General features: G+C 42.2%; 3 protein-coding genes across 12 annotated transcripts; 2 read left to right on the top strand and 1 right to left on the bottom strand.

Annotated features, from left to right (window-relative positions):
• The first annotated feature begins 15,699 nt into the window (after positions 1–15,699).
• Positions 15,700–80,627, top strand: THRAP3 (thyroid hormone receptor associated protein 3). Of its 5 annotated transcripts, none has more exons than XM_010977534.3 (13): positions 15,700–15,795; positions 16,341–16,408; positions 39,691–39,797; positions 61,675–61,839; positions 65,695–66,600; positions 68,129–68,839; positions 69,744–69,916; positions 70,657–70,768; positions 71,745–71,829; positions 73,842–74,029; positions 76,423–76,618; positions 77,087–77,227; positions 79,066–80,627. In XM_010977534.3, the coding sequence occupies exons 4-13, from the start codon at positions 61,703–61,705 to the stop codon at positions 79,285–79,287; spliced, it is 2,871 nt and encodes a 956-aa protein (XP_010975836.1). In that variant the 5' UTR covers positions 15,700–15,795; positions 16,341–16,408; positions 39,691–39,797; positions 61,675–61,702; the 3' UTR covers positions 79,288–80,627. The 5 variants fall into 5 exon arrangements, with proteins under 5 accessions (XP_010975836.1, XP_010975835.1, XP_064349824.1 ...); XM_010977533.3 differs by having other exon boundaries at positions 77,084–77,227; XM_031464753.2 differs by lacking the exon at positions 15,700–15,795 and adding an exon at positions 16,008–16,243 and having other exon boundaries at positions 77,084–77,227.
• A 1,808-nt stretch (positions 80,628–82,435) lies between these two features.
• Positions 82,436–93,834, top strand: SH3D21 (SH3 domain containing 21). 5 transcript variants are annotated; one of them, XM_064493750.1, is made up of 13 exons: positions 82,436–82,617; positions 82,846–82,936; positions 83,111–83,166; positions 83,254–83,299; positions 83,449–83,549; positions 83,668–83,754; positions 83,917–83,959; positions 91,702–91,795; positions 91,890–91,942; positions 92,046–92,155; positions 92,312–93,393; positions 93,483–93,546; positions 93,620–93,834. In XM_064493750.1, exons 8-13 carry the CDS (start codon positions 91,725–91,727, stop codon positions 93,719–93,721), a joined length of 1,482 nt encoding a protein of 493 aa, XP_064349820.1. In that variant the 5' UTR covers positions 82,436–82,617; positions 82,846–82,936; positions 83,111–83,166; positions 83,254–83,299; positions 83,449–83,549; positions 83,668–83,754; positions 83,917–83,959; positions 91,702–91,724; the 3' UTR covers positions 93,722–93,834. The 5 variants fall into 5 exon arrangements, with proteins under 5 accessions (XP_064349820.1, XP_064349818.1, XP_064349817.1 ...); XM_064493748.1 differs by lacking the exon at positions 82,846–82,936 and having other exon boundaries at positions 82,446–82,617; positions 92,061–92,155; XM_064493747.1 differs by lacking the exon at positions 82,846–82,936 and having other exon boundaries at positions 82,446–82,617.
• An 807-nt stretch (positions 93,835–94,641) lies between these two features.
• EVA1B (eva-1 homolog B) lies at positions 94,642–96,339 on the bottom strand. 2 transcript variants are annotated; one of them, XM_031464776.2, is made up of 3 exons: positions 96,166–96,339; positions 95,664–95,873; positions 94,642–95,362 (listed from the first exon to the last, which is right to left on the bottom strand). In XM_031464776.2, exons 2-3 carry the CDS (start codon positions 95,728–95,730, stop codon positions 94,920–94,922), a joined length of 510 nt encoding a protein of 169 aa, XP_031320636.1. In that variant the 5' UTR covers positions 95,731–95,873; positions 96,166–96,339; the 3' UTR covers positions 94,642–94,919. The 2 variants fall into 2 exon arrangements, with proteins under 2 accessions (XP_031320636.1, XP_031320637.1); XM_031464777.2 differs by having other exon boundaries at positions 95,664–95,761.
• Between the last annotated feature and the right edge of the window lie 6,072 nt (positions 96,340–102,411).

Raw genomic sequence — 102,411 nt, 5'->3', positions numbered from 1 at the left:
CAGTTTTATTAGGTAGAATTCTGACATTTTATTGTCATAAAATATACATAACATAAAATTTACCATTTTAGCCATTTTTTACTTTCTTTTTTTAAAATTGAAGTATAATCAGTTATAATGTGTCAATCTCTGATGCACAACACAATGTCCCAGTCAGGCATATATATACATATTTTTGTTTTCATATTCCTTTTCATTGAAAGTTATTACAAGATATTAAATATAGTTCACTGTGCTATACGGAAGAAATTTTTTTTTCTATTTTTTATAAATAGTGGTTAACATTTGCAAATCTCAAACTCCCAAATTTATCACTTCCCACCCCCTTTCCCCCAGATTTTAGCCATTTTTAAGTGAATAGTTTTGTGGCATTAAGTACATTCAAATTGTTGTGCAACCATCACCACTACCCATTTCTGAAACTTCTCTGTCTTCCCAAACTGAAATTTTGTACTTATTAAACACAAATTCCTCATTCTCTCCTCTACCCAGACCCTGGCAACCACCATTCTACTTTCTGTCTCCATGAATTTGACTACTCTAGGTACCTCAAACAAGTGGAATCATGTATTTCTCCCTTTGTAACTGGCTTATTTCATTTAGCATAATGTCTCTAAGGTTCACCCATGTTATAACATGTGTCAGAATTCCATTCCTTCTTAAAGCTGAATAATAATCCATTGTATGTGTTTACCACATCTATTCATCTGTTGATGAACATTTGGATTATTGCCACCTTTGGCAACTGTGAATAATGGCTCTATGCACATGGGTATACAAATGTCTAAGTCCCTGCTTTCAATTCCAGAATCATGGAATTGCTGGGTCACATGGCAATTCTATGTTTAATTTTCCATAGTGGTTGTACCATTTTAAAGTCCTGCCAGCAATACACAAGGGTGCCAAATTCTCCACATCCTCCCCAACACTTGTTACTATTTTTTTAATGCTAGTCATCCTCATGGTATGTGCAGTGGTATTTCATTGTAGGTTTTTGTTTGTTTGTTTTGGGGCCGAGTAATTAGTTTTATTTCTTTTTCTTAGTGGAGGTACTGGGAATTAAAGGTATTTAATTGTAGCTTTGATTTGCATTCCCCTAATGATATTGAGCATCATTTTATGTGCTTATGGGCTATTTGTATCTTTTTTTTTTATGGAGGATGGTATTTTTTTTGTGTAGGGGGAGGTAATTAGGTCTATTTATTTATTTAGTTTTAGAGGAGGTATGGGGGATTGAACCGAGGACCTCATGCATGTTAAGCATGTGCTCTACCACTTGAGCTATACCCTCTGCCCAAAGATGATATTTTTAAAATTGAAGTACAGTCAGTTACAATGTACCAATTTCTGGTATACAGCATAATGTCCCAGTCATATATATATATGACTTAGAGATGGGTATGTAAATATATATATATACACACACATACATACACACACACGTACACACACACATATATTTGTTTCCATATTCTTTTTCATTAAAGGTTATTACAAGATATTGAATATAGTTCCTTGTGCTATACAGAAGAAACTTGGTTTTTTTAAATCTGCTTTTATATATAGTGGCTAACATTTGCAAATATTAAACTCCCACATTTATCCCTTCCCACCCCTTTTCCCCAGTAACCATAAGATTGTTTACTATGTCTGTGAATCTGTTTCTGTTTTGTGGATGAATTCTTGGTGTCCTTTTTTTTTTTCTTCTTTTTTTTAGATTCTACATATGAGTGATACTATGTGGTGTTTTTCTTTCTCTTTCTGGCTATTTGTATATCTTCAAGTCTTTTGTCCATTTATTAACTGAGTTGTTTGTTTTACTGTTGTTGAGTTTTAGGAATTCTTTACATAGTCTGGATATTAATTAGTTATAAGATATGTGATATACAACTATTCTCTCCCATCCTATGGGCTGCCTTTTCAGTCTACTGATAGTATCCGATGCACAAAAGGTTTTGATTTTGATGAAGCCCAGTTGATCTATTTTTTCTTTTATTGCCCAGGCTTTTAGTATCACATCCAACAAATCATTGCCAAATCCACTGTCGTAAAGATTTTCCTGTATGTTTTCTTCAAAGAGTTGATAGTTTTAGCCCTTATGTTTAGGTCTGTGATTCATTTCAAGTTAGTTTTTGTATGGAAATTAATTTGAAAACACTAATTAATTAAACACTAGCACTTTAGAGAAACTTATCTAACAGCAGGATTCTCACAGTTCTGAAGCTGATTTCATCTACTTCTGGGGCTTAAACTACTGTCTCGGTGAGAAACTATGGTGCAGTTAAGAGCATGGGTCCTGGGGATGGACATCTGGGGTTGGAACCTTGGCACCATCACTTAGTAGTTGTGTAACCTTGGTTACAGCACTTAACTTTTTTTCCCCCATGTGTAAAATGGCAAGAGCGAGGGCACATACCTCATAGGGTTGTTGTGAGGAATCAATAAGTTAAGGTATGTAAACAACTTAGAAAAGCATCTAACACCTGGTAAGTTCTCATCAAGGGCTAGATAACATTTTCATTGTTAAGGTTACACTGATGACTCCCAAACAAGACTCTCTGGTCCAGATCTCTTTCCTGAGGTTGACAACCTGTATATGTGTCTTCTGGACATCTCGGCTTGGACATCTTGCCTGCACCACCAATTCCAAAAGTCCAAAACTGGCCTCAGAGAACATCAGCAGGATCCACCAGTCTCTCAAGCCAGACCCCTGGAAAGTCACTCCTTCTGCAATATCTCTGACTCTGTCCCCATGCTGGCCCAGGCTGCTGTCATTTCTGTCATCCAAGAGAGAGCAGCAAGGTCATCTCCTTCAATCTAGTCTCTCCAGAATAGGCACAGATCTGCCCACATGCTCCCTGGCATAAATCTGTTCCAGGCCCTCTCACTGTCCTGGATTAAAGGCACGCCCTGTAGAGTGGCTTGCTGGGGGCTGCTCACCCGGTGGCTCTTATTCTCTTCCTCTCTTCTCTGTGTTCCCCCAGCCCTGGTTTGTGACTCTTCCCGATGTCTCAGGGCCTTTGCATAAACGGTTTCCTCAGCCTGGGACACTCTCCCCTGCCTGCCCCACTGCCCTCCTTGTTGGCTGATGACTGTCCAGATGTTAAATATCACTTCTTCCAGGAAGCCTTCTTTGACCCCAGGACTCTGGACATACCCTAGCATGGCAAGGGCTTTATCTATTAAATGCTCCTCTGCCAGAACCTGATTCACAAGAGCAGGGACATTTTAGTTTTGTTGTCTACCATGTCCTTTGTAGTCCCCCGTGCCTGGCACACTGTGGATGCTGTCTATGTGCAATAAAAGTCTGACAGAGATAAAGATGAGCAAGAATGTGGAAGCCAGAACTGTTGGGGGAGTGAAGGACACTAACTAATGAGCGGATGGTGTTTCTCTGGTGGTGTGTGAGACCAGCGGGGATGTGGCCAAGTGTCCCAGAAGCTGGACAGGACTCAGGTACCAAGCACCTTCTATTCCAATTAGCTGGGAAGTTTACTCTCTGTCCCACAGCATGGAAAACCACAGCACGGTTTTAAGTCGGCAGGTAACATGATTGGAGGTGAAACACCAGCTGGCCATAATATGGAGACAGGTGGGCCAGAATGGAGGCAGGAAGACAGTTACAAGGCTGTGGCAATAAGGTGTCTCTGGAAGGAAACAGGGAAGTGGGGGGAAGAACAGGGTGGCCGAGAGGCAGGGGTGGAAATGACATTGCATCGCCTATTCTGTTGTCCCTATGGAATTTTAAAGCATGTGACTGTATTACTTGGTCAAAAAACTCATTTTAGAGAGGGAGTGAAAGGGGAATATTGCAATAATCTAGACAAGACATAGTGTCCATAACATTTTATTTTTGAAGTATAGTTAATTCACAATGTGTTAGCAACACAGTGTACAGCAAAGTTATTCAGTTATACACTTATATATTCTTTTTCGTATTATTTTTCATTATAGTTTATTACACAATATTGAACACAGTTCCCTGTGCTATACAGTGAAGCCTTGTTGTTTATCTTTTTATACATAGTAGTTTGTATCTGCTAATCCCAAACTCCTAATTTATCTTTCATCCCCATTTCCCCTTAACATGGTTTTTAGCTGTAAATTCATGCTGACTTCTTAAAGAAAATTAGAAGATATATAAAAGTCAAAACAATAAAAAATAGAATCCCATGAAGTTCCCTCTACCGACAAGATAAGGAACACTTCCTGTTTCCCCACCTGAGACTGCTGGAATATAAGCCAGGTGAAGGGTGGGGGGAGAGTCTTATCCCCACAACCTCACCCCGTGGAGTTACTGGATTTAAGAAATCAAAATGTAAGACCCCTGTTTCAAATAAATAGGAATACTTTTTTACTAGAAGTATGTTCCAAATATGACATGAGACATCTTATATTGAAAAAGTCTTTGTTGTTACCTGAATTCAAATGTAACTGGGCATCCTCTATTTTATCTGGCAGCCCTATATACCCTGGCCTTTCCCCTCCCTCTGTCCATACTGCTGGTCCTTTCCCCAATTTTTATCTTAATTATTTTTATTCATTTATTTTTTGGGGGTGGTGGTAATTAGGTTTCTTTATTTATATTGACAGAGGTACGGGATTGAACTCAGGACCTTGTGCATGCTAAGCGTGCACTCTACCACTGAGCTATACCCTCCCCCCACAATTTTTATTTTAAATCTTCATTTGAATGATTTCCAGTTGGTTTTAAAACTTGCCACTAGACTCTTCTGCAGCATCTCTGGCTTTACACGGTGCCCATCCTGGACCCTGCTGGCCCAGTATACAGGCCCCCAGGGTCTGCCAGAGGAGGTGAGTGCAAGGTGCAGGGTAGGCAGCCCTGGCACCAGGCACTGAGGGCTGGGTCCTGGTGATGGGCACTGGTAATTGTGTCTGGATGCTGAGCGCTGGGTTCCAAGTACAGGGTACCACATCCTGGCTCTGATCTCTGGGCTCTGGGTCCTGGAAACCAGGACCAGGGCAGAGGCCAAAAGTGCCTGGTCACTTGGCAGAAGTTACTGGGCTTAGTGGCAGTCATGAGCCTGGTGTCACTTACTGCCCAGGGCAGGACTGGGAGGGAGGAACTGCCGAGCTCCCAGTTGTTTCGTAACAGCTGCTGGACTAGGCTAGAGGAGAAATTTAAGGAGCTGGGGGTGGGGTGGGGAGGAAGGGGTTAGTGGGCAGAGCAAGGCCACTTGGACAGGCTGACTTAGCTCCCAGGCCCTGGGGGTGACAGCAGGCTGGAGCTCCTGGCCTCATGGAGACAGGCAGCAGGGCCCTTGGGGCAAAGGCAGGATGGGTGGTGGGAAGAGTGGGGACCTTTAGGCCCCCTGTCTTTACATCCTCCCCCTTCATCAACCTCCTGGCCCAACTCCCAGGCTGAGGCAGCTGGAGTGATTAGCGTGGGCTGAGGGAGTACGAATGCCAGAGGCTTGTCTCAGGTCTCAGAACACAAGGATCCAGCCAGAGCAGATGGCACCACTGAGAGTGAGAATACGAGACCAAGAGATAAACAGAGATAAACAAGGACATTACCAGAGACAGACTAGAAAAACAGGACAAGGCGCAGAATAAGGGACTGACTGGCCACACAGAAACGTGTGTTGTGGGGGAGGGAGGGCTCAACAGCTCCTGGGCCAGTAGACCTTTTCCTTATCTCTTCCTAGACCCTCCCCTGTCTGAATTTCTCCCCACTGTGTCTCGTATCCCAGGGTTTCTCAATGTTTGGGGCAGGATAATTCTCTGAATATGAGATTAGGGGCGCCTGTCCTGCACATCATAGGATGTTTAGCAGCGTCCCTGGCCTCTGCCCACCAGCTGCCAGTAGCACTCTTCCCCAGGTATGACAACAAAAAATGTCTCTAGACATTGCCGAATGTTCCCTGGGGAGGAACTGCCCCTGACTGACAACCTTCCCTGCTCCCAAGTAGATCCATGTGCTTGAGAGGCAATTCCTGGTTTCTGGCTCGTTCTTGTTTTCCCATCTAGAACCAGCCCTTGTGCACCCCTTTGCCCCAGCGTGACTTCGACTGCCTAAACTCAGAAGCCAGGGAAACTGGGAGAGCTGCTAACACTGAGAAGGGGTCTGCAGGTCTGCTGCGGCAGTTGCGAACAAAGTCCCTGCCCTCATGGCATTTCTGGTCTTGTTCCACCCAGAAGGCACCAGAGAGTGTTTTGAGGTGCCCTAGAGGGTGTTTTGTAAGTGGGTGCACGCTCTTGTCTCTAAGGGAGGAGGCAGAGATGAGTCTCCAAGTAAGTCTGGACTTGATGTTCGTAGCAAGTGTGCATTTTACCCACAATACTCGGATGTAAGACAAGTTGTATTTGTTTACTTCTCTGAATCACATTATCTGTTCCAAACCCTCTGCCAGCCAAGCTGGTGGAAATTCAATCACAGTCATGTTTGAGGAATCCTCTACTCAGTGTTGTGCTGGTAAAATGTTTTCAAACGGCTTGTGGGGAGGGGGTGGTGTTAGGAAGAAACCTGATTTGTAGCATTTGCCAATTTCCATGGTGTAAATACTCCCACCATGGGCAGCTTCAAGCTGCCAACCTGATGTCACTGAAGGTGCTGCTGGAAAGAGGTCTGCCCTATTATGTAGTGCTTCTACCATGTCAATAGGAATAACCCCAAGAGCATATGTCATAGCAAAGTGTAGTAAAATAATAGGAAGTGACACACTTTCAATGTTATTACCTTTGAATACACTTCATTTAACTGTAAATTTACATAACTTAATTTTTTATAATGCTCCCACCCCTCTGAGGCACTATGTTTAATTCCTGTGTTTATCCAGTCTACAACATTCAGGGGAGGACTGTTTGATCTTCAGTCGACTTCGATTTATCCTCATGGACCTGCTTGGCTTAGCCACCGTGATCTTTTGCTGTGACTCCCAAGCCACTACTCTTACGACTCACACACCATCCCCTCCCCCACAGACGGCAGCTCTGCAGGCCGGACAGAGGTCTTGGGAGATCAGAGTGGGAGTGGTCAAAGTCACTTTTACTCAAGGAAAGACAACAGGCTCGGCAAAGCCACTCAGACCCCTGTTCACTTTCTCAGGCTTGGGAAAACCATCAAACCTTCTCTAATGGGCCCACTTCCTCCCCTCCCGCGCCTGGGAGCCCTGCACTCTGGAATAATTTAGCTTCCTGTCTCCTAGAGCTGGGCCTTGGTAAACAAAAGCCCTGGCTGGGGGATCTCTTTTGGTGCCTGGCAACCTCAAAGCCTTTAACAGCCTCAGTCCCCACCTCCAGGCAAAAAGGAGGGAAGTTACCCACAGCAAGAATGGAGCAAATTACAATCTCTATGTATTTCTCTGCCGCATAGTCATTCCACTTTGGTGGCAGCAACCTGCTGAGGCACAGAACTAAAGAAAAGGAAGAGTACAGGCCATGAAAGGAGAGATTCCAGCTAGACTGAGACTTCTGGACCTGCCTAGAGGGAACTAAACACACATACTGTGAGGGTAAGTAATCTCCCCTCCAGGCTGCCCCAGTGACCACTCAAAGCTGATTTGCCTCCCCCAAGCTCTGATGGCTCTCTACTGCCTCAGGATGAAGTCATAGTAATAGCTGAGTGCCTGGACCTTGTAATGTAGGAGTTGTCCTATTTTACAGAGGAGAAAACTGAGGCCCAGAGAGGGAAAGTCACTTGCCTGAAGTCACACAGCTAAAGAAGTAGTCAAGGCTGGAATATGAACTCAGATCTGATTCTAAAGCCCATGCTCTTTGCACTGTGTAACCCCCCTCTCTCACTCCCCACCTGACCCCAATCTACTTCTGCAGTATCCAGCCACTCCCCCACTCCTACAACCTCCACCCTTCCCCATACAGGAGCTGGGGGAAAGGAGAGCCAGCATGAATCTATTGATGAATTGCAAGACAACAGTCTTGTATCAGTTATTGCTGACCAGATCGTGAGAATATTTTAAAGCTAGTGTTAATGAAATTTTTTCTCCCTAAGCAAGATAGAGTTTCTCAACCTCAGCACTGTTGATATTTTGAGCAGGATAATTGTCGTCAGGGCCTGTCCTGTACATTACACCATATTAGCAGCATCCCTGGCCTCTACCATTGTAGATGTCAGTAGTACCATTCCACACTCACTCCCTGACCCCGCTGCCCAGGTGGTAACAACCAAAAATGCCTCCAGTCATTGCCAAATGTTCACTGGGAGCCATGATTCACCCCAGCTGAGAGTCACTGAGTTAGGCCAAAGATAAAACAGCAGCTTGGGAATAAACAAAATGTGCTGGGGAGGAGTAAATCCCCTCTTCCCAAGCAGCTTGGGGGAGATAGATCACTGCTTCTGATGCAAGAGGGGGCCAGGGAGGCAGCTTCCAAGGCTGCAGTCCCAGATGGGAGCTGGGCCTGCGATGATCCTGACTCCGACTTTCCTGGGAATAACTGGCTTTGCTGGCACCCAGCTCTGTCAAATCAGAGTCCAAGAGGGGTCAGTGATGTTATATTTACGGGTGACCCCCAAATGCAAGAGGAACTTGCTCAGAGCTAAGAGTGGGAAAAGAACAGCAGCTGCTGGTTGGTGCCACATCCTGCTTGTCCACAGGACCTATTCTAGGGGCCTCCTTTCCTTCCGTAAGTGTCTAGGACTGGGTGCTCAGTCTCTCTCCACCCCCCTCTTTTTTTTTTATTGTAATGACATTTAAAATTTTTTTTTAACTGAAGTATAGTCAGTTTACAGTGTTGTGTCAATTTCTGGTGTACGGTATAATGTTTCAGTCATACATATAAGCATATATTCCTTCTCATATTTTTTCATTATAGGTTACTACAAGATATTGAATATAGTTCCCTGTGCTATACAGTAGAAACTTGTTTATCTATTTATATATAGTAGCTAGTATCTGTAAATCTTGAACTTCCGATTTATCCCTTCCCAGCCCCTTTCTCCCCAGTAACCATAAGTTTGTTTTCTATGTCTGTGAGTTTGTTTCTGTTTTGCAAATAAGTTCATTTGTGTCTTATTTTTTAGATTCCACATATGAGTGATATCATATAGTATTTTTCTTTCTCTTTCTGACCTTTAATTAATAATGAAATACACCTTATTGAACCATATATTGTAAGAAAGGAGGCAAATATTGAGTCCATATCATATAAAAGTATTTTCTTTAATGTTTTCCAGCAAAGAGTGGATTTGATTTTTACTTTATTTCCCATTTACTTTCTCTTCCCTTCGTTGACTTGTTTTTAATGAAAAGCCCAAGACATAGTTTGGGTCAAATTCTAGTTGAATAATTTACTCAATATGAACAGGAATCAAATATATTGCAAGAATACATTCCAGGAACACACATACTGTTTTTCACTCTCTGCCATAAAGGTCTCTTCTGAAGTATAAGGAATTAAATATATTGAATAAAAATATTCCAGTTGAGTTTAGTGTGCTCAGTCTCTTGATCTGCCCACACAGGTGGGTTGAGGAGAACTGAAGTGAAGCCTGCCCTCTGGTTTACCCACAGGTGTGTGTGTGCTCTGCCATCCAGAACAGCCCTTCCAAGTGCCCTTGAGGGAGCACAATATTCCCTTAAGTGACTCTTTCAAATCTCTGCAGCTTCATACTTTTCCTGCGGCACCTCTCCATCCTTCAAGTACCAGCTGAAATGCCTCCCCTTTGGGAAGCCCTCCCTGCCCCTCCAAGGCTGTTGGTCACTGGAGACCCCTGAGAGCAGGGATCATACATCCCATTTTTATATTTTATATCCCTTCCTATCTCATAAATGGGGCAGGAATTAAGCCAAGACCTGAGTCAATTTATTTTATATATACTGAGAACTTCTGTGGCAGTCTCTGTGCTAGGAGAATAGAGGACTCGGGACACAGTGCAGTCCCATGCAGTGAGAGAACCAATGAACGGAAGCTGGTATAAATGCTAGTGCTGGGGTGTGAGAGTGATACTTTAACACACACACCCTGAGTTCAACCAGACCAGTCAAGACAGTAGGATGGAGAGCCAAATCAGCTTAATTGCTAGTTGCTTATATTTGGACCTAAGATCAAAACCTTTCCCCTCCCATGTCTAGACCTTGGGAAGACGGGAGAGACACACTTACCCAGTCCTTGGGCCAGCCCTGAGAGGGGGATCAGTGAGGTGGCGCTCCAGACTTGCCTCTAGAAATCTGATGGCACCCTGGTCATGTATTCACCATGTGAAGGGCAGGAGGATCTGAAAAGGGAGGGGGAGCCTGAGTCTTACTTGCCTGTTGTACCTTCTCTCAGCCTTGTCCATCCCACAAAACATTCCTTCTCCTCAGAGGATAAGCAAGTGGATGAGAAAGGGAATGGGTATGGGGGTGGGGGTAGGAACTCTCTGAAGTCCCTTTTATAAGGGCACTAATCTCATTCATGAAGGCTCCACCTTCATGACCTAATCACCTCCCAAAGACCCCAGCTCCAGATACCAGCACTCTTGGAGTTAGGTTTCAACAAATGCGTTTGGGGCAGGGGGATACAAAATTCAGTCTATAGCAGCCCGTATTGGGGCCCCACCCCAAACCAACTGCATCAGAATTTCTGGGAGATGGGACCCAGACATGAACATTAAAAAAAAAATCCTAGTTGATCTAATGTCAACTAGGTGAAGAAGCTCTGCTTTATAGGAGTATAAGCCTTGGAAACAGGAGAGTGGGAGCTTTGGGAAGTGGTTCTCAAACTTGTCTGCATGTTGGAACCATCTGTGGAAACTTTAATAAAAGTGGTGCCTGGGTCTCACCCCTAGAGATTGAGATTTACTTGGTCTCGGATGTAGTCTGGGTGCTGGAATTTTTTTTTCTTTTTTTAATTGAGTCATAGTCAGTTTACAAGGAACTTTTTAAATATCCCCAAATCATTCCAATTTGCAGACAAGCTTGGGAACCCCTGGACTAGCCTATTCCCCGATGGTAGATGCCAGCCAGCTGACTAAGGAGTAACCATCTCCTGCTTAAGCTCAGCCGTGAAGGGCCTCCTTTTGCCAATGATCAACAGTAAAACAAGCAACTGTTATCTTGACCAGAATGTTTGGTTTGATTCTCTTGCAAAGCAGAGATGGAGGTGAAGACACTTTGGTTGGTCTGAGCAACGTAAAGGTAACTCCTCCTCTTTTCCACGGGGGACACTGGTGCTAGTCCCAGTCTCTTCTGATTTTCCTTTTCACCTTCCTTCCTGCCCTCTTGTACTCAAAAGATAGCTTCAGTCTGCTAGTCATGACTCTAGCTTAGAGGTGACAAAAACCCATCTCAAACAAATTCATTTACTGGCTCATGCGTGGAAAAGTCAAGACGCTGCTACTTTCAGGCATCGCTGAATCCAAGGGTTCAACTGGTATAGCCAGGAATATGTTTTCCAACTGTGTTGGCTTCATTCTCAAGAAGGCTCTGTCCAAATCACAGCAAAGATGACCATTAATAAGTCCAGGCTGCTGCTTTTCTGGTTTAGTAATCCCAGAAGAAAGAGAGGGCCCTTTCCTCAGTGATCCAGCATAGATCTCCAGCTGACGTTCATTCCCCCTGCTAACCTGGTTTGAGCCACCTGCCAGTCACTGTGACCAAATGAATGAAATGTGCTGATTAGCCAGAGTCACCTGCTCACCCTGGAGCCAGAGAAGGGGAGTAAAGGCTCCTCATACGATTATCAGAGTACTGTTATCGGGGCAGGAAGAGTAGAAGGATGCTGAACAGGCACAACAACGGATGGCCATTCTTTCTGCTTCCAGGCAGTGGAAGTATGAAATGTGCAGAAACCACAACAATGTAGGGTAGGATCTAACAAATGCAGAGAGGATGTTGGGGTACTCCTGATGAAGGGGGACCCTGAACTGATGAAACAAGCCCTTGATAGATGGGGCCACAGGGGAGGAAGGACATGAGCTGGCATGAGAAGGCAGGAAGCCCAGAGTATGGTCAGGATGAGCACACATGACTGGAGCATTTTGTATGAAAGAGCTGAGGCTGGTGAGGACGTGAAGATCAGAAGGTGGAAGGCCTTGAACTTGCCCTTCATCCCAATGCAATGAAAAGCTTTTGCAGGTGAAGATGAGGCTGGAGAGATGGTCAGAGGTTAGACCAATGGGGCCTTATAGACCACATTAAGGATTTAGGATTTGATCTTTGGTCTTGAGGGCACTGTAGTAAGGGAATGACACGATCAGTGTTGTAATTGAGAGACAGCACTCTGACTACCTCCTGGAGGATGGCCAGGATGAAAGAGGCAGGAAGCAGGGAGGCTGGGAAAGAGGCCTTACTCCTTACTCTGGTCTAGGCACTGTTCTAATCACTTTCTGTGTGTTAAAACATGTGAGGGCCTGAAATAGGGTAATAGAAGATTCACCAGATGTTCTGGGGGCAGAATACATTGGACTTTGTGACTGATACCATATGGTGGATGAGGTAGAAAGAGGAAGCCAGGATTCCCCTGAGATTTTGAACCTGAGCAATCAGGATAGAGAGCACCTCTAAACAATAGAGAAAGAAGAACTAAGAAAAGTTCATACACATTTACTGCTGTCAATTCTATGCCTAGCTCACTGCCAGACCCTAGGAAGACAAAGAACAAGCTCATTGTTGCCTTCCAGGAGATGGCTCTCTGTGGGAGACACAGGTATGTAATGCATGATTTCAGTACACTGTGATGAGTGTGGGGAGACTTGTACAAGCAGAGCAGGGTAGGGAGGCAGTAATAGCATGTTCATCCACATAGCTGCTTAAGCCAGAAACCTAGGGATCAACATTGACTCCCTCTCTCCCTCTTTCATCCAATCACCAGGACGAGTAGATGTGATCTCCTAAGAATCTTTTTAACTTACTTCCCTTTTTTTCATGCCCATTGAAAACACACTAGATCAAGTCATGTGTCTTCTCATTTGTACTACTGTGATATAGCCTCCTAATTGGTCTTTCCATTTTCATTCTGGTTTGCCCTAACCCACTCTCACACTGAATAATCCTTTAAAATAGGAATTGTACTTAATCCTTCAGGAAATTGATTTAATCCTTTAAAAAAGGAATTCTGAATCCCTCCCCTGCTTATACACCTTTCAATGGCTTCCCATTTTTCTCAGAGTAAAATCCAATATCCTCAACCTGGACTATTAGACCCAGCAGGATCTGACTCCTCATGACCTCATTAGGCTCACTGTGCTTTATTTCCTGTTACACTCCAGAGTCAATGACAGACCTAATAATATTTAGGATGTGCCAAGCTCCTTCACGCCACAGGGCTTTCCCATGTGTTGTTCCTTCTACCCGGACGGCTGTTCCCCAATTCTCAACCTGGTTAACTGCAAGTTTATGGGTCAGTTCTTCAGGGAAGCCTCCTCTGACCTTCAAGCTTAGATCAGGACCTCCAGATTCTATGTTAAGAATCAGTAAACTTTCTCTGTAAGGGGCAGATAGTAAATATTTTAGGCTTTTCAGGTCTGTGTTACAACCACTCAACTCAGGGTCATAGAAGCCATCGAAAATACATAAATGAATTTATGGATGTTAAACTCTGAATTTCATATATACTTTTCACCATTTTGATGTTGATTTTTTTTTCAACTATTTAGAAAGGTAAAAAAAAATTCCTAGCTTCTGGCCATAAAAAAACAGGAGGTGGGCTAGAACTGGCCTGTGGGCCATAGTTTGCCAACCCCTATTCTGTGTTGTTTTATATATATATATATATATATAAAGGGGAGGCATAGTCCAAATATACATATATATATGTATATCATATACTTTCCCGTGTTGCCCTTGTCACAATTTGTAATTAATTATGCACGTGATAGACTCCTTAGAAATAAGCTTTGCGAAGGCAGGGACCACACTTCTTTTGTAAGCATTTTCCTCCTGAGCTTCTAGCATAGGGTCTGGCTCATAGTAGGAGCTCAGTAAATGAACAGAGTAATGAGGTGTTCTTTTCCTTAAGAAGAGCTCTAAGCTTATTGGAGAACACAGATGTGTAAACAATTCACTGCACAATTAACTAGATAATGCTTTATTGGAGAAAAGAGCTCAGTTTTTGGCAGGTTAAGTTTGAGATACCATCGGGCAATCAGGCGAGTCTCAAACATCTAGAGCTACCTGAGTTGATGCTGAGCTGTAGATACGGAAGTAAAATACATAGGAGAGATGTAAAAGCTACCTGAGCATGCCAGATCACTTAAGGAGAAAGGTCACTCAGGGAGAGAGGTTGAATGAGGAGAGGGAAGAGGCTGGAACCGTGTGGTAAGTTTCTGGGCCAGGGAAGGTACAAAGGTAGGAGGGAGGTTAAGAAGAGATCCAGCACAGTGTTTCACAGGCCAAGAGGAATGACTATGTATTTCTGTGTCTATCTGGTTTACCACTGTGTTCCTAGTATTTTGCACTGGGCATAGCCTATAGTAGACACTCAGAAAATCTGTGAATTGAAAATTAAATTGAATCAGAAACTTTCAAGGAGCACTACACATCATGCAGCCCACAGGAAGTACTCAAAGGAAAAAAGAGTAAGCAGTGTGGAAGGAATGCTGTTGAGGTCAGTAAGGGTGAGGGCTGATGTGGCACCGTTTGAGATTTAAGTTGAACCTGGTGAGCTTTTCTCCCAGGAAGAACAGATGCTTTCAAAATTTTTTCACGTTTACTTTCTTTGTTTACTTTGCCCTGCGGATGCAGAAATCCGTCAAAATTGATCTCTGTTCTCAGAGAGCTCACAGTCCGGTGAGGAAGACAAACACAATCCTTGATAATTGTAAAATAAGGTGCAAAAGTACTGTGGGAGTACAGAGATGAGGCGCTAGTAAACTTGGAAGTCTTCACAGAAGAGGTGACATTTGAGCTCAGTGAAAAATTCTAGTTCAGTAGGGCAGGAATTCCAGCAGAAACCAGCCTGTGTAAAACACCCTGGCCCTCAAACTTGCATGTGCATAAGAAACACTGGAGAGGTTTGTTTATAATGCAGATTCCAAGGCTATACTTCCCCCGGAAACTTCTGGTTCTACAGGAGAGGGCACCCACTCTAATAAGCTTCACATGACCACACTTTCTGAAAACCTCTTTATGTGCGCTCATTCTCACGAGAGTGGGGAACAGCGGTGGCCGGAGATGAGGCTACAGAGAGCTGTACCCACCTGGGCTTCTGGGTCGCCATAGGTCACACTAGCACAATATAAACCACCTCATTTTGGGTTGCTCTTTCAAGGTACTAGACGCTTTCTATGTGCCTTACTTTGTCAGAGCCTCGCAACAACTCTGTGGGGGTAGAAATGACGAGTCTCATTTCATAGCGGAGGAAGCTGAGGCTCAGAGAGGGAAGAAGATTGGCTCAAGGTCACAAAGCGAGAGGCAGCAGGGCAGAGACCCAAAGCCACGGAAGCGGATTCCCAACCTCGGAGACTTCTCAACAACGAAGGCAGGCCGCGAGTGGGTGGGGCTCATGCCCTCCCTCCAGGCTGGTTCCAAAATGGTGGGGGCGACGGCGTCAGCAGCGCCCCCGCCCCTTCCGTCCACCTCCCTCCTTCTTCCCCAGGCCACCCAGGCAGGGGGAGGGGATGGAACAGAGCAGCCCACGTGACTGCCGACAACCTGGCGCGTGACGCAAGGCGGCGGGCCTAACGCTCGCTATGCCTTGTGGGAAACGTAGTTTCTTAGACCGTCAAGTTGGCTAGGAGGTCCGGGCGTAGGACTACATTTCCCAGGAGGCCTCGGGCGACGCCGCCGCTACTGCCGTCGCAGAGCGGGGACGCGGGGCGCGCTGTCGGGCGGGGGCGAGGTTCGGGCCGGTTGTGCCGTTGCGAGGCTGCAGCTGCGATCGCTGTGGTAGGCCCAGGTGAGTGAGGGCCCCCTAATGGGAATTAGGGCAGCCCAACGGGCTCCAGTCGTTTAGCCTTTTCTCTTTCCTCTGCGGCCGCTGGCTCCTCGTCCCCGGCAGGCTCGGCGCGGAGCCGCTTCCCCGCGCCTACCCCCGGCCTCTTCTGAGCGGGCCCCGCTCTCTCCGGCTCCTCCCCTTCCCCGCCCTTCAGGGCTTCCCCTCGCTCTGGCCTAGCTCTCGACGCTGAGGGCTGCCTTTTCTCCGGAGCTGCTCCTACCCTTTTATCTTCTTTCAAGCTGCTGGGGAGAGGCCTCTACCTCCTTCATTTCTCCCCTTAAATCGTGTGAACCCCATTATCTTGTTTTCTCCTTTTCCCGGAACTCTTGAGTGCCCTTCCCTCCCCCAACCTAATCTTCATTGGCCTGGTTCTGTCTTCTAGGGCGCATGTGGCTGGCACTCAGTAAATGTTAGTAACTCTTATGTTCTTTTCTGCCTTGTGGTCGGGGAGGCATAGTCCAAATTTACCAGCCACGGGAACGTTTGTGTACCCACTTTCGTTTCAGTCTCTTGGGTTGGACGTGAGGCCGACTTGCGTTCCAGTGGTAATCGGCGTGTGTTCTGCTGGCATGAGGTAATTTCCTTCTCCTCCTTTAGCAACTTTCATCAGCTATACTCTTTGCCTTTCTAAATCTTAGGGGTGGAGCATGGCGGCGGAAGCTGGCGAGTAGCGCCAGAAGTTGGAAGCCATCAGTGATAGTTCAGTGTTTACGGGGAGGTTGTTAATTGGATTGAGGGAAAAGCCTCTTGAGAGTGTGGTAGAACCTGGCGGGGGAGAGCCGATGAAGCTTCTGGTGGCTGCATAACAGAAGGCTCCTGGAGCTGGCTGCTTGTTCAAGTTTTGGCTCTGCTTTTGGTTTCAGATCAAGGGGCATCCCTTCCAGGTGCCTTCGTTTCCTTATCTATAAAGTAGAGGCGAGTAACAGGGACGACTTGATAGGGTTACTGTGAAGATTAAGTGAGATAAATTGAAAACCACTTAACTCATTACCTGACGTGCGTTAAGCACTATTATCATCACTTTTAGAATTTATAGATTGTAGGCCAGAGTGAAAAGACATGTAACACGCCATCGTTTTTTCCCCTTTCAGATGGCCCTCCCTTTTCTTTTATGGAAATGCTGTCTGTTGTAGTCTGTCCTGTTATCTAGAGGGCCTGATGTGTGTATCATTATGCAGAAGCCTGTTAAAGAGCCAAAAACGTCTGCTGCTATGAACAACTTGTGGAACAAATTGGGCTTAGTTTGTGGAACAGTTGGGAAATTGGTTTTGTGAACTAGTGTACACACTTCAGCAATATGAAAACAAACCTTTTTCTGTACCCATGTAGGCTTGATTGTATTTTGTAAAAGAGGTGAGTTGAAGTTTTTGTAAAGAACTGTTTAACTAAAAGCTCTTATGTCCAGTACACTTCCATCTCTTTGCTTTGTTGTTGTTGTTGTTTTTGAATCTCAGCACCAGTGAAAGATCTCCGGTTTTGGAGACAATGTTTTTAGACTGCGGATTAGGTAGAGTCCAGCTTTAGCGGCAGTAGTGGTAATAGTAGCAGCAGCAGCAGTAGTCATAGCAGTTCTCTAGCATATTTCTTTTTTAGAGTAGCTAGTACAGGTACTTTCTGAATTTGGTTTAGCCAGTGAAATGATGAATTACAAAGAGTGTTCTGTTTTGTACTGGAAAACTGGAGGGAGGAAACTTGAAGTATTTCCGAAATTAGCACCGAGATGGTGAGGGATGAGGCTAAGGGAGAGCATAAGACATACGATTTATTAATTTTTTTAGAATGGATAGAATTAACCACTAACAGACTTTAAGGTGTTACTGTTTCTCTTGGGCATAGTGACATCCTGAGTTGAAGGAAGTGTGGTGGAATGCTGTGCTCTCAAATACTAGATTTTTTGGTAGATTGCTTCACACACTCATTCTGTAAACATCTAAAACTGACTCATTATTTGAATGATTTAGTTCTCAGTCCCTGATGAGACTTTTTGAGAGCCTACAGTATAGTGGGGGGGGTACACAACAGATAAGCAAATAAATTACCAATTGAGGAAAGTGACGTGGAGGTATCAAGCAGGGCACTTGATAGACCCTAAAAAGGGAGAGACCTAAGGGTAGTCAGAGAAGTTCTTTTTGGTGAGAGTGAGGAGACAATTTTGTAGGGCTTCAAGGCGGGCATTTCAGGTAGAGGGAACAGCAAGTGCCAAAACTAGAAGATGGGGAACTTAGTGTGCTTTCCGAACTGAAAAGAGGCCAAGTGTGGCTGACACGTAATGAGGAGAGTGCTTAAAGGTGAGATGGAGAGGTAAGGTTGTTTAGGGAATTGATTGAAGCCTTCTGATTTACATTTAAAAATCTGTTATGCAGGGGTGTGGAAATTGGATTGTGGGTGTTATCAGTTAAGAGACTTTGTGCAACTCCAGCCTGGAGATGGTAGTTGGCGAAGTAGAGAGGTGGAGTGGAGATGCATTAGTGGGAAGAAGCGGAGGGTTTGGAGATTACATAGTTTTAATATTCTCTAGAGCAAGACATCAGTCTATGGTCCATGGACTACAGGAGCTTAAGAACTCTAAAATTTTTGAGAGGGAGTACCTTTTCTCAAAGGGTTGTGTTACCTTCCATCATATTCATTAGAGTCTCAGTTTAAGAACCAGTACTCTAGAGTCTGTAATGCAGGTTTTATAACCCATAAAAGAGTAGTTGCCCATGGCTTACCAGGACAGTTGAGTCATGGGTACCCTTTCTGAAAGACTGACTTTCTTAGTGTTTCAAGGAAACTTTTTTTTTTTTCAAAGTTAAATGTGCGACAGAAAAATCAGCTTTTAGTGTCTTTTAGTCTAGGAGTTATGGGCTGATACACGCATTGAAGAGTCTGAACATTTGTGAGCTCTGTTTCACAAAAATCCATATCCATTTCCTAATGTTTTCTTCCATTGGGTTTTGTTTGCAGTTCCTATTTTAGTGGTAGAATTGTAGCACCTTAGTGTGTAAAGAGTGAGTTAATTTTCTTCTTGCTTTCCTTCCAACAGTTAGGGGTGTCAGATGTATATTCATATATTTTGTAGTGTATTTTTAGATGTTAGTGTGTTATTGGAAGCATAGAATGTGCTTTCTACCAGAAAGTTAGAGCTCTACCACTGAAAGAACCATGCATTTTTCTTTTTATGGTAGGGGTTGAAAACTGAAGACTCATGGACTAAATCCAGTTGACAGATGTGTTTTGTTTGGCTCACACAGTGTTGTAAATTTGAATGAGTTGTCAACATTAAAAAATGGAGATTTCATGTAAAAATGTAGATTCAGGCTGCTTTGAAAATTCAGATTGGCAGCCTTGGCCCTCTGTGTTTGCTTGCTGCAGCCATCTTTTGTGGTTGGGGCATGTCCTTATATCACCATTAAAATTTTTTTTTTCTGTCTTGGTGCTTTATTTCCTTTTGTTTCTTCTTTAAAAAAAAAAAAAAGGAAAGAAATTTTAGAAGAGGGAGGTGGAGCAGTGCCAGGGCAGGAATGCAAAACATTGAATTATTTTGTTTCCAAACTGAAGAAACTCAAGGGCTTTTAGAAAGTAAAAGGTTTGATCTGACCCTTGCCCATGCCTTTTAGTTGGCTCATGTGCAGTGTCCTCATTTTTGTTCTGCGTGATTTGCTTTTTAGCATCAGGAATGCAGTAACTGCACAACTTGGCTTGTTTCAGAAGATAGAAGGCCAAGCAAAGAGAAGTTGCTGAATATCTAATTAGAAGACTTTTGGCTGCTGTCCTGAGGCATAAGAACCAAAGTGTGTGGGGTTTTTTTTTCCCCCCAGTATATGGTCTGCTTCTGTGAAGTCCATTGCTTTGCTTTCAGTAATCTTGTGTGGTTCTTTGAGGGGTTAATAACTCAATTTAATTTTTCTCTTTCAATTAAGAGGGCAGGATACATAAAGGATTGATAGAGAAAGTCATTGAGGTGAGCCTACTTTGTAAAGTTAACTTAGAGATTTCTTCACTCCAGGACTCTCCATTACTCCATTACTCCATTATGGTCCCAATGTATCTGAAGGATGTGTCCAAGAGTCTTGACTAAAATCTTTGGCTACCAGACTATGGACTGTCAGGAAAAAACTTCAAAAATGAAGGAGCTTTGGTCAGGTGCCAGACTGGGGTTGCTCAGTAGAAAAAAATAATCGGGTAAATTTTTTAATATAAGAAATTCTTGTTTCAGCTGTAATAAATTAATTCTTTACAGAGCCTTACTTTGCATTCTCTGAAGGTCTTACTGCTTAGCTGTCAAGGAGTTGCTGTGTCACTTTGGCTTTGATGGTTTTGATGTCCCTTTTTAATGCATGTATCACATCTGTTTTGAGGCTTTCCTTGACTGCTGCATCTATAATAGTGCTCCACTCATCAACGAAATACCTCCCCCACCCGTGCATTATTACTATGGAACATTGTAATTTATTTTTCATCTGTTGTGTCTTCAACTCTTTAGGGAGTAAAGCAGGGATTGTTTGATTCACTGCTGAATCCCCACATCTAGGATGTTCTTTGTTACATAGAAGAGGCTTAGTAAATATTGAGAGAAAAGATGAGTTGATACAGGAATAAATCAATGACTGACTGGGTGGCAGTCTCTGGAAGTGCTCCCACTATCAAGTCCTAGTTTACTCAGATTCTGTTATGCTACCTGTTGAAAATAATTTGGTGGTGGGTGAGGAGATTGCAAAGGGGTGAGAGGGTACTTACTAGAGTGATGAAAGTAGTCTGTTGTTTGGGTGGGGTGGTGTTTACACAGTATATTTTGTCAAAACTCACTGAACTGTATCCTTAAAATGTGTACATCCATTTTATGTGAATTATAAAGTTGATTTATAAAATTTTCTATTCAAAACTCATTCTCTAAAGGCTATTCTGTAAAACTGAGGTGACTATCAGTAGGTTGTGGTAATGATTGTTGTCCTTGAATTTATAGTAGGTTTAGTCAAGTATAGGTTGGACAGGAGGTTTTAAAATACTCTGGGGTGAGGAAGTGCCTTAGGAGCTATGAGGGAAAGAGGCTGAGCTGCCAGGCTCTGAGCAGCCTGCTTCCATTTCAGTCAGAGCGGTGCTGCGTTGATATTTTATACTTTGGGGTTCTGCTTAACATTTCATTGTTAAAAAGATAAAACAGCTGAGTTCCCTAAGGTCCTCCCACCCCTACCCCAGGGTTTAGTTAAGCAAGACACAGCCTGCAAACCCTTGGTGGGGCAGGTAGTTGTCTTCAGTTTTGTTTTCCCTGCTCACCACAGATAGATGGCTTGTTGAAAAAATTGACATTGCAGAATATGTAATTAGAAAGTGAAAATTTACTATAACGCCATCTCTTTAGGTCAGTGGTAACAGTTTGAGTATATTTCTGAATAGTGAGGGTAGACAGTAAGGAATCATGGAGGAAGTAGAGATAAACCTCTTCGGTTTATTATGAAAGCTTAATACTTAAAACCTTTCTTCAAAAGAACTTAAATTGCAAAAGCGAATCATTTGTGTTATTCCTCATGTTCCTGAAAAATTGAGTAGATATGTTGATTCTTGGGTTGATGGTGAATGCTTTGTCTTTGTAGCATAGAACTTAGTTTGCCTGTTCTTTTCCTTTATTTCTGTTCCATGCTTGTTTGTCATGTTTTTGCTGGACATTTTACCTTTAGCAAGTGTGAATTGTTTCATCATTCACCAGCCAGGATGATTCAAATAGCCTTGAATGTAGTGCCATATTGAATGACAGTATAGAGTGAGGAAGTGAATGTATTTAATTGATTGCTGGTTTATTGTCTTCCTTTTTTGCTATGGAGGCTGTTTTGTGTTGTAGTATACATACATGCATGATGAAAGTAGTTGGTAGGGATATTTTCTATTCCACTTTTAGCAAAATGTTTGCAGCTGCAGTGTTCAGTTAATAGGACATGCTCATGGGGGTTTATGACACATTACCTAGAGACCTTTTTTTTTTAAGTCTTTTTGTTTAGGTGTTTTTTGGAGGGAAGGTAATTAGTTTTATTTAGTTAATTTTTAATGGAGGTACTGAGGATTGAACCTAGGACCTTGTATATGCTAAGCATGTGCTCTACCACTTGACCTATACCCCTCCCCACTAAAGACCTTGGCTTTATCAGATGAATGTGGTGAGAAATGGGACTCCTTCTTATCAGAAGCTTTTTTTTTTTTTCTCCCCAAACTGACTTTGGGGAAAGTTGCTTAACTCTGCGGTGTATCTGTTCAGTTTCAAATAGTGATGGAAATCTCTACCTCCAACAAGGGTTATTGTGACAGTTGATTAGCCCAGTGTCTGGGTACATAGAAGGAATTCAACAAATTAATTTTATTATTGAATATGGGAGATGGATTGCTTGTTAGCTATTTGGAAAAGGGAAGAAGTCATGTGGCACTAAATTTGAAAGGACAGTGGGAAACACTCAGAACCCTCAATAGCAGATGGAAAGTGCTGAGTATATGATAAAGGTGGTATTGTATTTCAAGATTGTGAGGGAAAGATGACTTAATTATTCAATAAACAGTTCAGAAACAAGTAGGCTAACCATTTTGAAAATTACATTATCATGACAAGTCACACATGAAAATTAGATACAGGTTAAATCAACGATGAAACAGCATTTTTTCCCCTCAGATCTCCATCATGGTAAAAATATGACAATTAGTGTTGGTGAGGATGTGGGGAAATGGACTTCTCAAATACTGCTGGTAGCAATATAAATTGCTGTAGCTTTTCTGGAGATGAACTGAAGGTAACCTGTGCTTTTAGGAACATACCTTAAGGGAGTAATTGGACAGGTCCTTAAAGATAAGATAATCATTGAAGTGTTATTTATAGTAAGTGAAAAATTGAAAGCAACCTAGACTTAGAATACTAGGGGACTGCTTATAGTAAGTATGTTTATACAGTGGAATGGGTAGAAGAGAGATGTTGTGGATTGGAAAACTGTATTTGTTGACATAATACAATGCGTAGAAAAATGCCCAGAACTGATGCTTTTGTTCTGTTCAAAAACCTTTGTGACTCTCCATTTCTTCCTTAGTATTTATTAAGTGTGTAGTGAGCTTTAGATTCTGTTGGAGAAAAGTTAACCTTGATAATGTGGTCTATGGTCTAGATCTGCACACTATTTCAGTACCCACTAACCATATTTGGCCTAGCTAACTTTGAGTTAATTAAAATTAAATATAATTTTAGTATAATTCTCATGCTAGCCATATTTCAGGTGGTCAGTAGCAGCAACTTGTGACTGGTGGCTGCCATTTTGAGTGATGTAGGTGTGGAACATTTTTCCTTATCTCAGGAAGTTGGACAGTGCTGGTCTAGATTGTCTTTTCATGTTTTTGTCAGCATTACTTCTGCCTGTGATAGGTGGGACCTACAAGTAGTTGCAGTTTTCTCCCCTTAGATTTCACAAAAGAATTTTGGACTTTTCTTTGTCTAACTTTTATGTATCACCATTTTCATAACATTTAAACTCTCTTTACCTCTTAGCCCACTGTGACTTTGTTCAGAATGCAGAGAGCTCAACAAATTTAAGAGGATAGAAATTATTTCAGGCATCTTCTCTGACCACAAAGGCATGAAACTAGAAATCAACCACAGAAAAACAAATAAGAATGCAGAGAGAATGCTGTCTTTGTAGGCATAGTGAAAAATAGGGACAATTTTGCTAAACCTCTTATTTTTGGATTAGAATTTTTTTTAACCTATTAGAGTTTCTTTTCTTCACTTTAAAAACAACTGAGCAGGAACTGAAATTGAGATTGATGCATGGACTGTTTTTGATGTTTGGCTTTTCTTTTGGGGGGAAATTAGGCATTGTATGCCTATTAAGTGCTGGTCACTTACTGGAATGAAAATAATGTGGTATACAGATTTTATGGATTGATACACTTTTAGGATTTAATTTCTATCCAAATTAGTTATTTTTTAGAAATCGATGATTTGTTGCTTAAATTAGGGCTTCAAATAATGTCTTAAGAATATTGGATATTTATGTTGGAGGGGCTAAAGCTTAATTTGTCATTTTGGGGCTAGGGTAGGCTTATCTGTCACCCACTGTGTTACAGTAGTCAGTTGTTATGATCTCATTGAATGTGGCTAAAATGAACTTTTAGAAGATTTAGTTTAAATTGGCTTTTATATTCTGTCATCCCCTAAGGCTCGTGGTTCTCTCATACCCTGTAGGTTAGTTACTCTGCATCAGGTGCGTGTTAGCAGGGATGACAATTTTTTTTTGATTTTTTTTTTTGCCCTCCACTGTTTTATTATGACAGATTTCCAGCATGCAGAAAAGTTGAAAGAATCATGCAGTAAGTACCCATGTGCCCACTACCTAGATTTGACATTTGTAAGCATTTTACTATATTTGCTTTATCACGTCTTTATACTCACTCTACCTTATTTTTTCCAGTTTTTTTATATTGTAGCAAAACACAGATAACATAAAATTTGCCATGTTAATTTTTAAGTGTACAGTTGAGTGGCATTAAGTACATTCACTGTTGTGCAGCCATTGTCACTGTCCATCTCCAGAGCACTTCATCTTCCAAAACTGATACTCTACAATAGTGAGTCCCTATTCTCCCCACTCCCCCAACCTCTGACACCCATCATTCTACTTTGTCTCCTGCTCTAAGTAAGTATAAGTGGGATCATAGTGTTTGTCTTTTCGTGGCAAGCTTATTTTGCCTAGCATAATGTCCTCAATGTCCATCCATTTTGTAGCATGTCAGAGTTTCTCTTCATAATATTCCATCATATACATGTATATACTACATTTTGCTTATCCATTTATCCATCAGTCAGACACTTGGGTTGCTTCCACATTTTAGCTATCATGAATAATGTTGCTGTGAACATAGGTGTACAAATACCTCTTCATGACCTTGCACTCACAGGGAGGGTGTACGTAGCTCAGTGGTAGAGTGCATGCCTAGCGTGTAAGAGGTCCTGGGTTCCATCCCCAGTACTGCCATTAATAAACAAACCAACCCGATTACCTCCCCCAATCAAAAAAAAAGAAAGACCTTGCTTTCAGTCCTTTTGGGTGTTATACTCAGAAGTAGAATTGCTGGATCATGTGGTAATTCTGTTTAATTTTTTGTGAAACTGCTATACTCTGCTGTTTTCCACAGTGGCTGCACCATTTATATTCCCAACTACAGTGCACAGAGGGTTCCAATTTTTCCATATCCTCACCAACATTTCTTCCTTCCTTCCTTCCTTCCTTCCTTTTAAGTACTAGCCATTCTAATGGGTGTGAGGTAGCTTTGGTTAGTATTTCCCTGTTGATTGGTGATGTTGAGCATCTTGAGCATCTTTTCATGTGCTTATGGACCATCTGTATATCTTCTTTGGGGAAATGTTTATTCAGGTCCTTTGCCCATTTTCTTATTTTTTTGAAGTATTTTAAAGTAAGTTGCAGATATCAGTACATTTCACATTTAAACACTTCAACATGCGTATCACTAGCTAGCGCTGGCTGTGATATAATAGTGATATGATGATCATTAGCTTATGATTTCCTTTTTGGGAGAGGAGAGGGAAGTAAATTTACACACTGAAATATGACCATCATTTCTTTAATTTATATTTGCTTGGATAGGAAGAGAGGTTTTGGGTGCCAGTTCTTAGCTGAAATAGTTCACTTTCCTTTGACTTAATGATGCTTGTCTTAAGTTAGATTTATTTTTGTCCAGTTAATATTGTGACCATGTAATTTATGTTTTTGAACCAGGACACTATTGAGAGAGGGGATGCTGTTAATACACTGGGGCAACAATTGTAAACTGACTATCTTGAGCAAACCTGGGTGGGAGGTCAACCTGAATATTAAAGATGCACTTTTATAGATGGAGTTTTTCCCCCCCAAATAAATGCTTATTTAAGCACCTTGCATGCATTATCTCACTTAATCATATACTTTACAAGGTAAGTGAAGAGTTTCTTGTTTTATAAATGATGAAGTTGAGGCACGAGAGGTTAATTTAGGATGAGATAGGATTTGAACCTAGGTCTGACTCTCTAAACCTCCACTCTTAGCCACATTGCTCAGAGTAAGGGTCTAGAGAATAGATTGACCAGTAAATTCGGAGAGTCCTCACTTATAAAACATCTTCATTTTGTCATTGTCATGTTTATTAGATCCAATGTTAAATTAACTTTTTTTTTTAATTGAAGTATAGTCAATTTACAATGTTTGCACTCTCTTCAGGAATAATGGACCTGAATCCACCAGCTGACACAAACACAGAGGCTTTTTGATTCATTTTGCTGGAAACAGAATGACAGAAGATACATTTCAAAATTGATAATGTTTTCCTAGCCTTTTATATCTTTCCATCTTTAAAATGAAAATACACCATTTTCCTACCTTCTTTCCAGAAAATTACAGTATACATATTTTGACACTAGTATAAAGAATACATAAACAAAAAACCCCCCAAAAGAATACATAAACAATATAGTTCAGTATCTTAGGCAATTTAACATAGTCACCTACTATAATTTCTTTTATGGCTAGATGGTTATTAAATGGTTTGAATAGGATACAGTGATGTCTCATGGGAGTTTAGGCACAGATGGAACTAAAGTTCTCTAATCTAGTGCTGTTTTGACATTTGAGTGAACAGTGTTAGTTGAGCACACTAGAAATTCTCAAAGGTAATTGTTTTGAACTCCATTTGAGTTTAGCTGTTGCAGTGAACAGTCTCCAACAAATTGTTGTTGAACTCTTGGTTCAGAAGCAATGGATCTGAAATTTATTGAAAGAATGATACTTAGAGTGTCATTTAACTACTTCAAATGCTTTGTCATTTTTGTGATCATTTCTTTTTATTTATGAAGCATCTTCTCTTTGAGAGAAGGAAGCTTAAAGAAAAAAATTTTAACATGGTTAGCCCAAAGTATAGTTTCCTAACAAAACGAGGTACCTGCTCTGACCATTAATGTATCGAGGTATTTTCATACATGAGCAATGAATGTAAGTGAAAGATAGACTATTGAAATTTTGAAATTGCCAACTGAATTGTTGCTGTGGTTGTTAGGAAACTAAGATCTTATGTGTTGATCAAAAGTGTACATAAGCTGTAACTTACATTACATGTATAATATAACAGTGTGCTATTCCATCTGGAATTTTGACCTGCCCTTCTCACCTGATCTTATTCTGGCAACTAATCTTGAGCTGCCAACAAGAAATAGGAGGTACTTTCTGAGGAGAGGATCTTTGGTTTCCTTTTTAGGTATTAAATATCACTGCAAAGCTTTAGGGATACAGGCTTTGCCTTCTGTATTATTCATCCTCCTGCCTTTACTCCTTCTGGTGTGTAGGAAACCATTGTTCATATCTAAATTGTAAGTCATGGATACACTTTTTTGATGCATTATGTGTACAAAACTCAGCTTTTCATATAGTAAGTCTTGACTATTCTAGTTTCCTGTAGAAAATATTCACAACTTACTTTTTCTTAACTGTGTTTCTTGATACAGGTTATATAGTATTTTTTTTTCTCCCTGAATAGTCAGCACCTGAATTGGACCTAATGTGCAGTTAAACAAAATCCTAGGGATTTAGCCTGATCTCTACTTTGCATTGTACAGATATTTGTGTGTCAGCTTAGTTTTTTTGAAGGTGATTCTGTAAACAGAAATATCTTTAAGGATTTAATTTGTTGTTTGGTGTTATGTAAGCATACTGGGGGAAAAAGCCTTAATGAAGTGTAAAATAAATAAATCTTGATTCGCTACCGAAACAATTTTGGAAAATAAAATGCTCATTGTTGAGTCTATCCCGTGTTATCCTCTCTCTTCCAACTTTCTTGTTTTTGTTTTTCAAACTGCCCTTTCAGAATATGTGCTGTCTGCTTTACATGTTAATTATTTAATCCTGTGATGATTTTATAAGATCAGTGCATCTATTTTCTTGAGATGAGAAACTTAGTAGGATTGTACACCTTGTTCAGACCTGTGCAGTAGTGGAGTCAGGTTTCTAATCCAGGTTGCTCATCTATTTGCAAGATTCTTACTCTTAACCACTCTGCATATATTCCATTTATACCTTTGTATGCTTATCCTTCAGTGTGGAGTTATTTTCTTTGATTTGACCTTAAGAGCATTGCTTGATGAGTCCTATTTCAATCTTTGGAAGTTGCTTGCAAAAATCTAAATGTGTGTGGCTAAGAAGCTTGTGAGGTAAGTGAGAATGCTTGTACTCTTCTGTCACTTATAGAGAATTATATTAATCTTTTTTTCCTCTGGAGGACTGGGAAAGGAAGTCTAAAGTTAGCACAACCACAGTGTTCAAACATTTTTTTCATGCTTTTAAAGTGTGTAATCTATAGACTTGCAAAAAGTACAGAGAATAATACCACTAGTACCCATGTATTTAAGAGATCAGTTTAATAAATTTAAGAAATAAAGCTCTACCACCATAGCTAAGCCTTGAAGGATTATTTTCCCCTTCTCCCCCAACCTCTCTTCTGACTTGGTGTTTATGATACCTATGCATTTTTCTAGACTTCTATTAAAAATGTGTGCTTTCCTAAACAACGTATAGTATGTTTTTATGTGTTTTTAAAGCTTCATGTAAATTGATACCGATTTATTTTGTAACTTCTTTATCTGCTCAGCCTTATGTTTCTGGGATTCATTCATGGCATGTGTTCTTCATTTTCACTGTTGTATAATATTCATTGTGTGGATGTACTTTTGTTTACCCATTTTCCTTTTTATACTCAGTGTGTTTCCAGGAATATTCTTGTATATATTTTCTACTGACCCGGTAGGATTTCTGTAGGGTTTATCAGTCTTTACCTTTATGGTTTATACTTAAAGTATCTTATTTCAAATCCTCTACCCTGAATTCCTAGATACTATCCTGTATTTTCTTCTAAAACTTTTCTTATAAGCATTTTAAAGTTTTTCACACTTAATGTTTATTTATATGCTTGTGTGTTTTTTAGTCCACTTGGAGTTAATTTTTGTGTGTTGTGAGGTAGGAGTCTGATTTTACTTTTTCCATGATTGGTTTTAATATTCATTAATATTCTGAGTCTCAAGTCCTGACTTGTTTTGGGGCTTTGTATAGTGACCTTTATACTTTGTGTAGTAGTCTTAATTCCTTTTTGCTAGGCTTAAAACTTTCTTAACTTTATGTATGAGAAATTGGAAAAATGTCAGTGTAATCTAAAACTAGATTTCCAGGAAATAGCAGGATTGTTAAATCAGGGATGGCATGAATTAAACAGCTGAATTAAATCTTTCGGAGGGAAAACTTGATTTACAAGAATCACTTAGAGGACATACAGTTCTCTTAGTAAGGTTCATAGTTATACTGGTGTGTATAGCAATCTGTTTTCTTGGTTAAACTTGTGAATATAGGGCTGATTCTGATGAGCTGTTACATTGCTTATAAATGCTTTGGAAATAAGATGCGTTTTGTGAGGAACCCTCTGCTTAGGTGTGTCTGGGTGGTCTTGGGGTTTGGTATTTTGTGGGAAGAGAAGGCTTGTCTTTCCCTAATGGTGTTTGTAAATTGATACTGGGTTAACATCAGTTGCAAAGCAGTTGCAAATTTATTTCTAGAATTAGCAGAACCAGAATATATATGGACATTTTGGCGAGATTTCCAAGATTGTTGATAAGATTATTTCTAATAGCAAGTTTGTTTGAAAATAAGTTTAATTTGGCAGTACTCAGGGAAGTAGTTTTGATCTTTGTGTCAGATCTATTTTTTTTTCCGATCTGTAATTTAAAAAGAAAAAAATCTCCAAAGATGAATGTGCTTTAGTAGATTCTCCAGCGTGACATAATCATATCTGAATTTGATGCCAGAATAACCTGTCACTAAGTATCTGTAACATTATTCTGGCATCAAATTCAGTCTCTTTCCTGTTGCTTATTTACAGATGAAAGCAAATGTGATTTATCTAGAAGTTGGTTAACCTGGTCTGATGCTCTTTGTTAAATGTGTTGTTAATCAAATTACTGTTTTGTATAAATTTTTTAGTAAAACTAAACAGTTGTGGAAGATATACTCTGCACCATTCACTTTTCAGCTCTAATTTTTTGTTGTTAACTGAAATTGCCTTTCCAATAGGCCTTTAATGAATTGGATTTATTCTTATTCAGCATCCCCTGTAGCTTCCAGTAGAGTACATTTTAGCCGAATAATATAGGATTATTTAGGAATGTTTTCTAAGACATTTCATAAGGCATATTAAAAATTTTTTCTATTAGATGGTAAGTAACTGGGAAGAAAATTGAGAAATCAGAGCAGACTGGATGAAGTTTGTGACTTAAGGTTCTTTAACAGGTAAAAGGTAGCATGATGATGTGGAAAGAACTGGGGCACACTGAGAGCCAAGGGCCTGTAGCTCTAGTTTACCTCACCTTGGGCAAATCCCTTCCTTTCTCTGGGCTATTTCCCTGTAACTAGGGTTGTTCTAGGTAATGATTTCTAGGAGTGCTTCCAGTCCTTAATGCGCTGTGACTAACTCTAGTGAGGTTTGTCCAGAATCCTGATATTCTCCTGGGTCAGTTTTTGCATCTAGATTGAAGTAGATCACTGTCTTTTAATCACAAGACTGCGCTCTTTGATTAAAGCCAGCTGTAGACTGTTTCAGGGCGGTATGCCCTGTATGAGGTCTAATAATGAACTTTGTCTTTATTCTCCTAGTCACAGCTTTTTTTTTTTTTTTTTTTTTTTTTTTTTTACAAATAACTATTTCAGTGAGATTTAGAAATAGTCATAAAAGTTGTTAAGTATAGGCTGGAAGTTACATTAATACCACGTTCTTGGCAGAATAATGATAACATTGAGCAGAGATAAACTGCCTTTTGTTTTATAACCACCTGGAAGGGCACAGATTTTCTGATTCATCTTTGTGCTTTTCACAGTGCCCAGTGAAGGAAATAAACAATTTTACTATTATTTGAGTGCTTGCTATATTACTGGGCACTGTATTATGATTTAGGTGTTTTTCTCATTTGATCATTACAGTAGCTAATAAGATAGTGTTGTCCCTATTTTATAGATCAGGAAACCGAGGCTTAAAAGAGTCAAAATGTTTAAATTAGTCTTTATGTGACGCCAGAGCCTGTACTCTCCTTGGTATGCTGCCTAGCAAAGCTATTATCCATTGGGTGCTGTAATGTTAACTCAGTGAAATACTTGTGAAACATTTTATGTTCATTGTTTTGGATCTTTATGTTAGTAGTATTTTTAGAACAGAGGACTTGCTGGTTCTAATAGGCCAACTGAGTATCTTACTAATTGGACTTACTTAAGGCAAGGTAACGTGTTTGGCAGTTGTGTTCCAAAGTGAAAAATTAAACCAGAGAGAGGAACTAGAAGTTGAGGATAGGGAGGGTAGACATCAGGGAGGAGACCTCTTTTCATTATATACTCTTATACAAAGTTTTACTGTGCGTATTATTACTAAACTGGAAAAACTAGGTAAAAAGAAGAATTAAATGTTTTAGTTTGCTCAGGCAGGTAAAAGTTTAAGTTAATATCTCAAGTTCTATGATTCTGTACATGCTTTATCCTTTTACAAAACTGTCTATGTGCTGTAATATGGATGAACCTTGAAGGCACTATGTTAGATGACATAAGTTAGATATAAAAGGACAAATACTGTATGAATCCTTCTGTATGAGGTTCTTAGAGTAGTGAAATTCAGAGATAAAGTAGAATGGTGGTTCTGGTGGTGGGGGTGTTACTGTTAATGGGTACACAGTTTGAGTTTTGGAAGATGGTAAAGTTCTGGAGATCGATGGTGGTGATAGTGATAGTTGTATAACAATGTGAATATGCTAAACACCACTGAATTGAACTGTATGCTTAAAAATGGTTAAAATGGTAAATTTTGTATTATGTATATTTTACCATAGTTTAAAAAACACACACTGTATAGCTAATATTTATTCATTTGTTTTCCATTCAATAAATATGTACCTAGACACTGGGGATACAAAAAGGAATTTGATCTGGTACTTGCCCTCAAGAAGCAAAATAATCTAGTAATACTGCTTGACTAGTAGTTTTCAAGGAAATAGAGGCTTAAGTTGTAAGGAAATGGTGATAGCTTATAAAAGTTGTAATGTGGTAAAAAGATAAATTCTAGAAAAGCAGCTTTTTTCTTTCTTTTTTTTTTCTTTTATTTTTGTTGAGTTGTAAAATTTGGAAAAGTAGCTTTTAATTTCCTGACAGTCTTATATGCTGGATGGGCCAGAGGATTCAGATGAAAACGTTACTGTTTTGTCCTGATGCACCTCTGCGTAGCCTGAGAGCAAGATTTTAAAAACCACCTGTCTGGGTAGACTGTCAAGTGCACAGATGGCCTGTTGATCCCCCCCCTCTCGTAAATTGAGAACCCGGGGCACAGAATAATGGTGTCATTTGGGGGCAGACTCATTCAGCCTGGAATCAAGTTTAAGTTTGGGTTTGTTGCCTAGAGTGTTCTGCTTTTTAAGAGATTTTGAAGACGTGGTGTCATATTCTGAGTCTGCCGTCAATCCAAATTCTGAATTATCAAGAGAGGGAAGGTAGTTGTTTAATGAGCACGTGGTTACCCATACCAGCTAGTTGAAGTCTTTTAGCTCTGTCATTTTGACATTGGCCTGATTAATAATACTTACTATGGAGTGCTTACAGTGTGCTAAGCACTGTTTCAGTAACTTTGTAAATTAATTTATTCAACTTTCATAAATCTTTGTAATAGGGACCAGTTTTACAGATAAGGAAGCAGAGATAGTGAGATTCAATTAAGTAATTTAGCTCAAGTCTCAAAATTAGTTGGTGGAGTGGGAATCAATCAAACTTAGGCAGTCTGGCTTTAGAGCACATGCTCTTTTACTGTTTGTTGGGTTAGTTCTTTGCTTATAGCTTTGGAATGATTGATTACTAATTTTATTTGCCTTACTTTAAGTGGCTGGGCATAAGTTTTAAAAAATGACATTTTCTACCATTTGAGACTACAGTTTTGAGAGTTACTGCTCCTTAAGGGTTTATTCTTGTTTGGCTGTTTGCACTAAATGCTTTTGTTAGGCAAATAATGTGGAATCCGAGTTAGCAAGCTTTTTCTGTAAAGGTCTGGATAATTCTTCAGAATTGTAGTACTTCAATAAGAGAGAAAAACATTTTTATTGGCAGAATTCAAATACATAATAATTGAATAAAATTATTATAACACAGGTCTGTTAGAAGAATGGAATTCTTTTGGGGAATAACACTTCACTTAATTGGGGTCCGGAGTTAACCTACAATTTATGGCAAATGTTCATCTGTTAATGATGAAATCTGTAGTGAGATTTTACATATGTCATCTTTGAAAGTGTCTTTTTGCACACATAGGTCCTGCCAAATGCTAATATTAACCCATGAGCATATGATCTATCTTGAGCATATTCATCACCTGGAAGGCATTTGTAGAATTCTGCTAGATTCTTTTCTTGATATTTGCTTTTTAGCCTGCTGTTAACACTGCAGATGAATTATTTCCAACTGGAGATTAGGTGGAAGCTCCTCAGTTGCAGTTAGGATGGATTTTGAAATATGGAGATTTCCTTTGTGCTTGCATTGAGGAAATACGCTGAAATTGTAGTTTGAGCTAAGAAAATATGATTGCTTCAAATTTATGTAGGAATGGAGATCTCATTCTGTGTTTTACCTTTTCCAGTACAGGAAATGAAAAAAGTAACATTACTTGCGATTCAGACAATGTTTGTTCAAATTAATTTGCTGTAGTATGTTTCCCATTGAAGTGTTGTTTTGTCTTGTTAATTTTCAAATGGATTTGTTAAGAAACATTATCAAGTGTGCAGCAAAAGCTAATTTCCAAAGCCATTTAATATTCAGTAATAGTGTTTAAGAGTGATTGTTCTTGTTTAGAAAGTTTTTAAATTCAGCGTTGAGCTAGAAAAAAAATCGCAATAAAATTTTACTGCTGCTAAGCCATTTAACTGCTGTTTGGTAGGGCAAGTAAGTATTCACCTGTTTCTTACAAAAATGCATAGAACTGATGATGGTTAAGTCTACAAAAGTGGGTTGAGAGCAGATAAAGGTCACTCTTAACAATAAGGTGGTAGATTTAAAATTTTTTTTTACAGAGTACCTGCTGTTGAACAGTACAGTGGTTAAACCATATGCTTTAAATACTTCACATTTTCACAAGTTTTGTAAATGTGTATAGCTAAGCCCTTTCTTCTCCACATGTATTTTTACTACCATAATTTGTGACACATCTTAGTGGATTCAAGTTCATGTTGTATTGAATTTATGTTCTCAACTTTTTTGAAAAGATTCTCTCGGTGGTTTTCCACACAGACTGTTCATAGTGTTCAGTCACTTCAAACTCAGCATTGACTTCCCCAGTTAACAACTGAGCAGAATCAGTCATATCTTTTGAATCAAGAGCCATAGAACACCACCCACAATCATTTGCCTTTTTTTTAGACAAATGTTTTTTGAACAGTTTCAGATTTACAGACAGTTTGGGAAAATAGTATACAGAGGGTTCCCATATATATACTCCATACCCATTTCTCCTGTTAATAGCTTACATTAGTATGGTACATTGGTCACAACTAATGAACCAATATTGGTGCATTCTTATTAACTAAAATCCATACTTTATTCAGATTTTGTTAGTTTTTACCTGATGTCATTCTTCTGTTCCAGGATCCCATCTAGGATATACATTAAGTTGTCATGTCTCCTTAGGCTTCTCTTGGCTGTGACAGTTTCTCAGACTTTTCTTTTTTGGGTAACCTTGACAGTTTTGAGGAGTACTGGTTAGATGTAGAATGTCCCTCAATTGGGAATTGTCTAATATTTTTCTCATGATTAGACTTGTGTTCTGGATTTTAGGGGAAAGACCACAGAGATAAAGTGTGCCATTTTCATGACATGATATCAAGGAGTACATGCTATCAGTATGACTTCTTGTTGTTAACCTTGACCACCTAGCTACGTTTCTCCAATGTAAATTATGCCTCCCCTTCCCACCATAATGTTCTCTTTGGAAGAAAATCGCTAGGCACACTCACCTCTGCTTAAGGAGTGGAGAGTTATATTCTACCTCCTTGACAGTGGAGTATATACATAATTTTCTTGTATTTCTTCTGCATGGGAGATTGGTCTCTTACCCATTTAAGTATTCAGTCATTTATTTTTATCAGTATGGACTCATGGATTTTTATACTTTGATTTATAATCCAGTACTATATTTTGTTTTAATTTTTCTGATTTTTTACCATTGAGAGCTCTTTCAGTTGGACAGGAGGAGTATCCTTTTGAGATACCCCCTTTATTGTGTGTAGTGGTTTTGTTTGTTTAGCACTTCCTCACTTTCTGTCACTATAAGATATTCCCAAGCTCATCCAGTTTAGTCCCTGCTCCAGCCCTAGATTCAGCTATTTCTCCAAGGAGCCCTCTTTTCTTTTATTGGAGAATGGTATTAGAAATCAAATCTGGGTGCTAGGTGTGCTCATTGCTACTGGAGGGTTATTGCTCCTAGGTCTTCTCAGCTGACAAAACAGAGAAGTGTGTCTGTATACTAATATATACCATATACCTATAGAAATATCTGTAAATATTTGATATTTCTATATATATCCATTTGTATCTATATTAAGCTAAACATGAATTCATACTGATAACTCCAACTCTAATCCAGTACCTCATTGATCATTTTTCATTTCCCTCTTTTTTGTCTGTAACCTCTTACTCTTAACAAGTGAGAAACTTGGTTCTCACCATCTTCCATCCATTTACTTACTAGTTCCAGTATACATGTAATGTAGTGGTTTCAGAATTGTTAACCTATACCCTTTAACAACTTTACAACTAGAACAACTTTAACAAATACGGGTGGTTATGTACAATTCCTTTTTTTTTTTTATGCTCTGTTTCACTCATTTCCGAAGTTACTTAGGTCAGCACCTTTCCGTTCCACCTGCCTTATTTTTTAATTGACTACTTATATTGTTCCATTGTCCTTAGCTTTTCAATCAAAAGAGGCTAAAAGTCTTAAACAAGTTCATATTCTCCAGACACATTTCTTAGGCTGCCTCAGTCAAACATGATTTAATTAACTCACTGTTAAATGGTTTTGCTTCTTATGCTATGCAATACTCAGAAACTTACTTTGGTTGTAGCCTCATTTTTATTTTTTATCTTTTGTTTTTATGAAGATCTTCTGTTGTGATAAGATACTCTGTTTTAAATTTTTTTAATTTTTCTGACAGTTGGTTTCCTGTGAGTTGGGAATATTGTGATGAGTGCTTAGTTTTGTTATGTCGACACATTGTATTCATGGCACAGCTGTGGTGTCATTTCATAATAAACACAGTGCCATTGCCATCTAATTGGATAAAAGAATCATCCACACTCCACACTGTGCCTTAAATGGTAACATTCAGAGTCCATTTTCTCGTCTTGTTTTGACATAGTGAATATGTGCTGGTTATTTTAAAAAAGTAATGAAATGCTTTTGAGTTATAAGTGGTTCACCATAATTTGTTGCAGTGCAAAGTGATGAGACCACTGCTTGCAGTCACTTTTGCAGCTACTCAACTGTGCAGTTTTAGGGTGGAAGCAGTTTATCTGAATGAACATGGCTGTGTTCCAGTAAAACTGTTCATGGTTACTGAAATTGGAATTTCGTAGAATTGTCATATGTCATGAAGCACTGGATATTTTTCTACTGTTAAAAAATGTAGAAACTGTTCTTAGCTCATAGGTGATAGAAAAATAGGTTGGGCTAGATTTTGCCATTGTGCCGTTATTTGCTCACCCTCCCCCCCCCAGTGTAGGAGGCCCTGTATACACGACACATTTGGAAATACCTGCCTTTCTCTCCAAAACCATTCATAGTAATTTGACCAGTTTTGGATTCAATCTTTGTTCCTCCTGATACCAGGGAAGCTACTTGGAGCAAGATATTGCAGTTTTCTGCAGGAAAACACTAAAAGGTTTATTTGTCCAGCTGTCATAATTTTAACAATTTCTAGTATTTTTTTTAATGAGGAATGACTCTTAACCCTAGATTTTATCATTTATTGGATACTTTGGATTAACGTGAATAGAAGACACTGTCCTCTTTTTTTCACTTTTATTGGTATCAACTTGCTTTTGAAACTAGAGCACATTAGTTCTTAAGTAATATAGAAGCAATTTGTGCCTGGTGGTTTAAAGGACTATCTTTGACCTCAGGTTTATAGGAGCAGGCAAGGTCATCCTTGTCCTTCCTCACGCTCTAAATCTCTCAACAAATGATTGCCAGGGGTGCCTTAGGTGAGATAAGAAAAAAAATTTGAAGTCTTCTTTAACTATAGGAGGTAAAAATGCTATGACCCACTCTTTGTTTGGATTTTGGAACTGTGTTGTTACTTAAGGTGTAGTGATGTGTGAAATGTGGGAGCATTCTGAGCTACATTCTGGTCTAAGCCACTGCTGTCCTTTACCTGGATAATACAATTTCTTCTGCTCTTGCCCTGTTAAAGTCTGTTCTACACCCAGCAGCCAAAATGGGCCTTTCAAAACATAATTCTGGTCATTACTACTATGCTGAAAACACTGCGTAGCTGCCTACATTCCCTCTAGGGAAACCAAAGTCCTTACGACAGCCTGCAAGAAGGCCCTTTCCATTCCCCCATGTCTGTGACCTGATCTTCCAACTGCTCCCTGGCAACTGTTTGCATTGCAGCCACTCAGTTTTTCCCTCTTGCTCAGGTACGCCAAGCATGTTCCCTCCCCAGGGTCTTTGCACTCACTTTTTCCTCTCTGGTCCCCTTTGCCTTCGCATAAAGCACAGCTTACTCTTCAAGTCTTCTACCTGCCTTGACCACTTTGCGTGAAATAGTAACTCTTATTCCCCGTGTGCCCCTCCATCTGCCCTTAAGAATGAATCTTCATTGCTAGAATAGTGCCTGGCAATGTAGTAGGTACTTAATAATTTTTTTGTTGAATAAGTGGACAGTTAGAAGGAAAATTGTGCAGAAGGAGAAAAGGTATATTGTCGGCAATGTCCTTGCTAATACACTGGTATCTGTCAAAGGGAGGTTCAGGAGAATGAGGCTGATAAGTTTCTTCTCACTGTCCAGATGGCACAGGCAGGGCAAGTTTGAGGGTGCATAAAAGCTGTAGTGGCAGGAATGACTTAGGACTTCAGGTATCTCCTTACTGTCATAGAATAACTAAGGGCCAGAGCCTCAGATTTGCTTTCTCCACCCATTGCAGCAATGGAAAATCGAAGGTTTGTGGGATGATAAAATTCTTGCCAGTGTCCGAGAAGAGGGTAATTAATAGGAAGGAAAATGGTGGGGTAGTGAAAATAAAAGGGGTGTGTGGGTGTGTATTAAGTGATTAGAATTTTAAGGATGGATGTATTGAAATAGTTCTTTTCTTTAGTTAGTGCATTGTAGAGTAAGCAGTTTCCAGTCTTGTAGCAGTCATCAGGATTTCCCTTAAGCTGACTGTTGTGTGCCCCTGTGCCTCTGCAGTTAGAAATAGGGAAAGAAGTTTTGGCTCATATAATCTAGGATGAATTCTGAGCATAACCTGCAAGAAGTATGCAAAAGTGTTTTGAAAGAATTTTTTTGGAAGTGCTATATTTTTGCTGTCTATCAGCTAAGTAAATACATGTCAACACTGTCATTAAATGATAAATTGAGTACTAATTTCATCTGGATGAAAGTCATCCTATTAGGGTTAAGAGTAGGTTTTTGTTGCCTCTTTGCAATGTTAATTATCTGATTACCTTTGATAAAGGTCAGAAGTTTATTGCGTGGGTATTCAGTTTACTCAGCAAACACCTAACAGTGTTAGGTATATAGAGTTTGCAGCCCCGTGAGGTGAGTTGACATATTAACAGACACAGTGAGATGAGTGAAAGGAGAGACATGTCTAGGGTAACAGAGAAGCAGTACCTAACTCGGCCTGGGTGAGCCCGGGACAGCTTGCTGGGGAAGGAGACCCTCATAAGAATGAGTAGGTGTTTGGTGAGAGGGGAGGAGGCTTTCTTGGCTGAGGGCTCCATATGTACTAAGCTTAAGGAGATGCGATCCTTTCTTTCCTGGCGAAAAAGGCAAGGATTCAGCTGTGCGTAAACCACAAATTTCAGTGACAGCTAAGGTGGGTGTTCTTGATTAAGTGAATGCTGAGTCAGAAAAGAAAAGATTAATGTCAAGACGGCATTTTCAGATTATTTGAATCTTGGGTACTTTACAGTATTATTAAAGAAAGATAAAACTAATAAGCTAGGAGCGGGGACATTAACTACATACTGAGCTTGCTGATCTTGCAAGTTAGTTTTCATATTTGTTTTGGGTTAATACGACATAGCTTTGATATATGACCATGTTAGTAATGTTTAAATCTGGGAATATTTAAACAACTGGATCTGAAGGGTTTTTGGTGCTAAGAGGGATTAAGGTGGGGGTACTTTAACTTGAAATTATTTGTTAAATTTAGTTAAGCATACTTTAATTAATTGTTGTTATTATTGATTTTGTTTCAAGCACTTAATTCTTCTGAAGTACTTCTCCAGGTTGAATTAGGGAGTTTGCAAATTAGTCTTGCATAATGCAAACCATAGCACCTGAAACCCTGCCAGTGGAAGTGTCAGGCTCCAAGAGGAAGGTTTTAGCCTTCCATGCTGCAGCCTTACAGGCGGGCAGAGACCCTCAGGCCAGTGTACTTTGAGAGAGAACCCTGTGTCCACTTGAAGTGAAGTTGAGGACTAACGGAGAGTTTCTGCTTATAGGTTTCAAGCATCTATATTTCAAGATGGAATCTACAAGATTTGGATATCTGTTTTATCACTGCTTATTTCTTCTCATTCCAGAATTGTACCCTGACTTTGTAAATTGGAGAAGCTAGCAGCACTGCCAGTGTTCTTTGAGGTAGTGTCTCTTTGGGATCTGGTTCACGTCGAATCATTGTTCAAATAAGGTAAATGCATGGTGATAAAAGGAACTAATAATAACTTCACTCGCTATAACTTCACTCACCTGTCTTATGTTAAGAGTTGTTTATCCAGAAGACCCTTTAATGGAAGGAAGTTCTGGATTCTCACTAAGCAATGTTTATTTTTCAGTTTAACCAACTGAAACAAGATGATAAAGTAGTTTTGCTCTCCTGATTCCATCTGAAGTTATAGAATCAACAGTTACTTTTTAATTTTAACTAACTTTTGAGTTTTTTAGTAACACAACTTTATTCACTTGGAATACTGAAAAAAATCAGCCATAAACTTGACATATATAATCATTGTTAATATTTTGGTGAACAGACTCTTTTCATGATTATGTTACTTGAGTAAGTGTGTGTGTGTTTAATTAGAATTGGAATTGTGCTTTTTTTGTCACCTGGTTCTTGTTAAGTTTTTTTTCTGTTTGCAGTTTTAAATGACTAATGGCATTTCAACACTGAATGTGCCATGTAATTTATTTAACTAGTTTCTTTTTGGTAAACGTGTAGGCTTTTCTCATTTTTCCCTGTCTTAGATAACTATGTGATGAATATGAATAAGTTTATACATGCAGTTGACTTCCCACCATAGTACATTTTCTTCTCTTAATCTTAAAAAGCATCTTATATATTTACTTATACCCTTTTTTGTTTTCCTTTTTATTAATGTATGTACAGAAACCCTATACATAGACATGTCAGGCCATCAGCTCCATGGGGCTTTTTATGAAAAACAGCCCCTCCTGCCTGCCTGCTTCCTAGTCCCCAGAAGGAGTCATTTCCAACTCTTTACTGTTTCTTTTGGCATTATCTCTAATAAACTTATTTTGCTACTTACAGATTTTTCAGTTTTGGTTGTTATCAACTTCTCACCTTGGATAGTGGTTGATTCCTGTAGAAGTCTCACCACCTCACATACCCACATTTATTGTCACTCTGGTTACATGTAGTGTAATTTTGGTTAGTGCAGTATTCACTGTTAATATTATGGTTATGTATAGCTTATTCACAGCCAGATCATGTTGCATGCTATGGTTAATTTTCCTTTTTTTGCCTGACTGCTCATTGTCTCTTGTTAATAATAACCTTTTTCTGGTCTGTTTTGTTAAGTTTCTGTGTTCTTATAAGTATTTTCTTTCTAAACTTGCCTAGAAGTGTAAATCTTCCTCAGTACTTTAAGAATTTTAGTTATATTATAAATTTTATTTTCTTAGGGATATTTGTAAATCTGTTTTATTCTGGACATCTGCTCTAGGCAGCTGCCCAGCTGTCATGTGTATTCCAACACCTCATCCTAATGATTTTTTCTGCCTCTGTTGTATTGGATCCTGTTAATCTTTTCCCATAGCCTTTTCCCTTTTGATTTAATCTTACTTTGGCGGAGCACTTTTCTCTGTTAGCTTCCTGAGGAAAGGGTATACAAGAGGTGGATTTTTTTTGGATGTGCCTGTCTGAAAATGCCTTTATATTGCACTCATATTTATTGTTAGTTTGGCTGGGTATAGAATTCTAGTTTGTAAATCATTTTCCTTTAGAATTTTGAAGATGCTGCTCCTCTTTTTCCCAGTGTTCTGAAATTTCATAATGATGTTCTTGGTAGTTGTTTTTATCCAGTAGACTGAAATTTATGTCCCTCAGTTCAGGGAAATTTTCTAGAATTGTGTCGATTTTTCTCCCCTTTATTTTCTGTGTTCTTTTTCTGGAATTAATACTGTTTGGATGTTGGATTTTTTTGGACTGATGCTCTAATTTTGTCTTTTTCTGCTGTTTCCGTCTCTGCTTTTGTTCTACTTTTTGGGAGATTTCCTTGGCTATGTTTTTTAACCTTTGTTGTATTTTCTTCCCCACTTGTGTTCATATATTTTATTTATATATGTATTTTTTCATGTTAGCAAGATTTTTGTTTAGTCAGTCTAACTCCTTCATACAATTCTAAACAACCTCACTCTCTATAAGAATATCATTATGTCCATCATACATTCACAGAAGTTTTGCCTTCTACAGCTGTCAGGACAAACTGGCAAAGGTTGGTTCTTTAAATTTTATCATGTGGGTCAGGGATTCCATTTACAATAAATTACAGACAGCTTTCTCCTTACATCTGATGAAGATTTTTTTATTGGCTGACAGGATAAGATTTATTTTTTAAATTTTATTTTATTGTGGTAAGAACACCCAAGATGAAATCTACCCTCTTAGCAAATTTTTAAGTATACAGTACCTTATTGTTGACTATAGATAGTGTTGTACAGCAGATCTCTAAAGCTTACTCATCTTTCTTAACTGAAACTTGATACATATTGATTAGTAACTGCCCATTTTCCCCTTCTCCAGCCCCATGACTGTTCTACTCTTTGAATTTATGAATTTGTCTATTTTAGGTACTTCATATAAGTGGAATGATGTAGTTTTTATCTTCAGTGACTGGCTTATATCACTTAGTATAATGTCTTCAAGGTTCATCTATGTTGTCACATATGCAGAATTCTTTTTAAAGGCTGAATAGTATTCCATTGTGTGCATATATCCCATTTTCTTTATCCATTCACCTATTGATGGACATTTAGGTTTTCCCACATCTTGGCTATTGTGATAATACTGTGGTGAACATGGGAATGCTAACATTTCTTTGAGATCCTGATTTCAGTTCTTTTGGATAAATACTCAGAAGTGGAATTGATGCATATGTCTTCTTGTATTTTTAATTTTCAAGAGATCCTTTTTTTTCTCTGAATGAAGCAGAGATTAAATAGCATGGTGTTTATGATTGTGAGTAGTTTCCTCATGTGTAAAATGGGGGGTAATAAATAGTACCTAACCCATAACAGTATTGTAAGTTAAATGAATTAATATATGTAAAGCATTTAGAGAAGTGCCTGGCTATAATTTTTTATTATTTTTACTACATTCCTGTCCATACATGACAGATATAATGTCTTTTATCTTTGAGAAAGTTAATGGTAGTCTTTTAAATAGGCTTAGATAAGCCTATGAAGTAGACACTAGTATTTTCTTTTTTAGTGGTTTGCTTTTTTATTTTGTCATTAATCAGTTGTCCCAGCTCTTTTTTTTCTTTTTCCCCAACTCTTGATTTATCATTTTTTCTAGTGTTTTGAAAAGTTGCCTTCATGAGAGTGTATTAATAGGGTATATTTCTAAACTTTGTGTTTTGTTCCATATATCTGTCTAATCTTGTACTAATACTCAATCTTTTTATTATTTTTGCCTTTTTTTCATCTTTAAATACTTAGTAATGCAAGCCTTTCTTCTCTCTCCAGACTCAGCAAACAAAATACAATTGATACTTCCATACTTCTTGGTTGTCTCCATATGGAACTCTGGCAGTTCTTCAAGAGACCTTTAAATACTGGAAACTAGAAAATAATGACTAGAAGGATATGTACGTAGGAATCCAGTTTCATGTTTTTAAAAATAAGCATACTGAATTTTCATCTCAAAGATTCTTTGTGTTTTAAAGCTGCTTTTGATTTTTTTGATTCAGTCGGTAGACATTTCAGGGCTTGTCACAGTGCCTGTTCTCTGTGCTGGGGGTACCAGCAGTGAGCAAGACAGAGAGGACTCCAGTTCTTGAGGAGCTTTCATTCTAGTTTGGAAAGGCAGATAAGATAATTTCAGATTTTCCTAAATGCTTGGAAAGAAATAGGACTACAAGATAATAGTGAGGTGTCACTCGATGGGATGCTTAGGAAGAAGACATTTTCCAGTTAAGTGACAGGCTGAGATCTGAAGGATGATTTAAGAGCCAGCCATGTTTGAGACTGCAGAAAAGTGTTCATGTAGAGAGAATGGCAAGTGTTGCAAATACTGAGACTGTAAATGTTCAAGGAATAGAAAGAAGGCCTTTGTGGTTCCAGTAGAGTGAAGTGATTGGGGAGAGAGTGGTTTGAGTTGATGTTGGAGAAGTAGGCAGGGGCCAGATCACTTAGAATCTTGAAGTTATGGCAAGCTAGAGTTTTCATATATAAATCTGATGAATTCAGTTTTCTTCCTTTTTAAAAAAACCAAATACAAGATGTTCTAGGAAATAATTAGACCTATTTCTATATGTATTTAATATACTGTTCCTTAAAGAAACCCAGAGAGGGGAGTTGGCACTGATCACATGTATCTAAACTAAGTTCTGGTTGAGCGTTTGGATCTACCTGGGACTGGGGTAGTTGAGTGGTCTCTAAATTTAAATAGCTCTGCATAGTGCCTTAATTAATTTACTTTAAATGGAAGCAGCAGGTTGGGGTCTTGATTTCTTTTGTAGACTCAGGTGACTGGTAAGATCCAGAATGATAACAAATCTTGAAATTATTTTTGGTTTCTTTTGTGGAGTTGTGTGTTTATGTAAGACATCTCTTCCTCCTTCAGCTTATCTGGTGAAGTACAGGTATAAATGGAAAGACATCAGGTAGTTAGCTCAATAGGAAAGTCTTGGTAGATGAAGACTAGAAATTGCAAAAATAAATGATGAATTTAAAAGTGACTAATATTGGATCTGGTTCACAATTTGAGCATTTGAAGACAATTTTTATAATCTTTGTTGTCCTTGATGACAAGTCTATCCAAAAGAACTCCATTGTGAGCCACATGTAATTTCAAATGTTCTAGCAGCCACATTAAGAAAATAAAAAGAAGCAGATGAAATTAATTTTAATGATACATTTTATTTTTTATTTTAATTTATATATATTTTTTATTGATGTATAATTCTCATTCACAGTGTGTCAATTTCTGCTGTACAGCACAATACTTCAGTCCATACAGGAACATACATATATTCATTTTCACATTTTTCGCCATAATTTACTACAAGATACTGAATATGGTTCCCTTGGCTATTAATGGTACATTTTAAATAGTGTATCCAACACATTCTCATTTCAACATGTAATTAATACAAAAAATAGTTAGTGAACTATTTTACATTCTGAGTTTTGTACTAAGTCTTTGAAATCCTGTGTTTTATACAGTTCATTATGGTTCAGACCAGGCACATTTCAAGTATATGGTAGCCACATGTGTATGGGACAGTGTGGTTCTAAGGGCTCATACTTCTGAAGGAATGGATACAATGATATGATTTAGTTATTGACCGATACCCTGACACATTCCAAACAATTCAAAGCAGTGATGGATGAACACATAAGGAAATAAACACATATTTTTACCCCTTCAAACCTCTGTGTGATAGACGTGTTTGGGGAAGATGATTTGATCCTAAAAAGACTAATATGTATAAAAGATGTCAAACAACTTATCTCCTAAGAGAGTTGTAAACAAGCTTCATGTAGAACTTAATGTAAACAGTGGCTATCTGTGTATCAATGGTAGGATGATTACTTGGTGGAGAGTGACCACAGTCCTAGTCCTTGGGATCTGTGTATCAATGGTAGGATGATTACTTGGTGGAGAGCGACCACAGTCCTAGTCCTTGGGATCTGTAAAGAACCTTTGCGAACCACTGGTTCTGAATTCCTTTCCAGGTTTCCTGAATAAGAATCTTGATAGATGGACTTTAAAAAAAAAATTCTGTAGGTGACTGCAATATGTATCATTGGTTCAGCCCAAGGTCTTAGTAATAACAATTTCATTTAAAATATGTTAAGTGTCATGATTGGCTGTATAACTTAGTTTTTAAAATGGTTTATCATAGTGAGAGCTGGAAGGAGGCCATTAGTTAACATAGCCTATAATGTCTTTATTAAGTTAGAAAAACTGAGAGTGCCTCTGAAAAATGAGAAGGATGAATTCACCAGTGGTAACACATGTAACAGGAACTAAAATTGCTGTTACTTTCCCCTAGGGTTATAGGAGACGAACCTCCAGAGTGAATCAAAGATTGTTTAAGTTGCTGACTGTGCTGTTCATTCTGTTTCTCTGATAATGAAGGGTTAATTCCATAGATGATCCTGAGTCTAATAGACACCCATTGAGCAAATTTTCAGAAGATACCACAAGTTGCCTACACTGGGGAGATTGGGATAAACAAGTTCTAAATGAATGGCCCCTCAGCTTGGTGTTGATTTTCCCTGCTACCATACAGCAACAAAGGGATGTATTCTCCATAGGTTGTGACCTTAGAATTTGACCTTTTCTTGCTTCTGGGTATCTCTTCAGTGCAACACATGCCAATTTTGCCAGTAAAGTTATAAAGCACTTTATTGTTCTGGTAGGAGGATACCTGATTATGTACTAAAAGCAGGAAAATAAAATCAGTGGTGAAATCTATTTGTTCTCAGAGAAGTTCCTAAATATCACCCTTTCACCGCTCTAGGGTTGTAGCTAAACATAGCTTAAGGTGTGAACTCAACTTGCTGAATGCCAGGCAGTTTATGTACACTTATTTAATTTGCGTAGCAGTCTTGTGAGGTAGGTCATGTTTGGAAGATTGAGAGATTAAGCATCTTGTCCAGCTAATGGGTGGAGGAGCCAAGGTTTGAACCTAGTTCTTTTTTGTTGCCCAAGCCACTACTCACTGCAGAACCCAGCCCAGTATTATTAAGTGACACTCTAGGGTTCTGTTCATTTGGGACAAGGCATTCTAGGTTGATAATTTGCTTCGGCATATTCCCTTACTTACACCTACATTTGTATGCCCATCTTGAAGTAACATTATATTATGGAAAACGGTGAATGAAACTGGATTCTAGTCTAGTTTGGTTGCTTACTACATGTTGGGAATTTCTGCATTCCCTTTCCATTGAGCAGGAATTTCCCAATGTCTATTTACTTTGGTCCTCATAACTGTGATGTGGACACCATAACTACTGTCCCTTTTTTTTTTTTTAATTTTTTGTTTGAGAATAGTGTAAGATACAGAAAATTGCAAGAGTGGTACAGGATTCCTGTATTGGTTTGGTAGGGCTGCTGTAAGAAAGTACCACAAACTGGGTGGCTTAAACAACAGTAATTTATTGTCCCACAGGCCTGGAGGCTAGAAGTTCAGAAATCAGGGTGTTGGCAGGATTGATTCCTTCTGAGACCTTGTGAGGGAAGGATCTCTTCCAGGCCTCTCTTGTCGGCTTGTAGATGGCCATTTTCTCCCTGTGTTTCTTCATATTGTCTGCTTTCCACATATTTCTAGGTCCAGATTGCCCCCTTTTATAAGGATACCAGTCATATCTCTAAAGATTCTGTGTCCAGATGAGGTCACATTCTGAGGTACTTGCTGTTAGGACTTCAACATATAAATTTTAGGGTCAGGGAGACCCACTTTAAATTTAACCCGTGACAGTCCTCATGTTCCCTATATCCATTTTCTTCTATTATTAGCATCATACATTAGTATGGTATGTTTGTCACAATTAATGAACCAATACTGTTGTTAACTAAAGTGTAAGCCCTATTTTTAACATATAAGAAAACTTCAGTTTAAAGAGGGGATATGACTCAGAAAAGATCTCACAACTAGTGACCTCCCTTCTGATTTTTGCACAAGCAAAAGAAAACTTCCAGTCACATAAGCCTGAAAAGATATTTTCTACCTATAATTATAATAGGACTTTCTTGTTCTCTGCATCCAACACAGTGCGTGGCACGGAGTAAGTGTTCAGTAAATTCTTTTTTTTTAAAATTTATTTTATTTTAAATTTTTTTTTGAGGGGGGAGGCAATTAGATATTTATTTGTTTATTGGTTTATTTATTTTAATGGAGGTGCTGGGAATTGAACCCAGGACCTTGTGTGTCCTAGGCATGTGCTCTACCATTGAGTTATACCCTTCCCCCGTTCAGTAAATTCTGATAGAATGAACAGAAAAATGTTCTTGGTACTTCTTGGACCATGGTATTTTTGGAGATTATACTCACACTAATCTTGCCAAAGTAACTATAAAGTACAGAGATTGTGAAACCCACTTCAATGAGAAAACAAAACTATTTTAAAAATTGTGAAACGATTGTGTATTTACCTTTCCAGGAACCACCACTTGGTGCGATGTCCTATTTGTTCGTAAATCCCAACCTACTAACCTTATCCTGAAACCTTAGAAGTTAAGTTGTATGTCCAGTATTATCCACATTTAATAAATGCATACTGAAATCTAAAGTCCCCCAGAATTGCTCTAATTACAAGTCACTTCCTTTTGCTATGACATTGTTAGATAAACCATATACTTAAAACGCAGAGGGCCAGTAAATAAAGTTGAATTCACCACTCGCATACTTGTTATTTTTTCTAGGAGGCGTACTTAATAATAGAAGAAATTGGTGTGTAAATTTCTTTGCATATGTTTTATTTTACCTCGTTTTTTTTCATACTGGTGATTTGAGCCCTGAATTCATTACTTATGTGTATCTTTTAGAATTTTCAAGCATTGATTAAATTGTGTTGCTTTCTGTGAATATTGCATTTATCCCAGCTGTCTTAAGATTTTCATATGTTTTAATTTTTGATTGGGGGAGAAACAGCAGTTTGAAAGAATGAATAATGGGGTTTCCCAGCAAAGGTTTGTCATTATGATCTTAAATTATTCAGTATTTTCTCTAGTGTTAAGAAAACAACAACAACAAAGAAAAAGATACATGAAACTCTTATTCCTTAGGTCTGGAAATCAGGCCTAAAATAATTAGTGGCATGTAATCTTCTGTGCCACATAGAAGACACCTATCTCACTATTTTTCCTACCTTTCCGAGTTACTGAGAAGTAACGTGGTCTTGTTCCTTTAAAAAGTGAAAAATGGAAGAGATGGAGTTTGCCATGTTACTAGGACAGAGAAACTAATTCACTCACTCAAGAGCAGGAAGGAAATGTGACCTCTTGCTGGCTGTGTGATGGAAAGAAGCTCGCAGCAGTTTCCCTCACCCTGATAGGGTTCTGTAGCAGAGCCCTGACTCCCTCTGGAAACTCATCTTTCCCAAGTGAGGTTGGTGCTGCCTGAATTTGGTGTTGGTGGATTACCCTAAGCAAGTCATAGTTTAAGTAAAGCCAGAAGGTAAGTGGCTAAGTCCCTGGTCAGCTACTTTCAGGTAGATGGGCTAGTTTTTATAAAGCTGTAGAATATGATGTATCTTAAATGATTTCTTCTACAGTAAATTTCAGAGTTGATGGAATGGGAGTGGAGGGATGATTCTTTTTTAAAAGCAAAAAGTTTAACCCTACCAGTTAATTCCATTTTTAGGACATGGCTGTGAAGTAAGAATGAGGAATGTCCTGCTCAGTTTATGCAAACTATTAAGTTTTTTGTCAGTGGTAGAGCTGTTCCAAAGCTTACTTTTATTGATGAAAAAAATTGGCACAGAGAAGTTAAAAACACCTGCTTCAAATAAGTGGTTTTGCATTTATTAGGAACATTAGTTTTGGTAAATTTCTCTCATTTTAAGTTGGCTGAACACTTGCTGTGTGTGTGTGTGTGTGTGTGTGTGTGTTTTCAGCTTTTCATTGCTCACTAGCGGCAGTGAAAAAGATCAGTTCTGCCCTCCCCGAGGGGTCCTGGTATTTTTGGGTTGGAAGAGAGGGAAGAAAACAGTTTGCAGTAGCCAAACAGAAGGCTAGAACAAAATCTGTTGTTTATTAGTTGATGGCTGGTGCTTGGGCTTGAAAGGAGGAAAGTCAAGAAGACTTTCTCTCTGAGGTAGGACAAGCTTCTTGCTGGTTAGACAAGTCCCCACAGTCCCCACACCCACCCACAATATACAGGGATCTGGTGGCTTTTGGAAAAGAACTCTGTCAGAACAGGTCTGTTTTTCGTTTGGGAGCTGGAAGCATCCCAAGTAAGTAGCAGAGTTAGAAAGGAATTACTCATTTTCCTCAATTTGAAGTGGTGGCAGAAAGTCATCACGGCCTTTTTTCCCCTGTTTTGCTGTGTGGTTTAGTATGAATTTTCTAAGAGATAAATAATGCAGTGCTCCTGTTTGCTGTCTGAAGAAATTAGGGCTGGAGAAGGAAGGACAGAGACTGACTTTTGGAGGACTTGGAATCGAATCTTTGTGAATAAGAGCTGGCTTTTCCACCTTGCCAGTACTTCCCTCATTGGCAGCATCCTTGACCTGGGGGAAAACTCTTTTATTGTTTTAAATAAGCCATGTGTACTTCTATGTCAAGCTTGCCATTCCTTAATTGATGTACTTTTATACTTCAGAATTTATCCTGAGGGAAGCCTCTTAATGCTTACTTAAAAAAATTATCCATGGATAACTAACATGAGTTAGTTTCTTTTAATGTAGTGAGAACAGTACACAGAGTTGAGCCTTTTGTTTCTGCAGTTACCCTGGCACAAGAACCCTGGGCCAGATACTGTTTCTCTGAGAGTATGGGCTTTACTGACTGTCCCTTAACCCTCCAGTTCCTGAACATAGAGGTGTAGAAGTCCCTGTGTTGAATTGTTTCTGTGAAGTTCACACAGCTAGTTTCTCCTTTGAATTCTTTCCAGCCTGACAGTGCCTATTAGGAAGAACAGTGGAGAATTTGTTTTATAAACAGGTCCATTGTTAGCATAAGTAAACTAAAATATATGCTTTCATTAATGAAAGGGTTATATTCAGGGAAGCTGATAGTAAATCTAAGATAAAAACACATTACAGTGTCAGATATTTCCCTAGGTGCCAAATAAACAATTCTAGTTAGCTCAAAATTTTTACGGTGGATTTTGGACTCCGTAGAGTTAGAAGCGTTAGCTTTTTTTGGCTTGCTAATCCAAAAATGTAGTTTATTAATGTGTATTTTTCTCCCCTCTCATAATAATTTCTCAGCTGTTGTGAAGTATTCACAATTCTAAAAGCAAGTTGATGAAATAGCCCACAATGAGAATGATATTTTGAGCTACTTATGTCCTGTAATTAGGAGATAGTTTAAGGTTGCACTTTGAAATTTACTTTAGATGTGTCTGAACTGAAATCAGGAGTCATTTTTTGCTGATAAATGATTCTCCTTTTAGACTTACTTGCCAGGCACACATGGTGAAGCATGTAGAGGTCAGCCTTTTGGGTCCCTTCATTGCATGTTTGGATTTTTAATGTAAGGATTTTCTAATTTTTTTTTTAGGGAAAAGGTATGTGAAAATAGCTGCGGAGACTGGCTATGTCCACCCAAACTTAGGATTTTGACCATGAATTGAGCCCACCTGCAAAGAGCTAATAATTTTTTAAGCTGGATGAAGGATACACTTGGGTTCCTTACACTATTCTTTTCTACTTCTGTGTATGTTTGAATCAACGCTTACATAATAAAAACATTAAAAAAAATAGACTCCAGTTGGCTCTAAGGCTGGCCTTTCTTAACCTTTAAGAGTCATAAAAGAGGAAAACAACTCCATTGTAATAAGTTTTCCCAAAATGGACTTCGAATAATCAAAGTTCAGTTTTATTTATTTAGGGACATGTGAAAATTACTAGTCTAGATTTTTTAAAATATCCCAGGAAAGTAGGTCGATGTTTGATTCCACATTAAAGATAAAAGAATCAACACCACTAACTGAGTATCATCAATTTTTTTTTAAAGACTAGCAAGGAGAAGTCATATGTAAACTCAACTGGCTAAAAAAATTTATATGCAAAGTGAGAAGCATGTGCTCTTATCCTGTCTGCCCTGTTTTGTCTTTCCCTTCTCCTGCCCTCTTCCTACTTATATCTTCCACAGAGGGAACCGCTGTTACTAGTTTGCTGCATGTGCTTATGTACATATGTTACATGTACATCTATATCTTCATACTACTTTTTAAAAACAAATTCTGCCGAATTCCATAGAATTCATTAATTAAAGTTTTAAGTATTTTAGTACTGTGCTCCAGAGTAATTTTGATTTTATAATATTAGGCAAGGGCAAGCCTTTTATTGTATTTTTAAATTGTTTAAACAAAAAAATTGCCATTCTCCCCAAAGGACCCTCGTTTCCTTTTAGAAGGGTGCACAAAGCCTCTATTAATTTTGAATTGAATTGAACTCAGAATTGAAATTAGTATTATATATACTGATTTATTTAATAATTTAAGAGAGCTGCTTAACACCAGAGTAAATGTCAGGAACGGGTCTCTGATTTGACTTCTTTGGGGATGTGAGGTGGGGAAGGGATTTGAAGCTTTGGCAAAATATTACCCTAGAGATACCCACAGCTGCTCTTGATTCTGTTTTCCTTTTTCCCTCCCTCTTCTGCTCAGGAGAGGGTAATCTCCAGAGGAGAGCATAAAATAGTAAACATGTTTAATATTTCACCTGAGCTCTGCTTTCCTGCCCCTGACTATCCAGAGGCACACAGAGCACACTGTCAGGCCCCCTGCTTTGTCTGCAACCCTTTGTGAATGGTGAATTTCTTTCTTGGCTAATTTTTGGATCTTTTTTTTTTTTTTTTCTTTTTTTTTTTTTTCAGTCATTTTGTGTCTTGTTCACCAAGAATTTTCTACCTCTTGCTTTTAGTGACTGTTGAGAGCAGGGTTGTCTTGACTGGACTTGCTGGCTATTGGAGAATCACTCTAACCTGGCACTGCTAAATAAAGTGTATCTCCCTAACATTGACATCAGTTTGGCCTTCTATGCCCTTTGAGCAAGAAAGAGAAGGGATAAGAGTGAGCTCAACTTCTGGTTCAGTCAGCCATAGTGATTAGGATTGTGATATATACTTAATTTTGTTCTTGGACTGTGTTGTTAATACTTGATGGACTGATCTTTTATTATTCCTGCTTGTGTGATGTAGTGAATGGAGAATGAAGAGGGAGTTTGAAAGAGCCTGTTCATTTAGCAAATACCAAATGTCCACTACATGGTTAAGCACTGTGCATAAAATGGAGAACAAATCAGAACTGATCTCTGACCAGTTAATTTTGTAACCTCCTGGGTTTGGTATCCTGAATTGTTAAACTTACTTGGTTAGCAGTCTTGTGTTATCTAACAGTTATTAAATGTAGTGCTGTTTGATCTGGAAAAGTGTGCTGTCTTGGCAGAGCAGAGGCAACAGTCTTAGGGGCTGGGCAAAGGACAGGGAATACAGGCTTCCGTGGGCAGAGGACAGGGAATACAGGCTTCTGTGGGACTTTTCCCATTCTATTAAGGTTATGTTAGAGATCCATAAACAGGGGAGACTAATTTTAAAACTATTTTAAAAGCAAGTGTTAGGTATAGCAGTTGAAACTCAATTAATACAGTAGAAGAAAGGACCAAAGCCACTTAATCATCTTAATAGATATAGTAAAAACACTTGGAAAAAGAATCTGACACACTTTTATAACAAAAATATTCAACAAACTGGGAATGGAAGGAAACTTCCTCAGTCTTATAATAGACATCTGAAAAACCTACGGGTATCATCATACTTTAAGGTGGAAGGAGATAAACAACAATATATATCTATTGTATGGATATATTTCATTTTATTTATTCATTAATTAGTTGATGGACATAAGGGTTGTTTCCACCTTTTGGCTGCTGTGCATAATGTTGCTATAAACAGTTGTGTACACGTTTTTGTGTGGAGATAGTCTTACTTCTCTTGGGTACATACCTAGAAATGGTACTGCTCAGTCACATGGTAACTCTATGTTTAATTTTGTGAGATACCACCAGACTATATTCCAAAGCAGTTACATCATTTTACATTCCCACCAGCAGGGTATGAGGGTTCCAATTTCACTACATCTCCAACACTTAACTATTGTCTGTCTTTTTTATAGTATAGCCATCCTAAGTTAGTGTAAAAAGTGGTAACTCATTATGATTTTGATTTGTATTTCCCTAATGATTAATGTTGTTGAGCATCTTTTCATATACTTACTGGCTATTTGTGTATCTATTCAGATCATTTGTCCATTTATAAGTTTAATTATTTGTCTCTTTTTTATTGAGTTGTTTAAGACTTCTTTATAAAATATGGATACAGATCCCTTATTAGATATATACTTTGTAAAAAGTTTCTCCCATTTTATAGGCTGTCCTTTCATTTTCTTGATGCTGGCCTTTGAAGAATAAGGGATTTGGTTTGTTTTTTAATGCAGTCCAATTTACCTTATTTTTTCTTTTGTTCCTTGTGCTTTTGGTGTCACGTCTAAGGCTCTACCCAAGGTCACAAAGATTCACTCCCAGGTTTTCTTCTAGGGATTTTACAGTTTTAACCCTTACATTTAGGTCTGTGATCCATTCAGATCTAATTTTTGTGTTATGGTGGGAGGTAAGAGTTGAGCTTCATTCTTTGGTATGGGGATATCCAGATGTCCTAGTACCATTTGTTGAAAAGACTATTCTAGGGGCCCAGAAAGAGAAGAGAGAGAGAAAGAACCTGAGAAAATGCTACACCATGGGTGAACCTTGAAAACACTATGTTAAGTGAAAGAAGCCAGACACAAAACCTGGCTTATTGTATGCTTCCATTTATATGAAGTATCCAGCATAGGCAAATCCGTAGAGGAAGTGGGTAAGTGGTTGTCTAGGATTGGGGTGGGGCGGAGGATAGGGGAAAATGGGGAGTGATTCCTAATGGGCATGGATTTTCTTGTTTTGGGGGTGTCTTTGGAGTGATGAAAATGCTCTAAAATTGTGATGGTCGCACAACTCTGAATATAGTAGAAACCACTGAATTTATATGCTTTAAATGGGTGAATTGTACGGTATGTGAACTGTATCTCAAGGTTGCTTTTTAAAAAAGAAGTAGATGGGGTGGGAAGGGACAGACTGGGAGTTCAAAATTTGTAGATACTGACAGGCATACGTAGAATAAATAAACAAGATTATACTGTATAGCACAGGGAAATATATACAAGATCTTGCGGTAGCTCACAGAGAAAAAAAATGTGACAATGAATATATGTTCATGTATAACTGAAAAATTGTGCTCTACACTGGAATTTGACACAACATTGTAAAATGACTATAACTCAATAAAAAATGTTTAAAAAATAAAAATAAAATAAAAGCAAGCCAGAACCAAAAAAAAAAAAGTTAAATAAAAAAGAAATAGATGATGATTGGGGTGGCAGAGTCACTCATTTTCTTAATTTGTAATTTCAGTTGGGATCTCCTAGCACTGTTAACTCTAGTTTCGAAGGTAAATAAATGCAGCAGCATTCCAACTTTATCAAGGCTTTTTTTTTTGTTGTTGTTAAGCACCTGACATATTTACAGAACTATTGTTTGTCAGCTTACCAAAACAACCAGGTGATCCCAGCCTCTAGAGATAAAGCTGTCCTCCTCAAATATGGTTTCTAGAAATTGATTGCTGCAGCTCAGGGGGTGATTGCCACTTGTAGAGAAAAAGCAGATTTTGCTTTTTGTTATTTCCAGCACTTAGTAGCAAAGTGAGTTTTCACATGGAAACCAGTCTTACTGCCTATTTAATTTTTCACTGTGTAATTTTCTGCCCTGTTCTGGTTAAGCTGCGCTGAAAAGCAGAGACTGTAGTTAGAAAATCCCCCAGAAAGAAGCTGGTGTTTGAGCTGCCCCTCTGGGGGATACCTTTCCAAGCATGGACCAGTTTTTTTTAAATCTTTGGTCGTTCTGTTCATCCTTTTGTTATTAGTCTCATATTACATGAAGTTCTTTGTTCTCTACAGCTGGCCATAGCTTTCCTAGTTTAGGCTCTAAAATCACCCACAGCAGAAACATTCCTGCTGTCTTTGGCAGGGGGCTTCTTTTTGCACTGAAAGTTCTGAGGTTTCAGGCAGAGCTTGTTTCCATTTTTTGCATACGTTATGAGTTAAAGATGGGGGTGAGGGAAGAGAAGTGTTGGCTGCTTTCGTTGAGCATTTAGTTTTGCTGGTTTACAAATCGAATTTTTTTCAGAGATTGATCTTTTTAAGCTGATCAGACTCACAAGAGACTGAGGGATGGGGTGTTGTTACATGGGGGTAGCCCATACAGTAACGGTGAATCACTGGCATAATATTGAGAAGATGAATGTTTGAATTAATAGCAGTGGAACCTTGGGGGTCAGGTTACCTAACTGCATAAATCCTGATTTCCTCTTCTGTAAAACAGGTATAGAACGTAGTGCTTTATGAGGTTTGTGTGTATAAAGTGAGAAAATGCTGAAGGTTCATAGGTCCTTATTTGGTGCAGGTGTTATTAATAAAGTGCCAGGGAGTCAATTTCCACTGGATATATATCTATTAGGAAAGCCAGTATTTGCCTAGAGTAGTCTTTTCTGGTAGACAGGCTCATGCAGAAACCAAACTTCAAGTTAGAAGGGTATTTGATGAACATATTCTAAATATAGAACAAGAGGAGCTAGGCATTCTTAAATAGTAAGTCCATTAAGTCAAGGTAGTTGAGGAAATGATGAGTCCTGGTCTTTCAGAATAGTCCCAATGTAAAATTCTTTTACCCATTGTTAACACAAATATCCTGAAAACCTTTTGTATTGCTAGATACAAATGTCACACCCCCAACCCCAGCCTGTCTCAGCCAGAGCAGGGCAAAAAAATTTTATTGGCCTGTAGACTATATGTTAACTTTGAGGTTTAAACTCTGTGGCCCACCTACTTCTAGGTGGATGTTTTTCTTTAGATAGTTGTTGTGGGTCATTAAATCATAGCCTTCTCTTTCTCTGAACTACAAGAAGAAAAAAATTCTCATGCTTCAGTTTCCCCCGTCAGTATTCATTCATTACTAAAACTTGTGTGTTTGTTAATTCATGTCGTAGATGTTATACATTTCACTATGTCAGTGTGCCTTATGGAATTTACATCTTAAATTAGGGACTTAACCTAAAAGGATTCTAAGTTTTATGCTGAGATTTTTGCATTTTTTTCCGGAAGGTTATTTCATGGGGAAAGTTCCATAGGCAATTGTTCTTACCCATTGTTTTCTTTAAGAGGGTACTGTTTATTGATCCTGTCCTGAAATTCTGTAGGCTTAGATCTTATTTGGGTCCTCTAACCCAAATTAAACAGATTAAAATAAATGTCTTTTTTTTTTGTAACACATCTGCTTCTTTGAATTCATTAGTCCTTGTAGTCAGAATTAGTAATGAAAGTTTCATGATGTTTATAAAATCTGATAACATAAGAAAATAAGATAAAGGCAATTCTATATGCTTCATTGCTGCAAGGGAAGCAGCTGGTGGGAGAAAAAGAGGTTGATGTTTATCAGAATATCTAGTACTTTGGTATTAAATTGGTTGTAATGTTGACACTGAAGTGAGAATTTAAACTCATAAGGAAAGCTGTGAATATGCTCTTTAAGGTACATGAGATTCCTGAATAAATTGAATATCCTGTGAGATAGTTTGATACTAATGGAAATGAGAAAAGGAAAAAAAGTGGTTTGCCCAGCAAAGCCCTGTACAGACATTAAATTACAGTAGTGGAGTCATTCAAAACAGTTTGGTATAGATATCCAGAGATCAGACTGTTCACCACAGGCATTATTAGTTCCCTGGCCCAGTTGAATTTCTGTGCCCTGACATGGGTTCAGAGAGTTTTAAAGGACTTAGTTTTGAACTGGTTTTACATATTAGGAAGGCTGTTGGTCTGTCCTTCTGTTTTGTTTTTGGGTTATAGTATACTTGCCTTACATTTATTTACTTGATTAGTAGTAAATCCTCTTTCAAAGAGGATAAACAGTTAAGTCTTTTCTGAGAAGATCTTTTTGAGTATGAGCCTAGTATTTATGGATTGAAGGATAGTTGCATGATTTATATGTAGCTTGACCAATTAGGGCTGCCAAGGGTGAAACCCCAGGGCAGCCTAGTGAGAGGCTGTATTTGGTGCGACTTAGTTTTAGGAACCCAGTCTTCTGCCAGATATAACCTGTCCCCACAGGGTTCCAAATGTGGGACAAACAGTATTTAATACCCCTAAAATGTTCCTTCTGGTGAATTCAGCAGACATCTACCATGTGCCGAACACAAGGCTGGCATACTGACTAGGGACACTAAGAAGAAACTTAACAGTCCGGAGTGAGAAGGGGAAAGGAGTAATTTAATTCTTTCCTTTCTTTTAGAGTCTTTAATTTCAAGAAGCTCGCTTTGGCCCTCGTTACCAATATTATTCTTTTTTCTTGGAGTTAAAAAATGAGGTCTGTATTTTTAATGGTATAAAAACCATGTAATTATATATCTTAAGACCTTTGTTTTAAGTAAAGTGAATCTGTTCTTCCAAGAGCTGTGTTCTTCCATGGGCCATTGATCTGCTTGGTAATTAGAGAAGTGGTTTGGTGGAGAAGGCTAAGGCTTTGAAAAGGGTAGTGGGTCTGGAAACTCCTCTCAGTGGCTCTGCACAAGTTTGAAAATAAACCCTTGCTTCAAGTGACAGAATTGTACCTGAAATGATTTCGAAAGGCTGTTTGAAATTCTACCCTTGGGTTTTAAATAAAAGGGTGAGGGGGATAAAACAGCAGTAGTTATAAATACAAGATGGAGGAGGAGGACATCTTGAGCTGAAGGTTTTATGAAAAAGGACTTTTGAGGGCCTCGTGACTAATCTCACCCTGAATCAACACGTGGTGTGGCTGCCAGAAACAGAAATCTTAGGATGCGTTAATAGTGTCTAAATAAGCTTTATGTTAGGCCAAATTTGGAGAATTACATTTAGTTCTGAGTATCCCAGTGAAGGCGGACAAATGAATTGATTCAGTGGCAAACAGGGTAATTATGTTGAATATGAAACCCCATCATCTGAAGAATGTTGGAAAGTTCAAGATATGCGGATCATACCAGGCCCTTAAGTAGGAGTTTAGGAACTTCTACATTACTGTCTCCTAACATGCCAAGCACATAATAGATGGTAAGTATTGATTACTACTTGTTCAATAGCTGGATTCTTTGGTGGTATAGGGCCATGGCTACTTTATTCTAAATGAAACAGCATGTCCAGGAAGAATCGGCATTGCTGAAGAAACAAACTTCCTTTGGAGGAAATTTTAATTTGAACAGAAACCAAAGTTTAGGTACTCATAACATGTAAAAGGCGCTCAGTTGATTTCCAGAGTGATACTTGTCTTTCTCACTTCCCTTTATATTTTTAGAGCATCGACACAAAAGAAATGTTAGAAATGGGAAAAGCTGTGTGTAATCACAATGAAGTTTAAAGGTCTTCATAATAGAACTGAGAGTTGTTTTGAATGAATTTTGGTAATTTGATCAGATAGCTTTAGTTATGATTGTCCCTACCTTCTAAAATGTATGTGTTTTGTATCTATGTATGTATATAGAGAAAAGGTACTTAATGGTCTTTTGGACCTTTTCCCGTTTTGTCTGACTTGCTCTTTCATAGTCTTCAGGTGATAGCTTAAATGCAACCTCTTAACCATCCTGTCTAATTAAGTCACTACCACACTGCATAAGTTTGCCAACATTATGTGCTCTTTGCTTTCTTAGTACCTACCAGAATTTGTAATTAGATTTTTGCTTGCTTGCTTATTTTTTTCCACCTTTTTTTTTTTAATAGAGGTACTAGGGATTGAACCCAGGACGTCATGCATGTTAAACATGCACTCTACCACTGAGCTATACCCTCCTACTTGCTTGCTTATTTGTCTCCACTTCTAGATTAGAAGCTCCATGAAGGCAAGGACCAAGTCGACTTTAGTTTACCATTGTTTATCCACTCTCTAGAGTCCCCTTGAATGAGTTAAGATATTCACTGATTTATTGCCAGCTGTGGTTTTGTATCATCCACAGTTACTCTTCTTGATTCTCACGGTGAAGTGATACTTTAAAAATTAATTTCATTTCATATTAAAGAAGTCCCAGGAGTGGCAGTGATGTCACAGTATTGTGACTCTTAAGTATACTTCTCAATTCTAGTATAGTGTATGTAGAAGTGTTGTTTGGCTGCGTCTATAATTAGATGACAACTTTTTGTGTTTTTTAATGAAAATCAGCTTCTTAATTTTCCAATTTCTGGGAGTTGAAATGAATATCTCCTTTTCAACTAACTTGTTCTTTTTTTTCTTTAAAAGTCTGATATTTTCCACCTGTTGTGTAAGTGACCTAAAAGGATTTTTATTTCTGGCCCAAGCTAAAATTGAAGATTGGACAGAGTAGTTGCTAGGCAGACAGGTAGTCCTAGACTTGTAACAGAAAAAAGGCATTCAGCAAGAATGAGCCCAGAGAATCCCAAAATATGCTGAAGGCCAACCAGAAAAACAAAATGTATTTTCAATATTCAGTTTCTGTAAATTGCTTATTTACATCTCTGCCTCCTATCCCCAAATAACTTATTCCTCTACCCTGGCTTTGTGCAGTGATACTACTGCCAAAAGTCGGCTCCAAACTGAAACGTCTTTGACCTTGCTAGAGTGTGCAACAGTTTGGTCCTTTTGGCAGGATCTAGATTATAGGTCTTCAGTATCTTCATTTAGCAGTCTCTTACTTGTTACCCTCTGTCTCTGGCTTCCTAGCAGTTTCTCAGTCCTCTAAGTTATGTCTCTGAGATTATGGTTATTTCCCCTATGAACTGGAACTATAGCAGCTTCCTGGACTTCTCTGCCTTTCCAAAATTAAAATTCAAACCTAAAACTTGAGTATAATAATTAGAAACAAATACCACCTTCCAGTCTGTTTCTGTCTTACTTCTTTACTAAATCCTAAACTCGGTAGGAGTGGAGACTTGCATTCATTCATTCATCCCACAAATCTGTGTACCTTCTGTGTGCCAGACCTGCTCTGGCAAGGCTGTATATAATGGTAGTTAAGAACACTGGTTTGGAGCCAGGTCACCTGGATTCAAATCTCAGCCCTGCCACTTAAAGCTGTGTGCCCTTCGGCCAGTTAGTTACCTTCTTTATGTCTCAGTATCCACATCTATACTAAGGGGGTATAATAATACCCACCTTGAGGGTAAGTTAATAAAAACATTGTTTAAGCATTTGCTGTTCTGGTCATCGAGGATATAGCAGTAAATAAGAAAGAAGAGATTTCTGCTGGTGGAGAGCTTACATTCTACCTGGGTTAAGATGGAAAAATAAAAAAGAAGATAGTTTCGAGTGCTAAGTTGAGTGTTCTGAAGAAGAAAACAAGATACTGGACTAGACCTTAGAGAATGACTGGGTGGCTACTTTTGATTGGGTGGCTACTTTTGTTTGGGTGGTCAAGGCAAACCTGGCCCTGGAGGAGATAGCTCTTGAATTGAGATCTGAAGAACAAGGAAGTCTGAGAGGTAGGGGATGGTGAAATGTTCGTTGATTATTATTTTCCCTTCACAAGCCAGTAGCAACATCACTTAAAAGAATTTTTTGTTAAGCTATCAGGCAGCAAGGTGTGATACAATAAGCCCTGGAGTTTGGGTCTGTTTTAGCTGTTAACTAGCTTTGTGATCTTTGAAAAAAAGGAAGAAGACAGTTTTGTTTTTTCATGGGAAGAAGGTTGAGTCCAAGCTAATGATGGTTCTTCTCTTTTTAAATTACTGTGGCCCTATGTTTATGATTAATATCTTGTATTTTATAGGATGTAGTACATACTGTTGCAGTGTCAGAATATTTGAGAATATTCTCTTACATTTTAAATCTTTTCTTTGGAAATATGAAGGATATACTTCATGGCTTGAGGGTCCAGGAAGTAGGGAAATGGTCAGAGGTACCATGTACTCTATAACCAGGATATCATTGTGTAGAGTTTCTTGTATTAGAACTGAGAAACCTGTCTCAGGTCATATCAGTACTTTGATGAACAGCTAACTTAGTTTGCAAAACTTGTCTGTTTATTGAGAAAAGACTATGTGTACCAGATTATCCATTGCTCCCCTCATTTTTGTCAGTGTTTAATGGTGTACCCCAGTTAGAGCTACAGGTCAGGTTTTCCATTTGCTGCTGTTGGTGTGTTTGGAATTGTACTGCTGAGAACCCCACCCTCCACCCCCGCCCCCTGATAAAAGGGCAAAGAGTTTTTTTTTTTTTTTCAAACAGTCATTTCATTTTTTTTGTTTGTTTCTAAGTGTCCAAAGAAGTTTGCAAAGGGACTAACTTACTTGTTTAAATCTGTTTTCTTACATTAGTAATTGAAAAGTGACTGTCTCTTCAGAGATGTCAAAAACAAACAAATCGAAGTCTGGATCTCGCTCTTCTCGATCAAGATCTGCGTCAAGATCTCGTTCTCGTTCATTTTCGAAGTCTCGGTCCCGAAGTCGATCTGTCTCTCGTTCCAGGAAGCGCAGGCTGAGGTAAGGAGGTGTGATTATATATTGAGATCATTGATCTGTCAATATGGGTCTTTAAAGATCTTTTGTTAGACTCTGTGGGTGTCAAGTAGAGGGTGGGGTGTTAGTTTGAGGTGGAGTGTTAGCTGTAGGAATATTCCAGGTCTTTTCAAATGCTACAAATCCAAATCAATTTTGACTGCCATGCTGTTTGCCTAATTCCTTTTCTCTTCTGCCAGAACATACTATTTTTCATCCACTTTGGAAGAAAGGGATTTAATTTTTACTTAAGCTGCTTGCTTCAAATTTCTACACCTGATTATTTTTCAGTGAAGTAAATTTTGGAGGCTTGGACCAAAGTTTATTTGCATCATCAGCAGAGAAATTAAGAGGACTAATAGTATGATCAACACTGCAAGGAAAAGAAGCCTTAACCCACTAAAATAATCTTAATAAATAACAATAAAATAAACTTACCAGGAATCATTTGTGTACATCCAATTTGCAAGTTACTAACAAGCTGCATCTGTTAAGTAAAAACACATCTTAGGCTACCTGAAAATCACTATTGTAGACATTACTAAATATGCAAGTAATTCTTTTCAATTTATTGTCAATATTCTTTAATTCAGTTTCTACACCTTTAGTTGGATTATTTCCCTTTTTCAGTTATGTCTTGGAATAGGGTACCAAACCTTCAACGTCTTTTCCTTTTTTGATGTGTTGTGAGTTCAGTTTTTCATTTAACTTTTTATTTTCTTTTGTGAGTATATAAGAACCTTTTAGTTAATGTAAGTTTCTTTATGTGCATTAGAGAAATATTGATGTATTTAAATACCAAAGGGGGACTCTGCACAGTTTCATTCTTTTTGTCAGAGTTGCAGTAGGCAAGGACACAATTTCTCAGTTTTGCCACTTGGAACCCCTCCTGGTTATTTCAGATGAGTATCTTGAATCCTTAAATGAATTCATTATGAAATTTAAAATAAACCTCAGGACTAGTTGATGGTTTTTAAGAGTTTATAAACAAATGGTTGGTAGGATTCCCCTCTACCCCCCAACAAAAACAAGTTAATTCTTAAATGGAATCTTGGAGAAGCCTGTCTGAAAATTAATTTCAGAGCAGAGATTGAACAGAAAGTAGGTGTGAATGACTATTGATGACTCCCATGTAATGTAGGACAGGAAGTTTACAAACTTTGAGTCTCTCCCTCAAAAGAAGTACAAGTTGGTTTTTTTGTTTAAGATAACATTACATCTTCAGGGTAACCAGTCCTAGCTTAATTTTCTCTCACATGTTTCTTGGGCACACATTTTTATACCAGGCTTTGTTCAAGCCCTGTGCTAGATAGAGTCTAGTTGTTGCCCAATTGTGTCAGTCTTTGTAAGTAAAATTCCACCCCTATCTCCTCCCAAAAGAAGAGGGTTCTAAAGATAACCTTTTAAAACTTAATCTAGCAAATGGAAATTAAATTGGTTCAAAACAAGAGGCTGTACAATCGAAACAGAGAGAAAATTGAACTGACATAAACCAGATTGAAAAATATTAACCAACTCAAGTATTTGTAATAACTAGAGTTGTGGACAGATCGCTTCTCCTATGTTCTACAAATCATTGGGCATGGTCATCAACTTGGCAAATGAGGGGCAAACGTCTTAGGCAGGCAATATGTGCTGGGGTCGGTTTAGAGCCACTTTATGTACTGTCTTTCCTATACCTAGAAGGTTGTTATTTTGGAGGATAATCTCCACTAGAAAACATGTTTTTATACTTGATTCTGGTCTGACTTCTCTTTTAGAAACAGATAAATTTGCCACTGGATATTTAGTTTTTATTTCTGGCTTATCTGTTTCATGATTTTTTTCTTTTGTTTTCCTTCTCCTACAAGGAAAGTATACTATCCAGAGAGTTTGAGAAACCATACATTTAAATTAACTTAACTGCTGAGTTCTACAGAACTGGAGAACATTGATTGTTTCCTTGTATTTCGCAGACTGTATCCTTTTAAGTGACTTCTCATAAATAACTTCATTTGCAATCTGCAGAGACTCATGTTCCTGCATCTGTGCAGTGACTGCGGGTTTTGGATGCAGTATGCCGCAGGGCCCTCACTAGTAATTGGTGACAGAAGCAGCAGTAGCCTCTGAGGATGGGAACATGAATTAAACCCTCCTTAGTGCTGGTGGTGCATCACCTCTCTCAAGTATAGCCATTTAATTGGGTCATACTCAGTTTTATAGCCTGCATCTGCCTCTCCTTCTTTTCTTATATTGTTACTGTTTTCAAATGAAAAGTATAAAAGGTAAGGTTTTTTTAATTGTACTTAAAGCAACCATTAACAGCCAGCAGTATGATGCATCTTTGCCAGTTCCTGTTGTTCTTGGGGTAGATAAAGAACCGAGCACCGTGGGTCGTATGGAGTGGAAGACCAGTCCCACTTTATCTTCTTTAGATTAAGTTTTTTTTTTTTAAATAACATTTTATTTAGTTGTTAAAACCTGTCATTTCTGCTAAATGGAGTTATTTATAAAACTAACAGGTGGGCATCTCTTTCCAGTCAGGTCTGGTATGAGAAGGGTTTTTATTCTATATATAAAAGAAATACTTTTGGAGTTTTCTAGTACTTGTACATATTCCTAGCTGACTACTTAGGAGTAGTGATTAATGTTAATGCTCTATATCATAGTTAACAGGTCAGGTGGTATTGAAGAATGCCAGTGGATTTTTATACCAACACACAGTTTTTGGCTTTTTAATGGAAACAGAGGTCCCTGTCATTGACAAACCTGGCATTTGTGAACATGTAATTTTTACAGTTAGGTTACTGTCGAATCTCCAAAGTTGTGGAAATGTACCTTTGCTAAATTAGAGTTCTGTATTGTTAAATGAAGAATACAACCCTAGGCTTTAGATTGACCTGAATGATGTGTAAGTGTGGGGTTTTTTTTGTAGTTTGTCTTTGCTACCCTATTGTATGCTTGGATGTCTTATGGTCAGATGGTGCCCTCTTGTGGCACCTGGTAAGGTCTTGTAGTTCAGCCACAGAAACTTGACCTTCTAAATATAAATAGGGAGACCATTTCCAGATCCACAGTTTAAAAAAAAAATTGCACACTTTGCTAATATAATTTTGGTTAAAATTCTTTTCAACTTTGAACAGATGCCTTCTCTAAGTCCCTTTTTAAGTGTTCTTTGGTTTAGCCCTGTTGTAACTGTTCTTTATAAACCCAGGTCTTAGTGAAATCTAAGAAATTAGCCCTGCCCATACAGAAAGAGGTGGATAGGTTGGGGAGTAGAGTGTTATAGCAATGTAGGGGCCAGAGGACCTGAATAGTTACCTGTCTGGGTACCACAGCCTGCAGTTCTTCCTTCCTTCCAGTGGCCTAGGGACCTACCTATAAAATCCCCTGAGCCTGTGAAACTAAGCAGTTAGCATGCTTTATTATTAAAGTAGTGTTTGTTTAGAACTACATTAAGAAAGTTTTGATATCCTTTCAGTCACTATAGAAATACATCTCTATTTAGAATGTGCTACAATATTAATGAAGCAATTTCAGTGTCTCATTCTTAAAGTGATTCTTGTTTGTATTTTTGTACTTAATGTGGCCATTAGAGTAGGATTAAGTATTTGTACCCTTTGAAAACAAATGATACTTAAAAGCAGGGATTTACCTCTTTGTTGGTGGGTTTTTCTTGAATAAAAATGCTTGTGTCAAAATTTCAAACATCTTGGAAGGAGGGTGTACCTCAGTGGTAGAGTGCATGCTTAGCATGCATGAGGTCATGGGTTCAATCCCCAGTACCTTCATTAAAAAATAATAATAAAATAAAATTTTAAAAAATTCAAACATTTCTTCCCTCCTCCATCCCCCTTTCAGTTCTAGGTCTCGCTCCAGATCATATTCTCCAGCTCATAACAGAGAGAGAAATCATCCAAGAGTATATCAGAATCGGGATTTCCGAGGTCACAACAGAGGGTATAGAAGGCCCTATTATTTCCGTGGGCGCAACAGAGGCTTTTATCCTTGGGGCCAGTATAACCGAGGTGGCTATGGAAACTACCGCTCGAATTGGCAGAATTACCGTCAAGCATACAGTCCTCGTCGCGGCCGTTCCCGATCCCGGTCCCCAAAGAGAAGGTCCCCTTCACCAAGGTCCAGGAGCCATTCTAGAAACTCCGATAAGTCTTCCTCTGATAGGTCAAGGCGCTCGTCATCCTCTCGTTCTTCCTCCAACCACAGCCGAGTTGAATCTTCTAAGCGCAAGTCTGCAAAGGAGAAAAAGTCCTCTTCCAAGGATAGCCGGCCGTCTCAGGCTGCTGGGGATAACCAGGGAGATGAGGCCAAGGAGCAGGCGTTCTCTGGAGGCACCTCTCAAGACACAAAAGCTTCCGAGAGCTCAAAGCCATGGCCAGATGCCACCACATACAGTGCTGGTTCTGCATCACGGTCCTCAGCAGTTTCCGAGCTGAGTCCCCGGGAGCGAAGCCCTGCTCTCAAAAGCCCCCTTCAGTCTGTGGTGGTGAGGCGACGGTCACCCCGTCCTAGCCCTGTGCCAAAACCTAGCCCTCCACTTTCCAGCACATCCCAGATGGGCTCAACTCTGCAGAGTGGTGCTGGGTACCAGGCTGGGACACACCAAGGTCAGTACGACCACAGCTCGGGGTCCTTGAGTCCATCCAAAAAGAGCCCCGTGGGTAAGAGTCCACCATCCACTGGCTCCACATATGGCTCATCTCAGAAAGAGGAGGGTGCTGCTCCAGGAGGAGCAGCCTATACAAAGAGGCAAGTATCTTGTTTCCCCTGTCTTGTTGTGTTTTTATCTTACCAGCTGGCAGTTCAGTTGTAATGTGACCTTAGAGCTCTCATTAATGGTAATAAGGTAATTCCCCATTTCCTAAACTTTTCATTTAACGAACTTTAAAGCATCACCCAAGGAAACCTTTAGCTTAACTCTGGCTTTGCTACCTTCCTGAATTTGTATTGCAGCATGAAGTTTCTTTAGACTACTCTGCAGTGATATTTTCACATTTAAAATTTGCCTTGGAGTCTACCAGCGTAAGCCAGAGAACAGTAGAGATTTGTGGGTCTGCTATCAAAGAAATGTAGTCTTACCAAAATGAATGACTGTTGGAGCTGTTAGACCCTCTAGGACCCACCATCTACTGTGATCAATCTGCATCAGCCCATCATGGTGAAGAGCTGCACCCTTACACCCTCCAGTTGAGACTGGGCAGAATGGGAAAGTCCAAAGATTAGTCCAGGAAGACCTTGTTTTAAAATCACAAGGTGGGTGTATGTCCCAGTAGAAGCCAACCAGGCTACATGTTAGGAGAGGACATAACAGTGCTTCTGTCTTTCTACTGTGGGGGACGTGGTGAGTTGGAACCTGAATCTTTGTGTGGTTGAATAGATTGGGATGGCAGAGAGATATAACAGGGAAATTGCACTGGGACTAGGTTGTCAAGAGGGACTTAAGGAGCAGGTGTTTCCCCGCCCATTTTTTTTCCTTTTCTCTTGTTAGCATGTTCTTTGATGCCCTGCTGTCCTTTGGTTCTTCTTTGCTGTATTAATGCAACTATAACTTGATTAGACTTTCTCCATTAATGGTACAAATGAGACATTCAGAATCTGTACTTTCCAGCCTTCAATAAGTCTACTTTAAAATACAAATGTTGTTCCTTGCCAGGATTGTGAATCTAATTAGAACACTTAGGCATGAGATCTGCTTTTCCATAAGAATGAGTAGGATGATTTTTGCCCTCTCCCCTCAATTAACATGTATTTTGTTTTTATTTGTGTTTGCAGTATATTTCATATTTAGATCTTCTAGGTGACTTGAAGCAAATTTGAAGTCTCTTTTGAGACTTATATTTCCAAATGTGAGTGTATAAAAGCAAAACAGTCCAAGGTTGAACATTCTATGTTAACTTTGCTGAAAGCAGATTTTAAGTGACTGAGTGAAGGTTGGATAAGACCTTAATTTTTTTTTTCCTAGACCACTTACAGGTAAGTAGGTTTTTGTTTTTTAGTATCCTAAAAATTCCCTTTGCTATTTTCCTTTTGATTGTTTTTGTAATACACAACTCCACGGACCATGTATTTTTCTCTTAAATGCCAAGTTCATAGATCTGTGAAGAGCAATTTTTCAGAAATCAGTAGGAAGTAACCAGGTAGAAACTCCTTTGGTAACACTGGAATCCAGAAGACATGCTTGTTAAAGAATCAAAAACCTAAGACCATATGTTGCTATTCTGTTTTAGACCAGGTTGCTTAAGACTCTTGTGTGTCTCCCTTGTGTTTTCTTAACTAGATATCTGGACGAGCAGAAGACTGAGAATGGAAAAGATAAGGAACAGAAACAAACAAATACTGATAAAGAGAAAATGAAAGAGAAAGGGAGTTTCTCTGATACGGGCTTGGGTGATACAAAAATGAAATCTGATCCGTTTGCTCCCAAAACTGATACTGAGAAGCCTTTTCGGGGGAGCCAGTCTCCCAAAAGGTATAAGCTCCGAGATGACTTTGAGAAGAAGATGGCTGACTTCCATAAGGAGGAGATGGATGATCAAGATAAAGACAAGGCTAAGGGAAGGAAGGAATCTGAGTTTGATGATGAACCAAAATTTATGTCAAAAGTCATAGCAGGTGCAAACAAAAACCAGGAGGAGGAGAAGTCAGGCAAATGGGAGGGCCTGGTGTACGCACCTCCAGGGAAAGAAAAGCAGAGAAAAACAGAGGAGTTGGACGAGGAGTCTTTCTCAGAGAGATCCAAAAAGGAGGATCGAGGGCCCAAGAGAACGGAAAGTGGCCACAGAGGATTTGTGCCTGAAAAAAATTTCCGAGTGACTGCTTACAAAGCAGTCCAGGAGAAAAGCTCATCGCCTCCGCCGAGAAAGACTTCTGAGAGCCGAGAGAAGCTAGGAGCCAAAGGAGACTTTTCCACAGGAAAGTCCTCCTTTTCCATTACTCGAGAGGCCCAGGTCAATGTCCGGATGGACTCTTTTGATGAGGACCTTGCAAGGTGAGATGTAGTCTGTCTTGACCCTCAGGTATTAGTATCTTAAGTGTTGTCTCCTAACCTCTCTCTCCCTGAAGTCATTGTGGAACTAGAACAGGCCCCTCCTGTACTTCCCCTGCTGTTATCAATGTTATCAATGGAGAAGTATGTGTGTGTGTGTGTGTCACTGAGCGATTATGTGTTGGGGGCAGTATCACAGTGGTGGTGAAGTGTCTTTTTAGTCTTTAGTGACTGGCTTTCTTAGTACCGGATCCCCTCTGCTTCTCTCTTGCCCTCTATTCGTCACCCCCAACACACACCACACACACCACACACACACACACCCAGCCACCCCCGTCGTGTTTTCTTTTCAAGTGCTTACTTGTGGATCCATGCAGGACCCATTTCTCCATTCTTAGCTAAGTCACAGTGTCTGTCAGTACAGGCCTCCATCAAATAATATGACAGTTTTAAAGTTGGGGCTGGGGGCATGAGCACTTCAGGAAAGAGTGCTTCTCACCTGGTGTAAAACTGTAAAAACTGTACAGCCAGTTGGAAGTCTGCCACTCCTGCTTCATTGTCACTTCACTGTGGCCCTGGCTGGCCAAGTTAGTTGATCTTTTAAAATGTCTTCCCATCTGTCATGTGTAACACCCTCCAAAGGAAAGTGACTGAGGTTTAATGCTGCTTCTTGCCCATTTGTTCCTATAAAAGATTCTGAGTCGGGGGAAAGGAAGAGATAGGTTTTGGGTGCCTTTTTTCATAGCTGTGGTGCATTGGGGTTACTTAGAATTTTGGTAGGAAGGAAAAAAAGGAACTCTGGATAAATTTAAAACTCTTTTAAAGCAAGCTTTGCATTTTTAGGATTTAAATGTTCTGACTTTCTGTATATCTTGTTACATTGGGCCTTCCCATGTTTCTTTTTCAGACCCAGTGGCTTACTGGCTCAGGAGCGCAAGCTTTGTCGGGATCTAGTTCATAGCAACAAAAAGGAACAGGAATTTCGATCCATTTTCCAACACATACAGTCGGCTCAGTCTCAGCGGAGCCCCTCAGAACTGTTTGCCCAGCACATCGTGACCATTGTTCACCATGTTAAAGGTGAGTCCAGGCCCAGCCTGCTCAGGCCCCCTTTCCACATGCTTGGCTGCTGCTTTAATAAGCAGAAAGGTAAGTGGGTGAATGAGAGAGTCTTTGGGGACCTTTATCTCATAGATACAGCCTTTAAAGCTGGGGACTGGTTTGAAGGAAATTTCTTCCAGGGAGGTGTTTCTATTTTTTAATTAGAGAGCTGAACATTATGAAATGCTAGTGGTAACCTGTGATCACGAGAATAGGTTAAGTCCTTCATGTGAAAATTTAAAATGCTTGAAAAAGGAGGTATGGAAAGGAGCTTTTCTAGCACCTCTGTCTTTTCCTGTTTAGTAGGTAGAAGACTCTGGAGGTGTTCTGTAGATCTTGTGGTATGGATTTATTCCCCACATTTTTCTGCCATATCCCAGGCAAATAGAGGTGGGCGGGCTGGGGCATGTGATGTAGAAGCTAGGTTTGGGCCAGTTACAGTTCCATCTGAAATTGGAACTCCGGCCAGGAGTTGGTGCTCTGATTCAAGGGATAGCAAGCTCCAGTTTCCTCTCTTTGTATCCATGTCCTATAGTGGAAATCCAGTGCTCAACTGTGGAATGTGTCTGAACCAGCCATTTTTCCTTCCTCTTCCTAGTATGTTTGTCATATGGATTTGATGACTAGTTGTATCTCTGTGGCTGCAGGTCGGTGCAGAGGAGTTGAATGTTGGTTCTACCTTTGATAACCTGACTTGTTTTGTTTTTGACTCCCCACAGAGCATCACTTTGGGTCCTCAGGAATGACATTGCATGAACGCTTTACTAAATACCTAAAGAGAGGAACTGAGCAGGAGGCAGCTAAAAACAAGAAAAGCCCAGAGATACACAGGTGAGGACCTCAGTTTTACACTAGAGGTGATCATAGAAGACTGCTCATCATATAATAAACTTGGTTTTGCCACTTGTTAGGAACATTAGCAACAGAATTTAGTGTAATGCCCTCCAGACTCTCGGTGGTTTGTAGTTGTAAGTGGAAAAGGCATACTTTAATGACCATTAAGTTTCTTACTTGGGGCCTGAGGAAAGCAGCCCTTTTGATATAAATGAACCTTTGTATTCTTGGGAGCTGGCAAATGGTAACCTGAGGTCACTATGAGCTTTCTATGGTAGAGTAAATGTTATTTCTTTAAACAGCCTGTGTATTTCATATATCAGTTCTTCCTTTGGAAGAATTTGCAGCAGGGCGGGGAGGAGGTGGCAGAGCTTGTAGGATTATGTCAAAGGGTTTAAAAGCCCAGCAGGTTTCAGTTGTGGGACTCTATTCAGCAAATAGTGATTTTATCTAGAAACAGAGTTGGCCTTGTCTTTGATTATTTAACAGTCAACTCTTGAACCTGTTGCAGTAGGTAGGAGGACCATGTTTGCATAACAGTCTGGGATTTAGGGTCTTTTGGGATGTGTGTCATGCCAGGCAGTTGTTCCTCACCCAGACCTCATCTCATGGGTGAATAATGGGCCATTTTAATTTCCAAGATGAAAGCTGCTTTTTGAAGGTAGCAGGGCATATACATAGACAGTCTTGATGTGAATTTGAGATTATAGGAATGGCTGTAGCTGAGTTTGTCTTCCTGGCTGTAACAGTACTGGGCAGGAATAAGAAATTTCCTCTGAGTTTGGGAAGTTGGGCTTCTGTGTGTGCGTGCTCTTATGGGACAGTATGAGTATATAAGCAAACAATACAAGTATATGTAAGTAAGTTATGAAACATAATAAAAAGGAATGCCTGTAAGTCCATTACTCAACTTAGGAACTACCAGTGCTGTATTCACACTATGGAATGTTGAACAATTTGTTCTTAATTTTAGGAGGATAGACATTTCCCCCAGTACATTCAGAAAACATGGTTTGGCTCATGATGAAATGAAAAGTCCCCGGGAACCTGGCTACAAGGTGAACTGTTGCTTTGATCAGTAATTCCAACAAAATGAGTGCGTTGGGCATGAACTTGACAGAAATGTGTTTGTTTAAATTACTCTCTACTTAAGTTTGTGTTTTTCTTTTAAGGATGGGCATAATTCTAAAAATGAACTACAAAGGGTTAATTTTTATTAAATGTATCAACAACCTTTGTGAAGTGGTTAGAATATGGTAAATGACCCCAAAGTCTATTGAGGTGAGCTTGAGAAAAAAAAGAGAGGAGTTTTGGAACAAGTGCCCATGATGAGAGAAGAAACTTTATGTGATATTTTTCTGCTTGTAAGTATTATCAAATCAACTATATACATGCGCTATTTCCAACCATGATTTCAAAAAGACATGCATGTCAGAGGAGAGTGAAATATTTATATCTTAACTTAATAGACTGTTTTAAGCAGCTCGTCCAGATTTTTTTCTAACATTGTACCATATCTATCATCTGTCGGTTACTGTTACTTTAAAGCTAAACATTGTTTTGATAGCCCAGCTGCATTTGTAATGATGTGCACGTAAACACTGTTGTTAAGAGGTTAAAGCTTGTATACAGTCTTTTACTATGAAGTACTAGATTTGGGTTTTTAAAAATCTTAGTATTTATTGACCATCATTCCCATATACAGTTGAAATTTAAAATTAGAGATGGCTCTTATGATGCTGCTGAAACCTTTTCTAAAAAATACTGATTTTCAAGTTTTCCAAACAAATTTGTCTTGTTGTTGAATGTGATGAGAGGCATTCTTGCACAATCTCTCTTCTCTCCCTTCCCCCTTTCCTTTTCCTCCCAGTACCCACCAGCTTGGCACTAACCATGTGAAACACCAGGTTTTGAAGCATCAGAAGAGATCCTGTCCTCTCTGCCTTGCAGAGTCTGCTCGTTAGAAGTGCTGTGTGCACTAAGGGAGCTGAGGCTGTTTTTTTGTTTTTTTTTTTCTTTTTGTCTTTGGAGGGTACAGAGGCCCCATGCCCTCTCAAAACAAACCAAGTGATAAACCTGCTTACTCTGGTTTAGTTAAAGTTAAATTTCACTTCAACAGAAATCTTAGTTGTTTGTGTAAGTAAAATGTTAATACAGGATGAACTACTTGCTCCTTCCTTCCTCTTTTTAGGGAGCTTTTACTTCCATGAGACAAGTCTTAGTGTGTAATGTCCCTGAAACCACCTTGTATCTCTGCTTTTACTGAGTTTCCTAAGAGCTGTTGAAAGCCCTTGGCATGATAGTTTAGGGTGAAAGGCCGCTGCCACTGCTGTTGCTGGCCTCCTACTGTGTCTGCAGTATACATACCCTGATAGGTTAAACTTCCTAGGAAGTTAGCAAAAAAGATTTTCTTTTTTCTTCTCTTTTCTTTCCTTCTTTCCTCTTTCCCTCTCTTTCTCTCTCCCTCTCTTTCTTTCATAAACTTTGATCTGGTATTGCCACTTTATGAATTCTCCATTATTTCGATAATCTCTCTTGAGAAATTTCTCAGTGTAACTAAACATTTTGGAAGGCTGCTTAAGTCTTCCATTGTCTGTCTTTGGACTCAGTACTCAGAGATAATTGCAAGTAGAGGATAGGCCCAGGTGGCTGCCACTGTGTAGGTGGGGGAAAGATAATAGTGGTTCTACTCAGTGGTGACTAAGCCCGAGCCAGCCTAACCAACACCCTCCAGAGCTGATTTTGGCCTTCTCAACATGTGGCTAGCCAGAGTCATTACTGGGCCACGGAAAGAAAAAGCAGAGCAAGATCAACATATGTGTGTAGTGGGGGAGGTATTTGCAGAAGACTATCATCATCATCATTTTAGAGAACTGATTTGGGCTCTGTAGGGATCCTTAAGAAGCGACATCTGTGGAACAGCCTGTACCCCTCCCAAGCACCGGTGAGGTGCCTCACATTCCCAGGGCTTTCTCTGCACCACTCCACTGGAGTAGATCCACAGTTTGTGGGTGGTTGAGTTGGTAGCCTTGAATCCCAAAAACCTAAATTTTGATTTCTCCTTTGGCAGAGTGAAGGAAAATACAAAGATGATCCTGTTGATCTCCGCCTTGATATTGAACGTCGTAAAAAACATAAGGAGAGAGATCTTAAACGAGGTAAATCAAGAGAATCAGTGGATTCCCGAGACTCAAGCCACTCACGGGAAAGGTCAGCTGAGAAAACAGAGAAAACCCATAAAGGATCAAAGAAGCAGAAGTACGTAAGCCCTGTCTGTTACCTCATTCAGACTCCTGAGTGGATTCTTTTGTCTGCCCCCACTGGGCTGTAGAACAGACCCTCCAAGCCAGAGAACGCGAGGTTAGGAACGATAGCAACTTACGCAGTTTCTTCTAACTGTCAAGTAAGATCCCTGGTTTGAAAACAGAACTTTTGCATGAAAGTGGCCATGATCTTTGTCCAGAGAAGGCCTCCTGGGAGATCAACGGTTAATCTGGTTATAGGGGCATTGTGGAGAATCATGTGGGAATTCCTTTTGCTTTTGTTTTAGACATGTTCTTTGACATACTCTTTCTCATCACAAATCTTCTCGGGAAGGTTATGTTTTAGAAATGGCTCAAAGTTGTTAGGGTAATAATAACACTGTTTGGTCAAAGAAACAGGGTGGAACTAAATAGGACAAGACTGTTGATCTTAAATGCCTTTCAGACTAGTTTCACAGACACTTCCAAGAGAGGTGTTCCAAATATTCTTGAAACAAAGGTAGCATTGTTGAACTTATAGGACAGCATTTATGTCAATCTTGTTGTTTCTGTTTATGTTTTTGAATGTTCCATGATTTTTCAGTCATGTCTCATTAAAGGTAGCAGAGTTGAAGCCCCACACCTTCCTGTAAGAAGCAACACAACTTACGCTGTTTCTGAACTTCAGCTGGCAGGCACTTCCATATCCATTTTCTGATAACAGCCCTTTGAGTTAAGTTAGACAGTAGGCTGGCTACCCACTTTGCCCACTTTGAAAGATAAAGAAGTAAGCTCAGAATGATTTGCCTAAGATCACACAGTATCAACTGACGTCCAGACTCAGATCTTCTGTTCCACTTTGTCTCCCCCTCTGCTCTGTTACTTACACATTACAACCCTAGCAGCTTTCAGGGCTGCCCACAGATAAAGGATCTGATCATCCTAAATAGGGAATGGAAATGAGAGTACAGTAGTCTTCAGTGCTGCCACTGGTAGAAAGGGAGCAGAACCCCTCAAGCATTTCAGGACTGGGCTAGAATTATTGGTCCCACCCAGTTCCTTTCCCTGGGACATAAGCCTCTACCTCTGACTTGCTGTGTGACCTTGAACAAATCTCTTGCAACCCTAGTATTTTGTGATTGGGGCAGGAAGAAAAATGATAGTGTGTCACTGTTCTCATTGTTTATCACCCTTGAGTTTACAAGAACTCTCTCTCATAAGAATGGCTCGCCCAAGGTCACATAACTAGTAAAAGGCAGTGTTGGGACTCAGATCTGTGGCCTTTTGGATTCTTAATTTTGAAAATCTCTTGAAGTAGCACTGATTTCTAGGAGTCAGACATTTGAGTTACAAGAAATTCTATTGCAGTATCCCCTTTTTATGAGTAAATGCTAGAAAGAGCCAGTAGGATTCAAATATTTAGGTCTTCTCAGATGTTTGGGAGTTCCCGGAGAGGGAAGCAAGATGCTTTTCATAATAGAGGAGGGTAATGAAAGGTTACTGACACCTGGCTGGCTTCTCCCTGTAAGTCCTCCTCTGCTCCTGGGAGCCTGGCCTTTCTGCCACCTTAGAGGCAGCTGGTACCCTCCTCTACCAGCACGTGGCAGGGCTGGCCTAGACCTCTAGTACATAGACAGTGACTTCTTGTGTTAGTCTAATTTGCCCTAGTCTGTAATTTCCTCCAGATGAAGGGAAGGAAGGGAAATAACTGGGAAGAGTTTCCCCAGATCCTGTGCTTAATGACACAACCTGTTTGAGCTCAGGGAAGGTGGTTTGTAGAGTAGTGATATTAAATTAGTCAGAGCTAGGTTTGAATCCAGGTCTCCTCAACTCTTGTGTCACCTGAACTTCTTAGCTAAAAAATGGGGAAAATAATACTGAATAATCATAATTGCCATTTACTGCATGCCTGCTATGTCAGTGTAAAGTGTTTAGGCACCTTTTTTTAAATCTTTAGAGCGACTGCATGGAGGACGTGTTCTTGTAAGAAAGCAAGCTAATATAAAGCGGAAACAGGTGGCAATATATAAAGCCTTTCCCAGTACCAGATATGCTGTGGCTAGTAACGCGGTGTTAGTTTCCTTCTGCCTTTCTAATCCATGCATGTATATTACACTGAGCTACCAGGGGCCATGGACTGTGTTTTGTTCTTACCCCTGTGTATGTCCCATGTTCATCACAGGTTCAGGCACAGATGTGTCCTGAACATGACTGACAGAATTGGGAGGAAGCTCTTCAGGTTCCCTGTGTGGGTGTGTTGGGGATGAGTTGCTTTTCAGGTTACTTGGCTTCAGTGTCTTCATCACAGACACATTCCTAATTGCCCTGTGCTTCTTATCCATGAGCCCCTAGCTGAGGGCTGTACCTTAGAGGCTTATTGATTTCCGTGGCTCTTCTGTTGTTTTATAGGAAGCACCGGAGAGCACGAGACCGGTCCAGGTCGTCATCTTCTTCCTCCCAGTCATCCCACTCCTACAAAGCGGAAGAGTACACTGAAGAGACAGAGGAGAGAGAGGAGAGTACCACGGGCTTTGACAAATCAAGACTGGGGACCAAAGACTTTGTGGGTCCAAGTGAGAGAGGAGGCAGAGCTCGAGGGACCTTTGTAAGACCCTGCCCCTTTTCCCTTTCTCTAAGCCCCATACTCGCACCAATTCTAATTACGTGCTTATCAGAATACTAATTTTGTTGCCTTTGATGCCCATAATCCAGCCTAGAGATCCTAGAATCTGGATTCCCATTCCCTGGGCTTTCCATTTTTAGTTTTTGTTGCCCACCCCCATTCGTAGTCACTTAGCCAGAAAGCCATGTAGGGCTTCTGGTCTGAACTTCCCCACTTACCTTGACTCCTGCTGTGTGTAGGGAGGCCCTTGCACCATGTTGGCCTCTGTCTAGTCTATAGACTTGAAATGAACAGAAAGGGAATGGCTGGAAACCAGTTGACCAGTATGTTGACTGGAGGACAGCTGTCTGTTTCGTGCCAAAAAGATGTTTGAATGAAGACGGGGAGTTGTTTTCCTCCATTCCTTACACGGTTCCTTTGTTCCTTTCCCCTCGTTTATTGCCGCAGCAGTTCCGAGCCAGAGGGAGAGGCTGGGGCAGAGGCAACTACTCTGGTAACAACAACAACAGCAGCAGCAATGATTTTCAGAAGAGAAACCGGGAGGAGGAGTGGGATCCCGAGTACACGCCCAAAAGCAAGAAGTATTACCTGGTATGTGTCTGGGAATAGCCAGGGAGGGCCAGAGGGCCTTTGGCACACACAGTAACTGATACCCAGGCCTTAATTGGTCTCTCCAAAACTGATTAAATGTGTGTGCAGGCATTGCACTGGGTACATGTGTACTTGTGGGATAGTATAGTGCTGGCAAGGTTAGTGTTCTCTAGAGAGGCAGTCCTGACCTTGAAAGAGTTCTCTTAAGATGTTCATGGATCCCAGGGTAAGCAGGGAAGGTTGCTCTTACCTTTTTAGTCTGAAATTATTTTACTGCTCACCCTCCCTAACCTCAGCCTCCCTCTAGCCTTTACCCAAGGGATAGAGCCATAATCTTCCCCTGAGGCTGCAATCACTGTTGCTCTGCAGCACAAGATTGACAGGAAAGACAGCTCAGGATCTCTTTCTGAAAATTGGGGATCTGTCTTCAAAATGAAATGCCACTGGGGCTTCTCTCTTCCAAGCTGTTGGTCATTGTCAGATACCAGGCCCCTTTCTGGGCCTCTCTCCCTCTCCTAGGGTAGGGCTCTTCTACGCTGAATTACCTGTCCAGTGAGTGAACTCTCTTGGCCTTGCTAGGTCAACAGCTTGTTCAGATCCAAGCAGATGTAACTGAGTGTTACAACCAAGGTAAAATTGCTGAGTCTTTCATCACCCATGAGAACGATTGGCATGGAAACAGGTTGTTGTGTAAATCACTATGCATTATACAACATTATATATATACACATTATTAAAATGGCTATAACTCAATAAAAAAGTGTTTTAAAAAAATCACTGTGCATAGCCAACTTTGCTTTTCTAGGCCTGCAGGGAGCTACTTTGAGATTCCTAGAGGACCCTTGAACCTGAGGCCATTTCCAGGGGAAATGTTGGCTGGGCCTAGCATAGGTACTGGCCTGGGGCTGCGTAGGTACTGGCAGGGGAAAGGCCGTACAAAGCCCTTTCCCTTGCCCCTGTCTGCCACCTGAAGGAGCATTGCCAGCCTGATTCATTTATGCTAGTGAAGAAGCAGCTGGCCCTTAGCTGAGCTAACTCCTCAGGAGCCTAAGGCACTACTTATGTAGGTGGATGGTTTAGACTCTTTGAAGCCTTGAGTATGATGAGGTAACAGTGACTTTGAAAATGCTTTCTCATTCACTCATAGGATCCCTCCTTCTCTCTCATGAGATCATCAGAGCAGGGATTGTTTGAGTTGTGGGCTGTTCTTTTTCTGCCACATTGCCTCCTTGTGTAAAACTAAAGAGGGGAGATGACAAGATAGGAGGCTGGGTTCTGGTCCTGCCTTTGCCACTAACTAGCCTGAGACCATGAGCACATCATTTGTCCTTGGTCTCACTGCCTGTTCTTGGCTGAGGTGGGGAGGGTTGGGGAGAGCTGGAGTCCCAGCTATTTATTCTGTGTTGCTTCCTTTGTTAGCTGCCTGACAACCCAGATCAGACAGTTTCATGTTTTGGGGTGATTGACATTCTCAAACTCGCCCTTTGAAAGGTGGTGTACCAAATAATACGGAGTTAAAGTTCCTCAGGCTGTTTCCTCATCCGCATAGTGGAGGGTGATAATGATAGGGTAGATGTGAGGATTACATGAGATAATGCAAGAAAAGGTCTTTGAGTGCTCCGTGAAGATTTTATCATCATCATAATGCCTAAGCAACTTAGAATTCAAGGAACCCAGCTGACTATTCTCAGATCTGAATCAGTATTTTTGGAGTCAGGGACAGGGAGGAGGAGAGGGCATAGGTTCATCTGAGAAAGTCATATTTGGGTGGGTGCCAAGGAGAGGGTTCTAGCTGCTCTTGTGCACCCTGGCATTGATGGCAGTTTTCTTCCCCTCAGCACGATGACCGAGAAGGCGAAGGCAGTGAGAAGTGGGTGAGCCGGGGCCGCGGCCGAGGAGCCTTTCCCCGGGGCCGGGGCCGGTTCATGTTTCGGAAATCCAGCACCAGCCCCAAATGGGCCCACGACAAGTTCAGTGGGGAGGAAGGGGAGATTGAAGATGACGAGAGTGGGACAGAGAACCGAGAAGAGAAGGACAATTTACAGCCCACAGCTGAGTAGCGGGCACTCTTGATGGGAGCCCCTGCCAAGGGAGAGAGGCGCTGGGAAGATGGCTGGTGAGGAGCTAAATAGAGGAGCCTCAAGAAGATGCTGAAAATCCCACCCCTGGACCCCACCAGCCATGCAAAATCCTACTACAGCCGAAAGCATCCCTGGCGCTGTGTCCCACTGGACAGAGGCTACTGGCCGTGGGGCCTGGGGTCAGGCCCAGCTCTTGATCAGAACACACCACATTGGGCTTTAGCTGTGTGTTTCTCTTTTGTTGTTGGTGTGTGGGGTGGGGGCTGGGGTAGGGAGGGCAGAGCGATTCTTGGATTTTGGTTTGTTCCCTATTAGAAACCAACAGTTTTATTCTTCATTTCATTTCATTTGGAGCTAAGTGGACTAACTTGATGATTTTCAATCTCTTTTCCCTTACCCTGATTTTAAAAGCCCTTTTTTTTTTTTAGGCATATATAGTAATATTAGCAGAAAGATTTAATTTGGGCAACTTTGATTCTTAAAAGAGAAAACAAAGCATGTGAATAAACATTGAAGTGTTCACCTCAGTTTGGGACCAAACTGCTTGGATCTTTGTAAAAATCGGTTTTGTATGTCGAGGAGGAGTTCAAGGCTTTTCTGACCACCTTGTGTCCCCTTTTCTGCGCAGCCATGTATCACGTGGTGTTACTCCTAACCACACCCCATGTGTGGTCCCCCTCCCCCCCAGAGTATTTTCTGATTTCTTCTGGGCTGGGCACCCCCTTCTCTACCAGCAGCTCCAGTATCCCAAACTTTCTAGTCCTGCTGATCCTCTCAGCAACAGGGGTGGAAACTGGATGGTAGTTTCTGGTCTGTTTTCTAAGAAACTTCTGACTTCTATTATCTTTACAAATATAAGATGAGAAAATAATTTTTTCAATATTTTTTATTAATCTTTTTATAAAAATGAAAAGAAACTCCTATGATCGATTAAGGAAGGTGGTTATGGCTGGGTGGTTTGTGGGGGTTTTTTTTTCCTTTTTTTTTTTAACCTTAAGCTTTAAGTTGAAACATTCTCAGATGTTTGGGGGGAAAACACCCTCTTAAAATGGGTCCTTGTGCTTGCCTTCTGGGGAGGCGGTCCTGAGCAGGTGAATCATATGGCATTTATGCATATGTTATATGCGGACTGCACCCACCTCTTCCCCCCTAACCTTTGCCTCTTGGGTTGTTGTGCTACTTTCCCCTTACTTTGCTACATTTCTATAGTTAAGTTGGTTTTACTTGAATGATTCATGTTTAGGGGGAAAAAAATGAAAATACCCTTAAAATTTGTTTCGACTCCTCCTGCAAATAAAATAAATGAAGTGGCAGATGTATTATGGGCTCTGGTCATTGTCACCTTGAGTGTGTGTGTGTGTGTTGGGGGTAGGGTGGATGTCTCCCATAGCAGCTTCAGGGAACATCGAAGACAAAATGTCTGGGGGCTGGGCCCAGACTGTTAATCAGCCCCATCCTCTACACCCCATTCTCAGTAGTTCTTGGAGGGGCCTCAGCCACCCCTGTGCTGGTTAGCATTCCAGTGGTTTTGGTTTATATTCTGTACCTTGGACACCCTAGGAGAACCAGATTTTTTCATTCTGGTGTCATAAGCAAGGACTTTGGCTTCCATAGTGGTGGGGCAGAGGTCAAGGGGTGTGGATAACAGGTTTGGTCTTCTGTGTTCACCCTGAGCAGGAAGATGGCCTGAAAGCCTAGCCCATGTGGGGCAGGCATTAGGGGGGCCCTAACCTTTAGCGCTTGCCAACTCTGGCCTTGGCTGTAGGGAGCAGGACCTTCAAAATGTCCTGAGGCTCCCTTCCTGCTTTCCTCCCAAGGAGAATCTGGAGGTATTTTCTGAAACAAAACCAGGCCCCTGTGGCTCGAAAGAAGTTTTTTGTACTCTTCCTCCTTTCTTGAAGAGCGGGGTAGGCCAGGGAGGAATATGCCTCCCTGGGAAAGCAGCAATAGCTTTGTGCACACACCAGCAACCAACCCCTCCACCCAGGACCCGCCTTAAAGCGGTTGCTGCCTGCTGGTGGGGGGGGCACCCTGGTATGTGCCTCTCCCCACCTTTTACCCTGCAGCTAAAAGCTTGCCAGCTGAGAGAGGGGAAGCCAGGGAAGGCTCAGTGCTATTGGTGGATGGGGGCCTCAGGGCCGAGGCTAGAAAGAGAAGTCGCTAATATAGGCGTCTATGCAGACAAGAGCATGTAGGTAGGGGAGCTGTGGCCCCAGCACTGGTCCGAGACCCTGGACTTAATCACCCCTGGGTTGGGGACAGAACTTGTTGAGCCGGGCCGCCCCCTCTCCCACACCCACTCCCAGCACCTGGAGCCAGACCTATTGGCTCCCGTCTCCGCCTCCTTTGCTTCACAATCTCGCGGCTTGTCCCACCCTACCTGAACCCAGTACTCATCTGCCAGCGGGACTGCACTATCCTCCCTGCCCGGCTCTGAAGGGCGCCCCGGAAGCCATGGGTATGTCCCGAGGGTTTGGGGTGGCTGTTCTCTGCAACCGCGTGGAAATAGCGACAAAAGCCTACACCACCACCCCGCTCTCCCGCTGTCTATACGGGGCCCCGGACTCGCGCCATGGCCAGTCGGTCCCTACTGGGCCCCTCTGAGCCGCGTCCCCGCGCCATCCTCCGCCCTCAGAGGTGCTGGTCCTGGCCGGATATCGCGCGCAGAAGGACGACGAGCTGAGCCTGGCGCCCGGGGACCTGGTCCGGCAGGTGTGCAAGGGACCTGCACAGGGCTGGCTGCGTGGAGAGCTGCGGGGCCACTGTGGTCTCTTCCCCGAGTGCCTGGTGCAGGTGAGGCCGGGCCGGAGGTCGGTTGGTGGGTGGTCTCCGCGCGCCCCTGGGAGCTGAGAGCCCTCCTCCTGGTGCCATCATTTGCAGATCCCAGAGACTCTGCGCGGCGTTGGGGACGCGCCGAGACCGCGCTGTGCGCGCCGCCGAGGTGAGCGCCAGTGGGGTGCGCAGGCGCGCGGGGCTCTGGCGGCCAGGTCAACCCCCGCTCCCCAAGACCCGCGCGACTCTGGGCGGGGCCACGCGGCCGCTCTGAGGCCTGTGATTGGTTCTCGAGCACAATGCTCTGCCCTGGGGCGGGGCCTGGAGGTACGGAGCTGGGTGCTCGCGACCCACACCTCCCCTAGCTCAGCTGACTGGGGCGCAAGGCTCAAGAGGCCTCACTCGCGTCCGATCCCAGGTCGCCCCGCCAAATCTCCGGGCCCCCAAAGATGGTGCAAAGTGAACTTCAGCTACTGCCCGGAACAGGCGGACGAGCTGAAGCTGCAAGCGGGGGAGACTGTGGAAGTGATAAAGGAGGTGAGGGGATGAGGTAATGAGAGGGTTTGGGTGGAGATGATGGAGCACGTCTCTGGGTGAGGGTAGTCGGTACACTGAGGGTGTGGGCCATGGGAATGATGAGGGGCACAGAAATGGGAAAATGAGGGGAGGGGTTATCGGGCAGAAACGGGATGAACCAGGGTATAAGATTCCTAGAGAGACCCTTGGAGCAAAACCAGATGCCCCTGCGTCCTCCCTCCTCCCCAGATTGAGGACGGATGGTGGCTGGGGAAGAAGAATGGGCAGCTGGGAGCCTTCCCGTCCAACTTTGTGGAGTTGCTGGACAGTGGGCCCCCAAGTGAGACCTGGAGCCTGTGGCCCCGTGAACCCCTGTGACCAGACTTGGCAATCTCCAGTGACCCTCCCCAGTGGTCTGAGCCTGTGATCCACACATCCTTCCCCCTGACCCCTTTGACCTCTCCCATGATCTAAACTGAATGAGCATTCCCCTAACCTCACTATCTCCCACCAGGCCTTGGTAACCCACACAAGCCTTCGGTCAGCCTTGATCCCCAGAGACCTCCCAAGGTAAATTGAATGGAGTGGGTAAAGAGGTGGTGAGTTCCTCTTAGGGGGGCTGGAGGCTCAGCTTGTTCCTCCCCCTGCCCCCATTAGCTGAGCAGCCTGACCTATGACAGCCCTCCAGATTACCTGCGGACAGGTGAGCACACAGCCAGAGGGTCCCTCGAAACCCCCTCCCCCAAGCCACTCTGACTTGGGGGAGGGGGAACCCAGCTAGGATGATGGAGGAGGGAGCCCATGACTTATCTGGAGAGGGGGGTTGGCTTCAGTGGACTGACCTCCCCTTAGTTTCCCACCCTGAGACATACAGGGTCCTGTTTGACTACCATCCTGAGGCCCCAGACGAGTTGGCGCTTCGGAGGGGGGACGAAGTGAAAGTACTGAGGAAGGTGGGAAAGGCACAGGGCAGGGGAGGGTGCAGGGATGGTGCTGTTGAAAAGGGTAAGCCTGGGGAAGGAAAGAGCTTGGGGATCTGGCTCACCTCTCCATGGCATCTTTCTCTCCCAGACCACAGAGGATAAGGGCTGGTGGGAAGGAGAGTCTCAAGGCAGAAGAGGAGTCTTCCCAGATAACTTTGTGCTCCCCCCACCCCCGGTGAGTATGGAGCAGGCACTCACATGGCAGGGGCAGGCTACTCTGGACAAAGTTGGGGGTAGTGGCACTCACTGACCACAGCTGGAGGGCCACCTGCAAATGAGGGTGGACTTAGAAATATGAGGGCATCTCTTGATATGCTGATACCTCTTTTCCGCATAGATCAAGAAGCTGGCCCCACGGAAAGTGGTATCCCGGGAGTCAGGTGGGTGCCCGGGAAGCCTGCGATTGGGGGGTGCTGTCTGGGAGACCCAGCAGTCCAGTTGCCCATAAACACCCAGAGCACCTCAGTGGTCCAGTACACCCCCTTAAGGGGTACCTCCCCATGGGCTAAGGGCCTGGTAGGAATGTATTATGTGGGTCAGTGTTTGGGAATGTCAATTTGCATGTTAATATATTCCTGTTTCTTTGTGTTGAGAATGTGGCTATCTTTCTCATGAATGAATATGTTTAAATTTGTTTCATTTTGTAAGGAAATGTATGGATTGATTTATCTGGGTCTTTGAGACTGTGTGTGTGTGTTATGTGTCTAATAAGTGTGTCAGTGAATAGCTCTGTTTATGTATCAGTGTGTCTGTGGGGATGTGTGTCTTTTAATTTACCTTTCAACATATTTCACACATGCCAAAAATATACATAACATACATGTTTTAAAACTTAATAATGAACACCCATAGTCTGTCAACCCAAAAACCCAAGAACTAGAACATTGCCAGTAGTTTGCGTGCTCCTGTTTCCCATCCTGCTACTTCTCCAACACCAAAGGTCACCACCAACCACTATCCCGAGTTTCATGTTTATAATTCCCTTGAGTTTTTAAGTGTGCTCATATATATGTCTAAATAATGTATCAATTTATTTTTGTTTAGTTTTGAGCATTATAAAATGTTTATAGTCTTCTGGGACTTGCTGTTTCCAATCAGCATTATGTTTCTAAGATTAATCCATATTGTGTGTAGATGTAGTTCATTTATTTTTCTCTGTTGTATAATATTCATTGTGGAGAATTAACCACAGTTTGTTTCTGGTCTCCTGATGTTGGACATTTTCATTGTCTCTAGTTTTTTTTTTTTTCCACTTTTTAAAATTGAAGTATAGTTGATTTACAATGTTGTGTTAGTTTCTGGTGTACAACATAGTGATTCAGTCATGTGTGTGTGTGTGTGTGTGTGTGTATGAATATATATATTCTTTTTCATTATAGGTTATTACAAGACACTGAATATAGTTCCCTGTGCTATACCATAGGACCTAGTTGTTTATCTATGTTTCTAGGTTTTACTATTACAAACAGTGCTGCCAAAAACATTCATGTGTCTGTCTTCCAGTTGCAGGTATGATGTTTCTTTAGGATATAATCCTAGGAGTGGCACTGCTAGATTACAAGGCATGTGAATGTTCAACTTTTATGAGATAAAGTCATATTGGTTTCCAAAGTGATTTGATTGTACGCTTTACCACTCCACCATCAGTGTATAAGAGATCTTACTGATCTAAATCGTGTTCAACACTTCGTAGTGTCATACTTCATTATTTTTGTGAATCCAGTACAAAATAGCATCTCATTGTGGACTCCTTTGCATTTTCCTGTTTAGTAATACTTTTTTGGAGTTCTTCATACATTCTGAACTATGGGTTATACATGTTATATTTTCTCTCAGTTTGTGGCCTTTTTTCTTTTTTGAGTGATTTTTTTGATGAACAGGAGTTCTTAATTTAAAAAAATACTTCTTGAAGTATAGTTGATGTACAGTATCAGTTTCAAGTGTACAACATAGGGATTCAAAATTTTTACAGATTATACTCCATTTAAAGTTATTATAAAATATTGGCTGTATTCCCTGTGTTGTACAATATATCCTGTATTGTAGCTGATTTATTTTATACATAGTAGTTTGTGTCTTTTAATCTCCTACCCTTATCTTGCCCCTCCCCTCTTCCATCACCCCACTGGTACCCACTAGTTTGTTCTCTATGAGTCTGTTTCTATTTTGTTATGTGCATTTGTTTATTTTGTTTTTTAGATTCCACGTATTAGTGAGAATTACATACAAGTGATAACATGAAGTATTTATCTGGGAGTTCTAAATTTTAATGCAAATGTATTGATCTTATCTTTAATGGGTTAGCTGGTTTTTTCTTGTTTAAGAAATCCTCCCTGCCTCAAGTTCAGAAAGACAGTCATTAATATTTTCTTTAAAACTTTTAAAGTGTTGCTTCTCACTTTTAAGTGAGTTTATCTATGTAGCATTGATTTTAGTGAGTGATCCAATTATACCCTTTTCCATATGGACAATTAGTTGTTCAGCATCATTAATTATTTCTGCATGTGAGTTTTATTGTGTCTTTTTAAAAATTAGATATCCTTCTTTTTATTGCAGGGCTATAGAAATGCATTGGGTTTTGTATATTGATTTTGTAGCCAGCCATGGTGCTGATTGTTTTCAGTAATTAATCTGTAGATCTTTAATAAGTTTTCTTCAAAGACAGTCATGTCATCTGTGAGTAATGACAGTTTTGCTCTATCTTTTCCACTCCTTATGCCTTTTAATTTCATTTTTTTATTTCACTCTAGTGGCTAGTATCTCAATACAATATTGAATAGAAGTAGTGATGCTGAACATCATTAGCATATTTGTGATTTTTAATGGAGTGCTTCTAACTTTTCCCCTTTAACAATGATGTTCGTTTAGATCTTTTGTAGGTATCTTTTTGTCAGGTTAAGGAAGGTTAAGGTTTCTATTTCTAGTTTACTTAGAATTTTTACCGAGAGTGAGTGTTGAATTTTCTCAAATTGTTTATATGAATCTTTTGAAATGATTATATGGGTTCTCTTCTTTAATCTGTCAATGTGATAAATGACATCTGCAGAATTTTCTGATATTAAGCCACCATTAATTCCTGGGATAAATTCAAATTGGTCATGGTTTATTATGTTTTCATATACTGTTGGGATACCTTCCCAGTTTTTTTTTTTTTCCTTAAGAGTTTTGCAGTCATTTTTACTGTCCTCATTTGATTATCAGTATTATATGGGCCCCATCACTAAGTTAAGGAGTATACTTTTTTTTTTTAAGTCTTGTTTAGATCTTACGTAAGATGGGAATCATCTTTTCTTGAAAGCTGGTGAAACTTGCTTATAAATTCATCTGGCACAGTTTTTTTCCATTATGGGAAGATTTTAAACTACTTCAGTTTCTTTAATAGTAATAAATAGATTTGTCTTCTGAATAAAATTCTTTTTCTTTCTTTTTTTTCTTTTTTTTTTTTTTTGCTTAATACAACAGAAAACTCTCACAATTTTGGAAGCTAGAAATCTAAAATCAACGTGTTGGCATGGCCATATTCTCTGTGAAAATTCTAGGAGAAGAATCTTTCCTTGCCTTGTCTTAGCTTCTGACAGTTCTTGGCTTAGAGGTCATCACTCCGTTCTCTGCCTCTGTCTTCACAAGGTCTTCTGCCCTATGTATTTGTGTCCAAACTTCCCTCTTCTAATAAGGACACTATTGGTCTTGGGTCCACCCTAATCTAGTATGACATCACCTTAATTTGATTACATCTGCAGACCCTTTACAACTAACTGCTCTTCAAATAGCTTTATCTTGGAACTCAGATGGGGAAGAAGCCTCACATTTTAGGAGACTTGCACAGATAGTGTTCTGTCTCCTGGTCCCTGGGTAACCATGTCTGGCCAAAAATCTTGCTACAATTCTGCAGTCAGTTTTAGTGAGTTATATATATTTTTTAATTACCCATGTAATTAATGTTTTCCAATTATTTATAAAAAATTATAATATTCTCTTATAGTCTTTTAATCTCAATCTGTTATCTCTGGTCATAGTCTTTTTTTCATTTCTAATAATGTTTACTTTTTCCCTCTCTTTTTCTTGCTAAATATCACCAGAGAATTGTTACTATATTCAAATACTTTAAAAAAAATTGTTTCTGTTGTACATTTTTAAAAAGTTGTGGTAAAAAATATGAGTTACCATCTTAACCATTTTTAAGTGTACAATAGTGTTTCTGCACATTGTTGTTCAAAAATCTCTGGAAGTACCTTTGTGTTTTAATCTAGTCAGTCTTTGTCTTTGGTAATAAATTGATGAGGTTAGACTGTATTAACCATAATTATTTTATAATTTTAAATGATTCCTTCCTCTTTTTTTCTTAATTTTACTTTTTCATCAATTTCGTTAATTCAATAACTTTTTCACTATTTTTATTGTTTCAGTGGTTGCTCTTGAAATTCATCATGTATTTTTAACTTTTCAAGTCTAAATTCAAAGTCTTAATCTTCCTCCTGAACAAAATCTCTGCTTTTTAATTGGAGTGTTTAGACCAGGAGTGAGCAAATTATGGTCACTGGGCCAAATCTGGCCTGCCACCTTTTCTGAGGTGGGGTAACAGATCTATTGCGATATAATTTATATACCTTACAGTTCAGTGGTCTTTTGTATAGTCGTGGAGTTGTGCAACATCACCACAGTCAATTTTAGAACATTTCCATCACCCACTGTACTCTTTAGCCATTACCCTACCAGTCTTCCTATTCCCTCCTTCCCATCCCAAGATGACCACCAACCTACTTTGTCTTGATAGATCTGCCTACATTTTATATACATGATAATATATGACATATGGTCTTTTTAATGGGCTTCTTTCACCTCACATAGTTTTTTCATGGTTCATCCATTTGAGGTATGTGTTGTACTTCATTCCTTTTTATTGCCCAGTAATATTCTATTGTATCACTTTTTATCCGTTCATTAATTGAGGGACATTTGAGTTGGCGATGAACTTTTATGTACAAGTTTTTATGTGGACATGTTTCCATTTCTCTTGGGGTGTATATACCTATGAAAGGAATTGCTAGGTGATATAACTCTGTGTTTAACTCTGAGAATAACTGTCAAGCTGTTTTCCAAAGTGGTTGCACTGTTTTTCCTTCCCACTAACAGTGTACAAAGGTTCTAGTTTCTGCATATTCACACCAAAACTTGTTTTTAATCTGTCTTTTGATTATAATCATCCTTGTGGGTATGAAGTCGTATCTCATTGTGGTTTTGCTTTGCATTTCTTTGGCAGCTAATGATATTGAGCATCTTTTCATATGTTTATTGGCTATTTGTGTATCTTCTTTTGAAGAAATGTCTACTTGGGTCCTTTGCCTATTTTTTAATTGAGTTGTCATCTTCCTGTTGAGTTGTAGGAGCTCTTTATATTTTCTAGATAAAAGTTCTTTATCAGATAAATGATTGGCAAGTATTTTTTTCCCCATTCTTTGGGTTGTCTTTTCAGTTTCTTGATGGCGTCCCTTGAAGCACAAAAGTTTAACATTTTGATGAGGCCCCATTTATCTATTTTTTCTTTGGTTGCTTCTGCTTTTGGTGTCATATCTATGAAACCAATGCCAAATCCAAATTGCACTCCATATTGATTGGGCTCTTCTCAACCATGGCAGTAAAGCTGTCAATCCTCAACCTGTTCCACCCGTGAAATGTCCACATGGACCAAGGCAGCAGGGGATGGGAGAGGGATGCGAACAGGCAAGACCACCACCAAGCGTAAATACTTCTTGGATTATTTTATGCCTTTGGTCAATTTCCAGAGCACTGAAATGGTTGTTGCATCATTTCTGTCCAGCTTTCTAGTTGCCGTGTGGGGAGGCAACTTGCCTATCACCTCTTTTAGCCAGAGTCAGACCCTGGTTCTGTTATCTATTCCTTTTAACATTGCCTTCAAATTTTTCACTCCTTGTCTCACTCTACTTCTAGTTTTCTAATTTTGGCTACTGATTTACTAGCTTTTTGGCTATGCTTAACCTATACATTGCATTTTATTTCAAACATACTACCTTTCATCTCTAGTAGTATGGTTTTCTCCCCCGACCCCCGCACCCCCGCAAATCTGCCTGTTTATTCCTGATGGCCCCTTTGTTGCATGCTCATTCTTTATTTCTTCAAATATTTTAAACACAGCCATGCTGTGTTCGCTCCCTGATCCTTCCAGTATCTGCTGTGTGCTGGGTCTGCTGACTCCGGCTCTCCGTGGCCTGCCCTCTCGTGTGTTTTATGAGCTACGTGTGTGATCTCAGTCTGCAGGAGTCTTGCCTGCCTCTGTAAGGGAAGACTTCTTCCAGAGAGGACTTGCTTTTACTTCCGCCAGTAGCCAGAGGGCACCAACCACCTGAGACCACTTCAGCCCTCCGGAACAAAGTGGTGCAGGGCTCCCACGGCTGCCTGGCACCGAGCTTTGGGCCCATGGTGAGCCAGGGAAGCAGCATCTGGGACACCTGCTCCTTGTCACAGGCCCCAGGCTCCGAAGCCGCAGAGCAGTAGTAGTAGCAGTGAGTACTGTGGAGTAGTGCCCAGTAGCCACAAAGTAGAACTGGGGCCAGAAGGGAAGTCTCCTCCCTTTTTTGTGGCCCTCTCCTCCCTCTTTTATGTCCAGCAGTGCCTCAAAGTTGTATCCTAAGCAGGCTGTCATTGCTCTCTAGTGGGAGGGCCCCACAGCAGCTCATCAGCCACACTCCAAGAAGCAGGAGTCAAAGTTAACATTTACTGAGCTTTGACTGTGTGCCCAGCAGTTTCCTAAGCACCTCACATGGACTAAGTCGCTCAGCCCTCCCAACAACCCTATATGATTATTGCACCGCTGTTATCCTTGTTTTATGGATGAGGACGTGGGGGCACAAAGGTTAAGTTAGCAACCAAGTTCTCACACAGCTGGGGAATAATGGAGCATGAGTTCCAAGCCTGCTGTCTGGCTAGAGGATCTGTGCTCTCGCCCACCGTGACTCCCAGAGGGGGATTTTGTTTGTATCTGTGTGTGATAATGTGTGTGTGAGAGAGTGAATTTCAACGTGTGCATACGCCACAGTGGCTGTTTGTGTGTCCATGGGTACGAATGTCAGTGTGTGTGACCGGGGCTCCCTCTGATGTCACCTTCTCAGTGTGGCCTTCTCTGACCCATCCCCCATTTGAAATTATAAACTCCCCTGCTTATTCTTCCTCAACAACTAATAAATCACTAACACACAACATAGTTTACTTCTCTCATTTATGTATGCCTCCTCAGTAGAACACGAGCTTGCTCTGGCTGCTGTGGGGAGAGCACAGCACAGGAGGGGTGGGTGAGGCCCAAGCCCAGGCTGGAGGCTGTTGCAGTAGTCCTGGTGAAAATGGTGTGACTCGATCTAAAGTGCTCAGTGGGGGAGGTAGGGACGAGTGGCTGGACTCCAGATGTAAGCAGACAGGACTTCCTGATGGTTTGGATGTGCAGCATAAGGAAATAAAGGGGCCAAGTAGGAGTCTTCCCTTTTTTGAGTGGGTGAACGGGTGAGATGGGGAGTGCTGGGAAAGAGGCAGATCCCAGGGGCAAGGAGACTGGGAAGCAAGACATTAGTTCTGGCTATATTAAGTGTGTGGTGCCAATTAGCTCTCCAAGTGTTTGAAATACTGAGAGGGTAAGAGTCTGGATTTCAGGGAAGAGGAAGGGGCTGGAGATGAAAATGTGGGAGTTGTTGGCTTGCTGATGACAATTAAACCCATGAGACTGGGTGGGTGAGATCTCTTAGGGAGTAGATGTGATGGAGAAGACAAAGAAGGGGCATGGATTGGACAGGGAAAGGTTGTTGCTGTGGTCCAGGAAGGAAGAGAATCTGAAGCAGCTGTGGGAACTAAGCTGAGTACAGGTCTTAGAAAACCATGGATAAAATAAACTGGTAGGATTTGGAGCTGTCTCCCCACAAAGCCTTCCCTGACAGCTCTTTGGGGTGCTCCCACAGTTCCCTGTGCCCACATGGCATCCCTGGAGCTCCCAGGAGGCAGAGTCAAATATGATTCACCTGTCACTAGTCCCCTGTGCACAGCACAGGACAGGGCCAGTGACTTTTAGGTGGATGCGTAAGTGAGTGAATAAATGCCCTGTTCCCCTCTCCTGTCCCAGCTCCTATTAAGGAACTCAAAAAGATGATGCCGAAAACAGCCCTCCCTACTGTCAAGAAGCTGGTGACAGCCCCCACTGGGCCCAGCAAAGCCAAGTAAGGAGCAGGGTGGGGGAAGGGAAAGGAGGAGGGTACAAAAGAAATGCTACTCACTGCCCCCACCCTTGGGTCTGATGGGGACATATTCTAGGCCATCTTGGACACCCAGCGGAGATGGTCAGAAGCGCCCGTCCCGAAACTCCAGTAAGTCTCGCTGCCTCCCTGCAGTGGGGTGAGGTCTGGGGTCGTTGTGTTGGGAAACAGAGATGGAGAGAGGTTCGGGTTCTGAGTAGGCCTGGGCCCTGAGGGCCTGCTCTCACAGGCTCCAGTGGCAGCTTCCTCAGTGGGGGTCCAGGCCACCCTGGCAGAAGGCGATCCAAAATCCAGGCTTCCCAGCAACGCTCTGCAGCCAATCAGGTGAGAGGCCCGAGACTTGGGAGAGCGGGGATACTGGGCAGAGACTGGTTCCCAGGGGTACAGTGTGCAAGGGTGAAGGATCCCAGGCCAAGGGGGACCAGATTCAAACTGTCAAGGTACCCAGCCCTTGGCTGAGACCTCACCCCCATCCCACAGGGCGAAGAGCAGAGCAGCCTCACAAAGGCCCCTCATGTGAATAAAACTCTGACTCTGGACAAGGCCCCTGGCCCAGAGAAGACCCTGTCTCTGAACAAGGCCCACAGCCCAGAGAAGACCCCGTCTCTGGACAAGGCCCGCAGCCCAGAGGAGACCCCATCTCAGGATAAGGCCCCCGGCCCAGAGGAGACCCCATCTCTGGACAAGGCCCCCGGCCCAGAAGAGACCCCGTCTCAGGACAAGGCCCCCGGCCCAGAGGAGACCCCGTCTCAGGACAAGACCCCCGGCCCAGAGGAGACCCCATCTCAGGACAAGGCCCCCAGCCCAGAGGAAACCTTGACTCCAGATAAGGTCACTACTCTAGAGGAAACTCCAGCTCTGGAGGACGACACCCCCAGCCCAGACAGGGTCTTCTCTGTGCACGAAGCCCCAGCCTCAGAAGTCCCACCTGAAGATGGAGCCCCTTATCCAAAGATGGCCCCTCTTGAGGACGAGGCCTCCACCCTAGGCAAGGTCTTGACCCAGGAGCAGGTGCTCTCTGAAGGGGCCTCCACCAGAGACAACACTCAGTTGTATCACTTCTCTTCAGAGGAAGCCCTGCCAAACGCCAGGTCTCTTGAGGCCAGTGAGGCTCAGTCCCAAGAGGAGTTCCACATGCCAGAGGCGCCCTCCCTCTGCGTGGGGAAACATCCCCTGGATAAAAGGGACAGCTCCCCTCTCCAGTGTGAGTCCAAGTCCAAGCCAGGGTCCATGCCTGCCCTTGAGAAGGCCCACCCCCAGGAAGAGGCTGCCATCCTCCTGGGGGAGGCACCTGTGAAGGATGAGACTACCCCCAAAGAGGAGAAGGCTCCCAAAGAAGAGGTACCCCCAGAAGAGGAAGTACCCCCCAAAGAGGTAACCCCTGCTCAGAAGAATTCACATCCTATCATGCTGACTCCAGGGCCCCTAGTGACCTCCACACTCCACTCCTTGGTCCTGCAAAGTCCCACAGACAGCGAAAGTGACAGAGACGACATAAAGAGGCTAAAGGACGAGGTGGAAGCTTTAAGGGGGTCGCTGGAGCTGATGGGGGTGCGGCTGGAGTAAGTGGGGAGGGGCAGGGAGGGAAGGAGAGGGGTGGGGGCTCTAGGCCTGCCCAGCTCACCCCTTCCCCTCGATCTCCTGTCTGCAGAAAGAAGCTGACCGACATCTGGGAGGAGCTGAAGAGCGAAAGGGAGAAACGCCAGTTGCTGGAGGTGGGTGGGGTGTGGGTCCCAGGCGGGGCGGGGGTGAGCGCCGGACCCTCCCCTGACTCCCTCTCTCGATCAGGTTCTGGTGAAGCGGAGGACTCAGGAGTCCCGTACCCGGGACTCCATCCACGTGCAGACGCAGACGCAGACGCAGACGCAGACGCAGACGCAGACGCACTAAGGGTGGGCCCGGGAGGGACTACAGCGGGACCTGGAGCGAGGTCTGGCTCCGGCCACCCACATCCTTGCACAAGGGGACTTTGGGAAACGCAAGAAAGTAAACTCTGCCGTGTACGCGTGCCGCGCCGGCCTGGTCTGTGCGGGGCCGGGGCGGGGCCTGCGGGGCCCGGGCGGAGCTGGCGCTCCTGGCCCTCCGCATTCCTGGCAGTTGCTCCCGGGCACATCTGGCCAACATGTGGCTCCCATTACCGTTCCCAAGGCCCGCGCGCGGCTATTTTTATCCACCGGATGGCGGGGGAAAAGGGGGAGTGGGGGTGTCTCCTTCGGACGCCAGCCCCGCGCTAGAGAAATGGCCCTCAGGAGGGGCCCAAGAGGGGTCGGAGCTCTGTCAGAGGCCCGGATTCCGGAATCCAGCTGTGTGCGCCAGGGGAGGGGCCGGGCGGGCCGGCTCTCGAGCGCTTGACCCCTCCCAATTGGCCCCACTGTCTGCTCAGGACTCAGGAACGCACCTCCGCTCAAACACTAACTCCACAGCCCAACTCAGACACATGGTTACACTGGGGCTAATAGCTCCTTAGCGTCAAGGTCAGGGTCCCGTGTCCTGGTGTGTGTGCGTGTGTGTGATCGCAATGATGCATAAACCCAGAGCATTTGTAGCGACAGGGGCGACGTGTACCCAGGCGTTTGCCGGTAAGGAATGCTGGTATTTGTGTAAATCTGTGATGAAGTGGTGGAGTGTGGGTGAAGGAGTGTGTGTTTTTGCCACGTGTGAACTGAACGCAAGCACCTGTGCTGAGGCGTCGATGGCTAGAAGGAGGTGGTCAGCCTGGTAAAGGAGTCGAGTGGGGCCTCAGCCCTGGGGCCCCCTGCATGGCAAGATCCTGGGGGTCATTTAGGGGCAGGGGTAACAGAGAGACTGAGTCACTGAGAATGCAGCTTTCATTGGTCACTTCACCTCTTAATCATCCCCTAGAGAGGGGGTGGGGATTCTGGGTCCAGCCCTCCCCCCAGGGCCTTCTGGCTGGACTGGGGAAGGGTGTCTCTCAGGGGGCAGAGATCCAGGCCCAATAGCACCGGGGAGCTGTGGGGGCGGGGCCTCCATAGCACCGTGGGCAGGGGCAGTCCGAAGGTCGTGGGGCAGCTTGGAGCTCCTATGCCTGTCCAGTACTCAGAGCGCCTTACAGCGCGAGCAGGGTCGATTAGTAATAGTGCATGCGGCCCAGGGTGCCTGTGCCCGTGGGGCTGGGCCCCAGCGTGCCAGTGCCCAGCAGGTCCGGCTGTCCCGTACGCCAGATCTCCCGCAGGATCCGTTCCCGCTCCTCCAGCCGCTGCGCCCGCTCCAGCTCCTCCGCTGACGTGAAGACATTGACGCTCAGGGGCCCATCGGGCTCCGCAGATAGCTCGGGGCCCGGCAGCGTGTCGTCGGGCCCCAGGCGCGTCACGGTGTCCTCGTCGTCGTCGTCATCGTCGTCGTCGTCGTCCTCGGCCTCCAGGGTGCTGCTTCGGGGGTCCCGGCGCGGAGCGGGGCCCCGGGGCCGTGGGTGGGGTGCGCAGGAGATGCTGATGACTAGTAGGCACAGGGTGAGCAGCAGGCCAAAACAGACGCCCAGCACGAAGTAGAGGCCAAAGCTCTCCGGGTTAGCTGGGGGTCAGAAGGCAGAAGTCATGGAGGAGCCCTGGCGAGTGGGAGTCATCCCATCTTGAAAAGATTCCAAGTTCTAAGTTTGGAGGGCCAGGACAGTACTTTCTATTTGAAGGACCTTAGGTAGCACCATCGGGCAGTGGGGGGAGTGAGAATGGGGGTGGGGTGGGGTATTGAGAGTAGGTGACTGGCTAAAGCAGGGTTATGATGGCCGGGAGGTGAGGAGGAGAGGAGGCAAGAGGGGGAGTGGGGCCTGAGGAGGCAGGGAGGGAGGGGTCCATGCCCCGGTGTCTGCCCTCACCGCGGATGTGTGCGTAGGCCGCCAGGCTGTTGCTGAGCAACTCCATGTCCCTTCGGGGGGCATCCATGCTGCTCTGGGGGCACAGCTCCCCTGTCAGCCTGCGAGGTCAGCAAGGTCAGATCCTTCCCCACGTCGGGAGCCAATCCTGACCTAGCTTCCTCCTCGGGACGGCTCTGCTCCCTGGAAAGGCAGCCCCAGCCAGGTTCCACCCTGGAGAGAACAGCTTCCTAACTTCGTTGCAGTCCTGGGCCCTGGCTGGGGAATCCTTCCCTTGAGCGCAGACGCCCCAACAACCTGAGGGTCGGAGGAGTGGGCCGCAGGAAGCTCCGCCCCTGGTGGGGTCCCCAAACGAGGCCCTATTGCGCCGTCCGGGAAGCGGGATGGAGAGAGAAGCGGGAGCCTTCCCCACTACCTGGGCGGGCTCCGAGCAGGGAAGCCGCCTCCCTCTCCCATCCCACTCGCCCCGCGGGGACCCCCGGCCCGGAGGCCCGGGCTCACTTACCGTCGGCGCTCCGCTTCCCCGCTGCCCGGCCCTGGCGCGTCGGGCGGCCGCAGACACCCGGGGCCTGGCCGCTCCCGCCCCGTCTGGTCCAGGCCGCCAGCCCGCCCGGCTCGGCTTCCAGGCCGCGGCAGCGCGGGCCGGACACGGGCCGATGGACCAGCCGGCGGAAAGTTTCCTCCGAGGAAAGAGGAGGGACAGGACGGGACGGGGCGGGGCGGCGGGGCGGGGTGGGGGGTGGGGGAGGCGGGGAGGAAAAGGGCTGGGAGAGGAAGGGGATAGGAGGGCGACTGGAGGAGCGGGGGCGAGGCCCAAGGGGCCGTGTGCTCCCCCACAGGAAACCGCTGGGGAGGCCGGCTGCAGGGACCCGCCCCCAGGCCACTAATAACAACAATAATAATAATGAGGATGGAATTCTGCCTAGGTACCAGGCCATGGGCTAAACCCTTGACAATATCTTTTCATTTAATCCTAACAACCCTGTAGCTTGGGTAGCGTCATCCCCACTTGACACATAAATCACCGAGTCACAGAGAGATCCTTACCCAAACGGTCAGGATTTGAACCCACTTTTCTCTAACCCTGGGCTCTTAAACCCCTCCTCTAAACCTTTCTCTTCCTCCCAAGAGGCCCCCTCACCCAGGGGAGACTGCCCTTTTCCCCAGCTTAGATGTCAGTCCTCTCCCAGACCCTCAGCCACAATCCAGGGACAGAGCTCCCATCCCCTCCTCCCAGGGCCCAGACGGTGAGTGTGTCCAGCTGGCCCAGCTCTGGTCACGCAGGGTTAATGAATGTTGGACTCTGGCTTCAAGCCAGGCCCAGGCCAGCTTTGCAGAACCCAGCCCAGGGCCTCTGCTGGCCCCTATGCTCTTCTGTACCAGGACGTGGGGCAGAGGTGTATTTGGCTCCTGGCTAAACCTGCCAGTGCATGTGCGTGCATTTCCACCTGGGCTCAGGGCTTGTGCCTGCAATGTGTGTGTGTGATCTGCATGCAGCCCGGGTCTTCTTCCTGCCCAGACTCCCAGGCCCCCCCTTTTGGGCCCCCCTTCCTGTGCTGGGCTCGGGTGAGGGGGAGGCCTTCTTGGCGGGAGCCTTAGAGAGGAGGAGGGAAGGAAGGGGGAGAGGAAATTGCAGACATAGCTGGAGGAGCAGCCTGAGGCCCGTGGGCCAGTGACCCCCCCCAAACTCTGTCCAGGCTGGAGACCCCCACTCCCAGTCCTGAGACTGAGTTCAAGCAGAGGGCAAATCTGGCTGTGGAAAGGACTAGGACTGACTCCCATGGGGAGGGGAAGGGAACTCCTGGTGTCTCTGTGACTGTTTAGTCTGTTTTGTGAGCGGGTATGTAGGTTTTTCTGCCCATATCTGTATATTTGTGTGTCTATTTTCATGTATCTGCTTGAGTATTTTTGTGGGGGTGAGTATGTCTGTGGATAAATCCATTCAGCCGCTAGTCAACAAATGCTAACTGGTCAGCCTAGCACTTCCTAGTAATGGAGTTCAGCAGTAAACAGAACAGACACTAATCTTTGCCCTCATGGAGCTGACACAGGCGGAGAGACAAACAGTACGTGAAGAAGATAATCTTGGGGGCTGCTAAGTGTTCAGAGGGCGATGGAATAGGGACTGTGATGAAGAACACCTGGGGGCAGCCCTCGCAGGTGACATGGGGGGAGACCTGAATCCTGAAGAGGGGACAGCCCGGCCAGGATCTGGGGCGGGAATGAGGCCGACGGCCCTGAGGTAGGAGCGTCTGAGGGCACCTCTCTTCCAGGGGCGGCAAGGCACAGAGAAGGTGACCAGGTGATTGCAAAGCGGTCTGCGGGCCTGCAGAGGAGCTTGGATGTTATTGCAAGTGTGTTGGGAGCCCCTGGAGAGCTTCCATCAGGAGAGTGTCAGGGTTCCATGATGCACTCTGGAGAGGTCCCTGTGGGGGCTCAGTGTAGGACAGGCCACCACAGGGAGAGCAGTGAGCAGTGGTCGAGGGCTTGGCCCAGGAGGACCAGTGGAGGAGGTGAGCCAGGCTCAGATTGTGCAGGGAGTATCAACAGGACTCTCTGGATTGATGAGGTTGTGAGGGAAGCAGGAATGCAGGACACCTGCCTGATATTGGCCCTGAGCACCTGAGGAAAGCTCAGCTGAGGAGCGGGTTTTGGTGGTGAGATTTGAGAGTCAGTAGGGTATCTGGGTGGAGCTGGCAGACAGGCAGGCGGGGCCCTGCGGAGTCTGGGCTGCAAGTGTGTTTGAGATTCCTCAACACCCAAGATGGATTGAAACCCCCCCGGGGGGGGGGTGTATAGCTGAGGTTGCCCAGGGGGCAGGGAGAGGAGAGCTCTGGTTGCTCCACTGTGGGTCTCCTGCAGAAGGCCTCAGCCAGGAGAGACCAGTGAGGTGGGAGGAAGACAGGAGGAAGACCTAGCTCAGACCCAGCCATGGCCATGATCAGCTGTGTTAAACTGGGCTGCGAGGAGAAGGTGAGGCCAGAATCTGACCACGGGCTGTGACTTGGATGGGTTTCCAAGGGTTTTACTGACATGTTGAATGCCTGCCATCCATGTGAATATCAGCATGCGCTGCGGCCATGCGTGTATGGCCAACCCCAAGTGTTGAGCATGTTGTGCCTTGGTTTGCTTGGCACATACCTGTGTCTCTTGTGGGTCCACGTTCATGCCTCTCTGAGTGGGGGCTGTAAGATTTTGGATATGTTTGTGTTAAGCTGTTTCTGGGCATCTGTGCTATGTGGATTGCTACCTAAGACAAAGGTGTGTCTGTGTTTGGGTTGGCATGTGACTTGTATGTTTCGAGTAAGTCAGGTGGCCATGTTGAGCAGGTGTTGGGGTTGAGATGGTTTCTAGTCCCTTGGAGAGGGGGACACACCCAGAGGGTACCCTTAGAAGGCTGCCTTCTCCAGGGGGATGCATGTTGCCAATCCAGGCCAGGTGGGAGAAGTGGCAGCCTTGCCCTGGAGGGTTCAAAGAAGCTGAGGGCTGCTCCCTGAGGCCCTGGGAGAGGTGCCCGCAGCCTTTGGACCACTCAGACCATCCTCTGAGTCCGCAGACCCTCCTGGCTACCTGCCTATCTGCTTTTCTGCCTACCTCTGCCCACCCACCAGCCTGTCTGTAGCTCTGCCCAGCCACCTGTTTCCCGGTCATGCTGGCTGTGATCTCTCATATCTGTCACCTGCCTGCCTGGCTTGCAGCCACTATTCCACCTGCTGGTTTCCTCCCTGTCTGTCGGCCTGTGACTGACCTGCTGCCTGCCCGCCTGCCGGCTTGTTGGCTGCCTCCCTGCCCTCCTGTCTGCCTGTGAGACTAGAGATTTGTCACCTTGGGAAGTACAGAGAGTGGTCCTAAAATGACACACAGGAAGAACAGATATTAGTGGGTGGTCAGAGTGCCTCTGGGAAGGACCTCGGGAGGGCTGGCATATTCAGGGCCTGAGGCCAAGCCCAGCTCTGCCTCCTTCCCCATCAACCCATCTGGGGGCTGGCCCTGACTGCCCTGCTCCTGACCCTGGGGCCTCACCCCACTGCCTAGGTCTTGGACAGAGGGAAGAATGGGACTCACTCAAGGCCTCCTAAGACCTGCCCAATCCTCTTAATGCCCCCTCTGCACCCAAGACAGCTGCTGGGAAGAGGGCACTGTGAAAGCTTGCAAAATGAGTAACAGTGGCTGTGGATACTGTGTGTCTTCTGGCTGCCTGGCCGTCTGCTGGACGCTGTGCTTGCCTCAGCCCTTCAAATCCTCCTTGTGACCTTGTGTAGTTGGTAGCGTAACTCCCATTTTACAGAGGAGGAAAGTGAGGCCCAGAGAGGTCAAGTAGCATATGTGTGGCTGTAAGTGATGGGGCCTGGATTTGGACTTCAGGGCCAGGTTCCCTGCTGGTTGTCCACTGGGTAGTTATAGACCACAGTTCTCCACCTCAGCAGACCCAGAGCTGCCTTTTCATATTTTGTGTTGCTTCTTTTATGCTCCAGAAATGAAATGTATGGCTAATATACCCACCTCTACTTTTAAGAAAATTAATATACATGGGGGGAGGGTATAGCTCAGTGGTAAAATATGTGCTTAGCATGCATGAAGTCCTGGGTTCAATTCCTGGTACCTCAATTAAAATCAACCAACCAATCTAATTACTCTACCTCCCCCAATTTAACATATATTATATGATAAATAATTATATAATTGAATTAATATAGATAATATAATTTAAAAATATATATACATTCTTGTCCTGCAATATAAAATAAATAAAGGGAAATGTTATGTATTTATGAAGTGATTAATTGCTGGGAAGTTGACAGCTGCGAGTGCAGCCTGATGCTGGGATATTGTGTTCAGTGTCTGAAATGGTGACAAATTCTTGGTAAAATTCTGAACAAGAAAAGAGTACAAATTTCCTTCACTTTACACAGTACTTGCATTCTCAGAAAATTTGGTGTATATTGTATATACACAAGTCCTCAGTGTTTATGTGTGAAATAGAGTTAGATTCTTGGCTCTGGTAATTATAATCAGGGTTTTCCATTCCCGTCGTGCAGGATATGGAGTCTGCCTTCTTTGTGGGGTTGTCTGGAGTCCCTGGCCCCACCCCCAACGCCAGCAGCACTCTCCCTGACCCCGTCATTGTGACAACCAGACTCCCCAAATTCCCCACCCCCGCATGGACTCTCACCCGCTCGGAGCTGACCATTCCAGGACGGGAGGCAGGTATAATCAGTTCTCACACGTAGGATGTAATACCCGGCTGTAAGAAGCACAAGGAAGGGAAATAAAGCACGGGGTGGGGGGGCCTCTCTGAGGAGATGACATTTTGAGCTAAGGGAAGCGAGGGAGGGAGCCAGGCAAATATCTAAGGGGGAAACCCTTCCAGAAAGAATAGCCAATGCAAAGGCCTTGAGGTGGAAGCTGCTTGGCCGTTTTGGGGTCAGCAAGGAGGCCTTGTGGTGGGGGCCACTCACCACCAGTGAGTGAGAGCAGGGAGGGGCCTCGTGGAGAGCCCTGTGGTGCAGGGTTTTCTAAGCCAAATGCAGGCCCGTCTGGATGTTGTCCTACACTACACGTACAGAAGCCATCAGACAGGTGTGAGCAGGAGAGGGACAACATTGGGTTTGAAAAGGCTCACTCTGGCTTCCATGTGGCCCCTGGGCTGTGGCAGGGGTAGACTGGGAGCAGGGAGAAAAGGGGGCTCAGATGGGGTGGTTGCAAGAGCTGTGAGAAGCACTCAGAATTTGTTGGGCCAGCTGGCCGGCAGGCTGGGCAGCTCAACAGTGGGCTGGACACGGGGTGTGGGGGTGGGGAGACAAGACGTGCAGGCAAACGTGGCTTTGGAGCCTGCACAGCTCAGCCTCCCAGCCTCCATTTCCTCAATTCCTTTCCACTTGAGAGAGCGCCACAGATCCGGGCTGGCCTCTCTCTGACGCTCTCTCCCTGAGGACACTGGGGACCAGGCAGTGGCTAACACTGGTGGAAACATCGTGGTTCTTGTTTGACTCCTCAGGGCATAAGGAGGCTATGATCACATCCATCTTTTTGGTAATTTCCCCTTGCTTTGCTTCTAGAGCTCACAATAAAAGCTGGTGAAGGGCGATCTAAGAAGTTTAGATCGATAAAGCAACAGTTCTGACATGCGAGCCACGTGCCAGGCCTGTTCTGGGTGCTGAGGACCCGGGAGTGAGCAAAACAAAGTCCTTGGCTGTCTGGAGTGTTGCTGAATGCAAGCCTGACACATAGGAGCACAGGTGATACCTGTGCTCAGAACAGAGGCTGATCAGGTGGGAGGTGCAGGAGGGAGGCTGAAAATGGAGGTGAGGCCCGGAGCGGTGGCTGGTGGAGCCAGAGTGTGGCCATGGTGGGCTGGGACTGAGAGCACCTTCTGGTACTGCCTCTGGGACATCTCAACGGAGAAGGTACTGGGCAAAATTTGTATAGACTCGAAAGTGGCCAGAAGGATGGGGACCACTTGGCTACTGCGGTAGCTGTGAGGCGGTGGGGTGCAGGGACGGATGGGGGTGCCTGGGGGCCCACCCTGAAGACGTTGCCAAGAACCAGATCTTGGGGCAGTGCTACCTCCTCTTGCTGTGTGGACACCTGCTTGGGAGGGGCTCCTCCAGCATGGGTCTCTGCTCCTTTTGTGACCCAGGCTGTGTGTGGTTCCTGAACACAAAAGTGGGTCTGTTGGGGGCGGGGCCAGCCCACCTCCAGCTACACTGCTCCAAAGCTCAATCTGCAAAGTCTAAATTTAGGCGAAGGA

Source organism: Camelus dromedarius, chromosome 14 (genome assembly GCF_036321535.1).
Source record: "Camelus dromedarius isolate mCamDro1 chromosome 14, mCamDro1.pat, whole genome shotgun sequence".
Lineage (NCBI taxonomy): Eukaryota > Metazoa > Chordata > Mammalia > Artiodactyla > Camelidae > Camelus > Camelus dromedarius.
The sequence above is the reverse complement of the archived record's forward strand: the minus strand, read 5'-3'. Positions and strand labels throughout refer to the sequence as shown.

Excerpts from the sequence above, each read along its gene's own strand:
- THRAP3 (XM_064493754.1), top strand. The coding sequence starts at position 61,703 with ATGTCAAAAACAAACAAATCGAAGTCTGGATCTCGCTCTTCTCGATCA. Across the intron at positions 61,840-65,694 it reads TCCAGGAAGCGCAGGCTGAG|TTCTAGGTCTCGCTCCAGAT; the intron begins GTAAGGAGGTGT and ends TCCCCCTTTCAG. Across the intron at positions 68,840-69,743 it reads TTTGATGAGGACCTTGCAAG|ACCCAGTGGCTTACTGGCTC; the intron begins GTGAGATGTAGT and ends TTTCTTTTTCAG.
- SH3D21 (XM_064493747.1), top strand. The coding sequence starts at position 82,530 with ATGGTGCAAAGTGAACTTCAGCTACTGCCCGGAACAGGCGGACGAGCT. Across the intron at positions 82,618-83,110 it reads CTGTGGAAGTGATAAAGGAG|GCCTTGGTAACCCACACAAG; the intron begins GTGAGGGGATGA and ends ATCTCCCACCAG. Across the intron at positions 93,394-93,482 it reads CTGATGGGGGTGCGGCTGGA|AAAGAAGCTGACCGACATCT; the intron begins GTAAGTGGGGAG and ends TCCTGTCTGCAG.
- EVA1B (XM_031464776.2), bottom strand. The coding sequence starts at position 95,730 with ATGGATGCCCCCCGAAGGGACATGGAGTTGCTCAGCAACAGCCTGGCG. Across the intron at positions 95,363-95,663 it reads GGCCTACGCACACATCCGCG|CTAACCCGGAGAGCTTTGGC; the intron begins GTGAGGGCAGAC and ends TCTGACCCCCAG.